Below are 139,576 nucleotides of genomic sequence, written 5' to 3' on the forward strand. Positions count from 1 at the left end.
ATGGCTGCCCATTTCCACAACTGAAAAAAATACCTGGACACTTAGCCTTATTAGGGCCATTGTAAAAAAAGAAAAATTAGAATAAAAAAAGCCAGTTTATCCCAAAAAGTTGCAAATTTATCAGCTTTTTTAAAAAATACACAATGACACCAATACACGGCTGTCAAATAGTCATTATTTTCACTCTCTATCTTATATGTATGACTTAACGTAATAAATACTTAACTTGTGTTTTTTCTCCTTTTCTCATGGCAAAGCTTTCCCTTGTTTTCTTTTATGTTTTTACTGGCAGAAATGGACTCCCATTGTTGGTCGACTGTTTACAGATGTATGATTTTATTCAGTAGAACCTAGTTCCCATGCATAAATCTGAAATGTAGATTCTGAATAAAAGTGAAGAAACAAACAAACAAACAAACAAACAAACATATATTTCAGTATTAAAACAGCTGGCCTGTGTCAATTTAGAGTACAAATGTTTAGAAGTGACAGGAGGAGATTAAAAAAAAAACTGTAAAGAATGACATTTAGGGCTGCTGGCAGTTGAACACATCAATATATGTGTTTGTATTGTACACAGGAATAGTCCAAAAATATTTGTTTATTGTTAGATGTGGCCGTACCACTCATCTATCATCCCTGCCTGTGGATGGAAATGAAATTAAGAGAAATAGTGAGAGGGAGAGAGGGAGATGGAGCAGATCTGGCATTGCTTTGATTGAATTCTGCACAGACAGTGGCCAGATACACCTGGGTTCCTCTGTTCATCTGAATCCGGATATTAGCCCTGAATATAAAACATCACATGCCTGAAAAGCTGCCTCCAGTGTTCCTGAGATAAGGTGAAGCTCCTGCAGATGCAGTTCAGATATTTTTTGCTGCCTTTGTGAGCTGGGGTGCCCTCCCACATGATTTTTTATGCAGAGAAAGGAGGAGTGTGGACAGCAGAATGTGAACAGCAACACGCAAAAGTCAGAAATGGTGACAAATAATGTTGGGGGTTTGCTGAGTTACGATATAATTTGGGTTATGAAAACTATCATGCACAATGAGAATGTTTTCAATTCCGTCAGGCTGAAATTAATTCAGGGAAAGAGGTCCTCGGGGAAGAATATGTGTCCATCATCAGCAGAAAAATGAATGCTAACAAATGCAAACATATTTTACTTTCCACTGAGGCGTACCCACCTACACAGCTAAAGTTTTTACTTATTTAAAGCTCATGTGATTGCCTTGCAGCTCAACAAGCTCACAGTTCTTCAGAGCTGTCACAGTCGATGCGCGCCAATTAGTTCACAATTCTACAGGATCATCAAGATGCTGTTTTCATTCCTGCTGCACTGATGTGACACCATTCACATCTGAGTTTTACTCCACTCAAAAAAAAACAGCTAATTACTGTTCATAAGCTTTGAATACATTTTATTTTAACTGTTGACTGACATATATTTCAGGTATACATTTCTTGGACACATTTTGCACAACACATCATTAGAGAGAACCAAATCAAGAGCTGTTTCACCTCATTTATTTAAATCTACAGGTACAGCACACTAGGACGAAGAAGCACTGCAACATACACAATCGCACTTTATGGTCATCACAGTGTGCAGGAAGTAAAATCATACTGTTAGAAGTTCAAATGAACCATGTATCATTCTAAGCCTGTCATTATTAAATCAGAACAGGTCTTCATTCCTGCACACAGTTTTCATGCATGTTAGCATCTAAGATCAAGTGCAGCTGCAAGGGGGGAAATCACCGAGCTTAAGTGAGGTATTTCAAGCATAGTTTTAGTTCTCTTGAACAGTTTCACTCTTTTTTCTTTAAAGTAAACACACAAAAAAGAAAGACAACAGGGGAATGGAAATATTTTAACCCAGTTTTTCTAACATCTTCATTGGTTTCATTCAGCCAGTTAAAAGACATGAGGATGGTAGCAACATGAGACCTTTGAGATGATTTTGTCAGCAGCTTTGCCTTGCAGCAGCATTTGGACCACTTGTTGGCAATTCAAGGATGCATTGCTAAGACATGTGAAATGAGAGATACAGTAATCCAGCCAAGAAGAGACAGACGCATGAATTATCATCTCTAGCTCAGCCCTGAACACATCAGGTCTGAGTTTATCTATACTCCTCAGGGCTTGGCCCATGTGGACACCAAGACACCAACAGGGCAGGTTTTACAGCTAAGGATAAAAAACAACTTCTGGAACAACATGTTCAGGAGCAGAGATAAGAGCTTCAGTTTTATCAGTAGTCAGCTGAAGATAATTATCTATCAAGTAGGATAAACAACTCAGATACATTATGTAGTTTAAAAGAAAAGTACAATTGCAAGTCATCTGCATAGAAATAGTAGGAAAAATCTTTAAACGTCTTTATAAGAAACCCCTGGGGGAGCAGACAAAGATAGAACAACAGAGGGCCCAGGACAGAACACTGAGGGACACCACAAGACAGATCCTCTACTGATAAGACATAGTTACCAGCAGTGACAGAAAATATTCTGCTGGACAAATATGAAGCAAACCAGTCGGAGGCTGATCCACAGACACCCACTGCCTGAGCCTCTGAATATGCACACTGTGCTCAACAGTCCAATAGGACCAGTGTAGAACACTCTCCTGAATCAGCCTGCATCAACAAATCATAGAGACCCTGAGAAGAGCAGATTCTGTTGAATGCTGCCAACGGAAGCCAGAATTAAATGTATCTAAAATATCCTATCAACTAGAACAGATGTGAGCTGGTTAGCAACCACCACAATACCTGAGAATTAAAAGGCAACTTGGATATGGGCCTGTAGTTCTGAGGGAGAGAGGGGTCAAGATTAGATTTCTTTAAAGTGACGAATCCTGTTTGAAATAAGAACAAAGACAAGACGTTGGAGAAATATTAATTATAGAGTAAAGATGAGCCAATTGAATCAATAACATTTTGAGGAGAGGAGTGGGTATAGGTTACTGGAGGATGTATTCATACCACCAAATTTTTCTATCAGTACAAAACTATTAAATAAGTCTTTATTCTTCATCACGTGTTGGGTCTATCTGCCCGAAATCATCAAACATTTTAAAAATCATTTAGTGTGGGCCAAATGAACCCTTTCCTCTCCCTTTGTTCTTTCATTCTGCCCCCCCCCCCCCCCCCCCCCCTACTTCTTCCTATCATCGTATTCATAAGGCCCTGAGGGGGTTTCACTGGAGCTGCTGTGGACCCCTTAAAAAGCTTCCCAAAATCAATGACGGCAAGGCGTTTAACAACACCAAACTCAGAGTCATCATTCAAGTCTAATTTATGAATAATTATCAAATTGCATCCTATTGATGGTGTGGTCCTTGTCTGTGAAATGATGTTGCATGAGTCTGAAAAGTGAAAAAAAATCTGTCACTGAGACACATCAGTGCTCTTAAAAGAGATATACATGTAGATAAAGAGAACAGAGTGGAGGCAAGAAGACAGACATGAGCAAGAGCTGTTAACAATTTTGTAAATTGGCTTCCCACTTTAACCTTTGACAACTTCAGGATTTTTAGAATGCGTGTCATGTATAATAATGTGTTTTATCTTTCATTTACTGTTTCATACATGTCTCTTGTTCTACTCTGGATTTTGTGCTCCTGTTTATAGTATTACAAACATACAATAATACCATAGTAACGTCTCACAGGAAGTGTCACTTCCTCTACAGTGTCACTTATACATTTCCCCGTGTCGATGATAAGTCATTAAACCTCACACCACCTTACTATTTTTGTTTTCGCTGCAGAGCCTGCAATTTTGATACCGTTATATACCAAGAAAATTGCCTCTATCTTTACACTGACATTCAGTGCGGCGAGTCGTCAGATCAATAACTTCATAATGACGCCCTGTGAGGATTTTGATAAAACTGCGGAGGATTAGACTTTTGCAGACCTCTGCTCCAGCTTCACCTCACTGATTGTCTCACAAGAAGCCCACAGAAAAATACCGCCGCTATAATCCTGATTCAGACGCTGCAACATTACAGCCATACCCACAGATACAATCTCAATTTATATACCTGCTCCAACCTTTCTGTCATTTCCACCCAGTTACATCAGCAGCAGCTCCATGTGTAAAACCTGAAAGAGAGAATCCTGCCATTAGGTCATGCAAAATTAATGAATGCAAACTTTTTTAATGGATTGAGCCGGGTGTTTGGTCCTGTGTGTGTACAGTATGTAAGCTTGTGTGTGTGCAGTGAGGGTGGATGTGGATTATGGCTCTGCTACCTCTTTAATGAGCCAAAACCTTAATCCACACCTACCAGCTACTAAATCCTAACCTGACTCACCTCCTCACACTTACTTACAATCTCTCACTGCAGTATGAGTGAATGGCAACATGAAAGGGGTTCATAAAGGTTGTTATCATTTTATAATAAGGTGGAGCTGAAATTAAAATTCACGTTTTTCTCAGACATCAGCAACCTCAGTGTTTTTGTGTTTTCTCCTTCTACCCCTGTACATCTTTTTTCTCCAGGAGGCATGACTTTGAGGTTCCAGCAGATACCCTGGTTGTTGTAATTCACTTAAAATATTGTTGCATATTATCCTGATTTCTAAAGCTACCCAGCTTAAGCCTATTTGGCCACCACTTGAATAAAATGTAAGTATTTCTCTAGTTCAACCCGTACTGGATTATAGAGAATAATGTATCAACCAGTTATAACTGTTAATGCTTTTTAAACACACACTCTTAATAATAATGTTGACATGATTTCCCTGTGATTTTTGTTACAGTAAAATGAACCATGATAAAAAACATTTAACTGTTAGAAAAATCTAATTTCCCTTAGCGGACAAACTATTTAAAGGCCCTGTTTCAAAATGACCTCAACTCTAGTTTGCCCTTCTGTGTTACCTTTCTTGTTATCCTCAATGAGATGATATCAATAGGGGCTTGGCATTTCTTGTACTGGCAGCGCAAGGTTACAAATGTTGCTACCTCTATTAGGGAGTTCTTAAAAGTCTAAATAAGTGTAGTCTGTGCTCGTTGTTTGCTTTTATTCAATTAAGTGTGGTTATTAGTTCCTCCACACAAACCTTTGCCATTGTTTTAAAAAAAGTTGATATCAGAAGTCCCACGCCATCTTGATTATGATTGTTCAGTGAGGAAGACATTAACTACTTTTCGATTGAAAGCATAGAGAGCATTTTAGCACTTGGGGTCATGATACTGAAAATGCTGAACTAAGTTTGATTTTTTTTTTTAAAAAGGTGCTGTTAGTGCAAAAAAACAAAACAAAAAAACCCCCAAAAAACACATTTGGTGGACACAGGCCCTTGATGGTCAAGCTCTACGTCCTCATGTAATCTCTAACCTGTCTAAAGTTTTATAAGAACAAAAGCAGACCATTGTCACAGGAGCCTCTTTGGTTGTGAAAGTCCGGTCATTTTCCCGTAGCCAGGTCCACAAAAGAAACCCCGCTAATGCTAGTTAGAACCCACACTTCCTAACACTTATCATAGGGTGCAGGAGCTGCTTGGGTGTTATGATACCATGATCAAGTATTAAAATCTACTGGTTATCAGAGCCATGGCTGCTAAACCAGGCTACTAGCTTTCAGACTGAAAGCCTCTATTCTGCAAGTATAAGCTGCACTTAGCTTCTACTTTCAGTTGGAAAAAAAACTTATAGGCACAACAAAGAGGTCTACTGGTAGAGTGACTGGGAAAAATTAAATACAATGCTCACAGGCACTATTTATTTAATTTGTCTTTTCAATACCTTGGGGTTACAGAGCCAGTCTTGTCAACAGAGTCCACCATGCTGCACTGATGTCCCTGATGTCAAACTAGCTGCTTCTCCTTGTCAGCAATACATTTCTGATCTTCTTCTCTGATCAGTGGACAATAAAGCTGTGTGATCCAGCGCCCCTACAGGCCTGGAGCACTTCTTTTGTCAAGCCTCAGTTTGAATTACTTTTTTCTCTTGCATGAGTTTTATGATTTTGTGTGTTTTTTGTTTGAATTATTTGTGTATTTTGAGCTCTTTTGGTGTCAGTGCAGTTGTTTCTTATTTGCAGTATATTTCTGCTGTTGCATTCGCTTTTGACTTTTGCATGAGTTTTTAAAGATTCATTGTTTCAGCATTTACAGTTTGTTTCTCCTGATGAAGATTGTTTGGGCCATTGCAGTTTGTCTGCCCTTCTCGACCACTGTACACTTTATAATAGATCATATAATTTATCCCTCATGTGTCTTCCTGTCAGATGAGTTAACACAGTCACCAAAATGTTCTGTTGCTATTTTGTGGGCAATTATTCTTGGTCTACCTGTTTCACATGCCTTTCTTATAAACATTAAAATATTACCTTTTCAAGTTGTTTCTTATAATGAATATTCTTTGGGGTAAATTGATACACCTTGTTTGAAGAGAATTCCTGGTTCTTGGTGCCACTAGACTTCATCCCTCATACAAGACAAACAAATGTAATCCCATTCAACAGAAAATGCTATGTGGGCCTGTCAAACAAAAGGGAGAAACATCTTGTATCAGCAGTATTTGTGAGGTGAGTAAGACGTACTTCTGTCTGTGCACAAAAGTTGTGTTTGTCTCCTGTCGAAACATTACTCAATAAGAGGTTTTAAGATGCTGTTTCCACAAACTCAACAAAAGTGTTTTATTCTCTAATGAAAATGGAAGCTGTACAAAATAGCTGTAATAGGGTGTGTCTTCAAGAAGTGAGGAGACTTCTATGAATGTAGATATCTCACAAATAACTGCTCACTATCAGAAAAAATCAACAAACTGGCTCACACACTGTCAGCCCATATGAGAACCCTATACAAGTTACCATTTCATTCAGCCAAAAGGGCATCCTCTTTGAATGCCCCCGCTCACAGTCATACCATTTTATTTGTCCTTATAATTTGGGCTCACTGCAGCTTACAAGTGTGATGTCCTTTTATACACCGGCTGAAGGGGGAGAAAGTGCTGACATGGACACTTGTCCCATGAATTTTGTGCCAGCGGCAGGAATCTGCTGACACCGCCGACTGTCTCAGGAAGAAATCTCAACAAAGAAGTGAAATTAAATGCCGACAACTTCTTCTGTGCTTCCTGGAGTTACGCCCCGGCTTTAATATTTCATACCTGCTACTTCCATATCTTTGTATTGACAAGTGTGACCTCTCTCCAGAACAAGGTTTGTGGAATCAAGGAAAGAGACAACGCAAAAAGTGTCATTTCATGGCTTGTGATTTTGTCTGTGGTTAATGCATATTTAAGTAGAGATGTCCTCAGTTCTCCTGAAATATTAGTCTTAAATTAGATTCCTCTAATATCCATGCAGGCTGTTAATTTTTAAGATAAGGCAGAATTTGTTGCACATTCTTAATGCCTCAATTAACACGAGTTAACTGTTTCAGGCTGCAGTCTTAAACATTTTCCCTCCATCACTTATTCGAGAAATAAGACAAAAAATGGTCTAGTGACTATATATTATATAAGTCTTAGACATTATCACCCCTCTTTTGACTGTCTTTTAGAGGAGCTTTAACCATAAGACATTTTTCTTTATTCCTGTAAAGTATGATGTTGAAACATGTTATGCATGAGATCGCAGATGGTATTAGAGCTCATGAAAAAGGAGCATTTCCCAGAGAAGGGTGAAGTAAAAAAAAAAGAAAACCTAGTCATGAGAGGGAACTGTCCACATGATGAAATATGGGTCACTATGTTGCCTGGAGTCTTGGATTTGATTCCTGAGATTTCACCTAAAGGAAAAATTCACTCCAAATGAAATTCACAAATATTGGGACTGTCATTCTGAGCTGGCTCCATGGACATGATTGTCACTTTGGAATTGTCTTGCCTCATTTGAAAAATGAACAGTAAGAAATATTGTAATTTATGAAACCATTTTCAAACTCCTCTTCGTGGTATTTCAGATGATCACAGTGTTTGCAGAGGTTTTCCCCCTCAGGATGCTGCACTCTTTTCATTTATTTCCAGTGATTGCATGACAGCCTTGGTGGAGAGATGAAGTGTGACCTTGGAGAGACTGTGGCACCTTGTAGTGCTGTGGGTACCTCAGAGATATCCTCCTTATGCAGACCTCTTCTATCTCCTCATGTGATGGCACAATGTGACAAATTCATGGCTTTAAAATGGAATCTACTACAGAATTTAGGTCGTACATCCTCACGCGATTACTGAGAGCTTAAAAGGCTGTAACCGAATAGATGAATCAAGAATAAAGGGTGGAACAGATCTCAGATCTCACCATGGCAAAGCCCTTAGAGGCTTATTGAGAGATGGGGTGGAAAAATCTGTGTGTCATCCTGATCAATATGCTGGGTATAGATTTATATCCCTGCATCCCTCTAGGTTTACTTTGGACCTACTGACTCCCATGAGGTATTTTTTCATGCCTTCACACACTGTTGTGTTTCAAACAAGAGGCAACCTCTGGTGTTGAAAAATAAAGCCATTGCAGAGATGCAAACGGCTGCAGTTCCTTGCCTGTCCACTTGAGGTTGGCTGCAAAAGCCAAAGAGGTTAGGTTCTATGAGAAGGTGCTAATTTTAAAAGTAAAATTAAACATATTGACAGACTGGTTGAAAAACTGGTTTCGATTTGTTTAGCTCATCTCTCTTTTTGTGATTTGGGATGGGGTGGGGTGATTTTGTTTTGTTACCCATCTGATATGATATTATAATTTCTAGGAGTTATACATAAATTTGCATGATTGGGGGTACAGTTGAGTTAAAAGACATATTGTTGCCTCAGCTCCATCTCTTTCTCTGCATCTAAAGGCTGATTTATACTTCTGCGTCTCCCCTACGCAGCAGGGGCTGACGCGGACATGAGCACCACATACTTGTGCGTCAATGTGTCCGTGTCGCGTAACAATTCTCCACCGAAACGCTTGAGGGCAGTGTGGTCTCTCTGATAGCTGGTCTCCTGCTTCCGGCCCTGCTACGATCTCTGTTTACTTTTCCACAGAGATTCAGAGCGTGTTATGTTAACCTACAGCTGATACATGTTGCTGTTTATCATACAGACATGATTACATGAAGAATAGAGAGGAGGAGATGACATACACGGACGATATGCGGCCGATGTCCGGGATCCCGGAAGTCCTGTAAATGTGGGAAGGACAATGCCGCCGAGCGGACCAATCACAGGGCTTGCGGTCCACGTCGGCTTTAAGGGTAGTTACATTTTGGAGGAGGCGCACGTCAGCTACGTACGTATGCCTCGGTATAGGTACGGGAGCTACGCGGACCCCCGGCGTAGGGTACGCCATTGATTCGACGCATAAGTATATATCAGCCTTAAGTATACCAAACAGCTCAGCTAGCTTTTCCAAAATGGGGACCACCATTGTTTGGATTCAAAATCAATGGGTGATGTCACTGAGTATGTCCATGTTTAAGACAGTCTATGGTTTAAAATGACCATTTCCAACCAGTCCACCAGTGATCACTGAATATTGGAACTGTTGGCTTACTTTCCAAGCACATTTTAGAGGAACAACTCACTGTTACTTTTTTTTAACAGTAAAGGGGCTAGCTTTAGGCTATAAGGGGTTAACAATGTTGCTGACACCTTAGGCTACACAATTTGACTATAAAAGGGAGTGGAATAAGGGCAGGCAGGACAATTAAGCACATCTCTCAAGTACATCAAAGTCTACAGTTTGAATCACTGATCATTCATCTATTGCCAAGTACATTTTCTTCTGTTTGCGCTGGACATGTCATGGTAGACGCATGGAAAGCAAGTTAGCCCAGATATGTTCCTCTTCCTTGCAGCCTTTTCCAGCACTTCTTGGGGGATCCAGACGTGTACCCCTAGTCAGATGTTTCCTCCATGATTCTGAGTTCTTGGTCTACCCGGAGTCTCTTTCCAGTTAGAAGGATGTCCGGCAAACCTTCAAAAATGGCAAAGCATTCTCAAACCAGGTGGTAAACTGGCTCCATTCGATCCAAAGGAAAAGTGACTCTACTCAAAGCACACTAAATTTCTGAGATCCTTACCCATCTGTAAGTATTTTTCCAAGTTTGGCAGTTCCATTTGCTACCTGAGCTGGGTTACCAAGTCAACTTTCATGACCCTTTGCAATTAGTCATCAAAAATGTCAATGCTTTAATGCTTTTAAGAGTCAGCCTGTAATGTTCAAGCGTGATCTTTGAAAGAAACCATGAGGGAGAGATTTTAAGAGAACTGGGAGGAGAATCAAAGTCGGGAACATAAAGATGAAATGTTTCTCAGTGATTCAGGTGTGATTTTTAGATATGCATGTTGGTGTCTTGTTTGTCTCTTTCCCGCACTCTAAACTCTCCCTGCATTAGGCGAGATGCCTTTAAGGGGGGCTGACAGCAAAATGGATTAAATGGGGTTTGCTGACGGAATACATATCAAATCTGCGGGCATGCAATTGTGGGCTGCGGCATTTGCAAGGCTTATGACTTCTGCTGAGGCTGTGGATCCATCATGCCTTGCACTGCTCTCCTCCTCTCCTCCTTGCTTTTCAGATGTGAAGGAAGGAAGAGAAGGAGAGGGAAAAGGAAAGGGCTCTTGATCACCTGCTTTGTCTGAAGTGAGTCACCTTGCAAATATATGAATAGCAAATGCAGGAAAAGTAATCTTGTGGTGCACTGGAACATCCTCCTATTTGCATACCTGCCAGCCCCTGTAGTTAGCTACAGAAATCAGGACTTGGCACCTCAAATATGCAATGATAGGCATATATTTTCCTCCTTTTTTCCTTCAACTGTCTTTTTCTTATTTCATCTCGCCTTCTTTTGTCTCCTTTTCAGTCCTGTCCATCTTCCCCCCCACCTCTATTTGCTTCCCTCCTCCACCTCACTCATCCTTTCCCTCCCTGTCTCCCTCAGACATCAGGGTATATTTCCCCCCCGGCAGGATGCATGACAGGGGAGCAGGTGGAACGGAGAGCAAATGACAAATCTCCCTCTCCCTCTCTCCCCACATCTCACCCACTGTCCTGCCAGAGGCCCTCCTCAGCACTCCTGCCTCCCTCCTTCCAGCACCTTCCCATCCTATCTGACCACATTGATATTCAAATCTAACCCCGGCTGCATTCCACCTTGTCTTTTGTTGTGAAGGTCTCGCCAAACCACCAAGGAAGGGATAAGAAAAGGTGGGTTTCTGTCCCCACCCTGATTTCTGAAGTGACAGAGCCCATGCTGAAGGGGGAGCACTCATGTCCACCTCAATAGCCTCAGAGATTTGCTGAGATAAGCTGTTAAAAAAAAACTGTGGGACTGCTTAGCTATGATAATGGTCCATTGCTGAGAAGGAATACTCTCTGTCTTAAACTGTTTTTTAAACTTACAAGACACAATCCTGAAAGAGAGAAAGCACAAGAACTTGGTAAAATGCTCTTTATTTGTCTGTTCTTGTTGTCATTGACATGGTCCCACATGACATGCAAGTACAGCCAAAGTCTCACATCTGGCCATGAGCTATCATTATCTTTGCCTTCTCCTCTCTGATGAATCTGCCTCAGCTTCTTGCTGAGGAGCCGGGCTTTATTTAATGGGCTCTTTCAGCCGTGGTTTGCTTGGCGGAAGCCTCTTACAAACCCATTTAAAGAAGGGTCTATGGATTTCATGGCTCCCCGGGCACTCTCTGCTTCTTTCAATAAGGTGAAGTCCAAGGCTTTATCCATCCGTCAATGGGCCAGGGGAACAGAGGATGCAGCAGTTTTTAATCCCAGAGATGCCACTGTCCACTGTATGCTTGGCTGTTCCCTGATAGGAGACCTGAGTCACCTGGGGACTTTTTAGTTTGTGTGGCAGAGCAGATTTATTGTTACATAGATGGGGATAACAACTGGGCACACTGGACACCGCCTGAAGGCACAAACATAGATGGAAGGACAGATGGAGAGACAGAGAAAGAGGATGCAGCAGATTCAAATGATTCAAGTGTGGAAACTGTGACGTACAAATTTAGAGGGGCAAGCTACTTGTGACATGGAGCGAGCTAAGCTACACTGATACAACAAAGTAGCTTGCTACATCAAGTATTTTAGTTTAATGCACTCATTCAGTACGATTTAATTTATCAGTGGTATAATATTCATATTTGAGCAGTACCAGTCAAAGTTAATTTGGACCACTCTACTAAACTCATTGGCTATACCAATCAAAACTTTGGTCAACAACAAGAACCTGACTTCACTGCCTTATAAAAGTGTAATTTGAACAACTACTTAACCTGATACAGATACATTTGGTTTCAGCTCGATAGAATGATGTTATTTCTTAGTATGGTGTAGTCTAAGTATGGTCAATTGAAAAATATGCACTGTTGCCTATAACCAGGTGTAGGACTACATTTTTTTTCACAGTCCCCTAATCTAAGTTACAACTTAACTCCTGTAGCAAGCTGTTGACAAATTGTTCGCTCCAAGAAAGGGCGTGACCAAAACAGTGGCCAGGGTTGCTGAGCTAGGCACAAGCCCCCTTAATTTGATTGGCCACTCCATTTGCCTTCAATGGCCTCAAACTGCCCAAGGCGTTCTGCACATGCTCTTCAGTCCTACACTTAGTTTGGGCCCAGAAGTTGAACAGCAGAAGGAAGCCAGATACTAAACAAAACCTCTCTCTCCTCTGTCTGTCACTAACTTTAAGTCTTCGTGTCCCATTAAAGTTGATAACCACAGATATTTCTGGCAGTCTCTTAGCTCCCTTGTCTAGGTTCCCCTGGATCATTGCTATAGATGTCCTGCTGCTGTGGATCTGCCAGACTCCAGCTGCTACAACTACGAATATCAGTCTCATCGTTATCATCCCTGCAACAAAGCTAATCTCAGAAAAGTCTGACATCAACTGGCAATGTTGATGTTGTCCTTATCACGTGTTTCTGTCCATCTCTCTCTTTCTGCATCTCCCTCTATCCCTATTCCCAACCCCAACTTGGTCGAAGCAGATGGCTGTCTAATATGAACCCAGTTCTGCTTGAGGTTTCTACCTGTTAAAGCGAAGCTCTTCCTGACCAATATAACTTGCTAAATGCTGCAAAGTGCTCTGCTCATGGTGAGTTAAGATGAGATAAGACTGAGTCTTGCCTGTTAGATGGGACTGGATCGTATTCTGTCTTGATGTTGGGTGTTTGTAAATAATATACAGTTTAGACCTGCTCTGTTTCTAAAAGCGTCTTGATATGACATTTGTTGTGATTTGGCGCTATGTAAATAAAGATTGATCGATTGAACAGAAAAAGAAGGGATGTATTGAAGACAAAGCAATCGAAATATACGTAAGTATTGTACAGAGCTGTAACGTTGTCCATGGTTTCGCTGTTCAACCAGTTTGCCTTCGTAAGATTGTTTGTTGCTTGTTTTGATATGTGACGGGTCAACCTTCAGGTCAACCTCATGGTCCAATACTAACAAGCTGGAAATGGAAATATAGCCACCTAGTGTAGTGGAGGGGAACATACTTATGTCATTAAATCTGTTCTCCTGAGGCTTGTGTTCTGGGACAATAACAGAAGTCCAATCAACTGACCTAATTGAGCTATAGATGTAGCTCAACTTAACTGAGCATGTAAACATACTGGCTGTTTTCCTGCATTGACCAAAGCCTGCTGATACACAGCTAGTCAATGTACTACTCAGACTACTTCTATATCTTTATGTAGAGTCTGTAAATAGAGATTAAAGAGGCCCTGACTGGCTGCAGACTTACTCAGGGGTGAACGTCAATGCAGTGACGGTTTGGTGACAGAGGCTCCAGAAAATCTGGTTGTCCTTTCTGAAACTGTGGAAGAGTTAATATGGGCACGAATGTCTGTATGAAATTTCAAGGTAATCTACAAATCAAGTGTTGAGACTTTTAAGTTGGACCAAAGTGGGGGACCAACAGGCTGACGTATTCAGCAACAAGTACCAAAATGTAGTTTGCAGACGCGACATTCATTTTACTCCCTATTATACTAAACACAAAGTGCTCATATTATTGTTATGCTCTTTTCTATTGGCATTTATAGCGATAAACATAGAAAAAGATGCCTTGGCTTTAAGACATTAGAGTGCCATTTGTTACTACCCATTCATTTCACCATCCTTTTCTGCCTCGGAATACAAATGAAAGGCTTAGTAGCCGAGGACCAATCGATGTATGATTCAGTTAGTTGGAGGCAAATAAAATGTGGTCAATTTTTGCCCTTTGATAAATCAGGAGCAAGAAACATCCACACCTCTCTCTCAGAAATAAAAGTGTTTTCTATTCTCAGTCTCTTTGACTGCGCCCCAGAGAATTGCAGGGCAGTGGTTAATGGCATTATCAGAGGCAATCACTTCACTGAGGTCAGGGAATGAGGACTTGAAAGCAATAAAATTCCCCACAATGAGAAATTATCCACCAGCACACACTGAGAAACACACACATGTGCACACACTCTATGAGGTTCCTACTGTGGTAAAATTCAGGGCAAATCACTTTAATATGGATTAAGCAATACAGAAAGCCATGTCTTTGCATTATTCATCTCATATTTTTCAACAGTAGAAGACTAGCTAAGCTAAAGCAGATTAAAGACAAGACAAAGACTAGGTAGAACTACTTACTTTCAGACATGTTTAGCATCAGACAGCAATCTCACTCACTGGTTCTGGTCTGGCTACCCAGTACGGTGAAACAGAAAGTTGTTTGCAGAATACTTCAACAGTACTAAGTCTGTTGGCTAGTATAGCATTCTTTTTTTATACTTGAGTTCTTCCTCTAACAAGACAATCATTACTAATACTTGTTTAGAATTTTGGGGTGGCCAATCAGATTTTGAGGGGGCCACGGCCACCCCACTGGCTTACCCCTGGAAACGCCCCTGTAGATACATAATTTAAACTAAGCCTCTCTGAAAAATGAACACTTTCATATAAATAAGCATGATGAGAACTGCGCTGAGAAGAAGAATGATTGTGGAAAATTTTACATGAATTTTAATTTTACATTTTGACCCATGAGAGCAGGCTTTAAAACCTATAGTGCAGCCACCTCTCACCTGGGGAAGCTATGATGTTTTGGCTTCACTTTGGGATAGGTGTTGTGCAGTCCATGTTTTACAGTCTATGTTCACAAGTAAGAACTAGCTTAAGCGTGTTAGTTTTACTGATCATCATAAACAACATGTTTTGTCATTGTGGACATGTTATCATGCTGTTATTGGCATTAAGCTTAAATTGAGATCAGCCTGCAGAGCTGAAAGTGGTTACAGATTGGTCTTTTTCAAAAATGTTAATGAAAGAGTGTTGCCTTGAGAGACTATGTTCAGAGTAAAAAGTGAGAAAGCACTAAAACCAGCTTGTATTACTTCCTTTTTTTCTTTGATTGATGATATCAAGAACTGACTTATTGATGATTTGAGGTAAATAAAGTCATGGCATCAGGACATTACCTTTCCTTTACATACAACCTACTAAGTGTACAGATTGCTTCTTAGAAGTAGCTGGAGCCAGTCAGCCATTAGGGTGATGGGGGATGAACAGGAGTGGCAGAGAAATCCCTCAGCCCTTGAGAGAGGTGATACATCCAGTGACATCTACATATCAGGGTATGATAGCCAAACGAGCCATGGAAAGATTATGCAAATCACAGGGCAGCAGTTTGCAAGCTGCCTGAACCCATGCTGCTTCTGTCATGTTCGCAGGGTTCTTTTGATATCAAGGATTTCTAACAATCTGTATCTGCAAGACAGTTTGAAAGGTTCAGATATTCCAGTCACTTTTATCTACCTCAGTGTACCGTATATACTGTATGTGTATGAATGGTTCTACGTTTGTTAAGTGCTGTTTGCAGCACAAGAATATGTATATTTTCTTTGGCTTGCTGTTATCAATTGATTCAAATGTTTTGCATTGAAGGTCAAAGGAAAAGAACTGTAATGACATAAAATGTTTCAGTCATATTCACGTCAAATATTATATAAACAATTTACTTTGAATAAATAAAGATGCACTTTAAATATGATGAGCCTTTTCAGTATTCATATTTCATAAATAGCTTTTTTAAATGCTGCAATGGACAGAGATTAAAATGCTGCCTTGCTTTGTCTGCTGTAACAACTTGTCGCATTCTGAAAAACATATAAAGTGCTCTCATTCAAATGAGCATTTCAAGTTCAAACTGCTGAAAATTGCATTCCCATTACACAGCAGGTATATGTATTGTTCATTTTGGTGCTCTGATATGTATTGTAAGTGCGGTGTAATGATTGCACTGCTTTCTCTTTTTAGATTCAGAAAAACATTTGACTGGAAACTACATGAGGTATAAAAATCCAACAAAATAAAGGCTCAGACACAACTGCATATCAGTCATTCTCTTTTAGACATCCTTAATGCTGCTCCAAAGTTATGTCTCATTTTTTTGGTAGAACGTGTATGCAGATTCTTCCTCTTTTCTGCCTCTGTGTTTTCATATTCCTGTAAAGAGTCTTGAGGAGGTAGACCCAGCATGCACTGAAAAGTCGGCAGGGAGGCCAGTAGTCTGCAGGGTAAACACAGACAAAACATACACATCTAAGGGCAACTTAAGGCCTCATATTCCCTTGATTTTCATTTTTAAACTGCTGGAAGACAGCTGAGAAAAAAAAAATGCACATGATTAAAAGTAGTACAAGCATACTTGAAATGTTTTGGAACAACAGGTTGAATACAGAATCTGTCACTCAAATATCAATTTCTAGAGATTCTGAAATCATGCAATTGTTAATCAAAAATTTTGGATGAGCCAAGTAGTATATCTAAACAACATAGCAGTGGAAGCATCAATAATGTATGACCATATCTCCATTAAGACACATGCTGGATGTAACACCTCTGGTCTTTAATGGCAGGCACCATCTGTTTTACTTCCATTATAAGCACCTTATTATGGTCTTGTGCTGTAATTCATGTGATCCCTCATGCAGTAGCTGCAGTGTCATTTTAGGAGAAAAACAATGTTACACATACTGATGAAAGAAACAATAATATTTTTTGCTATTTGTTTTATCATTATCATATACAAAACATTCTGTTTTAAGTAGATCTGTCAAACTGTTGGAAGAATTTGATGTTATAATGTCATGTTAGTCAAAGGTGTAAAAACAGTTTTGTAATGGACACTTTATTTGTATGCTTATGTGTTCATTATGTTTGTGGGTTGTCTGCTTTTTATGGGGAGGAGCATCAGAGCAGAATCAGCCGCCACTTCGCTTTCATTGTATAAACACAGAGATAAATACATATTTTAAAAAGTAAAACAAGCTCTACAAAGGTAACAAAAACCTTTAACTTCTCTACACCCACCCACATTTAGACAGTATATTAAGATAATATTGATAAAGTGAAACAACTATAACACTTGTGGACATCAACCAATCAGTGTAAAGTTAAGGAGTGCACTGAAATCAATAGGTTATATTATTACTCAGCTGTGAAATATCTTTCTTGTTAGCTAATTTTTTAACAACAAAAAGTGATGCCAGGGTCAACCAGATCACACACCTCAATCAATCTGCAAAGAGTATTCTGGCACATTTCACCCCTGCCTGTTGACTCTGTGGCAAAAATGATCATTTCTGTCTGACTAGTTTTTCTGTCTCAGGCTGGTATTGAGATGTCTGGTATTGAGAGAAGCCTGAGGAGCTATGGGGCCCCAACTACTGAATCTCTGATTGGGGAAAGTGGAGCAAGATCCTGTCCTGCAATCCAGGCAACAACAGCAGAGCTGGTGTGTACAGGCAAATTAAAACAAATAAGCAGGCTCATGTTTTAATTTGACCGTGAGTCGTGAGTTGAAATGTTCAGTTTGATATTACTTTTAAAACCAATAAAATCATCTTCAAATCAGTATTTTCTGTTAACCTGTTTATGTCTTTGGTTGGCAGCTGGGTAATAAGCAAAATAATATACTGTATAATAATAAGAATAATAAAAATAAGAATAAGAATAAGAATAAAGTTTATTTATAAAGCACTTATCAAAACAGACGTTACAAAGTGCTTTACATCATAAAAGAGAACATAGCAGTGTGTGTGTTGGGGGGGGGGGGGGTAAGGGATAAGACAAGACCTCTCCACTTTGCATTTGGGTCCTGCTCAACCTGTTGGGGTTCTAATTTGCATAGCCACATGTTTACCATACATTATCCCTCATCTAGGTTCTTATGTAATTGTTTGCTTTATATCCATAAGGTATAGTGGTTGGACAGTATCTATATACCACCCAGTGTGCATAGATTCACAGGAGCACAATGCAGCTTATGGCTTGAGATCTCTGAAATCTCACACTATCAGGGAGACCATCATTTTTTATCCCCTTCTATTTCCTCTGTTCCCTCTTTATTGAAACACCAGACCTCTCATAATGTTTGTTGACCCATACAGGACTCTGCTGTGTCTCAATTCAAGTCTTGTGTAGTTCTTACATTCACAGTTCACAGGAATAAAGACAAACATTCAGCATAAGATGGTTTAATTTTTTTTATTTTCCTCCAAAATATCACTCAAAAAATATATTTTTCTAGCAAAAACGGAAAGAACTAAATCACTCAGGAAGCTTGTTTTTGATCAGCAGTAAGATTTTCTTGGATAAATGGGTTTGCATTAATATTAATGCTTCCAAAAAGTCATCTTCTAAATCTGGACAGCGACCCCACTCCTCCTGCTCTCCCGCCGCTCAGACCATCTGAATCCCTGCAGACTGCTCCGTTTTTAGCCGTGCTGGATGGTGTGCGGGGGAGGCCGGACCAGTGGGGATGTCCTGGTGCAGCCTGTCCTCTGCTGTACGCCGGACTCCTGCACGGCCTTCCCATATTAATCAGATTTGCCGCAGCAGCCATATGTCCAAGCAGCATGATAAACCCCGGCTGCTACCTGGCACCCACAGGATGCACTGTCAACCCAGTGTGCGTGTGTGTTTATGCGTGTCTGCATGGGTGCGTATTTCACACGTTGTGCCTCCAGAGACACTCCCTCAAGGGTCTGTTGAGACATCAAAAATGCTGTTGGTGTAAATATTACAGGTGGTTTGGCAATTTTTATGAAGTTAAAGAATTCAGATGAGTGAATAACAGGGTGTCTGAGGTAACCCTGAAGGAGGAGGAAGTCAGCTTTGGGCCAAGTGGTTTAAGCCACAGTGTTTGGGAAATACATGCAGCTACGTACGTCACTGCAACAGGGGAACTGGCACTATTGACCTGCATTCAAAAAAAGGCTCATTCCTGTCTCCATCTGTCACCTTATGCATAACAGCGCATTATATATTTAAAATTCTTACATAATTCAGATCCCGAGGTGTTGTATATTTTAGGCACACTTTGTGTCACAGTGTTTAACAACACTGTGCATAACCCTGTGTTACAGTAGCACTGGTGACACAAAGAGCAGCCTCAGACACTGAGCTTTCTATTAAATTTCACAAAAAATATGTGCAGCACAATCCATAATTCATAAGCCAAACCTCACATGAGGCAACACCAACACTTGTCAAGTATGATTAACTGCATCTGTATCTTACACAAATTTAATTCCTCTCTGTGTGTCTGCCTGTAAATCAGCAAACAATCGTCAGCCAGCGTGCTCATGAGGGTTATGAGGTGTTTGAATGTCCCACACAGAAATATTAGGTTTGGAAAAAATAGGCTTTTTGGGATGCAAACAACATTTTGTTGTTGTTTATGAAATAAAATGTTACTGTTAAATCAATTAGGAGCATTTAGATGATTTTATTATAATGCAGGGAGATGTTATTGCCATCTACTGTATGCAAAAGACTCATGAAAAACCCAATTCATCTCATTTACACTGTTCTGATCCCCGTAATTATCATCAAGTATTAATAATAGAATTGGCATCAGGTTGAATGTTACTTTAATTTCATTTTCCTCACATAATCATGAAAGAAGAAAAAGGATTTCCATGGCACCAGAGTGGATAACTTGAGCATTTTATTGTGAAATCACATCACGACAGGTTCATCCAGCTGCAAACCTTTAGGATCAGCTGAGGTAGAAAAATGTGAGATCAACATCATGCAATTCATTAAAATGTTGTAAAAGTGTATGAAGTAAAAGTTCTGCACTGCAAAAACGCACCTTTTATTCAAGGTATATTTGTCAAATTTCTAGTCAAAATAAATGTCATTACACCTAATATGTCACATTCACCTGACAAGTCCAAAAATACATCTTATTAAAAATAATAATATGATAACATATAAAGGCCTGAAATGCTTGGTGTGTGTAAAAACATCTGCCAGTGCAGGACTCCAAACTTATTACGGAAGTTTCTTGAAATAAGTATTTCATCTTGTTCCAGCAGAATTTGGCTTGTCGCGTTGGCAACCATTTTTTTTACATAACAAGAAATTCAAGCCTTCATTTTATATTATAATATCTTAAATAAGTTTTATTTCTGGACTTGTCAGGTGACTGTGACTTTTATTAAGTGTAATGCGATATTTTGACTTGAAATGACACAAATGCACATGCTTAGATTTGAGTTTTTGCAGTGTATACAAACACTAAAGTCTGCTTCTCTCATTAAAAAGTCACACTGCAGAAACTCAAATGCTAGCAAGTGTATTTCTAGTCATATTAAACTTAATATAAGCCACATTCACACAACAAGTCCCAATAAGATATTCAGGATACTATCAGCCAAAAATAAGGTCTGATTTGCTTGAAATAAGTAAAATTATCTGACAGTGCAGTGGGCAAATTAAGCTCCTTGAATAAGACATTATTCTAATTTGAAGATACTTATGTAAATTGTGCTTGCATCTGCATTTTCAGATATTTTTACTCGTTACAAGCAATTAAGGCCTTGTTTTAGTTATCTTGAAAAAGATATGTATCTAGACTTGTTGCACGAACAGAGTCTAATTGAGAAATCAAGAGAAATATACTCACTAAGATGAGTTCCTGCAGTGCATTATGTGATACACATCATGTGCTGCAATAATAAGATAAAAAAAATGTGCTTGAAATGTTTTAACTTTGCATTAATGGTCACAGCCATAGCAATCAAATGTGAATCTATATTCAGCAGAAGCCCTGAGGGAGATGAATGTATCTACAGATGACATTATTTATTGCTCAAACAGGGGTAGACCTTCTCCGTTCTGCCCATCTACCAATGTGTGCCCCTTCTTACCACTCAACCCCCCCCCTCCCACCCACCCACCATCCCTCCTCCTACTCACCCACCCACCCATCCTCATACTGACATACATCTGAGCAGGACCCTGCACCTTTTGTCTTGGGCTGCCTCTTTGTTAGCAGCTGGTGGACAGAGCCGCAGCCTGCAGGAAAAGCAGCAGCATGTTTACCAAACGGCAGTAATGACAGCGTACTGCATTTTTATTTCCCTGACTGAAGGACAGAAGGATTTAACACCTTCATGTGAATGTTAAATGTTGCTCATTGTTATTTTATTCAAATAAAGATGGTGTACCTTTAAGTGGGGCTGAAGTTGGTGGTGGATCAGCTTTATTTATTTGTTTTGTATTATTATTATTTAATAATTATTTAGATGTATTTATGTATTATTTATTTATTTAATTGAAAGGGGATTTTGTTAATTTTGCATGTTCTATCTATCTATCTATCTATCTATCTATCTATCTATCTATCTATCTATCTATCTGTCTATATATCTATCTGTCTATCTGTCTGTCTGTCTATCTATATCTATCTGTGTCTGGATGAGGTGAACAGCAGCATCATCACCACCAAAGTGAACTACAGATAACCCCATGACGTGGCACACACACACACACACACACACACAGTAGGTATGGAAAGCCTATATAAAATCTACAGAGCCCGCGTGTATCTGCTGCTGGTCTGAGCCGCTGATAAGGGCTTTGCAGGCGACCTGACTTCAGTCTACATGAAGGATGAGCTTCTCAGACAGAGACGTTGTCCATCCTGCTGATGCTCCCTCGTCTCATCGTAAACTCTTGTGCACCCTCTGGTGCTTGCTAGTCTCCCAAACTTCTTTGTGTGTAGCCTGCTTTGCAGATTGTCTTCCTTGTCTGTGTGGTTGCTCATTATTCAGAGACAGACGGATCTCAGGTCATCTGCAGCTGCAGCAAAGGAGAAGCAGGAAAGATGGCGATCATCCATTAGACCGACCGGGCGCACGCATGAAATACGAGGACAACTTTTGGGAGGATCGCTTGAGGAGAAGATTGTACCAGTGAGTTTTGCACTATATTTCCAGTTTCGCCAAAGATTTCGTCTGGGCTTTCAAGGTTCTGCGAGAACGTCGCTATGGTAGATCATGGGATATTATTTGGAGAGCGCCTCGTGAATGACCTGGAAAGAGCTGACCCCCCCTTCTTCTTCGTGTCTCCTTTTTAGTCCAGGTCCTTTTTGGAGAGGAAGGGAAGCCGGGGCGAGATTTTTTAGTCGGGTGGGCGCTCCATGCAGCCAAAGTCAAGTGGGTCTTCTCGCTGGTTAATATCCTAACCCATGTAGCGCGTCCTCGCTATGTCGCCTGTCGGTTTGTTGTCAAAGTGACACAAGGAAATGGACGCTGGCGATGTTAAAACCAGGGCTAAAGCGAGTGTTTTGTTATTCTGACATGTCTGGTCAAGGGAATTACTGTAACCCCGGCTGTGCATGCGTCCCCCCTCTCCCCTCTCTCTCTCTCTCTCCGGCCGGCTGTGCGTGCGTGTTGTTGCGCGTTAGCTTCATGGGAGAAGCCATTGCACGGATTGCTCTCCTCTCCCAAAGCAAGCCTCCATTAGCGACACAGAGGAGCTGGCATCCAGTCACACACACACACACACACACATACACACACACACACACACACACATGCATGCATGCACGCACACTCACCATGAAAGCCATGTCCAGTGTGAGGAGGATATATTTGCTCCCCCTCCTCCCCTGCTCCTCAATTTTAAAAAAGAAACCTTATCTGGTGACGATTCTGACTCGCTTCTCCACAGGGTTGGAGCTGCATGTCATCTAGATGCTTCTGAAATGATTGTAGACGCAGCGTGGCTTCATTTTACCTTTGAAATCCTCCTGTTTTGTGTTTGTTCTGGGTGCTTATGGATTATACATTGTTCCCCCCTGCTCTGTGTTTTGGATGTCTAGTCGCTGTCACTGGTCTCAAGTCAGGTATGTCACACTAGGAGGGCTTCACCATAAAATGGAGGAAAGCAGATGAGTCTCCAAGGAGAGCCCTGGAGTCAGTCAGGCAGAGGAACAAAGGTTGTGTTCAGAGAGAAAATCGCCCACAACTGTTTCTTCTTCTGCTGCTGCTGCTGCTTCCTCTTCTTCTGCTTCTTTTTTTTCTCATGCTCGGAAGTTTAGTCAGCCAGAGGAAGCAGAAGAACTTAAAAAGTGAGGCGTTCAAGGTTGACTCCAGACTTTTAGCTCCTTAGAAGAACTTGCTACTTTGATTAAATGCATTTGAAACAGTCTGGTTGGTAGAGACGGTGGAGTTCTTTGAATTTGGAAGATCTCCTTTTTCTCTGGACAGGATGTGTTTGTGATGGCTGAGGGACACATGAATGAGAGAGGAATTTTAATGCTGAATAATGCAGTGTTTGGGCTGTGCAGGTAGTTAATGTTCAACAAAGTGGTCCCAACACACTCACACTCCCCCTCTCTCCTCTCTGTGTGTGTGTGTTAGCTTGTGAAGCGTGGACAGTTTTTTGGAGAAAGTTCTCATAATGCTGCTTTTGTTTTGAATTTAGGAATTGAATTATAGTTTTTTTTGTACACTTTTTGATGGCTTTAAAATGTTCTGGTTTGTAGTCTTTCTCCTGATCCATGGACAACATGATACAGGGGTTTTCTTTGGTGGAGAACATGCATGTTATGTCAAGATTTAAGTATTTTTCAGCAGTTTCATGTTTCATTAAAAGTTGTTCTTGCAACCTTTAAGCCAGTTGGTCATCTGCTTGCAAACTCCTTGTTGCACTGCACTCATGTGTGCAGTTTTAGGCTGCTTTTCACACCTTATATCCTAAAGGTGTCTGTTGGCCAGCTTGTCAGAAGAGGTGTGCAAGCAGGAGCGTGTTCCTCTGCGTGTGTGTGTATGTCTCTGTGTGTATGTGAGTGTGTGCTACGCTCTGCAGTTCCCCTGGCCACTGTGTGAAATCTTGCTGACAAGGAGACTGTGAGCTTGACACACTGTGCTGCGACAATGCCGAGGCTGAGGAGAGCAATCAAAATGGTGGCGATGCTCCTTCTCCCTGGCGTGGCATGCAGGGCAAACAGGTTCTCAAGGAGGAGCTGATAGAGGACGGCCAGGCGGGGGAAATCTGCTGCCGTCGACACATTTGTCTGGCAGACGGGTGCAGTGCATGTAGTCTAGTGGAAGGTAGATGTTCTGCAAATGAGCTCAGTGATTTAACTCGGGATGTGATTGTCATGTTTGCTTTTTTTCCTCTGGAGAAAGCTCTGAGATTGTCTCAGGGATTCTGACACCGTGTGCTTCCTCTGTGCACGCAGACTTCCTGTAGAAACTTTCACAAGTCTCCCACACATTCTCTCAGTTTGTAAAGCTTATTCATGCTACACTAGCAGCTAATCTGCATGCTCAGGTTTTCAGGTCAACCCACCAGCTGGGGTCATATGGGTCAGGGCTGTTTGCTTTCTCGGTGGTGGCATGTAAGTAGTTTGACGGGGCAAATACTGTAGAGGATCAAGACTCCCAGAGGCTTCTAAAGTCTCCATATTTTACAGTTGTTATTACTGTGTTGTTATTTGATTGATTATTACTTATTATCTATTTGATGTTTAGGTCACTCTTTCATTTTTTATCAGATCTTCTAGAGGTCCTGTCCTACAGACTGCTTGTCTAATACTAGGAATGGATTAGGTTCCTGCCTGATCTACAGAACATTTTTATATTTGACAACCATTTATTTGTACCCATCAAGATAAAATACCAGACATTCGTCCTCATTCCAGTGGCTCCAGTGTGAGAGGAAGATGCTTTCCTCATGTTTTTTCCTCTTTTTTTTTTATAAATCTAAAGTGATAGAATTATAATCTCTGGCTTTTAGTTTCTTGAGATTTAGACCGCTCGTCAGTTACATGACCTTGGGCAATTCTCTCCTTTTTATTTTAAAAAGCAAAATGTTTCATCAAGAAAGTAATCATATCAAAAAAATTTAAAAAATCTTGAGTTGAAGCCCCAATGAATTATTTATCACAATGTACATATTTAAGTTATTGGTGTGACTGCAGAGTGCATGGCTCTAAAGTTGAAGGAAATCAAGTCATCACAAACTTCCTGACACACAGGGACTCAATAGTTGCTGATTCTTTAAACTAAATAAACTGGAGGGGCTTATGTAGGAGGGGGGATTGATTGGGGCCCATAACTGAGCAGTGTTTTCCAGCCTTTCCTTCAAAACATCTACATTTCAAAGTTTTTCAAAGACAAATATGATTCATAAATCCGATTACATAATGAGTTCAAATAATGTTTTAAGACAGTGCTGCAAGTACAACAACTATGCTCAGGGTAGATTTCCAGTTGCAGTTGTACTAATACTTCATGCTATTTTATACCTGGGTTATGCATGTAAATGATTAAGAGTCGTCACCCTCAGCATTCGGCAACATAATTACTCGTCAGTCAAACTCATGGTTAACATCTTTATTACTGTTGGCCTGAAATTTCTGTCAAATGTGTCCAAGCAGCAACCTCGGATGTTGAAATATGAAGCCATTATTGAAGTGCTCAAATGGCAGTTCCTCAAGTATCCACTTGAGGGCTGGCCCCAGAAGCCCAATAGGCCACATACACACCCATTCAAAAAAATCCATCTTTACAGCAAAAATAAACATGCTTACAGCCTGGTGCAAAAAAACACCTATTTTTTCTGGATAGTTCACTTTTCTATTCGCACACACTGTACGGGGGATTACTCTTTTTTGTAAATAATGAGTCTCGAAGATGTTAAGTTACAAGTTTTGCATAAGTAGAGGCACAGACTTTACTGACAGGCGGGTGCACAGTAGCCTCAACTCCACCTCTTTGCTTCTCGCTAGGTTGACCCAAAGTTGGGTTGAGTCAGCATTTGTGGTGACCACCATCGATAGGCTTCAAAACTCTGCCTCAGAAACCAATGAGTAACAATACTGATACCATGTTTTATACATTTAATGGTTGTGTCAAAGCTGTAACGCAACCACCCGCCACCAGTCAGGGCTGTAGCTCAGGTCATAACAACTGTTGTGGTGCTGTAATAATCTACTACCTGGATGTAAACAAGCATAAATGACAGAAAATGGAAACAGAGTTGTTTATAGGCTGTGTCAGGTTAAAGTGGCTTATAACCACTTGACAGGTACGATGTGTAATGAACATAGACATATGGACTATAACCTTTAAGGAGGACCAAAGGCTGGTGGTGCTAGTTCTGCTATTGTTAGCCACATTCAGCAAACACATGTGATATTTTTTACCTGAAGACTGTGTGATCTTGTGTTTAGATTTTTTGGTTAGTCAGAATTTAAATTTCCGTTTTAACAACTAGGAAAAAACTATCTTCAAAACATCCCTTTTATATACTAATATAATTATTTGTATCCCTAATCTTTGTAACTGTAGTTGTAAATGGCATTTCCACACGTGTAACTGAATATTTCTGTCATGCTTAGAGTGCTACAAAGGCTATCCATATCCAATAGGTTGAATTTCAACATCAGAATTTAATACTTTAACAGTAACACACACTGTTAGTGCAGTTCAGCTTTAAGGTGACAGGGCAGAACTGAACCATGGTTGGTACTTATGGAGTAGAATTACATAACTGGACTATTGGAAGGCATTTCAGGATTACTCTTAAAAAGCTTGTCAGAGAAGACGGAGGATTTAACAAGAGAGACTTCTCTGATGGTTTGAATGCTGGAAGGAAGTGGTTGTGATGCTCATCACTCTCTCATGCTCTTTCTGTGTGTCTCTTGTACTCAAACACACACACGCACGTACACACACACACACACACACACACGCACACACAGCTGTCCCCCCTCCCTGCCTCTCATTCACTCACTCACATTGGGTGATGCACTCCTCCATTCTTCTCTACCTGGGGCAGTGAAGAAGGCCAGGGAGACGCACAAAAGCAAATTGAAATGCTCCAGTGAGTGCTTTCTTGACATGATGCATGGCTCATGAGATGCAGCCTGGCCCTGCTGCTACACTTGTAAGCGTGCTGGAACATACTGGCTCCAGTTCAAAACACTATAGTCATTACAGTGTTACACAAAACCCTCACTTCTTGCTTTTGCACTTTTCTTGCCTCTTTTACTCCATCTATATATTTCTCTTTGATTCAGATCTTTGATTTTACAGTTGGGGCAGTGCTACTGAAAAACTGCAATGATCCTTTGAATAATTTAATGCTGTATACATGGATTAATTACTGAATAGGCCTACTGGGCACAGGCTTTGGGGCCCAAGGGCTCTGGGGGCCCTACACCAGAGACTCTAATGCGTGACTGCTACCTTTTTTTTTTCCTGGAAAGTCACTGATAATGACTGAAACCTTCTTTAAACAACATAAAACAACCCCTTAAGAGACCCTAAAAAACTACAAAGATATGCCAAACAACCACAAAGAGACACAGATATCTACAAAGAGACAGAATGACCAACAAGGAACCCAAACAACCTGAAGACTTCAAAAGAAACACAAAATAACGTCAAAAGACATGCTAGACAAACAACTATGACAAACAAACAACAATGTGAAAACACAAACAACTACCAAGAGGCACAGATGACACCTAAAAGAGCCAAAATAACAAAAAAGGCTTGCCAGATGACCACCTCAAAACGACCTGATAGGAACATAAATGACACAAATGACATCAAAGAGATAAAGACATTTGATTTGATTATGACAGTCAACATCTTAAAAATCAACACTAGTGGTTGACTGGTATTGTATTCTAAAGGACTGATGCTGATGCTGATAATCAGACAGCAGGTTGTCCAATGTCCGATATATAACGCTCATTTCACTCTGTTTTCTTTCATTCAATAAAATACAATTATTTATGGGTAAAACGAGGCTGCCTGCAGTGACTGCAGACATTATTTGTTACATTTTTTCATTGGCCTCATAAGCGCAGGTATCGTCCGATTACTCCAAAATGGCATTCATCTGTCTGACTAATATGCTTGATTAATAAGTCTATCTCTTATCATCACAAACCAGAAGTTCTTCACAAGGACTTTAAAGACTGAAGACAGAGTATGTAATGAATTCACAACGTTACACCAGCTTTCAAGCAATATGATTTGGTGAGAGCTCTATTGGAATTATTTCTATTAGAAAACATCAGAGTGAATATGGGACCACAGGAGAGCAATACAGATATGATCTTCATGGAACAAAGGGCCACTCTCACTACTTCAAGTCCACAAAGTGAGACATAGGTAAATAACTAAAGATACAAACCAACTCAAGGAAATGCAAAGCAACCACAAATGACACTAACACACACATACTGCTGGTCTGTCTGTAGTGTAAGGGCGGTGGAGGACATTTAAATGTCTGTGCCTTAGGTCCACTGTCACACTTTCTGCCCTTGGCTTAGGTACTGGACAGGCTGTAAGGCTTTTCTTCATGTCTGGTTTAAATGCAACAAGGAAGTGGTTGGCAGGTGGTGTCATTCCAGTTTCTGTTGTCAGTTACCACCTCACAGCTCTGTAAAACTGGTTCCTCCTCTCTGCTTTCCATCAGAACATCAACAGTTGAAGCGTCACCTTTCCCCTCCTGAAAACACAAATAGCTCACAGTTGTTTCTGTCCCCGCCAGTCTTTCTCACTCCACATATGTGAAGCATATGGAGAGCTAGAAAAATGAAGATTGGAGTTAAAAAGCGTCTGTGCTGATGAGACAGTCTCTACAGTGAGATAAATTAAGCCACCTACACAGCATGCTCAGGTTTCTCTGAATTCAGGATTTATGTTCTTCTCTAGTGAGACACAGAGAACCAACTCTGTCAGCATCGAGCTGCCTGTGGTGGAAAAAAAAAAACCTGAATTCTTTGGAGACGCCCGTTCCTTGGGCAGTGTGGTGCCATCGCACAAGGCCTTCATTGAGCAGGAACAGGAGTGGTCTTGTAGAAGGGATCCACTCTGGCTCTGCCTACGAAGCAACAGAGCTGTCCAAGGACGATTAAATATTTAGAAGCTTGGAAAGGAGGTCTCAGTGGTAAGTTAATATTGATGGGTCTCTCATCTTTCCCGTCTCAAACTTGTTGGGTTGCTTCGAGTGGATGGTTTGGTGAACCTGGAGAGGAACTTCAACTCTTACCAGAAGCTTTACAAACCAACCCTCTGACCCTTTTTAAACACCTTTCTGTGACTGAACCAGGTCGTTTTTGAAATTTCAGCTCCTTTTTTCTAATGTCTCCTGTGTCTTCTTTTGGTCACTCTGAAATTCTCCATCCTGTCAAGCTTGTAACCTCACCCACTCACTGTAACTGGAGTAACTGCCATGTCAGGCTTACAAGGAAGTCAGCATTGCAGTGTTTTCTGGCAGTTGTCCATTGAGCACCACTCTTTAGAAGCCCTTCAGTGCATCCGAGTCTTTTCTTGTAATCTTGTTAATTGTTTCTGTTTGTTGGAAGTAGATTCTGCTCCAGGCGTTTTTAATTGATCAGAGGAAAACAGGAGGAAATCAAGGTTGGAGACTTTTGATGGAGAGAGGGGGGGTTGCTCACTTTTGAGAAGAAAGTCTCATCTTAGATCAATTAAATAACACTTTGGAGTATAGCTGACCTAAGTCTGTGTTTCTTCCTTGTTATCCATGCATGTTTTCTAAGATAATACAGATTTATTCCACATGGCAGCAGATTGATCTGCATCAGGAAGTGGTTTCCAAGGAGAGATGGACTCCAAGGCTGGGTGGAATGTAAGGTTTCCTGGAGTAATTGTCTTAGTTGGAAAAAAACCCACTTCCTGGTTTCTCTCCAAGATCTGTCCTTGGACATCCTTCACCACTCCACTCCACTCTTCAGTGGTGTTTACGTAGCCTTTGAACCCTGTGTTGTTGTTGTTTTAAGTTTCAGGAGATCTCTACAAAGCAATATGTCTGACTGAAAACCTCTGGATTGTGTGCGCAGCTGCAAACAGTCTTTTCACTGCAGTAGCCCACTTGTGTACAGTCCTTGATGGATTCCTTTATTGAGAATTTTCCTCTTCGGGCTCAAGGGAAGAAACCTCTGGAGAAAACCAAATATATCTACCTATTCAAATTGTAAAAATAATCACGCCTGAGGCTATTAATTAAATTGTGCACTTAATCATTTTTAGATGGAATATTTAATCATGTTGCTCAGGCTTGCCCCAAGTTTTATCTTTCATATTTTTGAGTCCTACAAGAAACGGTTTTACCTCTTTTATTGAGCATGTTGAGATATTTGAGGTCGCCTGTTTTCATTTACAGATTCAGTTTTTGAGTTTGTATGACAGATTGAGTGAAAGCTCCATTTTTAGAGACTCAACCCTCAGATCTCTTTAGCACGTCGCCTCCAGCTTTGAAGAACAGCAGAGCAGCTCTCTAGGTGGCCATCTTTGCAGAACAAAAAACCACACATCTCACTTCTGCTTTTTTTTTTTTTTCCTGGTCATGACCGTCTGCAGAGGAGCAGACAGGAGGGGAAGCTGCTCACTCAGGTCCGTGCTCTTAAAGCTAAACACTTCCATCTGTGTAACAAGATAGCAGAGCGAGCAGAGGCAGCTCCAGCAGGACGCTCACTGAAGACCTTGAGGAGCTTACAAAATGGTGGACGGCCAATGCCACTGACACTCCAGCATTATTGGCTGTGTCTCCTTGGCCACAGTGGGGCTGGCTGTGTGAAATGGAGTCCCCTCTTGTGTGTGGAGCGTTGGCCCAGCCTCAGCTCTGATGCAGAAGATAATTCTGTCAGCCCCCAGAGAGAGAGGGAGAGAGAGAGAGAGAGCGAGAGAGAGAGAGAGAGAGAAAGAGAGAGAGAGAGAGAGAGAGAGAGAGAGAGCAGCCAAGTGAGGTGACTATTCCGAGGGAAGGTTGATCTGTAGACTTCCAGAGAACTCAAACCATGCATGTCTGCTCGCTCCCACCTCTTAGCCTCACTCAACTACATGATTCACTGACTTCTAACTTCTCGTTATTAACGGAATTTTTCATTTTTGCATTGAACAGACAAGCAGTGGCTTGAAAAATAAAAAAAAGATCAGCTTAGATGAAAAGATCCATTTTGGGTTTTGTTAACAGGAATGAGTCGAGCGGCTATGTGAGGGTATTCATTATCTAACCTTCACACTCTACAGGCTTTAGCTGAGGGATTTACCAGCCCTCTGTTTTTGTTGCTTTGTGGAAATTTCAAGCTTGAAGGTCACATAAATATCGCCGAAAGCTTATGATTAAAAGGTAAAAGCAGGAGATGTAAAAGAGAGGAAGCGCTACGTTTTGAATGAAGTCGTATTTGTTTTTTTGTCTTTCCGAGGCGAATTTTCACCATGACAACTTCAAGACGGCTCTCTCATGGAAGACAGCCATCAATGCTTGTCTCCTTCTAATCTGCTCGGTCATTATCTTCTGTGCAAAAGAGGTCAAATGTTGCTACTGAGAGCTCTGTTTTGCAGCCCTCTTTACAGAGGCAACAATCCCAGCCCTTTGCTAAACACAAAGGCTACCCTTGGATCAAGGTTACCTGTTCCTTGCTCACCAGCTCCTTCTTTTTTTTTTCAAAACAGCTTTAGAGAAAAACATGTCATCACAAAGTTGGATATCTTTGATTGGGAAAAGGAATATCTCAGCTTGCAAGGAGAGAATATGGAGAGGAGAGTGAGTGCAGCAGTGATATTAAGTATTAAAGGCAGTCTGACTGAGTGGGTGATGTCAGGTAACCATCTGTCAGAGGGAGACGGGCTGACACAGGCGCTGTCTGACCTTGCAGTATGGACGACACTCACATAAAATAGAGAACGATGATCTCTTCCTGGGATTAGCATAGCGCTGCAACTGGAAGCCGAGTTGCAGGCCTTCCTTGCCGTCTCTCTTTCACCTCTCTTTCTTTTTTTGATGTGAGGTTTGGCTTGTTTGAAGGCTTCCATCAGAAGAATACTTTGAGGTCTGAAGATCAAAATCCTCTGTCCTCCATAGGTTGCACCTTTTTTTAAAGAGGCGGCACGTGTTAAAGCCATGTACTGCAATACCTTTCATGTTGAATCTGACTAAATTCCAGACATTATTATGACAAGTACTCAAGTTTTAAGGGGAGAAATATTATCTTAACACTCAGTAAAGGCTCATTTGTGCCTCCTGTATGTATGCATATAGAAATATACATTTTAATTGTTAATATCTAAATACTCCCACACATCCTTTGCGGTATTGGTTGGACTTTGAACAGTGCATCCACTGGAGCACACTCAATAAACCGGTTTCACATCGACCTTCTCCTTCGTAATGCAGTTCCCGTTCTAGCTGTTCTGTTGAAGTTGTCTGTCCCTGTGCCTGGGCGAGATGACATCATTTGAATGTTCATATTATTTTTATAGTCGTACAGTTCCTCGCAAAATCTTTCCTCAAAATGTTCTGCCTTTTTTTTTTCAAGTATTCTTCTCATGGTCTACAGGTCTGACTCAACACTGCCCCCCATGGTTTCCAGTGGTACTGCAACGCTTTGTCCAAATTTGTGAACGCCCAGGAAACGTGCAGAAATATGTTCATGTAGGAGTATAAATGAGCTATAATACAGACAAAAGCATCAATCCTCCATCCCCTGCTTCATTTTGTTCCATTTAACCTGCATTCAGTCAACCTTCTAATCTGATATTAAGATAACATGATCTTCTACCTTACCCCGAATCCTTAGGGGTCGTCTGAGCCCGCAGTGGTGAGGTGTTTCCTTTTTAACGCTCTCTGAATGTGACACTAGTGAAGGTCAGGCTGCAGACAGATCACTAAAGCTCTCTGGATTGCAGCGTCTGAAAGGCTCTGCACCTGTATTTAACCGTCCTCTGAGACTATCTGGGATTGTTGAGCTGGTTTCCTGAATGCTAGAAAAAATACAGACCTTTTTTTGTGCCTCATTCAGCTAGTTAAGGTGAAAGAAAGTTAATCACAAAAGACTACTGTTTATAGTCCCTCTGTGCTTAGAATGCTGAAACATTTTGGCTGCGTATGTATGAACATACCACCGTCATTAAGGGTTGTAAATGTATCGATGTTCAGTTTGTTGCAGCGTAAGATCCAAGAGTAAGCTTAGGTGTTAATTTCATCAAATAGAGGATTGCCAGGAAATGTCAATGTGTATGCGACAAGCATGGGCAGCAATGAGCCATAGATCAGCAAACAGAAAATCGAATTTGAGACTTTTATTTAATTAACTGAGTTAAGGCATCACCATGGAGGACCATCTCTAGATCTGGTCAACCATTTGTATTAGATTGTTATGTTAGGAGGAAGTTCTAAAAGAAAGATTACCAAGAGGCAAACAGCAGGCTAAAAATAACTTAGGCATTGTATAGCAGAGTCAATTCAGCCGTTTCACAACATGTGAGAGTTTTGTGGTCTGAACACCTCTGAGCTGGAGGCAACATGATAAAGAATAAGATTTCTAACCTGAGTTTTGCAAACATGGTTTATGTTTATGAAAGAAAAATGATCTTTTGATCTAATAAAACCAAGTATTTTTTAAAACTGAATTCTTAAATAAATGGAAAAGACACATGAAGTAGAGGTTATTATTTGTAAGGACAATGCTCACCATAATATAAGGCTTATAATACTACACGACTGTTTCACTGGTTTGAAGTGCATAGTGAGAGAAACAGTACGGATGTTCCGGAGTGACAAAGTTTGTAGTTGTGTAAAGGGAATTTTTTATTTATTTATTTGAAACACCTAGAAATAGGATCAAAGAGTCTGTGGGTGACTGATATCACACTTTACCTACCGCAAGCAACAGTAGCACCACCCACCTTCAGTGGGCCATGGCCTACATATAACTTCATCGCCATTGTCTAGATTAAAGTACTGCCAAACCACGCTAAGAGATACAATCTGACATCAGGTTTTGTTTACACCAAGGTAAACAAGCAGAGATGTGTACCTGTGTACCTTTGCAGCTTTTGAATATAGTGTAAAAGCAGATAAAGTTAAAGAACTGTGTTTGTTTGACACAATAACAGAGTGATATCTATATATAGTTTACTAACCATGGCTAGCATTAGCCACTGTAAGTTATTGGTCAGACCAGAACATTCCAGAGTATGAGTGTAGCAGCAAACCCCTGAGTGCACAGGTTTCTCTAGGGGCCTGTCTTTTCAGTTAATTCACCTTTTAATTTGTAACCTGACTTCTATCATTTCGTTGTTGCTTCAGTTCAGAGGTCTCTGCCTCCTCTGTGATATTTCAGATGGGCTTGTGGGATAAGATAAAGGAGTGCTAGAAGAATGTTTCTGGTCTGGGCCACGTTAGCTGGTTAATGGTTGACCTACTTTCTGAATCCCATATGCTTCCTGAAACAGATTTGTTGGCAGATTAACGCCAGTGTTTTTTGGTCAGGTGGCTGGTATAATCTAATGACAATGCTGAATTTTTGACCACAATCTGAGACATTCTGAGCTTTTGGCCCATTTACAGTTGATTGATTCATTGTTGACATTGTATGATCTCATTGGGATGCAAATATGTAGCTGCTTGGTTGGGAATTTACCAAAAAATAGTATTTGTTTTGTTGCAAAAAATCTGAAAAACTGATTGAGTTTTGATCTCTGAAGAATTTTTGATATTTTTAAAACTGCAGTAATTAAAGTCAAACATGTTTTGGTGGAAATGCATGTGTGCTGGCATAACTGTTGACTTCCCAGCTCTGTTCAGATTTATTTTCTTGTATTCCATGTCTTTCCTATCCCTTGTATTCCATATCTTTCCATGCCTGATGACAAAATGTTCACACAGAACAGTATTGACTCCTCACATCTTCTCTGAAAAAGGGCTGGTCCATTGATCGGTCAGGTGGGATCGATGTTTCATCTCTGTGTATTCAGACTTCCTCAAATGAGCAGCACCATGTGATCCCATCATGACAGGAAGCTCTGTGCTCTGATCACAGGCTGACTGGAGGGAGGGGCTGTTCTGCTCACTGTTGTTCTTATCATCCAGGAGCTGAAGTGCTGTTTTAATGAGACAGACAGGCTCATCAGGGCTTTAGTTACATGACATCTATCAGTCACATTCAGGTGGTCTTGATTGAGGAGTTTTGATTTAATTTAAATGCCAAAATGTTACTTTGGTTAAGTGTATGTTTATATTTGATATAATCTGATAATAAAACACCAAAGTAAAAGTTGTCACTGGTTGCAGATGGAATGTGTTACAGTAATTTACCTCCTATGACAGCTGGGCTCATTATTTAATAGTTTTATTGTATCAATCATCAGTATCATTTTTTTTAACAATCAATATATTAAACAAGGCAAAATCAGATTTTTTAAAAGGTTGTATTCCTTGGTGTCTTCTCTGAGCAGGAAACCCAACCCTTTTGGTCGTAAGGGGACTAAACACCTGTGTGAAAAATCATTTTTCAATTGATCTGCTTTTCATGAAAAGCTGTAAAACCCACAAACAATGAGCATCAGTGATTCACAGCTCCAGTTTACAATACAATATCTCCGCTTTAAATGCTTGCCAAAGCAATATGAGGCTCTCGTGCGGTGTTGTGGTTGTGTCTGTCAATATGTTATTCCTCTGTGAAGGGATTAGGCAGTGGCACAGTATTGGAATATGAAGGTCACTCAGGTCAGACCAGCTTTTGAACTACTGTTGTTATCTGCTACATTACCAACAGATAAAGGCCTAACTGTGAGCCAACAATAGTGTAAGCTGCCTGCAGGCCAGAGGATAACTACAAGCCAGACTTTTTTTTCTCTTTCTGTCTGGGCACCATTCCTTAACTGGACCAAAATAACTCTCAATTTGTGTATTGCAACTTTTGGGAGATTCTGTGTCACATATTTAGAACACACTCTTTTAATGTGTGTTTTGAGACTTTTATAAGAGGCTTAGTTACTGTGTGGTTTTTTGGGTGTATTTGTGTCCGTTCTACTATAAATATAGAAGAGAGAAAGATGTTAAGTCATCACATGTTTCATCATGTTTGGTGACTATCCAATTTCTAACAATCATTGATTTATTATAAAAAAAAAAATTATTATTATTAAAATATGCCTGACAATTCTTCTAAAAAGGTCACTGGCCCCCTGAAACTGCTCACTATTCATCATATTATATTAGTTTGATGTATTTTAACCATTCATACCTGTTTTTAGCATTGCTCGGGGGCAGCACGAACAACTTGTCAGCACATCTCGACAGGATACCTTTTAAAGTTAACCTGTTAGAGAATTAAAATATCATCAAGCTAATGGCTAACATTTATTGTGAGGCATATTGCTGGTTAACTGGTGGATGTTGGTCCAATCTTCACAGTCCTTTATCCATCTCTAGTCCCTACCAGTTTCTGAGCGAAATTATCTGGCTCCTTAGCTGCTAAATGTTATGCTAGGTTCACCTGCTAGCTGTTAGTTGTGCCTGTTTATTGAATACTGTAGCGTTTGCTGCAACACTGTAGTCATAAGCTGGATGACATGATCATGATTATACTTCTAATAAGACTGGGTTTATCTATGTACACGTTGAGTTGTTAATGCCAGATCAAATTTCACTGACAGTGAAACACATTTTTTTTCTGGTCATATTGTAGAAAAAACTGCAATATTGAGTTAAAAATGTTTGATAGGAATACAGCAGTAAGCTTCGTGCTTTGTTGTGACAAGTGATTCAGTCTAATCACTGACAACACAAAACATGAACAGATGTTCAAGAGAAATTCAGTTGAATGTGACTTCCACAGATTTGGGCATTGAGATGGTTCCACCAAGAGCTATGCTTTTTATTGATTCATTATTTTCTGAGATACAGTATTGGTGGTTATTAAAAGGTGTGCTAAGTTTAAGTAAGTTCTCTACAGCTGAACTTGAACTGGTGTGTTAAGGTTTCCCACAGATGTGGAAGAAATGACTCAGTCCAGCCTCCTGTCAGCGTCTGTGGTGGAGGCTCTATTTGCAATTTAAGGAAGCCTGGCTGGTTATTGAGTCTGAACTGTTTCAGTGTTCCACTTTAGGAAGACTGGTTTCAACATGTTTTAATTTTAGATTATTCAATTAGAACACCACAGGTCTATCTTTTTACATGGTTCCATTTAAATACATTAAAACACTTTTCAGCTTGTACACAAATTGAAACGTTTTTCCAAAAACTGATATGGATGGGCAAGATTTTTATTTTCATTGATGAGACAAAATGTTCTGCTAAAGGTAGTAAAGTAGCTCTCCAAAAACAGAAAAACAATATTCCATGACAGGTGCTGCACATGAAAAAAGAAATGTGTGGCTCAGTGGCAGAGTGGGGTTGATCGCAGGGTTGGTGGTCGGCGGTTGGCGGTTTGATCCCACCTCACGCTGTCACAAGTCAAAGTGTCTTTGGTTAAGATACTGAACCCCAAACAGCTCCCGTTGACAAAATCAGCAGTGTGTGAATATGTATGAATGAGATTAGTTAACACTGATGATCCCTATCACTATAGCAGCCTCTGACATCAGTGAATGAATCATCAGGTGTGAATGGGTGAATGTGACGAGTAGTGTGTAAAAGGTTTGAGTGGTTGGAAAGAAAAGAAAAGTGTTATATAAGTACAAGACAAACCATGTCATCATTTACTTTAGATTTTTAATTCCAGTTATTGTGAAAATATTGAGTACATAGACGACAGGAAGTAGAGAAAAATGTGTATTACAATTCTCTCAACCAGAGTTCCTTACCAGAGTTCCTTTTTTTCCAGACAAACAGTCCACCCCCCACCCCCCTAAAAAACACATTTGGTTTAGTATCAGGTGAAAAAAGCAGGAAACACTAACAATAGAGAAGCTTTAGAAACATTTTAGTTTGAGATATAGGCTTAATTATTGTTATCATAAAACTGTGACTGCCATCATAATCTCATTGATTAATCAGCTCAACTGTGCTTTGATTCATATCTTAAATTAAACAGATTATCTTTAACTGTCAATCAACCCAGAAGGCATTCAATATATGTTTAATAGAATATGTTTCATGTTTTGAAATCTGTATTCACTTGTGTTTATATTTTGTGCTAAATCACTGTAAAAAATCTGTGTTAGCCTTACACTCCTTTGTTCATCTTTGTGGGACAAAAACAGCTCCTATTCGTGAATGCACTGACTGAAGGTGTCCTGTATTATCTGGCACTGAAACGTTAGCAGCAGATCTTGTAAGTCCTATGTGCTGTGAAGTGGATCCTCTGTGGTAGGACAAAACAAGCAATTTGAAAGCAGCAACCTTAGACCTTAGATTGACCAAATATATATCAGATAAATCAAAGACAACATTTGCTTTCTGTATCTATAACTTGCTGCAGCTTCACAGTAAAGGCTGTTCATTGTAAGTTGTACCCATAAAATGACTGTTTTTCAGTCCCATTGGTTTTGATGTGAATATGGTACATTTAGCTGTAAGCTCTCTAAACACTTGTTTCAAATTTAGTGATCTTGGTCTGATTTATAACAGCCTTTTACTCTTAAATAAATGATTCTGTTGCACCACCCTACCACAAGTCAAATCAAATTTAATGTCAGAAGTGTCCACATAAATTTGCATAAATACCACTGACTTATCAAGACTTATTATTTGTAAGTCACACAAATAGTCTACACACAATGTAGAAGGGGGGTTTCCATTTGAAAACCTGCAGAAACCACTCAACTCAATGCAAGGCCTCACTCAAGATATGTGCCTTGTGGAGGGAGGAATGAGAGTGATGCCACTGGCTCGAAGATGGTGCAGGGGAGAGTACCTGTAAAGTTGAGCCAGATTGGATAGCCAATCGGGTTTTTTTTGCATATGTAGAAGGATAAATGTCCATATAAACCATCAGAGCTATTAAATATCTTCTTTCTAGGCTCTAACAATCACTTGAAATGTACATCTAAAATGCAGTCACCAGGTATAAAATGAAAATACAGTTTTTAGCCGACCTGCGTACCTGATCTTTGGACGTCTTCAGAGTTAGTTTGCACAACAAGTATAAGTGATATTGAGCTCAGTGTCATAATTACTCATTTTCACCCTGTTTATTAAAGCTTTTTACTCTGAAATTAAAACATCTATTTCAGCATCCCATCACAAGTTGGAATATTTTGCAGGAGAAAATGCTTTAAGTGTTATAATAAGCCAACAAAACAAGTTCATTTATCACAGTGAGGAACATATCAGGGCGGCAAATAGAGAGAAAAAGGAAATGCAGAGTTCTTGGCATTGATAAGCTGCTCACAGTATCTGATTATTAGTTATTTACACAGAGAGCCGGCATGCCAGCATGCAGAAGCTGCTGGTTATGAACCTGTTTGCTTTGCTACAGTGGGGTGCGGCAGACGTCTTGTCTCTTGTGTCTGCAGTAAATGCATGATGAGATACTCCTAGCAAAGATCTGCAGAAACTGAACTCATGTAAACATATCTCGCACACCAACACTGTATCAGTGGGATACAAATCAAACGCTTTTAAAGAAACAAGTTTGTACTAATGTCAGGCTCTGCGGCTTCAGATAGATCTGAAATTGGTATGCAAGTATGTCCTGGAGTGACTTATTTCCTTGCTTTTTAAATGGAAATCTATATCCAGACTAAGTGACTAGACTAAAGGAAGAAAATATTTTAAAAAGTCAGAATTAAGTTAAAAAAAAAATGTAACACAGCTAAACAGAGGATAACAGAGTCTGCAGGGAAATGTTCGCAGAGTTAGCACCACCAGCATTCAGCTCTCCTTGCAGATTAACATCCACATGCCTGTGCTGGTTGCACATTGTTCCAAAGTTCCAGAATGGGTTGATGCCAGCTTAACCAAACGCAGCCTACATACAACTTGATCTCCATCCTCTAGATCAGGGGTTACCAAAGATTGGGTGGGGACCCCCCGGGAGGTCGCTAGACACAAATGGGGGGTTATGAGATGTCTTTCAGAATGTTTTTTTTAAGTTATCTAAGAATATTTTTATTGTTATTATTTAATTTAGTTTATTTTCCTTGTTTTCTCGTGTGTATCTTCCTTTTTGTTTGTACTGTTAATTATTACTATATTTTGTATTTTTTTTGTATTCATTTATTTTTTCTTCTCTTTGTTGACTTTGTGTTACTTTTTGTTAACTGGTGGTGAACAAAGAAATACTGAAAAAACGCAATAAAAAAGGTGAATTACAAAAGTTGTCTAAAAATAGTAAAATGTATCCATTTATAGGAAAAATGTCTACCAAAATAGTAGCTAACCTTGAAATAAAACCTTGGAAATAGAAAATGTAATGAGTTTTCTGCCGTCCTTTTTGCCAGATGACTCCTAAGTTTAGGGTTAGTGAACAGTTAGTTATCAAAAGCATCAGTAGCAGTAGGTTAATTCATAATGGCACAGGAAACACAGCCACATGCTCATATAGGTCGGCTAATTTTCTGCAGACCAGCTAAATTAAGCCACATGAAATCACTTTGAGGGACAGTGGGGGTTCGTGAGTCTTTGGCACCTACATTTTGGGGGGTCATGGGCTGAAAAGTTTGGGACCCCCTGCTCTAGATCAGGGGTTACCATTAGAAGACATCTCACGACCCCCCATTTGTGTCTCGCGACCCCCCAGGGGGTCCCAACCCACACTTTGGGAACCCCTGCTCTAGATCAAAATGCTGCCAAACTGCCCAACACTATGAGATGCCATCTGTAATCTGTGCTTGATTACATCCAGGTAGTAGCATTATAACATTAACCAGCTTCAATAACAGGCCCTCGATAATATTGATGAGCTTGTTTTTTAAATGACTAATTCTGGTGCTTTCAAGTGAGGGGACAAGGTTTAATCATGTAATTTACTATACGAGTACATCCTTAGGGCTGATAGATAGAGGATGACTGTTTTGGTAAATGTATGTGATAAGAAGTTTCAACTACTGCTTTTGATTTATAACATTAATAATGATAAAGGTTATTTATATAGCACTTTTTATAAAATTATATAATAGGACCTTAATAAAATTGCCAAAACAATCAATAAGAGTAAGTTAAATTCAATTAGTCCTGAAATTCAAATGTTAAAACTCAGTCAAAACTCACACTCAGCACAGAAGCACACTAATAATAAGAGAGATTTTAAAAGAGATTTGAAACACTTTAATAAAAAAAAAGAGAGATTTGAAAGAAGATAAGGAACTTGGCAGTTTGATTCCCACAGGCAGATTGTGGAGAGTAGAGAGTGTGGGTCCTGACTGGAAAGGCCCTTTCCTCCTTGGAGTATTTTTTATAAAGATCATGCTACCTAAGTATTCAGATTTTTACTCAGCTGTAGTTTGAGCTGCTCTGATGTACTAAGAATGTTCTGCCTTACAGGACAAACAATTCTGATGCTGTAATACCTTTCTGAGATGGTGACATAGATAAGGTGGATGTTAAACCATATAGAAATAGAAAACCAGAAAAAACCTTGCAACCAGTGTCCTGCTCAGCTGCTATGTTGATTTTTTTAAGAAGACTCCACTCTTTGGTCATCGTGAGGCTATAGTTTGTGTCCATTGGGTTTCATTCTATAATGCAGTGTTTTTTTGTGTGTTTTCAAGCACACCATCAGATCTGTTGTGTTGAGCTCTCCAGGGCCGATGACATCAGAGGATGGGAGTAGCCATCTTGATCTTCAGCTCTCTGCTGTTTTGAGAGGCCAAATTCTCACTGGTGCTGTGATGCAACGTTTTTCTCTTCTGCAGACACAATGAGATCTTTCTCTTCTGAGTAAACCTGGCTGGGAAAGCCTGTGGATGAGGCTGATCAGAATTTGAAGTATTATACAATTATCTTCAGGCTTCTGTCTCGCTAAAACTAAAAGGAAAAAGAATCGATTGGTCCCTGATGTTGTCATCTCGTCTCTGTAGAAATCAATCCCCATGACTCTGACTATCTGCTGGTATTGCTAATGAATTTTTCCTTCCAAAAGTAGGCTGTCATTCACAATCAATGGGTCATTCATTATTGCGGCTGTGCAAGTTGACAAGATGCACGTCCCGTCTTGTTTGCTAGATGAATTATCTGCGGCCAGGATGCTTGCTGTATGATAATAATATAACACATCAGTGGATTTTTCTCTCCCAGACAGGCCGAGATGATAGCTCTAACCAACAGTTAAGGACAAAACCTCTGTACTCCTAATCAGCTTAATGCTGGCTTACTCAAAGGCCCTCTTTCAGACAGAGCAGCTGCTGTCAGACCGTTTGAGTAGAGGGTGTGACTGCTGGCACAGCTCGCCCATGCAGAGAGACCGGTTGGTGATTAACAAATGTCAGTAGACTTTGGAATCTGGGGAGCCCAGTCTGATGGCTTTGTCCTCTGTTGGTCTTCCAGGTGGCTCTGTCATGCTCCCTGCTCCTCCCACCCTTCCCCTTCAAGGCCGGCTCTCTCCTTCTGCTCCCTCTCTCGTCTCCTCCTCAGGGTTTCTGAGATAAAGAAGTTCAGACATGCCTCACATTTTTAGACCCCCTTGTGGAACGTTGTTGGCAGCTCCACCAAAATGCGGTATTTCTCTTCGCCACTTTCTCTGACCTACTCTTGTCTTTCTTTGGAAGGAAGATTCAAGCATTTCACTGAAAATCTCTCATGATGTGAGAGATAATGTCCCGAGAAATGAAAGGAGCAAGCAAAGCAAGAGTGTGAGATGTTTTCTGCTGAGCTGTGTGGGCAGAGGGCTTGGGTACATCTGGCGGATAGATTTCTGTCAGCAGCTCTCCAGTGTCAGGCCGCCTGCCTTTGAGGAAGAGGATCAGATCTGTGGGTCCATGTTGTGCGCTGGCTGAACACCTAAGTCAGCTACTAAAATGGCTGCCCTTGAAGCTCGGCTCAGAGGAGGATCTGAGCAGCTCAGTCGCTGCCTGCTAGAGCCCCGGCTGACTAGATGAAAGCAGCGACACAATCTCACCCATTAACTTGGTGTGTCGCAGGGACTGACTGGCTGAAAAGACACAGACATTTTGAAGGCAGATGGTGCATGTGTCTGAGGCGTTTTTCCTCTTTCTTCCTCCCAGTATTCCTCTCCAAAAGGATTCTCTTGATATCCATGTCAAGGAACCTGGCATTAGGAGGCAACTTTGTTCAAAACAGCAGTGAACTGCCAAGAGAGCGGGGTGGGGCCCCGTGGTGAGGCTGTAACCTGACCCTGAACAACAATGGATCCCCTGGTTGCTCAGGGACATACTGGCAGCTTGGCCGGCTCACTTTGAGCTTCTCTCGGCTGGTGGGTTGGGTGTGGGAAGCAGGGCGGGATTCCCAACTGTCTCTGGCTGGATCCCACTTGAAATATCTTGGTTTTAGTATCAGCAGACTTAATTTGATAGTAGTACTAAGGTTATATTTCACAATGTCTGTATTTGAATGAAAGCTGTCTGTGTATCACAAGAGGCAGTCTCTCTTTTTTTTCAGTTGGACCCTTTGATAGTGTATTTCATTGTTACTGATGGGAGATGAAATGATGATGGTGCTGTAAACTTGAATTTAATTGAATATAAGCAGTGTAGCTCCACCATAAGTTTGCAATGACTATCTCAGCATACACATCATATAAGTTAAAAAATAGCTAACTTTATGGACCTGGTTATTGACCTGTTTAAGTAGATTGGTGTTCTTTTGAGCATAAGGCTTGTTGTCTGATGTCCATGGGGTTGAATGAGGTACCTGTCAATACTAACTGTGTTAGCCACAGGGGGTGCCAGTCAGCTCAGCCTCTATGTGGAGAAACCAGCCGGGATTTGCTATCAGCTGCTACTGACATGGCCAATTTAGCCAATTTTAAAAGAGCCTGAGTCAAACATTAAAGTTGGGTGTACAGACTATGTAGACATTTCCAGCAACACATACAGGTTCCTCCGCCTGCAGCACTTTGATCAGCTGTTTTGGGGTACAGGCTTTTGAAGAAGAAAATACAACCAAACTAAAAGAATAAGTGATCTAAAAGCAACAATAGCATGCCATGTACTGTGATCACAAGAGAACGTAATCTGAACCGGAGTTTCATTGGTCCTCCACCCTGCTTCTTAACAAAGAAGCAAAGCTGACTGGCATCCTCTGTGGGTAATACGCATACTGTTGACAAGTACCTCATACAACCCCACTTCAAAAAACAAACTATACCTTTAACAAGCTCAATGGAAGAACACATAGCAGTGCTGTATTTATGCCAATCCTGCTCTACAAGAAGCTTGATGAGGCTGCTGTTGTGTGAATTTGACTAAATGAGGATAATTTCCCACTGTGTGAGAAATTAAAGTACCATGTGTAAAATATGTTAGCACAATGGGATGCAAATGGATAATTATTATGGGCTTATGGGTTTCTACATCTATGAGCATTATTGAAGATTTTGATGTCTATTCCACATTCTCTGGTATTTTAGCATATGAATACAATGAGATGATATTTTTTCAAGATTGGATTTAGTTGGATTCTTGTCACAGATCACAATAAATTGTGATTTTGTGATTTTTTTTTTCATTATGATCTGGATTGATCCACTAAGGGGCATGCTTTCTGTGCCAACCACTAATCTTCTTTGAGCACATGCAGAATATTTTGGTCAGAGCTTAATGGAATACACACACGTGAATACTTGTTATTAGAAATGCACAACACAGATCTTTTTAAGCTGGTATGACAACCCATAATTACCTAATATTCAGAACCTTAATTATATTCACACCTAAGGGTTAGGAAGACAGAAATGTAGTAGGTGAAGATTCATGATTATGTATTCTGTAGATCTTGGAAGCCTTTACAGAATGTATAATGCAGATTGTTATCATATTGTCTTCCTCTGAACTGTTAAGTAAAAATGTTACTTGGAAGCTGTTACAGCATTGTCAACAATGAAGCCAAGGCATGTACTGCAGAACCTTTTTTGTACCAAAGAGTTTGTGTATAAATTAAGTTAATGTATATCTGAATATCAGTGTGTGCCCAATTGACTGTGACAGGTTGATATCTATTGAAACAGCTATCAAAAAGGAGAGTTGCAGTGGAGAATAAAAGCTGTGTTTTTTTTAGAAAATGTCCATTGTGTTACATTTACTTACCTTAAAATGACAGTTTATCTCATTGGAGGTCATAGTGGACCGTGATGTGTCTAAAGTAATTGCAGTATTGTGAGTTTAAAGCTCCTATAAGAATTTTTTGTTGTTCTTGTAGATCATAAAGAGGCATCAGTGTTCATTTTTATCTGCTTCACAGCTAGTGAACATCCCTCCTCAGGGGCATGAAGTCAGCCATTGTTGCCCCTCTTTTCTCTCCCAAGTTATTCCGTATTGTCAAGTTTTACAGTAAAAGCAAAAATTGTTAAGAGACATTTAAAAATTCTGAAGGTTTAATAATTTTGTCAGTACACAAAGGAACATGGTACAACAAAAGGAACAAAAGAGAGTTGTTGCATGTTGCAGCTTCTGTCTCTGTCATTTCCAGGAGTTGCACATAAAATACACAAACACATACAATGTGTGTGTGCAAGTGAGGAAGTAGATTTGTGTGCACAACTGTCCATGTGAAAACTTTATTTGCTCCTTAGCCTTGTGTTTCAAGTTATTTTTTCCTCCATCTGGCATTGATATGAAGGGGTGGACAAAATGAAAGAAACACCTGGAATTATGTGAAGGAGCTTTTGAGGAAGAACGCCATTTTGTGCATTCAGAAGAGCTTTGATACCTCTTGAAACGCTGTCAGAAGTCCTGGTTGTATGCAGATTCAAATATATTCAGATTTGGAGGGTGTCCATAGTGTTCATGAAACTGCTTTTAAACTTTAAGTTTTTCTGTGTTGTAGTGATGCTGACATATGGATAAGACCAGTATATGCACAACAGGGTGAAACTGCAATCAACAGCCCTTATAATAATGCTATAATGCTCTACTACCTGGATGTAAACAAGCACTGATGACAGATGTTATGTCAAAATGTGGTGAGCTTTGATAGTATTTTGATCTACAAAAAGATAGTAGGCGGTGTCGGCTTGAAATGGCATTAAAACCTTGACTGGAGCAATGCGTAACCAGCCCAAGTACGGGGACTTGCAAGTAGGATCGTAGGCTAGTGGTGCTAGCTCTGCTAACTTTAGGCCCTCTCAGCAAACCAATTTGACATTGTTTACCCACAGATTCAATGACCCTGTGTTTAGCCCTGTTACATACATTGCGTTGTCTTGTCATCAGACTTGTTGGAAAGTCAGAATTTTAATTTCGCTTTAGAATGACCAGTAAATTAGTCACTGGAACATCCCTATTGCAGTCCCCACAAGTTGGCTGTGTCTGTGTGTGTTAGCTTTGGATCTGAGCAGTTTGGATATGAATGGGAGCCCTGTTATAAATCTCAGCTTTGTAAACTCACATGTGCAGTCTTGTAGAGACTAGGTCACGGTGTTGATTCAGTCCCTGTTAAGTGCCTGTTCCTTTACCTTCCTTTAAACTAAATAGTTTTGGTTGATGCAGTTTGTTTATACTTAACATGCAGTTTTATAACTTTGGCTCTCTTTAACTTTTCAAACCGGATGCATACCCACTGAGTTCAAACTCCAGCCTGAATCAGCTTACATTGTAGGATTCACCAGATAAATTGTAAACTTTCTACACACTTAACTTTGAGTATTTAGCTATTGAGCTTCAGAAAAAGTGTGACAGAATTGTATTGAATGGGCTTTGACTCAAGAGCCAAGGTGATACCTGTGCCCTTTAACCACCTATCTCAAAAACTAGTGTGCTACAAATCCTGTCTGCGATATTATATGGGTTCAAGACAAAAATGACGATTGATTGGAAAGCCATGATGAAAGAGCTGTGAAACGATGGCAACATCATCAACATCCATTTCTCAGGCCAACCCAAAGCTGCAGAGAAGCCCAGAGACATAAAGCCTTCATCTCTCAGTTGATTCATTCAATCTTATTTCAGAGCAGTTGATACAATCTGATGGAATAGTCTGCTCTAAATACTGAGCTGTGGAGCTGCTCTCCAGCTGTTGCTTATCCCAAGGTAATAAAAATGGGACAAATCAGCCCATAATCCCTCCTCGGTCACTCCATTGTTCTTGGAATGATGTTTTGCTCAAAAAAATGGGACCTTCTTAGTATTCTGAGTAACATCAGGCATCTGCTGAAATCTCCTATTTGTCATGTTTTGTGAGGCTGGAGGACAGCCCCGGGTATTTTAGTGATTGAAGATGTTCTCATTTTGATATGAATTTGTGAGTCTCTATCCATGTGGTTTGGTCCTCACAATGAGCCTGAAAATCTTTACTGTGTGCAAGAGAAAGCAGCCTTTTGCAGCTACTAATCTCTATGTGTCAAATTTGACGCAATTGTTTCTGGGTGAGATTCAAGAATCAAATTTGTTTTATCGATAAGGTTTCTTAATACTTTTTGATTTGAATATTTTTTTATTTTTAAGGATTTCAATTTACCATCCTAAAATTCTCATTTATCATCCAAACTCCATCCATATTATCTGTTCTGCTCATCCCAACTGAGGTCACTGTGGGCTGAATTGATTCACAGCTGTCGTTTGGTGCACATCCAAGCAGCAACCTTTGGTGTTGAAAAGCAAAGTCAATGTGGAAGTGCAAAAAGCTGTCCACTTAAGGCTAGCTTCATAAGCCAAGGAGTCCCCTTTTAACGAAGCCCAAATGGCTGTGTTTCAACTTAAGTCCCACCTCTGACCAGGTAATAAACCAATCATTGTCTATAATTTTGGGATGGCCATCCAGATATAAAGGGGGGCCATGTCCACCCCTGGCTATCCCAACATCTGCCCCTGTGTGGCTGTGTGGTTGAGTCAGCATTTCCAATATCGCGATTGCTAAGCTTCAAAACTCTAAAAACCGATGGATGACATCACTTGGACTGCGTACATGTTCCATAGAGTCTGCTGGTACACCCTTTACAGTTTGTCAATCTACCAAAGAGCTGACATATAGAGACACAAAACCAGACACACTCACACCTTGAGACAATTGAGTAACAATTTAACCTAACAAGCACATCTTCGACTATGGAGGGAACCCACACATATACAGGAACATCTAAACTCCACACAGAAAATCCCCAGCCAAATTCTAACCAGGCATCTTCTGCTATGAGGCAACACAATTTTCCAAAACACTAAAATTCAAACCATAAAGGAACAAAATACACAGTATGATGGGTCTTAATTAACTGTAATTCCAATTATAGACGCAGTAACAATCCCAAAACATTTTCCCTCCTGTGCCACACTCACAATAAGGTTCCTCATTTTGCTGCAAGGTATTGCAAATGCAGATTGGACGCCCTCTAAAAAGCCGGCAAATGAGGCACTGCTCTCAGAGAACATTTAGAAGCTTTTAAATTTGTTCTGGTCATTGTCTTACTTGTTATGCGAAAACAGATGATTCATCCATCTTGAGCTTGATTATTCTGTGATCACAGCAGGAATTGCTGTTGGTGATCATATGAGATCATCACCAAGCTCATTTTTACGGCTGAGCGTGTTCACTACTAAGAATACTGGAGCATTACAAAGGATAACACTTGTCCAGAAGTCCTGAAATGACCTCAGTATTAAGCTTTAGAACAGATCTGTGTGAAGAGTGTCCATGGTATAGTGTGTGCTTCTCTAACATGCACTGAAAGCCCATGACCGATGGATATTTTAGCATGTTTCTCATGAAAGGACTTCCCTGTGACACTTATTCTACTGTGTAAGTAAATGCTGCATGTTCTGATGTCGTTTTTTTTCCATCTGTTATTCTGCAGGTTTCCCTGATTTTCCAGGGAGTGCTCCCTCTTTCTAGTGATGGAGGTACTACAGTGTGATGGCTGTGACTTCCGTGCCGAGTCATATGACGACTTGAAGACCCACATTCAGGAAGTACACACTATTTTCCTGCAGCCAGCAGATGCCGATGAGGCTGCCTCTCTGAAAGACGAGGATGAAGAAGAGGAGAGAGAGGAGGAGGGATGTGAGGATAAGGATGACAAGGATTATACGGCCCCAAAAGCTGGAATGAGTATGCTCAGCACATAAAATCAGATGTTACAGTTAATTTTTTTTTGGTTGAGAAACACTTATCTGTTTGAAGAACTCATCATTAGATGATTGTAGATTTCATAGAGGGGCATGCAAATTAATTGATTTATTATTGTTTTTATTGACATTAAGACTATAAAGTCACCATAATAGAGGTAGGAGTGTTGCTTATTTCCCATTTTGAGCTGATATCTTACATATTTTTCTCCTTTTTTAGGCCCCACCTCTACTGACAATTCCAACCAAACATCACAAAAGCCGACAGCTGAAACTCATCTGCCATTTTACCAGTGCAAGTTTTGTGTCCGTTACTTCAGATCACAATCATTCTTAAGGAACCACACCAAAAAAGTGCATAATGTTGTCGAGGAAGACTCAGATGCAAGTATCTCCTTGCAAACAGCCAAGCAGCCCAGCTACACAGTTATAATGCACAAGGACAATTCAAAAGTGTATTCCTGCCAGTATTGCACATACAAGTCTCCACGTAAGGCACGAATACTGAAACATCAACTAATGTATCACAGCAAAGTCCCCTTAGAAAGCGGAGGGGGTTCTTCTGAATACACTGAGACTGGAGAGGAATCTGATCCAGCCTGTGGACTTATCAAGGGGACATTTGCTTGTGAATGGTGTGACTATCAAACTGACCAGAAGGACAGCTGGACTTCTCACGTGGTTAAAGAACACAGTGACAAGGTCAAAATAGTTTCCAGCATTGCAGAGTTGGAAGGGGAGGTGAGTGCAAGCTTGGCCAAATCAGATTCTCCTTCTGCCTCCCTAAGCCCGAATCCGTCAAAAGTAAGCATTGCTGATGTTGGCAAAAAGGATGATCCAGTAGAAAAAACATCCACTTCGGAAGAGTCAGCCCCAGAAATCTCATCTTTTCAGTTTGCACAGATTAGTGCTGTAACTCCCAACAGCACAGGTTCCTCCATCTTGTCCAAGAGGTTTGCTTCATCTGATGTTCCAAACAGTGCCACAGAAATGGACTCCAACTTACTCAACGATGAAGACTCCAGGAGCAGTTTGGAGGACGATGACGATGAAGAGCTGGGGGATAATGATGATGATGCCAGCTATACTGGGACCCTGTCAGCAGATGCAAAGCAGCTTTTAACTGATGAGGATAATAAATTACTGGAGACGAAAGGAATACCGTTTAGAAAGTACATGAACCGATTTCAGTGCCCGTTCTGCTCCTTTCTTACCATACACAGGCGGAGCATATCCCGCCACATAGAAAACATTCACCTTTCGGGTAAAACTACAGTTTATAAATGTGATGAATGCCCGTTTATTTGCACCAGCCCTCTTAAACTAGGCACGCACAAACAGAGCCACAGTTCCTCAGACGTAGAAACCATGGACCTAACAAGGGATAGCCCAGAACCTCAGAATGACAATGCTGTAGAGCCAGTCAATGGGGGTAACGTGACCTCCAAAGTCAATGGGAAAAAGACAACCAGCACACCAAACGACCAGCAGAACCCTCATCGCTGCTCACTCTGCAGCTTCTCCACCACCACCCTGAAAGGTCTGAGGGTTCACCAGCAGCATAAACATTCCTACTGTGATGACCTTGACTCCACTGTCTTTGAAAACCAGATTACTGACCAGCCGGACTCTGAGGTGGACGCTTCTCCAATCTTCCTCCAAAAAACCCAGACCCCCATTTTGGGCCTTGCCACCAAAAAGCCCTTAGCTACCGGGAAAAGAGCCAGAAAATCCATCAATGACCTGCCTCTGGATTTGTCCTCAGTTAAGAAACGTACAAGAATTGACGAAATCGCCAGTAACCTTCAAAGTAAGATAAGCCAAAGCCAACAAGATATGATCATAAACCTGGACGAAATGGAAGATGAAGATGCAGGAGAGAACCACGCCAGTGCTGATCGAGACAGTGGAAACAGCGACAGCAAGAACCCTGTCTTCACTTTCACTACGCTTAACGCAAGAGACTCAATACTATCTAACGATGGAGGCAGAATAGGGAAAAGAAAAAGCAACCCTAAGTCAAAACCCAGAAGCATCCCTATATCACTGACTCTCTCAGATGATAGTGAAAACATCTCAGTTGATCCAAGTGATAGTACCATCCAAGAGAGTGCTGATTATTCGGAGGAACAAGGAACTACTCGTTTCTACTGCAAACACTGTGACTACCACAACAAGTCAGCTCGTAGCGTCAGCACCCATTACCAGAGGATGCACCCTTATATTAAGTTCAGCTTTAAGTACATCCTCGACCCAGAGGACCAGAGCGCAGTCTTTCGCTGCTTGGAGTGCTACATCGAATACACCAACTACAATGATCTACACCAACACTACATGGATCACCACCCTGAAGCGAGCAATGTGCTGAACTTCAACCAACCAAATCTGGTATACATGTGCCGTTTTGTTCATATACGAGCCCCAATGTCCGGAGCCTGATGCCTCATTACCAAAGAATGCATCCTACAGTGAAGATCAACAACGCTATGATCTTCTCCAGCTACGTGGTGGAGCAGTCCCAAAAATCTGGTGAATCACAAACTCTGAGGGAAATATTAAACTCTGGCCCCAAGAGTTTCAACTCATCTTCATCAACCTCTAGATCCTCGTCCAGCCCAGTGCTTAAAACAGCCGCCAAGACCCCTGAAGTTAGCGCTGAGGCAGACTCTCTCAAAGAATCAATGAGTGGTAATGTTGTAGTCTATGACTGTGATGTTTGTTCGTTTGCCAGCCCCAACATGCACTCCGTTTTAGTCCACTACCAGAAAAAGCACCCAGAGCAGAAGGCATCTTATTTCCGTATACAGAAAACCATGAAGGTTATTTCAGTGGATCAACAGCCTGTTGCAAACTCGACATATAACCTCAGCATGGCTTCCCCTCCAAAACAATCAAACACCCCACTGTATGGAACAGATGAAGAAATGTACTACTGTAAGCACTGTGTGTACAGCAACAGATCTGTTGTTGGTGTGCTGGTCCATTATCAAAAGAGACACCCAGAGGTTAAGGTGACGGCAAAGTACATCAAACATGGAGCCCCCACCCCAGGTTTGATGAAATTAATGGATGAATTGCAAATTGCTGCACCCAAACAGTTTATGAAGCAGTTCCAAAATAACGGTCATGATGGGTCTAACAACTCAAGCCCCAAACAAGGAAGTGGTGAGAAAGGTGAGGATGAGCTGTTCTTCTGTCAGCATTGTGATTATGGCAACCGCACTGTTAAAGGAGTGCTGATTCATTACCAGAAGAAGCACAGGGAAACCAAGGCCAACGCTGACCTTGTGCGTCGTCACACTGCTGTCGTCCGGAGTCAGCGTGAGCGTGCACAGATGGTTCAGTCAGGCGGTGTCTCTTCTGCTGCAATCCCAGCCCCTCCGGACCCTGAAAACGCAACATCCCTGCGTACCCTTAAGTGCAAACACTGTTCTTACACATCCCCTTACATCTACGCCCTCAAGAAGCACCTGAAGAAAGAGCACCCCACTGTGAAAGCCACAGCCATGACCATTTTACACTGGGCTTACCAAGATGGCATTTTAGAGGCTGGCTACCACTGTGAGTGGTGCATTTACTCCCATGCTGAACCACAAGGCCTGCTGCTCCATTACCAAAGACGCCATCCTGAGCACAATGTGGATTACACATACATGGCGAGCAAGCTGTGGGCGGGACCAGAGACCACCCAACAAGGGGGCAATATGGAAACCAAGCATTACAAATGCAGAGACTGTGCCTTTGAGGCCTGTACAATATGGGACATTACAAGCCACTATCAGGCAGTCCACCCGTGGGTCATAAAAGGGGATGAATCTGTGCTTTTAGATATCATCAAAGGAAATGGTTCAGCTGATAAGATCCACCCACAGGTTGCAAAAGAACATGGGGCTTTCCATTGTGACTCTGCTGAAGATGATGGAGCTTTTGTGATTGCCACCCCACCTCAAGAAAGCAATGCCCACCCGCCTCACCCACGTCTTTCCATCTCCAACAATGCGTACCAGTGCACTGTATGTCTATCAGAGTACAACAGTCTCCATGGCCTCCTCACCCACTATGGGAAGAAGCACCCAGGCATGAAAGTAAAAGCTGCAGATTTTGCACAGGAGGCAGATATCAACCCCAGTTCTGTGTATAAATGTCGTCACTGTCCGTATGTCAACTCTCGAATCCACGGTGTCCTCACTCACTATCAGAAAAGACACCCTTTAGTGAAAGTCACTGCAGAAGACTTTGCAGATGATATAGAACAAATCTCTGACCCAAATGAAGGGGAAGACAAGTGCAAAACTCAGAGGCAGGGTTACGGTGCATACAGATGTAAAATGTGCCCATACACACATGGGACACTGGAGAAACTCAAAATCCATTATGAGAAATATCACAATCAGTCTGCCTCAGATATGTTCACTCCCTCTCTGACACATTTCTGCCTGAGTAAAGACACAGAGCCGGTAGCTGAATGCAGCACTGGTAATATATCAAGCTCAGCAAAAGTCCAGGAGGTCAGTGAGTTGGACCTTGCCCTCTCCCAGTTACCCATCAATAAGACAGAGAAACATGCTGTGTTCAAGTGTCAGCTCTGCAAATACTTCTGCTCCACCAGGAAAGGTATTGCTCGCCACTACCGTATAAAGCACAACAATGTGCGTGCCCAGCCAGAGGGTAAGAACAATGTCTTTAAATGTGCCCTGTGTTCATACACCAACCCCATACGCAAAGGCCTGGCAGCACACTACCAGAAGCGCCATGATATTGATGCTTATTACACCCATTGTCTGGCAGCTTCAAAGACTTTGACCGAAAAGCCGAACAAAGTGATTGCACCCCTGCCATCAGAAGCAGAGAATACAGAAATGAGTGAAGACTTGCGCTTGGCTGTAGAAAGTCGAAAGTGTTCACTTTGCGCCTTCCAGGCCTTCAGCAGGAAGAGCATTGTATCACACTACATTAAACGCCACCCAGGTGTCTTCCCCAAGAAGCAGCATGCTAGCAAGCTTGGCCGCTACTTTACCGTTATTTATGCCAAAGAACCCGAGAAGATTGCTGTAAGTCTGATGGCTGAGGAAGATAAAGAAGTGCTGGAGGTTCCACTTGAACCCGAGCCGGACTTAGAGGATGATTGGCTACCTTTCAAGTGTCTAAAATGCTTCCGGTTGTCCTTCAGCACGGGCAAGCTGCTCTCTATGCACTACAATGACCACCACAGCAATGACTTGAAGAGGGACTTTGTGGTAGCAGAAGGTCTGGGGGATGAAGACTCTGAGTTGTACCAGTGTTCTCACTGTGAGCTGAAGTTCTTAACTCTCCCAGTTTTGGCTAATCATCTGTTGAACCACAATGAGGAATTTCAGAAGAGGGCCATGAGGATGGAGAGGAGAAGGCAGCTTCTCAGCAAACAGAAAACTACTGAATTACCTGAGAACAAACTGGAGAAGGTGAGTGAAGATTAGTCATCTGTAAACCTTAAACTGGCATGATTTCATATTTGTTTTAAAAATGTACTTTTTGGTATTAGTCTTTAAAGTACATACACATGTACCTGGGCTCCTTTTATTTAAAAAAAACAGCACATTAAGGCCTTATGTTTCTTGTAATGAAGTGCACCAGCTAAGTCAGTCTTATCTCCTATGCCGGGCTTATCTGTCACCAACTCTTTCACTCAAAGTTATACTGAGTGCACCAAGCCTGACTGAGACCAGTGGTACCTGTGCCCGGTCTTATCATGTGAACATCCACGTGAAAATTTGCTGAGCAGTGAGTGTTGCCAAGTAACACACTTCTATACACTCTCTTCCCCTATCAAAACATGAGCTGAGGGTGATAACAAACCAAAAAGGAACATAAAAACATTCTCACTGTGAAACTGAGCTACAACAACACAAACAAAGAAAAGCTATTGACAATGAAATTGGGACGGTCAACATCTAAAATAATTATTATAAAGCAGCATAATCATTGAGAACATTTTACAGGACTGGACAGCACTGACAGTTCAGAGCTGACAACTTCCTTTCTCTAAAACTTGAGAGCAGTCAGCACCAGAAGGACAGGGGACAGCCCTATGTTTCGGCTCAACTCGTGCTATTGTTGATAGCTCTTAAATTAAATCAAACAGTGCATATCAAAACTAAACCTTTCAATTAGCTCTGTCTGACAGTCATCCTGTGAACAAGATGCTCCACCAGCCTGTTTTTTCTTTTGTTTTGTGACTGTCACCTTTTCTTTTATTACCATTAATAAGGCAGAGAGTCTTGACTTCTAATCATATGACTGCTCTGTCCTAAGTGTAAAACATACACTCGGTGTAACACAAACAGGGCCGAAGTCTAACTGCTGCCAACAGCATATCTTTAAGTCAGTCGTCATTTGCAGGTATAAGTTGGATGTAAGGTTACACCCAGGCGTACACCTAGCTAGTGTTTTTTACCCCAGGCTACCCCTGTTGCTAACACAATAGTAGGAATAGGAAAAGTGTACTGTTACTGCCCTGAAAAGTTCTTGTAAATCATTTAAAATAAGCATTATTAATTTCTAATGCCAAACCAAAAAGAAAAGAAAATGTCAATAACTGTTGTTTTTTCTGTCTTTCTTTTTCTGTGATCAGGAAAGCCCTGTAAACACTGCTCCCATTGGATACAGGTGCCACTTCTGCGTAGAGGTCCACCCCACCCTCCGAGCCATCTGCAACCACCTTAGGAAGCATGTCCAGTATGGAGAGGTCAAGGAGGGACATGTCAAGGTAAATGGAGTTAGATTTGAAGTTGTTTTCATTTTATTTCAGTTTAAAATTTTTGATATAAGGTCTACAACAGTTTTATGTGAACAATACTTAAAGCTCCTGTAAAGAGTTTTGGGCTGGTTATGAAAAAGGCTGATTTTAATAGTGATGCCTCTATTTGACCTATAAAAGAACACAAGATCATCAGCATAAAGACTGATTCTTTCTATATGGTAATTTTTAATGTCTGAAACATCTGCTAGGGGGGTAGCTGCTTGTAACTGCAGGCTGATTAAACAGTCCCTTGTTACATATTCGACAGCATAGACCGTTAACTAGTACATTTAACTGTCATAAGAAAGCAACATAAAAATGTTTTATTAAAAACATCAGTCACACATGTACAGGACAAATTTGCAAAGAGATAAGAGGTACTGTTTTCTCCACAAGGGGGGCAAATATCAACACAAACAGATAGTTCCTCAGGTACAAAATAGTAATTGTGATAGGTAATGATTATTATTTTCTATGGCAAAATAAAAAACAGAATTATTCTCAAAATGAGGTTGTTTTTTTACTAGTTTGATAAAGGCATTCAAATAGTTCTTGAACATACTATTTTGCCAAGAGTTAGATGACAAATGTAATAAGATTTTCATATTCATCTATTAAAATAGCACAACTATCAGCTACTCCGCTTTTGTTCTTGTTTAAGCTAACATATTGATTAAGTGAAATCAACATTACATTTGTGAAAGGCAGACCATGTCTTGCAATTATAGCCTCATTCTCAAAGCCCTGCAGTAACTTTTTTTTTACTAGACTTGGGTTCTGTTTCCAGTTTAGTTTAAAAGTGACGGAGGCTTCTGGGTAGACAGTCTGTCAGCCAGTCTGTCCCCCAGAGGCAGCAAGCAATCCCGTCCCATTGCAGTGAAAGGGGGGAGGAGCAGAGGACAGAGTGGTGAGCCATAACTTTTAGGGCAGCGACGGGTAACCATTCAAACATTAGTATTCCACTGAGGCTGCCAGTGAGAGGAACAGGCCTAAGGACCCAACGCCTCACCCAGACGAAGGCCTGGTTCCTCCATCAGACCCTCAGTCTGCCTAAAATATATTTTTGAGATTGCAGACCATTAGAAATGTAAGAGCCAAGTATTTATATTGCAACTTTGACTTTACAGTTATATTAAGTACATTGGGATAAAATGTCAGTCTATGTAGCACATGAAACTGACACTACCCTGGTTATCTGCAGAGGGTAAAAACAAATGTGGCTTTTTATACTATCATGAATACAGTTTCAATTCCAGAGCTGTGATGGTTTCTGCTACAGCTGGAGGAAGAACAGGCTGACAGTGCAGTCAGAGCAGACTAGATGTTAGGGTTGGCCCAGTGGATGCCACATCTTATTTATGGCTGCATGAAGTGCAGGGTCAGGTCCTTTCACAGAAAAAAAATGAGCTTCCTCGGGGCAATAAAAAAGTCATGGTGATCATCTGTCCACTTGTGATGACTGCAGAAACCAGCCTGCAACCCAGCAGATGAAGGAAGAAGATAGACATGGAGGGTTTTTTTATTTTTATTGTTGGTTGTTGTTACTGCTGGTAGATGTTCTGTTTTAGATCTCTGTCTTTTAGTATGAGCAGTTTTATGTTGTCCTCATTTGTATTGATTTATTATCAGAAGCACCTCGTAATGTTAGTGTAGCCCAGTAGCAAAGCACACCATGTTTATTGGTTAATAATGTTTTATGAATTTATGCTTGTGGTGCAGTATGAAGATATATGTGATTGATTCTTTTCAGGATGGAGTTTAATTTTTTCTTATTCTTAGAGTTATACTGCAGAGAGATATTTATCTGAAAACTACAAGAGGGTCAGAAAAATGTAGCAATGAAGGTATGAGTTACCTATGGGAACTGGACAGGCCAAAAGACTTTGTACAGGACTACATTTTTCATGTCTCATTACTTTGGGATATTTCAATTAACTAAATACCAACCTAATGTTGTGTTTCAGTAAAAACTGTCAGACTACAGAGATTCAGACCAGAACTCCCATAACCATAATGTTACTTTTAAGGCTTACCTTGAATGGTTGTTTGATTTATTTCAGTTTGTTAGTCATTTATCTGGCATAAACAGGAAGTGATATTTTGGGGGGTTAAAATACTAGTGCAGTTTCCAAACTTGGTAGGCATAAGCCTAATAGAGAAATTCAAAGTTTGATCTAAGTGTTGACGGTGGACTTGAATACATGGCTCAGTGGCGCCCCCTTCAAATTAAAAAAAATTCAGCCCCCAAAGCACGTTTGACTTACAACAATGACATTTGCTAGGTATATGTGTCATGCTGAGACCTACAAAAAAGCTTCTTGGACCCATATCCTAAACCCAATGGGAGGTCTGCCATTTTTAATTTTTGGTTATTAAAAAAGTGTGTATTTAGCCATTTCCTGGGGTTCTTCTTCACAAACTTTCTCTTAGGGTGTTGACCAGATCCACTTCAAACAAGGTGTACAGCCACTGGACACCTTACCCAAGAAAGGGTCTTCAGGTTCTGTACAAAACTCAAAAGACATGGTCCTGGTGGTGCGTCAAAGTTAAATGTCTATAAAATTGTGGATTTGGGGCCTTTTGCTGGGGTCCCAATTGGATAAACTCCTCAAAGGGTTTGAATTTAATACATTTCAAATTTAATACTGACCTAGAGGAGATATAAGAGAAGACATGTAATTTAGCTTGAGTACAAAACTGAGATGGCGTGGCTGTCGAAGCTCTTCAAGGTGTTTCGTCACCCAACACAAAAAGTGGCTTTTACTCAAAAATACAAGGTCCAATCTGCCTCTAATTGTACGTGTTTGATGCAAGTTCCACCCCTGAAAATGTTTACTTGCCACTTTTATCTATTTAGATAGCATCATCTAGTTGTAAGAGACAGCGAGCCTTGCTTTTGTCCATTAATATAGAATTCACACGGTGTACTTTCGCTTCATGTTGTGCTCAAAACACATGACAGTTCAGAGCATTTTTGACAGCACAGCAACTGCACCACATGTACCAAACTCTGACTTTCTCCATACCCAGATTGTCTGAGGGCTACTTGCAGCATTAGTTTGTCTTCAGATGTCAACACTGCAGTTTTAAGTTTTTTTGAGAGCTTTGTTTGTCTCTGATAGGTATTTGAGAAAAAAAAATGTGCTGCATTAAAAGGCTTTCAGGCCAATGATATGACCATGTGTTAATTTTGGTTTCTTCGCTACTTCATTATTCAGCCTAAATCCTCTCATTGACCTCGCAGAGGGTGAGATGGGAGAGCGGTTACATAGCTGTAGATAATTGCACTGTCACGGCATTGACACTAGCAGAGGTGTGAGTCAGATGCTGAACTGCCATGTATGTGTTGACATGACTTGTCTGAGTTTAGAAAAAAGAGGTCAGTGGTGCCAGACTCTAAATGACACTTCAGTGAACAGCCTCTTTTTTGTCACCTGTTTGTCGGCTTTGACTTTGAAAAAAAATGATGGTCTTTTTTTTTCCATTTAATGGAATGTTGTGAAACCACATAATGAAAAGCTTTGACAGACAAAGGCAACAAACACAGGAAGCTTCTTCACATCTGACCCATCTTTTGTTTATTTTGCAGCAGGAAGTCAGCGAGGTCCCCCTGATGCTGCCTTCAGAGAGCTTAACTAATGGCGACCTGGAGGGGGATGAAGCTGAAGCAGATGGCCTTGAGAGACCTGTGGCTACAATGACAGATCCACCCTTGACTCCCACAGCCTCTGCCGGTGTCGCTGTTATCACGGAGACACTGGAGGCAGAGAAGGACGCTGTTGAAGGACGGGCAGCGGCCCTCGTGGCTGCAGCGAGGGCCGTGGTGTCGGAGGACCAACTGAAGCAGCGATTAGCAGCAGGAGGTCACCCGTGTGCCCAGTGTGACAGAGTCTTTATGTCCATGCAGGGACTGAGGTCCCACGAGAGGAGCCACTCAGCCATGGCACTGTTCAGCAGAGAGGACAAGTACAGCTGCCAGTACTGCCAGTTTGTCTCACCCTTCAGACACAAGTAAGTAAAGAGGAACTGGTTATGTGGTTGATTCCTCTTAACCGAGTCTGCAGCAGAGGCTTCTGTAGTATAAACTGCTCTTTATGAGGAGTAGATCACACTGATTCTGGGTGACTTTGCCCAAGGAAAAACACATAACAGAGAGTTATTTATCACCAGTACTGATGTGTAACCATTGATCCTTCATCCTTGGACAGTGATACATTAGCTTGCCATTTCCATTACCTTTTCCCCCCCAAGAAAAATTAGATCCTCGCACAATCCCTAAAAATTCTGTTCTTATTGAGTTAGCTTGTATTAGCTTAATATTTAGCATTTACTCATATGTCTAGATGGAAAGCAGAGCTCACCAGAATCCAAATCCTTGTATGTGCACACATACCTGGCCAATAAAGATGATTATGATTGAACTCATGCTCTGATGTGTTTTAAAAAAAGTGTTTAGTTTATATTTTTAATGTTTCATTTGTGGTTTAGGGCAAACACTGCATGATTGAAATAGAAGTTGACGACATAAATCTCGTATTTATTAAGGACTTTTAATAATATTTAGCCTCTTTATTAAGAAAACATATTGAATCATTTTGCACTGCCATATCAGCACACAAGCATAAGAGCCTTCTTATATTTTGTTCTTCCCTTCTAAAAGATCCAAGATTTCCTCAACGAGGGGGTACAGAATGATATTATTGACTTACAGATTTAGACTTGTGATCGATATTATCAAGCATTGGGGCATTCAGTGCTAATTTAACTTGAATTTATAAATTTATAATTATTAATGGGTCACTTACTTTGCTTTATGCCATGTTCACTCTTAGTTAAGGCGCTTAGGTTTGTTATTTTCAATGTCATTTACTTGTTTGTTGACTACCACCTGATACGATGGTGTTAATTAGTTGCAGGCTTGCAGCCACACCCTTTATATGATATCCTGTCCCTACAAACCATTCCCCAAATGCAGGTGTAGGACTGAAATGTTGCTAATGCATGTATATTTTTACAAGTTACACAGTGTGCAGGAGCTTTGCACTTTCTTAGCATAGAATAAAACCAGATCAGAAAACTTTGGTGACTGTCAGAATCTTAAAAACTACATAAGCGGGTTTAAATAAGAAGTTTCTTCCTAAGAATGTTGGGTGAATGAGGTCAGAAGCGGACATTTCCGGCACTGTTTCCTCCAAGCAGCACTATGGCTTTAAGTGTTTTTCCATCTTTAAGATGTCATTTGATTTCAGTGTTAAATCAGTTTACTTTTGCCTTATAATATGTGCAATACGAAGCCCTTGTGGCAGGGCCCGACTGTGTTCTACCTTACCAGTCTTCCACCAGCTGCTCAACAAATCAGTTGGATGTAAACTCATTTTGCACAGGCCTTACTTTTACACCTTATTCTGTTTACCCTATCACATCCTCTGAATCTTCAATCTTCTCCAAGATTTCCTGCCTCCTAGGAGAGTAAGACAAACATTACAGCAAGACTGAGATTTTGGTAGGGTGATTTGTTTTATCCATCACAGAGACACATAGCAAGAGGAGGAAGAGAGAGTCCTCATCTCCTCTGAGCTCCCAGGTGTAATCCCTCTGTACTGTATGTGCCCTGACCCAGAAACAAGCTGCATTCCCGTGCCACCTAGGAGGCTGGCATTAAAAACACAGCCACCGTCCCCACAGGCACACACGCACTCAGCCCCACCAGGGGATTGTGGGTAGATGAGTTCACCCCATGGCTCCTTGTTGTGTAGTCATTGGAAATGTGTTGTTTGTGGGGTAAACAGAATGGAGCGCTTTAGATGCTGCAGAAAAACCCCGCTGTTGAAATCATCAAAGTGGAAGCTCTCTTTCCTGTACTCTATTCTCGTCACTTTCTCTCTCTTTTGTCCTCATTTCATCATTCTTTTGTCTTTTATCTTCTTATCTCATATTCTCTCCTCATGTGTTTTTGCATATTTTGTCTCCTCACCAGTCTGGACAGACACGTGCAGTCTCACCACGGGCACCACAAGCCCTTCAAGTGCAAACTGTGCCCCTTTAAATCTGCCTACGTGAGCCGCCTCAAGAGCCACCTGCATAAGGCACACACAGGTACTGAAGAGAAGCACACACGCACGCGCACACACACACACACACACACACACACACGCATTTAATCACATCTCACAGCTGTATCCATGACTAACAAGGTATTCCCAGGCCGAAATAGCAGCCTCCTGTTTTTCATCTTCCATATAAAGATACTGTGCTTGATTTAGCTTATGCATCGCAATGCAACCAGAGGATTATCCGGAGGAGCAGTTTCATATTTCATTGTTTACCTGGGATATAACTAATAAGATACCCCAAAGAATCATGTATGGATTCAGATTTTTGGCACAAATACTTCAAATGAATTTATGGTCAATACTGTGATAAGAAGCCTGCAGAATTCAGAAAAAGGTGAAGGCATACACCTCAGTGTGATCTCATTCCACAGCTGAAATTGTGTTTTCTTTCTTCTTATATCTTTTTTAACGGAGCCAGACTCCAGACAAAGACCCAGACAAAGTCGAACAAATGCAGAAAAGCTCCACCTGAGCGATCAATACATGAGCAAAAGAAACAATCTCTTAAGACGGGTGAACTAGATGGGCCAATTTTCAAAAGGCATTTGAGTGCTCCCGACTGTTTGATCGGAGAGAACAAGAAACAGGAGTGAGAGAAAACAACATCTGTGGATAATTGATACACAACAGTTTTGAGTTGCAATTACATCTGAGAAAAAAAATTATGCATTTGCAGAAACATCAGCATTAAAATTTGATCAGTGTGGATCAGTGTTATACCATGGTTTGCTTGTTTTAGTCCAATAGGCTTAAGTTTCCATCTTGGACCTGTTTTCTTCAAATGTCTTCCTTATTAAGATGCCTCTGATACAGATATGTAACCATCTGATCATATTTAGTTGTAATGTTGCAGCTGCTCAGGATTCTGCTTGCATTAGGAGATGAAGCAAATATGTCCAGGAGCAATGTTGGCTGCATTCAAAGCTCTACCAGACTTAGAAGAAGCAGCATCAATGCAGTCATACTCATGTACTTCAATGTTAGTGCCAAGCATCAATCTTGATGTGAAGAATGAAGCTAGTGTGGAAGTATAGAAAACTGCAGTTCCTCAAGTGTCCACTTGAGGCAGCCTGAAAGAACCAAGGAACCCCCATTAGGCTCTATTCAGGGTTGCTAGATTTGTGGTTTTTCCTGGGATTGTGCAACTTTATCGGTACTGCTGCTGGCAGATTTTTTTGACTTATTTTTGATGTCAAGTAAAGGAATAATAAAAATCCATACTCTAAATACACTGCTTTGTTAATGCACATATCCATCCAAATCAACAAGCAGATGAGTAGGTAAAAATGGAATATATCACACACAAACAACCAAATACACATGATCACAGAGACACACACACAGAAGCAGGCCCGCTTACACATGCAACTGTCAGATTTGACAACTGTGTTGGAAAAACTGCTTTCAGTGCTGGTATACTGACCATTTACAGTAGTATTGTAAATATTGCAAAACGTTTGACAATGACAGCAATGCTGTTGTAAGTTGAAGGCAATGTATATGGAATTTCAGAGAGACATGGGCTTATTTAGAATTCTGGCATTATGCTGGTTTCGTCACACAGACCTGGCAACCCTGGTTCCATGTTAAAATGACAGGCTTTTAGCCTCCGGGCAAACAGCTTCAACATGCCCACTTGTCAGTCAATGCAAATTGATGTATAGCTCTTTGCCTTTGTATTATCAGAACAGATGTATTATAAAATCAAATAGCCTCTGTACAGTTTGTAAGAAATACATAATTAAGCTATATACCTACAACTATTTTTTTGAATCAGACTTATGAGGCTTTTGCAGACAACCTTAGGGACTCAAGGGGATTACATTGAAACAGAGGTTTAAAATAATATCTCTGATGAACACAGATGGTGATTCCTATAGCTTGTTTCTAAAGATGGTATACCACTTCAACTTCTGATTTATAGACAACAAGTCCATGCAACTTTTTATCCTTTGTACAACACAACACATGTGTTAGTCAAGTTATTGACTTGTGAACTTGATATCTCTTCAGGTGAGCAGCACACATACAAGTGCTTGTCGTGCCCCTTCTCCTCCATGACCATCAGCCAGCTGAAGGAGCACTCGCTGAGAGATCACGGCGAGGCTCTGACCCTCCCCAAACTCCGAGCTGCCACACAGGCCGCCCACACCACCCCCAGGCTCTCCCGGCTGCCCAGTAACATAGAGGACTCTCCTCTGGCTCCAGATGGTAAGAGATCCAGGGTTATATCATTGTTATCAATGTGAGATCAGTGTGGATATGAAAAACTTCTGTTGAGCTTCTAAGCAACAGCCACTGTAACGCAGAGAGACCTTGCACAGTGTTTCTTAGCTGTGTAGTCATACATCTAAAGAAAAAGGCCTGGATCATCTTATATTTGGAATCTACTGTATCAAACCTATTAAGGCTGCAACTAAAGATTACTTTCCAAAATATTTTTTGTGATGTGATTCATATATTCTTCTCCAGAATTTAAAATCATTTTTGATATTCAACATGATAGAAATAAGAGACAAGTATACAACGGGTTTGACTCATTCAAGGAAACACTCACATTTTCTATGCAATTTGACCTCTCGTCCACTTAAAGCTCCAGTGAGTATTATTTAGCAGTTATGAAACACACAGAAATGAATATCAATGCTCTATTATGATCCATAAAAGCAAACAAGGTCATCAGTATAAAAACTGACTGTTTCTATATAGTGGTTTTGAATGCAGCTATTGCCTTAGGGTAGAATTCAGATGAAGTAATTAATGACACATTGCTTTTACTTTCCTCAAAGAAGATTTCAATACGTGTTAGAGGCCTGTTTGACTTTTAAAAGAAAACAAGATGAGGTTAAAAACTGGTTTGTACATGTATAGGACAAAATCAGCAAAGAGATTAGAGGAACCACTTTGAACCACTGAAAAATGTTCACCCTGTTTACTTTCTGGATTTTAAAAAAAAAAGTACTTTTAAGGTGGGCTTTTATATACATTTTTTAAATGCAGATTCTTTTGTACATCTGGAAAATTAGCAGTATGCTTCATCAACTTTGTGTTCTGGTCCTTGATTGAATTGGACTGAGAATTATGTAGTATGACTGCTGATCTTTGACCACTCAAGCCCCCTGTAACCTGAATTATGACGCCTTGTTTTACTCCACATTCCTATCAAAGAGACACCTCCACTTTAGGTTAGCAGCGTACCAGTAAACCCACTGTTGTGATGCAGTGTTGTAGGTGTTTCAGTAGCTGTACAGAGGTCGCTATAGCTTGCAGACTGTTCTTGGCAGCAGCTGTCACCTTGCTGCTGGAGCTGAGGAATCTCCCCTGGAGCTGAAGCAGGGCAGCATTCCTCAACGCACCAACCACCACCATCAGCTGTGCCCGACCAAGACAAGTGAAGCATTGAGAGAGAGCAGAGCTGACATATTGAATGTCTCTTCACCGTGCCAAACCAGCTACCTTCAGCTGAATGTCCAAAATTAAGTCCAACTTGCAGTGGAGCAGAGTCTGTTTGGAGTGGGTTAACGTTTGGTTGGCTCTGATTAGCAATGATTTTATCTTGAGTTTCCTTTTTTGACAGTAACAGCTGCACCTGCAAAAAAACTAGGATTATGAATCTTAGTTTTGTTGTCTGAATTATTTTTAAGGGGCCTTCTTTTGTTTCCTTCACCTCCTCACAGATGTATTCCAACTCTCATTTATGCAGCGTTAAAGACAGTTTTGTCTGTGAATCCACTCATGTAGACAAATCCCCACCTCATGACACAATTTGCTTTTTCATCTTTGCACATCTCAACAATGCAGAGGGGATATTAAAAGCATGAATCAAATGTGGCATTGTTTGATTGCCATGAATTCCTCTGCCTCCTCTGAAAAGTGAGAAATTGAATCTAAAGCATTTTATTAAGTAAAAGTTTAAGAGAAAACTTTTTTTTCCCCTCCATGCTTTCCCATATCTGCGGGAGTGCTGAATGAGGCATTTTTCACATGGATAGATATTCTATTAGTGTCACTGTGGTTTATTTATTGATGTGTTGGAGGCTCAAAGTAGGACGAGAAGATGAGCTTGCTCACTGATATTATGGACTTGGAAGAAAGGGAATGAGAAGAGAAAGAAGAAGGGGACGGATGATGACTGTTGTAGTGATATGTCTGTGTCTGTAAGGAGAGAGAGGGAACATTAGTCCCCTGCACAAGGAAAGAATCAACTGCTGTCTGCTGCCTGCTGACAGTCTTTTATTATTTTCTTGTGGTCTATCTAGAATATATGCATTTTTATATTTCAGCACCTTTTTAAAGCCATTTTGTTTCCAGGCTCTCCATCTGATAATCCATACATTTGTCATCTTGAGCAAGATATCTAAAGATCAGCAGGGAGGAAATTCTTTCAAAGCTGCCACAAATGTTCTGAAGAATAAAGTGTGTAATGGTCAAGCTCACATTGGCCGGACAAAATTGGTCAAGACAGAAGAACTGAATTTAACAACATTTCACATTAATGTCTAACTGAATTTATTGATGGCTGATTGTTTGGGATTACCCTGATATGTGGATACAAGTCACACAGGTATCTAAGAGGCAGTCTGTTTGAGTTTTTTTCTTCTGTCCTCCAGCATGATGATTTCCCATTGCATTCAGCAAAGTCCACAACAGGCAGTTTATGTGCAGCAGAGAGAAGTCCTTTTATGGTTTTAGTGAAATTGGAACTACAAAACATCTGAAAGATGACAGGCTAACCACAGAGGTTGGAATTAAACTGATCCATTTTCGTTTGACCCTGCACATTATGCTACAAAATGATGAATATTTTTTTCTTAATGTGTCTGCCCCTCTCTAAGATCCATCATATCTTGAGCCAGCGGATGTTCGTCAGCAGCTTAGTCATTACCAGCTGGCCTCCCGCAGTCAAATGTCTTCCGGCTCAACACCTGGTGGCTCAACGGTGGCTGACAATCGACCAGACGGCGTCCTTACTTGTGAGTTCTGTGAGTTCAGCTCCGGATACATGCAGAGTCTGCGTCGGCACTACAGGGACCGCCACGGTGGCAAGAAGCTCTTCAAATGCAAGGACTGTTCCTTTTTCACCTGCTACAAGTGAGCACTCATGAAAAACTTACTAACACACATTTCAAGTGGTATAGAATTCTTAAGACACTATATTAGCGCTAGATAAATTCTGACGGTAGTTTAAATAATCCATCTGTGTCTCCAAATCTATCTCAGGAATACCTTCACCATGCATGTGGAAGCTGGTCACAACAACAGTGCACCTGAAGACCTCCCAAAAGACCTGCGCTGTCCCCTCTGCCTCTACCACACCAAACATAAGAGCAATATGATCGACCACATTGTCCTACACAGAGGTAAATATGAGGCAAAGTTTAAAAAGGGAAAAACAAAACTCTACCTTTGAATTAATAGATCAGCAATTTTCTACATTTTATTGTAGCGTATTATCCCAAACAGGGTGTTAGACGAGAGGATGAAGCCAGCATAGAGACTAACATAGATGGATCCAACCAGACTATTTCTTGACTTGTGTTTAGCTTCTCCTCTATATCTGGTTATGTTGTATTGTATCTGATATGTGATTTTATTTAAATCCAACAGCTTGGGTTAGTGGCTTTAGAGCACCACTTGTCTGTACTTCCCTCCTGTGTCTCTTCCTAACAAAAGAAGAGACACAGAAGATAGATATTTTCTACTCTGATTCACAAATTAGGTGCTATTGTTTGCGCTTTTCCATCTCTTGGCTCCTCATATTTCAAGCATGTCGTCAAAGCAGCACAGCTGCAGTAAAATAACGGTTTGTCTTTTGCACACTTTGATATCATATGGAATTCACTAAAAGTGTTTAGCGTGTTAATTAGAGCATATTCTTGAAGTAAAGGTAGGGTTGCCAACTTTCTCACTACTAAATAAGGGACAGGTGCACGGTGCCATGGTGGTGTGTGCATGATGTGTGAATTCAGTGTATATTCTGATTCTGATTCAACTGGAAATGCAGAAAGTGTGTATTTTCCCTTTAATCCTTACTGTATCATTATGTAACCTCATATGAATAAACCTCAAAGAAACCACAATTTGGCTCTTTACATCGAAAAACAGGCAAAAGAAAAATTAAATGCAAAAGAGGAGTATGACACAACAAATGTACTTTTTTCATGGATACTTTTTGCTGCTCTTGACTGACTCAAGCTGTCTTTTGTCCTTTGCACAGCCAGAGAGAAGTCCTTACATGACAAGTCACAGTTTACAGATATTTGAAGTTCATTTTTGATTAGCTCTGTGCTGCATCTATTTCTTGAGTCTGACCATTTAATGGCCATCAGAGAGAAAATCCTCTGCACATTTTTTAGCAGGACTTGGCGCATTTGCGCTGTATAAAACTGATGCGCTTGAGGAGGCCTGTGACTGGATGACAGGCGGTGTGATTGGCACATGATCTGCCACTGCCGTTTTATCTGATCTAGGATCTGAAGAGTGCAGTCTGCTGTATTTACAAGAGTTAATAGTCAATATAAGGGACAATTGAGGTCCCGTGTGAAACAAACCAATTTAGCCCAATATACAAGATGTCCCGGCTAATACGGGACAGTTGGCAACCCTAAGTAAGGGTCATTTTTTAACATTTTATAAAAGTGTGCTAGCTGAGGCAGGCTCACTATTAATATTTAGTTCTGGTTAGCTAACACTTAAAGTTAGTTAGAACCTTGTTATGTGCTTTATACTCTGTGATAGTTAGCTAGCACTATTTTTTATTAGCACTAAGTGTTTATATTTGGTGATAGTGAGCTAGCACCATTGTTAGTTAGCACTTTGTTAAGTGTTCATATGCAGTGATAGTTTTCCAGCACTTACTTCTTTACTCTTAGTTGTAGTAAGTTAGCAATTATAGTTATAGTAAGTTAGCACTTCAATAAGAGTTTATATTCAATGATAGTTAGCTAGCCCTTAGGTGTTTATACTAGCTGGCTAAACTTAGCTGTTTGGCTCTACAACAAAATGACATCTATCTTCTCTTTTGTTGAAGCAAAAAAAAAATAAGTGCAAGTACCAAAATAGACTTTAGCTGTTCCTAAAGCAGCTATTCAAGGACTTTCTTAAGGTGCTAACCCAGTCAAACTGAAACCTCACACCAAAGCTGGCGTATGTAACTTAAAGTGACCAAATGAGTTCAGGAAGTTCTCCATCTTAAGGGCTTACCAATTAATTACAGACCTAAGTGTGTGAATGTTAAAAATGCATATGATGTTTCTCCTGAAACCATACACCTCCTCTCCTCAGTCTGTCATTAAATTGCTGTTATTCTCCATCTTCTCTTCCATCACTTTTCTACATGTTCTAAAATGTAAAAATCCTCTTCACTCTTTCCTCTTCGTCCACCAGAGGAGCGTGTGGGACCGCTTGAGGTCAGCCGATCCAAGCTGTCGCGTCACCTTCAGGGCCTGGTGTTCCGCTGCCACAAATGCACCTTCACATGCTCCAGCGACCAGGCTTTGCAGCTGCACCTGCTGAAGCACGCTGAGATAAAACCCTACCAGTGCCAGCTCTGTTACTATGACAGCAGTCGACGTAGCCAGCTAGAGGAGCATCTACGCCTTGAACACAAGGTCAGATGGAGTCACAAGATGATAGCCATGAAGTTAGCACAACTAAACTTGAATTGTTGAACCTTATTTTGTTGGTGGTTGCATTATTATTTCAAAAGAAGAAAGACTACCATGAAAAGAAGCCTCGTGAGATTCAGTTCAAAGACAGAAAGATTTATTTGTGTCAGGAGGAGTGGAAGTGCAGGTGTGGGCACTGCAGAGTCTTCGGGGAGTGTTGCCCAGACAGACTGACATAAACTGCAAATATAGTAGATACATGCAGAGTGAGAAGGTCATCAAATTCTTTTACTTCTTATACCATAATTCTGACTCAGATTTATTTCATCAGCATCTTTGCCACGGTATAAAAATACATGTCTGGCCTGACCACGACAAGCCTTCATCTTCATAACCCACACAGTATCTGGACTTCTACTTACTCAAGTATATTTCAACCGCTCCAGAAAATGGTGCATTGAGAGGAGCCGCTGCTGAAACCTTTACTTATTTTCCTACGGTTTCAATATTGGTTTTAGTCAGTGATACAAAATAAAATAAGAAAACATCAAAGAATACATCAAGAACACCCAGATTTAGCTGCAACTGGATGTAAACACACACTGAATGTAATTATTTGATAAAATCCCTTTAATTTGAGTAGAGTTTCACAACCTTCGATTAAAGTCCCACTTAAAAATATGTTCTCTGAGATATTTTCTGTTTAGAGCTCACTGTGCCAGGCTGATAAAACCCTCATCTTTCTGATCAGGTAATCCGAAACTTTGAGCTGATGGGCCGTGTCAACCTGGACCAGCTGGAGATGATAAAGGCACACGAGGGCAGCGTGCAAGAGGAGGAGGAGGAAGAAGAAGAAATCATGGCGATGGGTATAGATGGGAACCTAGCTGCTGCTGTGGATGAGGAATTGGAGGAGGAGGAGGAGGAGTTGGAGGATGAGGTATATGAAGAGGAGGATAAAGGGATGGAAATGATGACGAACATGGTGCAGGAACATAGAGAGGTAGACGATGAAGAGATGGAGGATAACATCAAGAAAGAAGAGGAAGAGGAGGAAGCAGATGAAGAGGAAGTCAAGACAGTGGAGGAAGAGAGGCCAACCCAACAAGGTAAATACAGATTTTGATCTTGGTTGTTTTGCTGTGTCATAACCACATTCATTCTTCATTGAAAAAGAACTGTAACACATTAATCTTGATGCCATAAAGGTCCATTCATATTTTTCATGCGCCTCTTTTGTTCCTTTTGCACACCATAGTGACATCACCGCTCATGTGGTTACCATGCTAGAAAATAACGACACCACTGCTCATTTGAATGTCACATTTCACTTTTAAAAAACTACCATATGGCTCAGTTGACAAGCCAGAAGTAATCTGTACTTTGTGTCACTGAATTAATGTATCACTGAAGTACTTCAAGTTTGAGTTACCACCTACGAGCTAAGCATACAGGTAAAGCTAATCTGACTGATAGCAGTGGGCAACCATATCACAAAGAAAACACTGTTTTTGGAGTGTGCAAATCACCACAGACGTTGCTCAGATTTAAGAGACATCCTCGGGTTGGCATACTGTGACCAGTCGTGCCTTATAGTCACAGGGAATAATAGTTCCAGCACACAGGACCTGTATGAAACAGAAAGAAACAAAACTGGAACTCCTGAAAAGTGAAAATTATGTTGCATTAACCAGGGATCACTGGACGTCAGTGCGTAATCAAAATAATCTCAGAAAAACTGCACATCATATTGACACTGGATATTTTTACATGCATTCCTTCATATTTCTTCCATGTAAAAATGTTAACCTTTTGAAAATCAAAGAGAGTAAAAATTGTATTTCACAGAGAAGGCACTTTGAAGCTTTCTCCATCCTCATGTCCCTCCTCTCTGTCATGGTTTCAGACTACACTGGTGTAGCAGTGCAGCATCTATCTGAATAATACATGTAAATGTCAAGATAGTGAAACACATTACATTGCATTCATTCATCATTGATTTTCAAATCAAGGCACTTTGAAATGCAAAATAATGGAATTTTAAAGCGGAAACATGCGATTAACCGCACTTGAAAATAATGGTTTGACACCCCTTATAAAGACTTTACACCTGGTCAGTGAACAGCAGAGCACTGAAGTATAACTTTCTAATTTCTGTACAAGTCTTTAAAAAATGTATATTCCAAAACCTGGAAATCTGGGATTACACTTTAAATAATTATTTGCTGCTATATTCTGTTTCTCCGTTCTCAGTTTTTGAATATGACAAATGTTCTACATCTCCTTTCTTAGGCTATTCTTAGTATAATCATTATTTTACTTTATATCTGTTTATTTGGCTTAAATTAGATTCATCTTGAAATCTATATACTATTTTTATTCTTCATGAACATTGTTTTGCTTTTGAAAAATAGCCGATGTTCGTTATTCCAAATTGATTTACTCATTTCATTCTTCTACATCATAATTCACCAAGTGTACTTTAAAGGTATTGGTTGCTCACTGAAGGAAAAGTGCATTTCAAACTAGAATATTGTTGATCAACCTGGCTTCAAACTGAGCCAACATTCATTTTTCAATCATTTCACTCTGTGATTAATGGACACATTTATATGGAATGCTGATAGACAGCTGATTGAATTAATGCAACAAATATGTTGATGCTTTTTAAATACTATAAAAAAAAGCAGGACATTCATATTTGTAAAAACATAACAGACTGACCGGTTGTTTGGACTCTGTTTCCCAGAGGTCTTTGCATCCCCCACCAGCAGCACCAACAGCAGCTCTGGGCCAAGCGGTGCGGAAAAGCGTCTGCCTTGTGAGTTCTGTGGTCGCTGCTTCACCAACAGCCTCGAGTGGGAACGACATGTCCTTCGACATGGCATGTTAGTATTTTTCCCTCTTTCTTTTCCTCCACTCTCTCTTTGTGAGAGAGCTTTTGTACTCTCCTTCCAACACACAGTAAGACACTATGGTCCTCTGTACTTGCCTTTCTGGTCTTAGTGCAAACAACATGGTGCTTTAAAGTCTTATGTAGTAAAGGTAAAGTCTGTGCACTCTGACTTTAGAGCAAAAAAGCGCAGTGTGAACTATTACCCTTAATGCTGTATTGATGGGGACAACTTTTTCCCAAACTTGCAATAAGGCTCGATGGATAATGTATGTTAGATTGCTATCATATTTAGTGAAGATATTAATGATGTAAACTCTTATGTAAAAAGGGTTGGACCCACACATACAATTCAGAAACCTGGCAGTTGAGGGACAATAATAGATTTTGGCCGATAACAAGAAAGGATTAATTCCAGGTAGCTTACTATACAGCTGGTAGAAAGTCCAAATGGGCAGAGGAAGAGGTGGACCACTAGGTGGCAAACACATCAGAGGATCGGATATACAATAAATAGGAATGGTGTGTTCAATATACTGCAGGGCTGATGAGAGGTTGGAAAAGATGTACAGGTGAGCACGGGAGGACGGGATGGGATTCATAGGAACACAGGAATCAAGGCAGGGCAGGACCGAATATCTAAAGGGAGAACTGGATACAGTAGTGGATGCAGGTTCCCATTTATTCCAATAAAAGCCGCTCAGTGGAAAATGAAGAAAACATTTTTATTTACCTTGTTTATTTAGATACGTTTTGCTTCAAGGACCGCTAGAGCTGGCACTCTAGGGTTTCCAACCCTGCCTTAAAACCCTTCTTGATTCTGATGCATTTAGATGTGGAAAAAAATCTCTGGATTTGACTGGCCATGATTTTTACAACTGAAGGACTCATTGGTTTAAACAAGTGTTGAAAGACAAAATCTCCTTTGAAGTAAAACTTATAAAAATGCATTCTATTTACAGACATTGCCTTGACAATGTCAGTAGATAAAATAGCACATTTGGGACAATGGCTCAACTGGCCACCATTTCTAATTGACATCAAAGCTTTGAAGGGGGCTTGGTCAGGGTGTGGTGGTAGTATCTGAAAGAGAAGAACAGTGGTGACAGAGGCTGGGTGCAGACAGAGATACGGCATCATTATCAGGACATTGACATGTGGTCCCTAGAGGAGGAACCCTAATGAATTCTGCCATCACTTGATAAATCATACTGCGTTACCATGAGGTCATGACAAAATGTCAGCAGGTCGAATACTTTGTTTGTGGCCAAATACCGAAGAAGTAATGACATTCCCCTGACCTCTGTTGTAATCTTTGACTGGTGCCAGTTAGCAAACATTAGCACGCCAACATACAAAATAGGGTCACACGATTATCGGTCTTGCCCGATTATTGGGCCAATGTTCAGCATTTGACTAATTATCTGTACCGGCTGTCTGGGACTGTTTTCACTCACCACTTACTAATATCCAGCTCACAACACTATCTGATTGGCATGGCTGGTAACTGTACTGGAAGTGTGTGTATTGTTAACTCCTGTGTAAGATGTTTAAGGTTTCAGTTTTCATTAAACATTTGCTAAAGGCATTTTAACAAAGTCTTGTTTGGAGTTTGTGCTTGTCCAAATTCTAAATTTTGACGAAAGATTTTGATTTTTACTGTAAATCCATAATGGTTCCAAATGTTGGTAATCGGTCTCTGGAACTATTAATTATCAGTGGCAGTATCATCCCATAAAAAGGAAAATGTTATCAACACTTTGACAAAATAAAGATGCTGAACACATTTTCACTCTCAGATATAGTTCTATGAGCTGAATGTTAACATGCTCAGTCCAGCCTCACAGATCCTCTTGTAGGGCTGGGGTTGTCCTGTTTTCTTGCTCTATATCTACATGTTTAAGATTGGGCTTCTTTCGTTATTACTCTTGGTTCCATTGGTCTTTTGACTTAGTTTGTTTTCTCCACGTTTTACAACATTGTCAATTTTCTCTCTCCCTGTCAGGATTTTTAACAACAGTCGCATGGACACCAGCACCACCTCTGCATTAGAGGCCTCTGCCTCATCTTCCACCAGCTCCTCGGTCCTGATGGACCCAGGATTGGACCTGTCCAGCAACAAAAATGAAGAAGGGAACGCCGCTAATCTAACACTGAGCAGTCAAAGCCAGTATGTGGAAGACGAAGAAATGCTCAACACCAAAAAGGATCAACAGTTTGGTTGAACTTATCGTGGACTATTGGGTTAATGTGCCAGGAACTGATAACCTGGGGTAGAATAAGCACTGAGCTGGATATTCAAACAGGACGGGAAGAAAAACATTGAAAAGGAAGAGAGTGACTTCTTGTGAGTTGGCGCATTACTAGATTTTACGTGTTACATATTTAAGTATTAGGTTGTGCTGCATAAAACGGCTGAGCTCTTTTAATGGGCAGTCCCCTAGGACAGATTTTAATATATTGGTAACCAATAGTGAACAGAACTCTTTATTGCTGACATTCTGGTCAAATCTACAGTGAAAGATTCCACCTAGATAAAGCTAAGCTATTTATGAAGAATGTTCTCCAAGATGATTAACTAAATTTAGCGTTTTCTTCTTTCAAGCACCTTTTACACTCCCCCTACTTCTACTCTGACTATGAAGTTACAGAAAAAGCAACAAAAGATGAAAGCATTTACAACGATTGCCCACTGTAGAGAACCTTTTTCTTGTTTTCCTGTAAAAGAGACTTTTTTCATCCTAGCCTTGTGTTAAATGTGTAGAAGTATTCCTGAGGAAGAGTTGCACCTTATCTTTTTTAGCAAAATCTTACATTGTGTTTTCTTCATCGTAGAAATATTGTAATTTCCCCTAATGTTTGTAGCAAATTGCTACATTTAAGGTCCCTTAATATTATACTACGTATAAGCCTTCACCCTGTGGCACCCTTTGCCTTTTGACTGTGCTGTTTTACCGTCCAGTTATTTCACTGTTGAAGTCATGCAAATAAGGAGATAAGTCTCCTTTTCCCCCGTAAGAGATCATGTTGTTTGTGGTACAACTTTAATAAGGCCACCTGGAAATTGACAGGTGTTAACAACAGGCAAAATATTTCTAACCATGATCAACTGACAGAGATTACACTTGTCTTTTTAGTGCCAGAATCAAGCACTGTCAGCATATTGTATGGACATCAACCAATAAGGACTGACAGTGCTTTTTAGCTACATAACTATTCCCAGGATTTTCATAATAAGAGGACACATTTGCTAGTTGGTTAATAACAATTAAAGGCATCCAAATTTGAATCCCTACAGACTTGCTGTTGATGCACAAATAATGATACCTTTGCATTGCTTTATAAGGCATCATTGTTATTATATTATCATGCAAAATTGCATGTGAATACAGATGTCAAATGTCATTATTACTGGACCATCATGAAAATTCAAACAAGATAAAAGAACTCCTGAAAAAGTAGTTCCTGCGACCAAAAGTCCATGAAGAGTTTCAAGGACTGTGAGTTGTAGCCAAAGTTTAAGTGCCTTAAAATCAAGTTACGCTGATGGACAGTAATACACTTTAATTCTTTACAAGAATCCAACTGGTTTCAAAGTAACCAGAATAGTGTAACTTCTCTTCAAAATTATGTTTTTCTCAAAAGAACTCAAAGGCTGATTTCAGGTCTTTGTTAAATTAGCTCAGAGTAGATGTAATAACATCTGACTTTGTACATTTACCAAGATTTCAAAGTTGCAGTTGGATCAAATGCAAGTAAATAGAATATTTGTATACTCAAAATTTTGAAAAAAAATAAAAATAAATTAGAAGATTTCATCAGGGCTGTTTTCTACCAATAAATTGTTCTTCTGAAGACTGTTGACAGTTTGATAAAGTTGTGGTGCACTGGTATTGAGCTTTGACGTTGTGGGAATCGCTTTTTTTAATCCATACCGTTATCAAGCCCCCTTCACGATTCGTGTCATTATCGATTCAACTATCCGTTCTTTTCTGTTATTGCGTTGAACGACGAGACGACAATATGTTTTTAACACAAATGGTGTTGCTTTTTAAGATGCCGCTTTATTAACGTTCGACTAGTAGTCATTTTACTGATCCGACCTTGAACACATAATAATGTAACCTTGTGTCACCTTGTTTAGTTGGCTAACTAGCTATTATCCTGCTGATTTCAATGTGAATTATAACACTGGATTACATACTTTTTCAGCAGCTGACAATTTAACTGTATTCGCAATCTTCACTAGAGTCAAATTTGTGCACAAGGGATATGATTAAAATGATGCAATTCGACTCGAGACATAACGTTTAAACACACAAGACTCAATAAGTTCATAAATCATCGATTTTCGTGTTCGGAAAATTCAGGACAGGGTCCTTAATAGAACCAGGTTTTGATTCCCAATCTTTAGACATGACACAATACACTGAAAAGACAAGTGTAACGAGGTCAGAGAGCCTCAAAATCAGTTCTCCTCAATTCAGGCTACAGAATATTTGCCAGTTGGACTACACGTGGGAGATTGCCTCTCAAAATCCCTGACTTGAACCCCTTTAAATTCTCTTTCTGAACGGGCAAAACTGTCATCACTTGCATTGTGTGCTACTTTTGAGGAAGTTGTGACGTTATTGTTGATACTGACAAAAGGCAGAGATTGTATTTGTTGGAAGTTGCTGCTTTGAATGCCCTAAAGCCTTATAAGATAATAAATAGCAAATAAGTCAAAATTATGTTGAATCCCAATAAAACCAATAAGAAACAGTATAAAATCAAATGGCTCATAAAAATACAACATCAAATTTCTAGAAGAGCACAAACAATATAATTGTGTTCTTGGTACCAAAATATTAACCAAGCCTGCTGTGTTTGCTGCTGTGATTGTATTTCATGAGCATTAAACCATTGATTGAAATGGTAAATCTGGGTTTGAACAATAGGATTTCGGAATTAGAGTTCCACGTGTGTAACCCAGTTGAACATTTTTGCAGCCATGTATAGAAAACAAACCTACTTGTTAAGTGTTTGAACTGTGGTGTTTCAGAAAGGATACTTAAACCCTTTTTTCCTTTAGGTGTTCTCATTTTAAAAGAAGACAAAAAAGTCATAACTAAAGATGATAGCTGACCCTAAGGGGCTTTTTGAGTCCCCAAGTCCAACATTATTACACTGTTGTACAATGTCTGGTGACAATGACAATTATCTCCTTTTTTGTACTGTAATGGGATTGGCAGAAAGGATGAGCAGTGTGGTTGTACAATATTTAAATATGGGATGCAGTTTTTCCACTTTTTAATTGCCAGAGGCTTTTATTGTGAAGAAGATCGACTTGGCAAACTAAAAGACAAGAAAAAAATGTTCCTTTGGGGGCATTTACCTCAACAGCTTGGTCCTCTTCTGGGATAGACAACCTATAGATCTGTAGAGATCTAACACACTCATGTCCAATCCAATATGTGACTCTCCAGTATCTTATATACATGACCAGTAAGGGCAGGAACTCCCAGTAGGCCTGCCCGTAGTCTCCCCATTTAACCGTAGGGGAGAATGTAGCAGCCCCACTTTGTTCCTCAGTCCGTTTAATACCTGAGAAATCTGTTTGAGTTGGTGATGAATCTCCAAGTCCTTTTTTCTGTTCCTCAGGACCAGCTTGTAGCTCTTTTAAAGTAAAATTGTTGTTGTAGAAATAAGCTTTGTAAGGCAGCTTTTTACCCAATTTGATAGCCCAGTGCTAACCAGATGATGAAATGGGATGCTCTGGGTAACAAAGCTGTCAGCCCCAAATTGTTGTTTGTTCTGTGATCATTTTACTAGTAAAAAAAACTATGAATCCCTCACTGTGTGCAGTCTCTAGACTGTTTTTTTCCCAGTTTACCCAAAGCTACGCCCTTGCTGACAACACACTGGATACTTGTAAATATGTTTAGTTTGCTTTCCGATGCATTTCTCTTTTCAGACTGTTGTTTCCATAGTTTGACACTAGAATCTCTCCTTTTTGCCTTTCTTCCCATATAAATCTGATTACCTGATGGTGGGTTGTGATGTTGCCTAGAATGATTGTTTACAACTTTATTCCATTTATCTCTGGATATTCTGTAAATATTGTAATTCATTGTCTTTTTTTAACTTGATAATAAAGTTATCAGATAACGGTTCGTTGTGTTTATCCCCTCTGCTTAGACACATCATAGAAATTCAGTATGGGCTCCAAACTATGACTTTTCCTGGGTTAGCTAAGATATAACAGGCATGGTATGACTCTTCAAGTTCAATATATAATCTCTGCTGCCCTCTCAAACAGTGATTTAAGCATATTAGCAAAGATGTCAAAGTATCATAGTAACCTGATTGGCAATCTTTGTAAAAACAAACTGAGAATGAGGTGTGAACTGAAGGTTCAAGGGTACTCTACTAATACACATGAGTAGATTTAGTTTACAGTTAGTAAGTCAACCTCCTTTTAAACAAACACAAACAGCACAGGTCACTGTATGATAAACATAATGAAGACAGAACTGAAAGATCCTATACAATGGTAATTTTAGTTGTTTACAACATATAGTTTTTTTAAGTACGGTTTTAAATTCTGTCGCAAAAGCCTCTCCGTTTCTAACCTCTGTGTCCTGAATGACAGGCAGATGATTCCAAAGGAAATGGGCCTGATAACTGAGGACTCTACCTCCCATACTACTTTTAGAGACTTTAGGTATGATGGGCAGACCTGCATACTGGGTGTGTATTGTTCTGGTGAGAAAACAGGGCACTATGAGTTCTTTAAGATATGGCGGTGCCTGACCAATAAGAGCTTTGTAGGATTTTAAAATATATTGTAGATTTTATGGGGACAATTTTATGGCATTGCTCACTATTTAGAATTAATTATTAGTTGTTATGGGGTTTCGACCAATCAGAATCAAGTACACAGCTGGTTGCTCGGTATAAAAAGCTGGCTATTAACAAATTCCAACTAACTATACTCTAAATTTAGTGTAGTGAACAGTCTAATTTCTTCATATCTGTGTTATCAGGACACTCCTCAAAGTTGCTGGATGATTAATTTGTAGTTTATTAAATTAAATAGCAATTCATTTTCATAATAAAAAAATAATTTGTAAATTGTATTGTTTAATATTGATAATGATGCATCTTATACCATTATTTTGATTATTATCATGATGTATTTATTAATTATATTTTAGCAGTGTTGCCTAATCTTTGCTTCAGCCTTTGTACAGTACAGTGCAGTACAGTGCAGTACCCTCTGTGGCCTATGATGCAGGAACATCTCTTCTCTGCTAAGTTAATCACAGCCTTTAAAAATATCTACATTATCAACCATTCTGGCTCTTTTAACAACATGTTTCCCTTTTTCAGTAACACACAGGATTTCCTTTGTAAAGTGTCCAGTGAGCCCGAGGAATAACCAATAATAGTCCCGGCAGCTTGTGGACAGGAAATAGCTTTGGACTGAGAAGGCATCTCAGTGGCCTTCACTTTGTGTTACACCCTTCCACCCTTCTCTTTCTCTCTCCTCCCTCTCTGCTGACCTAAACCACTAACCCTGCAAATGCCACTTGTGTGTTCGTGTTGTGTCCAGCTTTGTGTAGTGCACAGGCATGCTGCAGCTCTTTCACCACAAATACCACAAGTCATTTAGATCAGCAGATTCAAGCTGCTTTGTTTCCACTTTACTCTTGACTGATGGTCTTTTTTTATTTAAAAGGCATCTCTTTGTGTCACAAAGAAAAGCAGAACTGAGTCAAGTCTCATTTTTTCAAATTCTAAGTTTTGATTTGTCCTCTGCATTTCCTCTCCTTCATTTCACATATCTAACATCATCTCTTAAAAATATCTCAGAGTCACCAGGGATCAGACGGTTATCCCTGTGGCTCACCACTACAGAGGGGGCCAGTGGCAAACTGACGACCCCTGGAGACAAGAGGAAAAGGCACATTCACAGAGAGGAGAGGGGAAAGGAGGACACTGGTGCTGGTGCTGCTGCTCCTGCTGCTCTGTGAAACAACACAAGGAATGCCTGATGACAGTGTGCTCAGAAGAAAGAAACATATTGATCTAAAAACTGCAAAGCATGACATGTAGAGCACTACCTGATTAGCATGCTTGGTAAAGTGTACGCCTTGTTCCTCACAGCTCAAAACCATCAGACTGAGGTACAAGTCCTGCCTCAATAGTCACCTGCTCATTTTCATCGTTCTTTCACGCTCATAATCAGAGTACCTTTTAAAGTGATCACATTACTTGCACCAAAAGATCTTCCAGAGTTCCTTTGTTAAAAATAATTTTGTGGCATAAAAAAAACTTTGTGGAATTCAAAAGGTTAGTTAATATCAGGAATTTAGATGATCGTAGAAAATGTCAATGTTTGAAAGGAGTCCTCAAGTGTGAACGAGTGGCTAGGTCTTCAACGGTTTGAATTTTAAGCATTCCACCAAGTCATTTGTACGCTGAAGCTTTTCAGAGAATCATTGTTTGATGGGGAAAAGTCTATTACCACTCTGAATGAGTTAAATAGTTTACAATTTCTACAGTTAGAAGGATAATGTGTTACCCTTCAAACAGAAATGAAGACATTTTAAAAATAACCTATGACATGAAGGCTTGCATTCACACCAATAACAAACTTTTACAGAATCACAATCTGAAAGGGGCCTTTTTGCATAAAGATTTAGCTTTGATCATAATGGCCTTCTTCTAATTTTACTTAGACATGAAAATTTTCCTTGTGATTGAGCACATTTACACTTCAATAATGCTATTTTATTTTTCTTCAATGATATGATGTGATTAATATTCTTACTTTATAATGGATAGCCATATCCCTGTAGTTTCTAGCAGAGATTAGTGCCATAGGCCAGAATGGATTCAGAGAGCAGGAATATAAATATTTCATTAGAATGGTGGCTGTGACCAAGAAAGGTAAGACTATTTGAGGGGGGGAAACTACGGTGGCCCTGAAGGACAAAACTAATTTACAAAAGATGAAACACTTTTACAAAGTTGGAGACAATTTTACAAACGACGGAGCACTTTAACCATTTCTGAACCAAATTAACATTTCATTTTTACAGAAAGGAAAGGTACCAAATACCGGAAGTGATCGAGTGAGGGGTCATTTAGGTCATCTCAGAGAAAGGTGTCAGACCTCAGATGAAAAGGCATCATGTCTCAGGAAAAGCTCCGTCATATCTCCGCACAACCTTCATGGGTCAGAATTCAGATGAAACGGCCACAGACCACATCGCCTCAGGCTAAACGGAGTCAGGCTGAAAGGAGTCAGACTTAACGGTAAAAGTGTTCCGTCATTTGTAAAATTGTCTCCAGCTTTGTAAAAATGTTTCATCTTTTGTAAATTTGTTTTCTTAAATGCAAATTTGTTTTGGCCTCGGTAAAAGTGTTTTGCTGATGTATAGGCCTAGACTGCCGGGGGAACTGGCGCACTGACACACTGGGATCCTAGCTCACCCCCTTCCCCCCCCAACCCCCTCATCACTTACTTTAACTCTGCCTGTCCCATTGAAAGTTACTAACCATAGACCTTTCTGGAGTCCCTGAGCTCCATTGTCTCGAAGGTTCCTCCGAGCTGCAGTAGGCATCCTCCTGCTGCGAACATTCTGGACTCCAGCTGATACGCTGTTTGCTTGAGTTTGGTTCTTGTTTCTGTTTACTTGAGTTGGTTCTGGTTCTGTTTACTTGAGTTGGTTCTGGTTCTGTTTGCTTGAGTTGGTTCTGGTTCTGTTTGCTTGAGTTTGGTTCTTGTTTCTGTTTACTTGAGTTGGTTCTGGTTCTGTTTGCTTTAGTTTGGTACTGGTTCTGTTTGCTTGAGTTTCGTTCTGTTTGCTTGAGTTCGGTTCGGTTCTGGTTCGGTTCTGGTTCGGATCTGGTTCTGGTTCGGTTCGGTTCTGGTTACGTTCTATTCTGGTTACGTTCTATTCTGGTTCGGTTCTGGTTGGGTTCTGGTTCGGTTCTGGTTGGGTTCTGGTTGGGTTCTGGTTCGTTTCGGTTCTGGTTCGGTTCGGTTCTGGTTCTGGTTTGGTTCTGGTTCGGTTCGGTTCTGGTTACGTTCTATTCTGGTTTGGTTCTGGTTCGGTTCTAGTTCGGTTCTGGTTCGTTTCGGTTCTGGTTCGGTTCGGTTCTGGTTCGGTTCTGGTTCGGTTCGGTTCTGGTTCAGTTCTATTCTGGTTCGGTTCGGTTCGGTTCGTTTCGGTTCTTGTTCGGTTCTGGTTCGGTTCTGGTTCGGTTCTGGTTCGGTTCTGGTTCGGTTCTGGTTCGGTTCTGGTTGCGTTTGCTTGAGTTTGGTTCTGGTTCTGGTTTGGCCTCTAAACCTAACCCTAATCCTAACCCTAATCATAACCCTAACCCTAACCCTAATCATAACCCTAACCCTAACCCTAACCCTAATCATAACCCTAACCCTAACCCTAATCATAACCCTAACCCTAATCATAACCCTAACCCTTACCCTAATCCTAACCCTAAACCTAACCCTTACCCTAATCCTAACCCTAACCCTAACCCTAATCCTAACCCTAACCCTAATCCTAACCCTAACCCTAACCCTAATCATAACCCTAATCCAAACCCTAACCCTAATCCTAACCCTAACCTAACCCTATCCCTAATCCTAACCCTAACCCTAACCCTAACACTAATCCTAACCCTAACCCTAACCCTAACCCTAATCCTAACCCTAACCCTAACCCTAATCATAACCCTAATCCTAACCCTAACCCTAACCCTAATCCTAACCCTAACCCTAACCCTAACCCTAACCCTAACCCTAATCCTAACCCTAACCCTAACCCTAACCCTAATCATAACCCTAATCCAAACCCTAACCCTAATCCTAACCCTAACCTAACCCTATCCCTAATCCTAACCCTAACCCTAACCCTAACCCTAATCCTAACCCTAAACCTAACCCTAATCATAACCCTAATCATAACCCTAACCCTAACCCTAACCCTAATCATAACCCTAGCCCTAATCCTAACCCTAATCATAACCCTAACCCTAACCCTAATCATAACCCTAACCCTAACCCCTAACCCTAATCATAACCCTAACCCTAATCCTAACCCTAACCCTAATCCAAACCCTAACCCTAATCCTAACCCTAACCCTAACCCTAGCCCTAATCATAACCCTAACCCTAACCCCCTAACCCTAACCCTAACCCTATTCATAACCCTAACCCTAATCATAACCCTAACCCTAATCCTAACCCTAACCCTAACCATATTCTAACCCTAATCCTAACCCTAACCCTAATCATAACCCTAACCCTAATCCTAACCCTAACCCTAACCATATTCTAACCCTAATCCTAACCCTAACCCTATTCATAACCCTAACCCTAATCATAACCCTAACCCTAATCCTAACCCTAACCCTAACCATATTCTAACCCTATTCATAACCCTAACCCTAATCATAACCCTAACCCTAATCCTAACCCTAACCCTAACCATATTCTAACCCTAATCATAACCCTAACCCTAATCATAACCCTAACCCTAATCCTAACCCTAATCATAACCCTAACCCTTACCCTCACATAACCCTAACCCCAATCCTAACCCTAATCCTAACCCTAACCCTATCCTAACCCTAACCCTATCCTAACCCTAACCCTAATCCTAACCCAAATCCTAACCCTAATCTTAACCCTAACCCTAATCATAACCCTAACCCTAACCCTAATCCTAACCCTAACCCCAATCCTAACCCTAACCCTAACCCTAACCCTAATCATAACCCTAACCCTAACCCTAATCATAACCCTAACCCCAATCCTAACCCTAATCCTAACCCTAACCCTATCCTAACCCTAACCCTAATCTTAACCCTAACCCTAACCCTAATCATAACCCTAACCCTAATCCAAACCCTAACCCTAACCCTAATCCTAATCATACCCTAACCCTAACCCCCTAACCCTAACCCTATTCATAACCCTAACCCTAATCCTAACCCTAATCATAACCCTAACCCTAATCCTAACCCTAATCATAACCCTAACCCTAACCCTAACCCTAATCCTAACCCTAACCCCAATCCTAACCCTAACCCTAATCATAACCCTAACCCTAACCCTAACCCTATCCTAACCCTAACCCTAATCCTAACCCTAACCCTAATCATAACCCTAACCCTAATCATAACCCTAACCCTAATCATAACCCTAACCCCCTAACCCTAATCATAACCCTAACCCTAATCATAACCCTAACCCTAGTCCTAACCCTAACCCTAGTCCTAACCCTAACCCTAATCCTAACCCTAACCCCAATCCTAACCCTAACCCTAATCCTAACCCTAACCCTAACCCTAATCATAACCCTAACCCTAACCCCCTAACCCTAATCATAACCCTAACCCTAATCATAACCCTAACCCTAATACTAACCCTAACCCTAATCCAAATCCTAACCCTAATCATAACCCTAACCCTAACCCTAATCATAACCCTAACCCTAATCATAACCCTAACCCTAATACTAACCCTAACCCTAACCATAATCCCAACCCTAACCCCAACCCTTACCGTAACCCTAACCCTAATCATAACCCTAATCCTAACCCTAATTCCAACCCTAACCCTAATCACAACTCTTTTACTAACCCTAGGGTTAGTAAAAGGATGGTTTTGTAACAGAATAAATGCACAAAATTGGGCAATTACAAGGCTTTTTATAAAAACACTTATGTAAAAGGGTTTTCAACACACAAACCATTATTTTTTTGCAAAGTTAAGTTAAAATATACAGCTACAAACTGATTGATTGAATGATTGAATGATTGGATGATTGATTGATTGATTGATTGATTGATTGATTGATTGATTGATTGATTGATTGATTGATTGATTGATTGATTGATTGATTAAAATATGTTTTCCAAAATGTAAATTTGTCTCCAACTTTGTAAAAGTGTTTTCTTTTGTAAATTTGTTGTTAAATTTGTTTTGTCCTTCAGGGCCACCGTAGAAAACAATCAGATTATTGTGTCTAGGTTATTGAACGGGACATGGTGTGAGGAGGGTTGGGTTTTGTGGACATTTTCATAAATTCTATGGACACTATAAATCAGTGGTGTCCAAACTTTTTTCAAAGAGGGCCACATATGATGTTGTCAGAATACCTCAGGGCCAGAGGCTCCTACTGTGACTTAGGAATCATAAAAGTTATATATGAAATCTCTATTCAATAATTATTTTAAACTAGGTAGTCCTCAGTTCTCCACAAGCCACGTAAACATTAGCAAACTTTATCTTCTTCTGGAGGAAAATGTTTTTCAGTAGGGGAAAAAATATTGTATCATTATTTTTCTATGGCAGGATCACGATCTGGATTTCATCACATTTCTATTTCATGTTGTTTTTAAGACTTGTCTGACCAGCAGACAACATTTTAAGAACCAAATAATTATTTTCCTGAGTTCTGAACTATTTTTATGCACCAAATTTTGCCTTTTCTGTATGATTTCATAATTTTGATCTTGTCTTGTGTCCTCTTTTGAGAACATTTTCACATCATGATAAAAACATTCATTTGAAAACCTGTCAGCTTTAAGAGTTCTTGTGTTTCTTTTGTATTGCCTTCTTGCAGAATTCTTAGTGCTTTGGCTTTAGACAGGTAGTCCATAATAAGCTTTTTGAGATTTTTCTGGACTGACTTTAGTTTTGTTTGTGTGCTTAAAAGAAACTGCAAATATACAGATGATTTAGAAGATGATTAAAGTCTTTTCTATAAATGACACAATTTAAGATGGAAGCTTGGGGCCATAAATAAATGGACCTTGGGCCGCGATTGGCCCCCGGGCCGTACTAAGGACATAGGACATGCTATAAATATTTTGCACTGTTAAACTAACAAGATCCAGAAGGTGGCAGTAATGCTACAATTATGGATGCTAATTACCACAGAAGAAGAAGACTGTAGTTCCCAGGTCGACCACTGGGGGCGCTGTGTCCTCACAGTTTTACACAGAAGAAGAAAAGCGAGAAGGCATGGCGGCTGACAGTTTGTGATGAGCCAACGAAAGCAGACACGGTTACTTCAAGTTGGACATACAACGATTAAACCAAAGCAGGGTGTAAAAATACTGACGTCAAAATGCAGATAACTTTTAAGACCCTCCAGCAGCAGACGTTCAAAATCGAAATCGATGAGGAGGAGACGGTGAGAGTTGAAACCTTGCATTTCTGAAGGGGGTGGAGTGGGAGTTGGGTATGTCCTGGAAGCGAGGGCATTTGTTCCTTAGAAATTCAAAAGTGGACGGTCAGTAGATAGGTTTGTGGGGATATGAGGAAAATATGGTATGCGGACAAGTCGTTCCCGTTTAAATGGGTTGGGTTTGACGAGGAAGTGAACCAAATTTCAGTCATTTATTTTAAACCGGTCCGGAAGTAGTTTGGAGTATCAGCATTTAGCCGTGGCCCATTCAAGGTTTCAGATGGGGGTGGTGTGGAGATGACAAGTGAGCACCAACGCTGATAATGGGTTTCTATTTGTGAATTGGAGAGTTAGATTAACTTCAACTGTCGTTACGTACCAGAAACAGTTTATTAACGTACTTAAATAATGTGAAAAGGTCAAATGTTGACTTATATAGTATTTGTCGAATTAAGATAAGATATTACTTTATTCAGTTGTTACAGCAACCCAGACATAAGTACAATCAAGAAGAAGTTTCAATAAGTAAAATAATATAAAATAAAATAAAATAAGTAAAATTTTAAATAGATAAATAAAGCTAGAATACAATTTATATCTCTACAATGTTACAATGGAATTTAGATTAAATAGAGGTAATTACAGGCAGTATTAAAAAATGATTCAGTAGTTACAGGTTGACATGGTGTGATTATGGTTGGTAATGACAGATTAAGCAATAAATAAAAATAAATATGGGTATGTAATATGACCAGAAGTGTCAGAATTGGCGAATTTGTTAATATAAATACTTTTTTTGCTCCAACTTTGAGCTTTTATATGTGCATGTTTCCTTTAGGGGGGATTTTTTGTCATTATATCATCTTACAAAGGCTTTCAGTTCAATTCAAATATGCAAGTTTGCAAATAACGTGCACTATATTAGCATAACATGTAGGGATGCAACGATATCAAAATCTCACGGTACAATATCGTCACGGTATTAAGGCCACGGTACGGTATTGTTGCGGTATTGTCAAAAAAATAAGATGACTTTGAAAAAAATGTCGTAGTAGTCCTTTTAAATCCCGGCTGCAGGGTGATGATTCTTCAAGTGGCTTCTCATATTACTTGTATTCCCCGACTTGTAGACGATAGCGGTCTGGCAGTGTCTGCAAACAGTTTTTTTTTTTTAATGTCCGTCATGTTTTCTCCTCGATCGTTTTTGTTTACTGCAAAACCAAACTGCGTCCTTACTTCTGATTTAAACTTCGCAGGAGGTTCCACTAGTTTAAGTTTTCCGCTCCGCTCCCCCTCTGTGCTTTCCACCATCTCTTCCTGCACTGCGCAGGGGATCATGGGAGATGATGTTTGCTTCTCAGACCGGCCCACTCAATGGCGCCAGAAAAAAAACTACACTAGCGGGAGTACTCCGAGTCCCTGTTTGATACCGTCACATTCCACGGTATTATTGTGAGAATTTTGATACCGAAATACCGCGATAGTTACAATACCGTTACATCCCTAATAACATGTAATGCAATAAAGTATAATGGATACAATTTTGTGTGTACACAAAACTTTTAACTCCTAAGTGACCTTGGTTTTTGATGACACTTGCTTTGGTATCTGCCTGTGATTGAAATCCTTTTTTAAATATGCTTTTAGATCACTAACTGTGTCATACTATGTCAACACTAGTTTACGATTGTGTTAGCACTACTGTTCACTTCAAACTTTAATGAATCAACACAGTATGTAACCACTTTGAGAAGAGAAACAATGTAGTAATCATGTTTTGTTTCACAGGTGAAGACACTGAAGGAGAGGATTGAAGAGGAGAAAGGAAAGGACAATTTTTCAGTTGATGGACTGAAGCTGATATATGCTGGTATGTTATAGCATGTTTCAATTGTTCTTAAGTCATTACCCTTCCTAAGGAGACATTTCATCTTCTTCTTCCTTTGCACCGCCTTGATTCCCAGAGCCAAAGCACTCAGAACACACAAATCCCTTTCACGTTGCCTGTTCAAGACGGGACTGTTACCCCCCACTGTTGGTATAAAATGGAACTTGCATGGCCGTGAAGGTAGAAAAAAAATATTGTTACAAGCAAAACTGCATCACTTTAAAACATCTGAGCTGACAGAAAGATACCTCCTGTGTTTATGCATGTGAAATTATAATGTAAACTCACACACAGGGCCACCAGTATTGGGCTGCTGCAGGGAGAAGCCTGACGTGCACCTCCTCCTAAATGTAATTATGCATCAAATCAACGCAGACCGCAATCCCTGTGATTAGTCCTCTCAGTGGCATTGTATTTTCCGTATTTACAGCACTTCCAGGATCCCTGCACATCAGCAATGTGTTTCCTCACCTCAGATGTGTCCTCTCTATTCCTCCCTGTAATCATTTCTGTATCGGTGTAAAAAGCAACATGCATTAGCTGTAAATTAACATAATATGCTCAGAATCGCTGTGAAAAAAGTAAACCGAAATGTAGCAGGGCCAGAAACAGGGACTATCAGAGAGACCACAAGCGTGTCGGCGGACTATTGCTGCCTGACATGGACACATCGACGCACAAGTATGTAGTGCTCACGTCCGCGTTGACCACCGTAGGGTCGACACAGTAGTATAAACCAGGCTTTAGATGTAAAAGTACAGAGGCGTGAGGAGTGACATGGTGCTGCTGCAGAATCTTACCGTAAAAAGGCTAACTATAGAGACAACACACAACTACATTCTTCCCCCCTGTTCTGCCTCTGTTACTACCTCAGAGTGAGGGTCAGAAGCGGACCAACAGTGCCCCACACATTGCACACAAGGGCCGTAAATATCCAGCCTTCAAATGGCAGGAAGAGCCTAGAGGCTGTCGCAGAAAGCCTGAGTTAACAGAGAAAGTTCACAACCACCTTTGTGACACCCTATATCTTTAATTGGGGCTTCAGGTTTTGTGAAGCCAGCTTCCACAAATAAAGGTTGAACCCTACAGCTGGAATCTCATGCAGCTTGCCAATGACAAATGACCCAGCTTCTGTTCAGTCCTTCAGTGGTTACTTGCACTACTGTGCAGGTTCTTGTGTTTTAATCAAGCGGCAACTTCTGGTCTTAAAGGATGAAGCCCATACGGAAGTGTTATAAACTGCAATTCATCAAGAATCCGCTTGAGGCTGGCTGCAGAAACACCGGACACCAATTCAAAAAAGACGATCTTTGCAGCATGAATAAACATGTTTACAGCCTGGTTCAAAAAACAGCTTGGCTCTACGTAGCTAATTTCTCTATCAACACACTGTTACGGGGGGTTAATTTTTTCTAATGCAACGGTTCAGAAGATATTAAGATTACAAGTTTTTGCCCAAATAAGGACATGACTGACATGACTCCCAGACGGGAACACATAGCTGTTGGCTAAGAGGCTCAAACTCCGCCTCATTACGTCACACTAGGCCTGGTTGAGTTCTGCATTTCCAATATGGCCGCCGCCGATTGGCTTCGGAACAGCGCTCAGGAACAGATGGGTGACGTCACGGATACTACATCCACTATTTATATAGTCTATGGGATTAACTTAAAACATCCCTTTTCAGGACACTGAATTATTTTAGGAAAAAACTGATTCAGGAGTGGTTGTTTACAAACAATGCTAGCGTAAACAAGTCATTAACTGTTTCTGTTAGTATGTTATTACCCAATATGTGAGCCCTCTTGTTTCTATTCCTTTGTTTATAGTTGGATTAAGCATGAATCCTTAGAACTTGTTTCATTATTACACTGAGAGCTCTTTCAGCGCCTGTTAGACTAAAGCTAGCACACTATTATGTTACTTGAATTGCAAGACAAATGTTTTGTTATGTCAAGCAGGAAGTGTAGATACACTAAACGTTTGAAACCCCATCTGCATTAAACAGCACCTCTGTCTGTCAGTATCTGTCCACACAGGCTGACTGTATGTCACTCCAAAGGTTGCAGCTTGGGCAAGCAGAAGTATTACATGACATTTCTACTTTTAGTTGTTCAAACAAGCTTTGCAGTTGTCTGTCATTGAAAAGACAGATAAGCTGGGGAAAATGGAGGGGAAAAAAATGGTAACAGGCTTTTTGTGATTTTTAAAAAATTACCATTACATCACTGTTCTTGTAGAAGCAATCCTAAAAGACAAAACTCCAACATTGGTTAAAGATGTTTTTCAGTCTGTGTGCTTAATGAAGGTGTTTTGTAGAATATAAGACTCTTGTGCCCTACATAAAACTGCTTCCCAGATGCATGTATACCACACAACAAAAGTACTTTACAATAGAGTAACATAAAGAACCAGATGTGGTGACACCAGCAGGAAACGTATCAGCTCAAAAATCCTCTTTTCATACTTTAAATATGACACCATCTATTGTCACATCCCTGCATGGTTTCCAGAGTTCACGTCAGGTGAAATGATTGTGACTCATTTTTTTCCTCTTATGTTTTTTTTTGCAGGTAAAATCCTCAGCGATGACACGGCTCTCAAAGAATACAAAATCAGTGAGAAGAACTTTGTGGTCGTCATGGTGACAAAGGTTTGTAAATAAGGAATAGTCACTGAAATATAGTCACTCTCTGAAACTTATCCTAGCGCTACAATCTTTGAATGTCAGCATTGTTAAAGGTAGGTCAATACCTTTCAACAGGGGGAGTATCATTTGGTACTGACGCACTTCAGGTGTGTTGATGCATCCCTTATAATGTGTGGATGTGATGTGACAATAGACATGATTTGAATTACTCTGACTTGGTGCAAACTTTAAATATCACTGAGCAAGTTCAAGGCAGGTTTGTCAAAGGTTGTTTCTAACGTTGATTAGTATTGGTTGACGTATTGCTCAAGCACAGACAACCCAAAGTGAAATAGACCATAGGAGTGGATACATCAGTAAGCTAAGATAATTAAAGGCTGTTTATTTGGAGTCACGTATTTTTATTAGAACGTGTAAATGTAAATCAGTATGAATACAAAACAGGCGTGACTCCATCATTTCCAAATGTCAGCAGTACTTTTGTATAATGCTCGTAACAAATCATCCAAAGCTCGCCTGTGTCATCATGGACTGTGGAGACCTCTATGACAAGCAAGAAGGCACAGCAGCACTCGCACAACACATAAACACAACACTTCTCCATCAAACTTGTAGAGAAAGATGCACCATTTGTTATTTTAAGTCATATTCTTGGGCATTTTCGCCTTTAATGGACAGGACAGCTGAAGAGAGACAGGAAATGTGGAGAGCAGAGAGTGGGGGAGGACATGCAGCAAATGGTCGAGGCCGGAGTCGAACCCACGACCTCTGTGACGAGGACTATAGCCTCTGTATATGGGGCGTGCACATAGACCGCAAGGAAAACGGTGCCCCAAGATGCACCATTTGTGACAATAAAGTCACAGGAAGCAGAAGCACTCCAGTAACGGCTTCAAACGTTAAACTACTCACCCCCTGCAAAGTTATGTGGTGGCTGCATTAAATAAAAGACGCTGCTGCATCTGAGTGTGCATCAGTACACTGATGTAATAAGTACTGTATCTATTTAAACTACTAATGTCAGGTAGTGTAGTTTGAGTCATCTACTCCAAAATTCAGAAAGAAGCTGAAGTTGTTTATTTACCAATTCAGATTTTTTTTTAGCTTTGAGACGGAAATTGGACTCATTAAGTGTTTTTACTTTAACCATGTAAGGAACAGTTGAAAATATGCCACACCTGAACTAATTCAAACATTACAGTCCTAATTTGGAAGTGTTAACTGAGTAAAGTTAATTGTGGATGGAATGAAAAGGTGGAACTTTTATTCATCTTGAAGTTACTCTAAAATGTTGTGGCCTGTTTTGGGATGTTCAGAAATCTTTCTGTAAGTGCTTAAGCGCAACTTTCATCTGGTCGGTATATTAAATTATTCTTCTTAATTCTACTTTAAAATTATTTTGTATTTATTATGAACCAATAACAGCATCTTATTAGCTATTTTTCGCAAAATAAACAAGTGTAATATTTTTTGGTAACATATGTCTAATAATTGGCCTGTTCGTTGTTATTGTGTATGTTTTACCATAAATTAAACATACACATATAGGGGAGAACGGGGTTGGTTGTCACACTTTTTACTGTTTTGATGATTGCTCATCATCAAAACATCTTTCAATAGTCATTCCTACATTGAATTGAAGCTTAAGGTGTTGGCTTGAAATGTGTATCCCTCTCATTTTCCCACTCACTGTAACAAAGAGGCAATTAATTATCCAAGACACTCTGTCCCCCATCACAGGGATGGTTGTCACAATGGTATTCCCAGGGGAAAAATCTTTTAAAAAGGCAAGAAGGCAGAACTAAATTTGAAAGTTTAATTGCTATGACAAGTGATAGGCCTACATAACGTAATGCATTTTAACATAAAATGAGTAAGGAACATGAACAGGAAGCACATCTTTAGGCCAGCCTATATAACAACATAAAGAACAAAACAAATAGGCCGAACAATAATGGACTACTCAACTAAGCGTTACATGTGACAACCAATCCCAAAGAGAATGGGACGACCAACCCCAAGTGGAATTTTTTGCTAGTATCAAGGCTAACAACCATCTAACAAGTAGTTAGCTATCTAATAAAGATCTAAACTATAGCTTTCCCCTCACACTTTGTAAGGGTAACACTTGTTTTGTTATAAACCCATCGTTTAAAAGCCTAGAAGAAAAATACTGAGGAGCTGAATATAAGTCCTCTCACCTCAAGTTCAGCTGTCTTACTCCAGAGAAGACTATGTAGGTGAGCTCTGATCCTAGTTCTGGAAATATCCATACCCCAATTTGAGAGACAGCACCCTCTGGTGGCGAGATATAACGAGTGTGCCAACCAACCCATGTGACAACCAACCCTGTTCTCCCCTACATGCAAGGAATGATTACTATCGACATTGTTAGAGCTCCAACACAACATATAATTTTATTGAATTTAAAAGTTTGGTGCTGACAGTCTTTTTTGTTTTCAGATTTTAACATTATGCTGACTATTTTTTAAATTAGAGATGAAACATTTCATCAAACTTTCATTTCTCTTTAGGCTAAAACGGCCTCAGCCACCCCACAGTCTTCACCCAGCACCTCCGCTCCCAGCACGACAGCCCCTGCTGCACCTCATGCCTCATCGTCTAGCAGAGAAAACGTGACAGAGAGTTCCCCTACAGACGACAAACCAGAGGAGAGGCGGTCATCAGCGGCCGAAACAGCTTCCACTCCTGCCGGGTAAAGATGTGCAGTCAGGATGTTTGAATGTTGAATCATCTGTCTGATTTGCTTTGAAAGGTTACTCATGGTCTCTGTTCTCTTACAGCTCTGAGGGTTCAAACGTAAACCTTATCAATGAGGCTGTTTCAACTCTAGGTAAGACAGCATTCAGAAACACAATTCAAAAGTTGCACATCTATTAATTAAAACACATTATGTTACATCTACTGAAACACCCACCTTCTTTGTGCTTGTGTGTCCTTATAGTGACAGGCCCATCATATGACGCCATGGTGAACGAGATGATGCTCATGGGATACGAAAGGGAGCAGGTGGTAGCAGCTCTGAGAGCCAGCTTCAACAACCCCGACAGAGCTGTGGAGTACCTGCTTTCAGTAAGAACAGTGTTACATTTGTAGAGCACGCACATAGGGCTCAAGATGAAGGAGAAGTCATGCTTGTGTTATCTTGCTATGCTGTCAGATTTTCCTGACTTGATTTTTTTTCAGCAGACATTGTCATGAAAGTTCGATGCAGTTTTGTTTTAACTCTTGTACTCCATGACTTTTCTTTCAGGGTATTCCAGGCAGAGATCAGGGCTCTACATCTGGACCTGAAGCAGTGGTACCTCCAGTGAGTGGAATTTCTGCAGCATCCACAGCTGGAATTAGTGTCCCTGCAAACACTGGCTCTTCAAGTGCTGGAGGAGGTGAGTGTTCTGTATAATCCTGCATATACAAGCAAACAGAGCAAACATGTCCCTCTTTGTGTGTCTTCTAGCTCGGCTTAAAATCCTCTCACACTCCTGTTTCAGGTAACCCCTTGAGTTTCCTAAGAAATCAGCCTCAGTTCCAAGTGATGCGTCAGCTGATCCAGCAGAATGCCGCCCTGCTACCTGCCCTGCTGCAGGAGATTGGCAGAGAAAATCCTGAGCTTCTGCAGGTGAAGTACCGACAGAAGACAGTGGTTTATGAGTTTTTAAATGACTACTTCAAACAGAAAAAGAAATGGGGTTAAAGAGGCAAGACTGCTCTCCATGCTCCCAATCAAACATTAACTCTTCATTCACTCCTGCAGGAGATAAGCAACCACCAAGAGCAGTTCATCCAGATGCTGAATGAGCCCAATCCAGAGGCTGTGCCATCAGGCGGTGGAGGTGGAGGTGGAGCGGGAGGACCAGGGGGAGCTGGAGGAGTTGCAGGTGACACTCCTGGCGGGAGTCACATGAGCTACATTCAGGTCACACCTCAGGAGAAAGAGGCAATTGAGCGGGTGAGGAGGAGTCAATAACCTTTGTCCTTGAGTGCAAAGTTCATCCCTGCTCTGTCATAATTGTTGTATGATATGTAGCACGTTCTAGTAAACATCAAGCAGAGTATCTCCATTATGAGTGTTTTTTGTCTGATGTTTGTACATGTTCCTCTCTCTCTCCAGCTAAAAGCCTTAGGATTTCCAGAGGGACTCGTAATACAAGCCTACTTTGCATGCGAGAAGAACGAGAACTTGGCCGCCAACTTCCTTTTACAACAGAACTTCGACGATGATTAAACGAGCCATCTTCATATTGACTTTTTTTTTTGTCTTACTTCTTCCTCTACTTTTTGATCGCTGGTATTCATTGTATGTCCACAACAAGCCTTTTACATTACCAAAAAAAGTTTTATTCACCACTTTCACGTTCACCTTTCTTAATAAAACTGGATCATTATCAGCTGGTGTTAAAAAGACAGACTGTTGTACTCAGTTTGAAACAGGAACAATTAAAGTACAATAACTTTGCATCAGAAATCACCTTTGTGCTATTGATTTTTTAAAATGTTTTAGTTAATCCAATATGATTTTTTTAAGAAGGAAAATCAATACAGTTAGCAATGGAAGCAATTCTCACATGAGGTCCAGGGTGTCTGAAGGGTTAAGGGTGGCATTTATGCACTCTCATTGTAATGTGATATGAAGTTGAAAAGTCATTGGAGATTTGAAAAAAAATTAAAGATCTGTAAAGCAAATATCACGGATGCACTGATTCTTTTTCTCTTTACCAACCCTCAACTGAACCAAAATCAGCAGGACTGTAGGCCGGAGCCATATTAAAAAGTCTGACTGCAGGGCATATGTGACGGCATTTTAACTTGACCATATTTTAACACACCCTTTGTAAGGTTTAGTAACAGTGAAGATTTTGTTTTACAGGAAAGTTACATGGGGCACAAGTGCACAAATCTGAACCTTGGCTGAAGCCTAAGTAAGTCTTTGCCTTTCATGAGTGCATTTCCTGTTAAACTGCAAATACCAGGGTAACAAAAAGCCACATAACCTGTGTTATGTTAAAAACCCTACATAAAATAACATGACTATGTATCAACACACACAAAAAATACATTTTAAAACACTACACAGAGAAAAATGAACCTAATGTGGGCCTTGTTGACCTGCGTGCTGAAAACTGAACTGACCTATAGGGGGCGACAGATACCACAACATGTTTTGCCCCAGTCATACTCCATGCTGTATTTATCAGCCTAATAATATATAAAAACACAGAAAAAGTGACTTTATACAAAATAAAACATTTAAATACTAACATTGTCACATGTGAAGGTAAAAGTTGAAAAAAACTGAGTGTTATTGAACATAAAGAAACGTGTTGTTTAGTTAATATGGTTCAATTTAAGAAGTCCTCTTTGCTTCATTGAACTATTAATGAATTTAGCAGAAACATTTATAACTTATTTTGCTTTTGATCAATACTTTTTGGTGAATATATTTTTTTTCTCCCTTTTTTGCAAATTAAAACATTTTTACAATGTTAAATTTAACTTAAAAAATGTTAATACTAAAAGCATTTTGTAGGCGTTTTATAATAGTGTCATGAAAATTGTTCATGTAAAATTTAAAAATGTATTTAGCTCAACTCATTACACACAAACAGTAAGAAGATGAAGCACATGTATGTAGCTGAAACACACTAAGACCTTGTTTCACCGTTCCATCTTTCTGGGTTTTCTTGTTGTTGCACCCGAGATGAGAAACACCAGATCAGTGACAGATTTAGTGTCAAATTTGAATGTCAACCAGTAACTGGGTTGCCCTCTCTATTCTTCCTACTGACAGGTGGAAATAGAAACCCATGGAAACAGGAAATTGAAGGAGTGTTTTAAGGGAAAAAAAAACGTTAACTGCGACATTGTGTTACTTTGCTTGTGGCGATCTCGGTATTATTAGAGGGGATATTGTGTGTGAGCTGACTGGGGACTAGTGCTGTCATTAAAAGGTGCTTCTCAATTACACTACTAGAGAAAATGACTGAACTTCATGTTCAGACACGCTTCACATGTTTACATACTAATTAACAATAGTGATATCAAAGTATAATTGTTTTCTGAATTCAAATACATTTTATTTTATTATACTGTAAAATACAAAACAATAACAAAGCAAATTTTATTTACAAATGTACAAATTCAAGATTATATTACATATTTGGCTATAAACAAAACGTCTTTGTTCAGAGTTAACTCAATACAAAAATATGAATGTCTCATATAAATTATTGCACTTTGCAACCGCAGTGCATTGAAGATTGCCATCACCATTTTTAAGTGAAGTGTTCACCTGATTTGTGTCAGATTGTGGAAGAGAGGTTTCTAGGAAACACACAAACAACCTTATGGCACTTTTTCTTTGCTTCTGTTTTTTCACCCATTTGAATATTGTCCTCTATCTTTGGTACCTTTCTTTAAAAAACCTTCATCAGAGTCACTCAGCACCATTCTGTATAAATTAACATTGTACCTGAAATTAATGGCATTGCAGGTGAAATGTGTGTATAAATATAGATGTATTTATTAATACAGTATTTTGAACAGTGTGTGGTTGTTAACAGTGCCTTTATTAGCATGTTGCTGGTAGAAGGCCTCTGGAGATGTTTGTCTGTTGCTCCTGGTTTCCCTGACAAAAATACATTTCCAGTTAAAAGCTGTTGGCACCTGGTCCTCCAAGTCTTGTCAGTTAAATAAGACAAATTCCAGTTTGGTCCCTTTCATAAAAGTTTACAACCCTGACTGAGAGGTCTCGTCGAGTCACCTACAAAATGTGCGAAGACGGGATCAGTCTCGAGAGAAATTCTGGGCTCTTTTTTTTTTTTTGCCGTGAACACCACAGCTTGTCTTGTTGCTTGACAACGGCTTGAAGGCAAATTATGGTTTCGAAAAAGCGTAGCTCACAAGTTTGTTCAAGGTTCTTCTAAAATATACTGTTGTTGTTGTTGTTGTTGTTGTTGTTTTTTCTTGGAGCCTTCGTGCCATCGCCATGTCTCATAAGTGTCTCTTCATATGGAGAGCGAGGTGGTCCGACCTTGAGAAGGCCCGGTCACATTTCTGACACTGAAACGGCCGGTGGCCCGTGTGTTTCCTGTAGTGGCGTGTGAGCTCATCCGAACGTGCAAACTTCCAACCACAGCCCTCCCAGTCGCAGTGGTAAGGCTTCTCCCCTTTGATGGAAACACAATACACACACAGAGCAGTTAGTGCTGGCCCTGAGGTTAAACTGGCCCAGCCTTCCCCTTCACTTTGAGGAGAAAAGAGGTCCATCCTGTCCTGCAGCTAGCGTATAAAAGAGGAGCTAATCGGCCTGGGGTTTGTATTTGGGCAGAGATCAGTATCAACCTGTTTCACTGCACCTGCTGAGCAACTCCCCTATCCCATCCCCCAACCCATCTAACCCCCATTCATGACTCTATACATGTCAGTTCATACAGATGTGTTGCTAAAATTAGCTCTGTGGTATAAAAACATTATGAAACAACTTTCTTAAAAAGTGCCAACATATTAAAAATGCTAGTTCAATGTGAACATTTAATACAAGGGTCCAAAAAAGCTGAAAAAACACTGCAACAACAAACAGTTACATACCTGTGTGTGTGCGGTGGTGTGCTTTTAGGTGCGAGCTCTTTGTATATGTTTTCCCACAGCCAACATAGTCACATGTGTGTGTGGCAACTCTTTTCCTCGGCCAGGAGCGCCGACCTCGTTTGGGCTTCGGCTCCTCCGGCAAGCAGTCTCCGCTGGAGATCATCAGGGCCTCTGAGGGGTCAAAACATCCGGACTATTATCACATACGAACATAAAGAGGGTTGGTTTCTGTACTTTGTTTACATCATGTCGGGTTGATCTTTGCTGGAGACAGTGCTGTATGACCTTAGACACGCAACGTTGTAAAATGTCCAAATGCATTTTCTATCGTTTTCAGCTTAATTCAAAAGTAAGTAGCCATGTTTCATGTCCAATAATTTTAAAAGACTCAACCAAAGCAGCAAAAACAGAAACTTTCTAAAAAGCTACAATACCATACCAGTGTAAAAAAAACAATGGTGCCATGAAAAGAAGCATAGAAAGGTCTCACATACATCTTGGCTAGCTAAGAACATTAAGATAAAAGTGGGTATGTATGTTTAACAAGCCTGAGCTGTAGGGTTAGGTTCTTTTAAACTGCAGGTTTTGAGAGTATAATTAAAGCCCTTAAGATGTATTTAAATAGAACATATAGACTTTGACTTTCTCTTCATGTTCTGTAATCTATAGGGTTTTACTTTCTTTAACATATATGCTATTTTCTAACCACTTAGAAAAAATCAAAAGAAGTTAGTTTAATTATTTACAGAGTTAAGAAGCCACAAGAGACTTAGAACTGTTATCAAAGCAGCTTTAAAACTTAAAAAAGAAACGTGTTCTGACCTTGGTACTGCATGGAGGAAGGCTGAGGATAGGAGGAGTAGCCCTGTGGGGAGCTATGGTGGTATCCCTGGGGAGGTAGAGAGATCTGAGCGTGGGGATGCCCGAGGACTGAGTGCTCCCGGCTCAGAGGATGATCCGGGGAGAGGGAGGAGGATGAGGATAACCTGCCGGCCGTCATGGATCTCTGTCCACCATGGAAGCCATGAAGGTCTAAATGGCTTGGGCGCTGCTGCTGTGCGCTCCCACGGCCTTGGGAGTTCACCCCAGCCAGGTGTAGGTCTATGGGCTGCGAGATGGTGCAGTTACTGGGGTTCTCCTGCTTTATCCTGGGGCATGTAAAAGGCGGCGAGGCACGGGAAGGAGTGGGATCTGACGGAGAGTTAACACAGGCTTTGCTTACATTCACGCCTTGGCTATACTCTCCCAAGTCCATTGTTGTCTTGACCACAAATTTGCCATGGAGGCTGGTTGGATGGAGGTAAGCAGGGTCCAGTTCTGGTCTCATGAGCTCTGCCACAAAGCCTCCAGAGGGGGAGACGTCACTGATGTCTGGGATGGTGTAGAGGAGCTCACTAGCAGCACCCTGAGGGGAAGGGAGAGGGTAAGATGAGGAAAAGGAGCCCGAGGAGGGAGACAAGGCCTGGGCAGAGCTGCATGCCATGGCCTCCTCCTGCTGCTGCTGCTGCTGCTGCTGCTGCTGCTGCTGCTGCTGCAGCTGTTGTTGCTGTTGCTGTTGCTGCTGTAGAATAGAGTTCGACAGGATAAAGTCATAGTCTAAGTCCAGGTCTGGCTCTGTGTGTTTTTTGGACATGCTGGGGCTTGTGCTGGTGGCAGTGGGATGGTCAGGGTCAGGGCAGCTGCTTCCAGTTGGCACACTGGTTCTCTTAAGATGGGACAACTCCTCCTTCCATCTCTAGAGGAAAGGGTGAGGGTCAGGGAAAGGAATTAATGACTCTGCTCTATGAGCTTCTTGTGTCAAGTTGCTGTTTAGAAGTGAAGTCAGAGCCACACTTGAGTTTGTCATGTACTACGTAGTAAATTGTGCTTGTTTTGAACAGTACAGGGTGTCTGATAAAAGCATAGCTCAAATCTTGAAGCAGAAAAGACACTGCATCTGGAATGGAAAGTAATTATTATGACAGCTAAGTCTGGTGTAGCAAGTGTCCTTGGCAGTAAGCACTTCCTAGAATACAGATTATTCTCCCTCACAAAGAAAATGCATTAGTGGTGGCACAGGTAGGTAACACTTGATCTTCAGGCTCACTCTGCCATCAGATGTTGCAAATAATTCATAGTCAATTCAAAACTCACCATGAATACAAAATAATCATATCATCATAGTGTGCATCAGTTTTCGACAGTTTCCCCTGCTGGCGTCCCCAGCCTCTATGCTTATGTAAACAGGTGCACACCCCAGAAGAGTGTGGTGTCAAGCACATAATAACACAGGAGCTAAAGCACTGTGCATGAACTGCATAGACTACATATTTCCCTTTCGCATATTTTGGGGATGCCAGTGGCTACTTGACATGCACATGCAAAAAGAAGTGACCACAAGCTACTCACTAGATTGGCACTTCCTACGGCTTTGCTCTTGATTGTTGGGCCGCTGGTAAATGTGGATATGGATGGTAGCAGGGTCCCACCTAATGCCATCTCGACGTCATTGGGAGGCTGCCTGAAATTGAGCAGAAAACAGGGGTAAATCCTTTTGGAGGAGAGATCCAGTCTCTTTTAGTCCATAATAAGTGAATGATCGTCAGTTAGAAAAAATGTTATGAAAAGTTTCTCCACACCTCATCAATAAGAATCTGTATGTGGTGGTGTCCTCTTGGTGGCTCTGCACTGGCTTTTCGGTCAAATATCCCCGCGTTTAAAGTTTCCGCTCCGCCTCGCGCGTTATTCTGAATTCCAGTACATGCTGCCGCTGATGGGCGCGCGACAAACGGACTGACTTTAAACGCAAAAACACTTTATAGACGTGAAGACGGGGAGGCGGCGTACGGGGGAATCCCTCGCGCCTGTTGCCATGCAGCGACCGGCAGTCTGTACTGAGAAACCCGCGTGAGCGGTATCCTTAAAAATCACCGGAGCCAGAGCCACGCCCAGAGCCGGTTACCCCCGCAACCAGAAAGGAAAAACAGTTTAGCGCAAGGGAGGGAGCACGTGGGGGAAAGGCTGGGGCGAGCGGGGAAGAAAGAGAGAGAGGGAGGGAGGAAAGAGAGAGAGGGAGGGAGAGAGGGAGGGAGAGGGAGAGAGAGAGAGAGAGAGAGAGAGAGAGAGAGAGAGAGAGAGAGGTTTGTTTATATACCTAGCAACGATACAAATCCTCACCGCTGTTATCCCTGTGAAAAGTGGGTGAAGAAGCGCACTTTTTCAGCCTGGCTTACGTGGGAATGACACTGAGTATTATTTGGTTATCTTCTAAATAATACCTGCAGTGTGCATCACCTGGGTGACCATAAGCCAACATAGCTTCAAGCTAAACCTGCACTTTATCACAGCTATACAATTATAGTCTTACTACGGAAGCCCTAAAAGGGCATGATTAGTAAATACATTTAATTTTCTGTTTTCTCAAGATCGCAACTTATTTTTTTCTTTATCTTAAGATAACAATCTTTAGATTGGTTTTCCCTTAATGGTTCCTCGAACACATTCGATAAGACCTGAAGCCCTCTCTTGAATCATATTGAATCTTTGACTTCCCTGCCTGATTGTGATGACTGAGCCCTGGAGATAACGAGAAAATTAAGTAGAGATCTCAAGAAAACTGAGAAAATGAAATGTATGCAAAGCTGGGGTTGGTAGTCAGATTTAGATACACTTTTTGTTATACTGATTAAAATTATCTTTATGTCCCGATGGCAATCAATACATAATATGTTCTTAAAAAAGAGAGAAAAACTAACTACCAACTGACTACCAACCCTAGCTTTAAACACATCTTATTTTCTCTGTTTTCTGTAGATCGCAACTTTTTTTTTTTTCTTAAGATAACAAACATTGTTTTCTGGAGATAATGATAAAAATAAGTAGAGATCTTGAGAAAACTGAGAAAATAAAATGTATGAAATCGTATTCTTTTAGGGCTTTCGTACTAAACATAAAAGGTGCATATTTATGCATATGGTAATCAAGTAACTTCAGCTCAAAGGAAAGGCCTGTTATCAGTTTCTTTAATTGTTTTTTTTTTCACGAATATTGTTTAGAACATTTTGCCTCAGTAAAAAATAAAAAGACAATTCGCTGCGAGACATTTATCTTACAGATTGAAGATCAGAAAAGCATAATCGAGCTTCGTTCTCTGGATAAAATTAGATAAATTATCTCATTAACACGAGAAAAATAAGTTGAGATCTTGAGATAACAAGTTTTGTTTTCTCAAGATAATGACAAAATTAACTTGTTATCTTGAGAAAACTGAGAAAATAAAATGTATTTAATCATGTCCTTTTAGGGCTTCCATACCTGGGTGACCATTAGCCAACATAGCTTCAAGCTAGGGGGCGGTTAAACCTGTACTGTATCACAACAAATGCAATTACAGCCTTACACTATCAATTCTACTCTTGTTTCTGAGTATACATGGATATACTGGTGTGTTGTTGAAGATAAAATAATAAACGCCTTACAACTTGCAAAGCAATATGGGTAGGCCTACTACTCTTGTTTGTATTACATCACTAGATTGCAATAGAGCCTAACCCACAACATATGCACAAACTTCATCACATTTTTTCTACAATACTAATATTAATGTATTTTTTATCCATTTATATTATTATTATGTATTCATTAACAACCACTGATAAGCTTGATATAAATGCCAGTTTACAGTACATAAAGCCTTTTACAAAAAAATAATAGTTTGTGCTTGTTCAAATTACAACAACATAAACATGAAAAACATACAAATATTCAGTCAGAGCACTTTATTATCAAAAAAACAAATGTTATTCAAATGTGATGTAGAGAACACACAGGTAGGTTTAATGTGAATGAATAAAGAACTTTACCTTGGGCTTCTATCTGGCCCGCCTTCACTTAATAATGTTTATTCCTTAAAATTCACACTGTGGCCTCCTGTCAGAAGACTGACGTTGGCACCACAGTATGACAGTTCTGTATGGGAAAGGACTCACCTGGGAACATAAAAATACAGAGACAGCTTACTGTAGAGTTTGAATTGGGTTCAGGCAGTGTTTGCTCAGAGCTAGCGAGCTAACACAAACCTCTCAGTCCAACATAATTAGACACATTTACTCAAGAGTTCAGTGTGAGAGCAAACAAAGCGCTTGCCGCTGATCCTGCTGCATCAGGATCTTGTCCGTTAGGCATGTCAACAAACATGCTGTCGTTGCAACAGGACACATTTACTGCCAGTGTATGCTGGTGTCCTCATTCAGTGTATTTAAATTGCATGGAGGTGCATTGCTTTGGTTAGCAAACAATAACTGGTGGGAAAAAATAGAGACTACAACTGCATTGAAGATTTGTAAAGAAAAATGTATCCTGTTGGGCAAACCATGTTTTATTGTGTCTTTATTTAATCATAAGACTCTTAATCCAACTTGTACCCGAGTGTAATTCTGTCTCTAGTTGTGTGTTGAAAAGTGATGGCTTAAAACAGCCTATGTTTGCACTCCACCTCTTGTTCTTGAAGACCTGCTTCCTACAGCAGGTAAGAATACAATAGCAGCCGTGTCATTATAGCCATATTCTTTATGGTGTGGGATAAAGGTTTTGAAAATGATCCTGAAAACAAAGACTTGACTTTGACAACTTGAGGTGCTTCATATCGCAGTAATGACAGAGAGAGGAGGAAAAGAGGGGGAAAAAAAGATAAAGGGAGGGAAGATGACACCACTGTACGCTTTCCCTGACACAATGAAGTCATGGTGATTTAGTAACGCACACCAAACCCTTGTATGGAATATGTTAATGCAACTCTTACAGTATTAAGTGAATGTTGTGAAGAGGATATGATAGAACAAGTTGCAATACCCTGCCCATGATGAATCATTCAATCATTCATCACACTGCTCCAGATATAGACTTTATGTTAAAGGAACTGGTGACTTAAACACAGAAGCTGATGGGAAATTGTTGATGTAATGTTGTTTTATCCTCAAGGATAACTTCTTAACTCCATTATCACTGTCATTTCTTCATGTCATCAAAATCAACAAATGTCCTCAGTGTTTTTTCTCTTTTTTTTTTTTACAGTGTGGATCCAGCATGGATGTCATGACACAGTCTTGAGAAAGCAGCCTCAAACAGTTATCCTTTCAAAGGTGAGCTCAGGTGCTGTTCTTGGCAGAGGCAAGAGTTTCGACCGCTTTGACATTCAATATTTTTAAAACAGTTACAGTGCAGTTGACATGTTCATAGGTTATGCTAATATTCAAATCCAGATCAAACTCAGCTACTAATCTCCTTCTAAACATTGATATTATCTTAATAGAGAGTAAATAGTCATATAATTCGATGCACCACTGTAGAGTATTTCGACGTGCCTGTGACTTACATAGTTTTCCTCCGGTGTCTCTTGGTTAAGTCTCCCCCTCCTGGAAAGCACCCAAGTGAATATGAGCACCACCGGATCATAACTCCAGATATTGAGGTTTGCAGTGCTCTCTTCCAGATGCTGTTCAGTAATTAAAAAATAGCTTTCATTCTTTCCTTAATTTTTTAAAGCTGAGTCAAGCTTTTTTGATTCCTAGTGCTACACTTTCCTCCGCTCCATCTCACATTAGCTCTAATACAATTATACATGTAGGGACTTTGTGTCAGATTTGTCAAGCTGTATAAAGCCAAAGAACAAGGCCGGGGGACAGGTCTAGCTTTTTGTATTTTGATTGGTTTGTTTTTTTTAACAGCAGTGTTTTGATTAAAAGTCAGTATTATTATCATTAGTTATTTACAATAGCAATTATACTTGTGATTGTAACTGCAAGTTCACTGACGCCAAGACCTAATCAAAGATCATAAAGTGTCTGTGCTTGACAAATAAGGAAGAAACAACAAAACTGAAATCCAAATTCAGGATCAAGCATTCAGTTCTAGAAATTAAAACTAATAAATTACCTTTTTTGTTTTTATAATTTATTGATTAAGCTACAAAATCAGATTTGAGTATCAGTCCAGACCCAAACCCAAAAGATGTACACACCTTGATTACAATGATACTGCAAAAGGCAGTACATCAACACATTTGAAAAACTGAAAGAATTGCATGCCTGATATTTCACTTAAAAAATGACTTGAATTTATGACTGATTGTCAAAGTAGCTGCCAAATAATCCAGTGAGCAACAACCTGGATTCCAACATTGAAAATTTGGTTGCCAACATGGTGGAATCAGATCAAATTGACCAAGGCCTAACCAGTTCTCCACCGGCTAAATTACAGTTATGACCTCAACATGTCTAAAGACACATTTTTGTCTTATAATTTTTGATAAATTGGTACTTTTAGAGGTGAAAAAAAGACGGAAATGATTATTAGGATGGTATTTCGTTAAACGCATTTTCCAGCAGCCATTTAAATCCAGTCCACGGCGGCATACTTGTACTTTAATGCATTTTTTTTCCCATAGAAAATCATGAATACAGAAAATGTATGGCCAATGTGATGATAACAAGAAGCTCCAGAGACATCATGAAGGGAGTCATTTCAAACATCCCCCACAGGAGAAGCAAAAGGAGACTGAGCAGCTCTGGTTCCAAAGGTAGAAAGACCCTTATATGCTGATGTATCTGATCGATACCTCAAGGCTGTCTTCTGTGCAGGAAGTCGCAAGTTTGTGTTCTGGTGCCCTCTTTTAAGTTTATTGTTGGTGACTGTGATGACCTGTATTACACTTTTTTAGCCACAATGTAAACAAGATGCAACTTGGAAACTGTTTTTAATAGACTTTTGAATTTGAGATGACTCATGGCAGATGTGGGATTCCCTGTAAAAGTTGGTCTACACAGAGACGTCTAATCAACTTCTCTGAGTAGACCTCAGAAGAACTTGACCCGGTTTTCAACAACATTTCAACAGTTGCCAACTCAGCTGAGGCAGATGGCTGCCTAATATGAGTCTGATTCTGCTTGAGGCTTCTGCCTGTTAAAGGGAAGTGTTTCCTTGTCACTGTAACTTGCAAAATGCTGCAAAATGTTCTGCTCATGGTAGATTAAGATGAGATATGACTGAGTCATGTCTGTAAGGTGTGACTATCTTATCTTTTCTTGGTGTTGGGTCTTTGCTAATATAGAGTATGATCTAGACCTGTAAAATCACCCTTAATGGAATGATAAAAACCCTTAAATGCAGAGTTTCTACAGTCAGATCATTTAAAAATGGAGAGCTTGAGTTCATGCCTTGTTTTCAGGCCTACAGAGTTAAAGACACCTGTTACTTTGGTCTAGACACACTGAACACCAGCAAGCAGAGCTAAGCACATAAATCATCCCAGTGACAGAAATTAGCTTTGGTCTCTTTTATGACAAAATTGTCTTGTTTTTTTCCCACTGGCCTACTGTACTAACAGACAGTTGTGCTATGAGATGGTATGCATATGGATGAGGTTTGAGTCAGTGGCTGTTTGTTTGGACAATCCCAGCCAAACCTCTATAGCAGGACAGGGCTGCGGCCACGCTGGGATGCAACCAACTCAAACTGAGCTTTCATCATGTCATATAATTTAGTGGTGGGCTTCCACAGGGTCAGGAAAATGTATTCAGGGTACTGGGTGGTGGTCCTGGTCATAGACATGCTTTAGGGCAGTGAAAAATGGTTTTAAAGAGGAAGCAGAAAGAGGGGAATCAGCGAGAAACAGACTGAGAGGGAGGAGAGAGAGAGAGCTCCTGCCGGGCGGCAGGCTGTCCAGCCTCTGCCTGCCCTGGGATTCCTCGGCAGCCTTAAATATGCCAGTTATTTTTAACCAGCGACGTAACAGAGCCCAGCGCCAGCCCCCTCTGTTACAATATTTCCTTTCTGTCAGGAGGGGAAATGGAGGGGAGCCACACTTCCTGGTCACATGATGTGGCCGAATGAGAGGGGAAGTGGGGAAGAGCGAGTGAGGGGAGGAGAGGGAGCTTGGTTGGCTGCCTCCTACCCGCACCAGCCCACATATTCACTCAGCACCTCCTTTCCCTCAGAGTTTAGCCCCCACAGCTGGCCAGATGAGGCAGTCTGTTTTAATCAGATGCTCAGACGTCACAAGCCAGAGCAGAGATTGGCCTTCGTGAGCTGCGGAGGAAATGAGAGAGAGCGGGTACAGCACATCGGCAGACAGAGGGGTGGGGGGAGGGCCCTGTGACGTCGGGACCAGTGACCCGCCAGGATTAGAAGCCTCTAAAAAGAAAAGGACTGGGACTTGGGCTGCCAGAGCTGGAGAGAATGTGTTTCTGTGTCTGTCTGACATGGGAGAATCAGGGACTTCCCATGAGCTCACCTTGTTTACACACGGAGAACTCGGACTGGGTCATGTCTCAATCTGTGCTAACCTCAGAACCAGCAGAATAAGTACCAGCCTCAAAACAGTGACTGAAATGTTTGACTGATTTTTAGTGCTTAACATCCTTTGTGGACAGATGTCACTTGAAATGGATGAGAGTGTGAACTATGTCAGCCTTCTTTAAGTTTAAATTTATCCCCAGTCACTTGAGATTTGTCTCACTTACTTCAAATAAAAATCCCTGCATAAAGATAGTGCATAATAGTGACTGTTGTGATCTACTGTAGCTTCTGTTAGACTTACAGGTCATACTTGTTACTGGTTGATACTATACTTGAATCTTCTGCCATGTCAGTTTGCATATTCTCATAATTGTATGACATTTCCAAGATGTTTGTGATGTCCAACACTGGGCAAAAACAGCCATAGTTTAGTTGAGGTAAAAAGACCTCTAAGTATTTAAACAAACACCAGCACTGTCTCAAAATAACCCATTGTCTTGTGTAAGTTGTCAGGCCATAGACACAAGGTTTATTTAGCCTACAGGGTTGGGCCAGAGCAGGTTAACCATTATTTTCAGAGAAAAGCTGCATGAACATAAGAGGATGATTCAAATCTTTTAACCTTATGATGAAATAAAGTTGAAATCATAGTGGGTCTCATGGGGCATAGCATTTCTGAATCAAGGGACTCTCAACCTGAAATATGATGCTTTCTACAATTATTTTGAGTTATTACCTGGCTTTCTAACTTTTCACCTTGCTGTTATGTACTTGACTCTGATTGGTCAAAACCCCAAGACAATGATAATTAATTCTGAATAGCAAGAGTGTTGCCAGGTACAATCAGATCTCACATGTGCTATTGATAAACAACAAGGAGGATATTTTTGACATTACTCTCAGTTTATTCGAAGGGCACATAACTTGAAATTAGTGGTTAATAGCTGTCACCAGCAGAGAAAAGAAGACGGGAGGAGAATAACCACGCAGATACAGGTTGAGTGAGAAGAAAATACTAACATTAGAGTTACGGGGAAGAGGACATTATATAGGTGAAGCTGTTATTTTCTGCATCTGGTAAGAATGCAAACAGAAAAACAGGCAAATGTTTGGGCTTTTCTGTCATTAAAATGTTAAATCTAATGTTAATTTGATCGGTAAGTACGCTAAAAAATAATAGCGCCATGGAGGTGCCGCCAACCATCAAATCGGAGCAACTATACTTTTAAGATGCATAAATAAATATATATTTTTTAAACAATAGAATCATCTTCAAACCAATACTTTGCATCAACTCGTTTGTATATTAACAAGCGGAATAATGTGCATTGAGTAGGTGGTTATGTGAAACAGAATCTCTTCACGGTGGACAAGACTGCATAACCACCCACTCACTTTACATTACCCCTTACGTATTAACCTTTTAAAGCTCTTAGGAGAAGTTTGTGTCGATTTTGGTGCCCCCTGTGGACAGAGTGGTGCCTTCTATTTCTTTGCTGATCCTGTTTCGTACACGTGTTAGTAATGTTTCCTGACAAAAAATATCAAGCTGCTTTCTTCTAACAAACAGATGCATCATTCAGTGTGAATATTTGCGTTTCAGAAAGTAATAACAGGGTTTTTCTTCATTTTGCTGTATCATATTGTCTGACAACTACCCCCTCGCAGTGGTAACAGGCATTGAAATTTGCAGTACATACATTATTTATCTGTTTGCAATTGGTTTTGTTTGCTTTTGTAAGTCCTTGAGAGGCCACACTGTTAATTTTAGCCTATTTCATAACCAGCTAAAAACTGGCCTTTTAATCCATGAGCCTAATTTTTCATTATTTTTTTTAAAGATCATATTTGTGGCTATTTGCCTTGATTGTAAAATACATTTACAGAGAGAGACAGGAAATATTGGGAGGAGAGTGTGGGTGATGTCATGCAGTAAAAGGCTGAGGGCCAGCTCTACCAACTGCGAAACCAGCACCCCTGACTTTACATTTACACTTTCTGAATTTGAATGCAACTAACAGTTTAAATGGTTAGGTCCTTTGTATAATCAATATTACATCTAGTACCTATTCACCGGCAACCCAGTTTAAACCTTGAAAATAACTGCATCTCTTCTGTGCTTTAGTCACATTTCAAATCCTGCTTCAAAACTGGGTAATCCAAGGTTGAATATCAGTCTGCAGCATCTGTCAGCTATAAAAAAAAATGAAAAGATCGGGCAATCCATTCTTTGATATGAGTTTTCAAAGATTCAACACAATGGGAGACAATTAAATGAGCTCTAAGAAGGCCAAGTCAGCTGTGCCTCGAGTGCAGGTTCAGAGACACAAATATGCAGTGGGAACAATCTCAGAAATACAACGTAACAATAGTAACGAGGTAAACACGTATCAGATATACAAACTGAAGCTGAGAAAAAAGGAGACAGTATGTTTAAAATGTATGATACAATGTTTGATTAAAGCTATTCAGCAACTCACTTCTCTAGACATGTTAGAATAAAAGCTTTGTATGTTAAAATGTTCCCACATCATGAGCTTTGGAGAACTACCCAATTTAGAAAAAGCTGCTAAGTTTCTCTTGCACTATAAACGCTAAGTGTATAGGCTGTTAGTAAACTGAGACCACATCTTGACAATGTTAGAGAGGTTCCTATAGAAACATATGTGTTAAAGTTTTTATTTCTTTGTTTCAGAACCCTGCTTTACAGCAATTACACCAATCACCAGCATTCTTAAACCGTCAAGAGCGCCCTGGCATTGATTCAGAGGTCGTCTTTTCTCCTAATGCACTGCTGTTAAATCACGGCTGCCACACATTCATAACTCTTGATTAAATCTTTATGTTCGTGAGGCACATCGGAATATGAGATGTAATGTGATAACAGCTCTCGACATTTTCAGCTCTCGAACAGATTTGGTTGAAGCTGAAATACTTTGAATGGATGCATTTAGAGTTGGAAATACCAATAAGCCTTCATGTCATCTGCTGATGATCTCCAGACAGGCTGAGTGGAAGTCTGCAGATAAAGTGTTTGGCGTTATGATATGCAGAAATTCATGTGGTAATTGTTGTCAGATTTCAGGGTAGTAGGCCCCTGCGTTCCAGAGAAGGTGTGGACTCTCTCCTTGTTTTCCCACTGGGAGCTGTTGGGAATGTGTGACCTTTTCCACGGATCGCCGTTTTCAGGCCCTGGATTGACTCTTTGGAAACAAGCCTGCAATTGGTGCAAACATTAAGAGATGACAATAATAATCCTGAATATCAGCACGTAGGCGCTGCAGGATGATGCATTGGTCGTAGGAGAGAGGAGACAGTCTTGTTGGGAAATTCCCGTCATTTAAAAACCAGGGAACTCCTAATAAATTTTCTTTTCTTTTTCAATAAGAGAGGAGAAACATAAATGTCACCAGTGTTTCTCCAAACCTCCCAATGGTATGAACTTTAATACTTAAGCATAAATCTGGATCAGGATGACTTTGGAAGAGTTTAAAAAATGAAGAATGTTCTGTTAAAGACTAAGAGAAGAGACATGGAAAATTATGGTCTGAAAATTAGTTAAAAGTGGGAAAAGAACTTCTTTCTTTCTTTTTTCTCACGAAGATCCATTAGTTTTCCCCTTTTTTTTTTTCTTTTTTTACTAGTTTTCTTTGTTTGTATATAACCCTGGTTTTAGGCAAACAATGTTTATGGCATAGTTTTTAGGCCAAGTGCCCAAATGAAATCAGAAATGGCATGCTGTGGTAACCTTAATCAAACTGCAAATCATCTCAAACTGAACGTCCCTGCTGGAATACTGAGGAAGGAACAATACTTGACAGGCCCAATTTAAGTGATAGCTTCTCCAGTCTGACGTTTTATTGACATCATGCTGAGTGTAATTGAGGAGGGGGGTTTCAGTAACTCAAACCAGATGGGCCACCAGCTCATGAACTAAGAGCCCCCTCTCCCTCCTCTATTTCTCTCTTTCTCTCTCTCTCTCTCTCTCTCTCTCTCTCTCTCTCTCTCTCTCTAACTTTTAAAGCGATTTGGCTCAATGTACAATGTTACACTTAAATATGAAATGTAATATCATAAAACTGACCAATTTGGTCAAATTTATATTGATAGCAAGAATCTGATTCCATGCCATTTATAGTAAAGACACTTCAAGCTGCCAGGGGGAGTTCCCAAGTGGTGAAAACATTATCTTTTGATGTTTCAAAATCCATGGATTTTATATCAAACATTTTTATTGGAATAGACTAATAAGTCCCCTTGACAGGATTTTTGGCATTTAGTAAAGTATACTTTTATGCTTTTATGTCATAAATTTAGTAAAGGAGATCAATACCTCTCTTGGGTCTTTACGCTACTATTGTAACTGGAGCCACTGGCTTAGTTTGTATAGCCTCTCTTGTTTGTTTGATCTGTATAAAAAACAGCACATAATCTGTTTTATACAGAGTCTATGCATTACTGTCACATGCCAAGAATTAGATTCCAGTCCAAAAAACTAAAATATGCTAACTATTAGGCTTTGCAAGTGCTAATACACGTGGTTGGGCTGGGCTAGCTGTGCTCCCATGTTGTTTGTATCTATATAAGCTACAACAGATAGTTAGCAGGTGGATATGCGATATAGCATAACCTTGCTTTGCATCTGGGTCTTGCTCATCCTGTTAGGATTGTAATATATGTAACCATCCATTCACTATACGTGGCCCTGCTTAATACCTGGCCAACAAATGGAGCGCCGCCTTCAAGCTAGTTCAGGCAGACAACTCGAGCTGCGCTCATTCATACTGACACGTCATCATCCCTATCAGCTGATCTCAACATCCTCTCATTTGGCGGTCTATTTAAACTGAAAGTCTCCCTGTCTCTGCCTCTGCTTTGCAAGTGCTTCTGCTGTCCTGCTCAGTGCTGTGTGCAAAATTTGTACCCACCTCCTCCCCGGCATCCACCTGCGGGCTCCGGGGGTTAGTCCTATCTCCTTACTCCTAAATGTCTGCATTTAAATAATCTACGAGGAGTAATGAGGTTCGGAGCCCATACGCCAAACACAATACTGTATGCTGCAATAAACTTTATCTTAAGTAAACGTGAGTTGTCTGACTGAACTGCAGACATAAATACGTTGATACAAGGTTCTTATCAGCCTTCTTTTGTTAACAAAACACATTAAACTGACCTTTTTAATTCACAGCCTTGTAAAAAAGATTAGCCTGCTTATTTGTTATAATTCACGTAGTGTTAGACAAGGTGAACAGGAATATCTTTGTTGACAATTCTGTCAAATTTCACAACTTATCTTATCTTATCTATTATCGCTACCGCTCATAGTATATAGCAGTATATTTACTTTATAGTGGGATTGTAGCACAGCGTCTTGCTCCACTTTTCCCAACCAGATATGTTTGGGACCCAGTAGCTTTCTCAGGCTGCTCACACGTCTGGGCTAACTGTCATCACTTCCCATCTCAAGACCAACCTCAGATGGAAACTACTCTTTTTGCGACAGTGTCAACGGGCAGGTGAAGAATATGCCGGGACTCTCTTCTGCTGATTGATTTGATATGATGTGTATGATCAGGTTGTTCATCAGATCTGTTATGGGGTTTTGACCAATCAGAATCAGGTACTTAGCACGACTTGGCAAGGTAACAAGCATATCTAAACTGACTGCTTTATTTACACACTTAGACCAGATTTGAAAGCAAGAAAGTAAATTAGCATTTTTTCCTAACTCTATAAATGTTGCATGTAGAATATTAACATGACACACATGTGCACACACTAATATAGCCAGGGAGAGAGGGAGAGAGAGAGAGAGAGAGAGAGAGAGGGGGGGGGGGGGGGGGGGGGCAACTTTGCAGGCTGTTCATTAGACACATGGATTTAATGAGTCTAAAAGAAAACTGGCTGCGAGGAGAGAACTTAATTAGTAGGTTCTTATTCTTTAGAACTAAATTTGGATATTTGCCACATCAGCCAAACACTGTTCACATGTGGCCATTTTTGAAATACAACAGAGGCTTTCTGATTTCATACCAACTGTGATCAATATGGCAATTTATAGGCATTGAGGTAACTGCTAATGACATTCATAGCACAGCTTGAATGCCATGGTACAGTAAACAGAACAGGCTTGGGTACAAAGAACTCTTGAGAATTAAGTTAGGATTTCCCTGGCAGCACCTTCATATACATGCCCATAAACATGACAAAAGCATGGTAGTAATTAAAGCTTGGCCATCAGTGGAATGACATGGAAGTCTGTTTTAGCACTCTGAATAGTTAGGTTCTTTCCCACAGATTTTATTGATCCTCAGTGGGAACCTGAGTGAACTGTGTAAAGATGGCTCAGAGGAGAAGTAGAATCAAGTCAATTCTTAGCGCACGTATTAGAAAAACCAAAACCTAGGGAACTGATACAACATCAATACTTGATCCTGGACAAATCGGTGGTTTCATAATTTCCAGTCACTGGAGCAGGAATACTGTTATGTACACGATGTTGGTAGAGACAGAGCTTTGGCTAACAGTGAGAGTTCACTAAAGCAGAACAGCAAATATTAATCAGTATTTATCTCTTTCAAGTTCCTCGTTGGATGGGCAAATAAATTATTGGACCACAAATTTATTTGCCGTTACTTATGACAGTTTTACTCCTCTGTCTGTTTTTGAACTTGCATGCAAAGGACAGTGTAGTCATTGTGAGGTATATTTGCTTAGTGGTGTATTTGGCATTAGAGGGGATTGTGAGCTGTAATGGTCACACACCAGGTCATTGTTCTCCTCTGGCTGTTTTTGATGACCAAAAGTTCTTGAAATCCTAAAAGATAATCTGAAACTGGTGCCTAAAAACTTGCACCATAGGACAGGTACTGAGGCATCAATGTTGACATTTCTCTGTTGAAGGTGCGTGGTTAGCAGTGACACAAATCTGACATGAATAGGGATTCTGATACTTTGTGGCCATTCATAAACAACTGTGCACTTGCAATCCTATACGGTTATGGTAAGATTGTTTCAAGACCTGGTTAACCTGTTGCATTTAAACTACATTTGTGCTCTTTTAAGTTCATGCCTGAACTGTAAATTTACATTCTTAAAATGAAACATTGCAAACGTTTTGCTAGTTCTGGTTAACCTCATATGCTTTGCTAGCAGTGCACCTTTCCTGTTTGCCACTGCCACATTACAAAATGATCTAAAATCTGTCTCTTTCACCACTACTATTACCAGTGCAAAGCAAAGAACATCCATAGTGACAGCATGGGGTAGTAGTATGGGTCAGCTAAGGATAAGTACTTTTTTAAAGCTAATAAATTATGGTAAAAGATTGTTTAAGAAACTTCTGTTCTTAACCATTTTGGAAATCTTAAAAGCTTAATTGGTCGCCGTGCCATGTTTGAGGCTATACTGTTTCAATAAGATTTTTTTTAGAATGCTTTCATAAATTAACTTTTTTGTAATAACTTGGGTAATTATCTTGAAACACACATAACTTTTTCCCTCTTTATTATACCATTAATGCCTTGTATGGTTCCCCAACTGTACTTCAAGTCACCAAATTTTCTCTGAGAACTGTGTGACTCACTCAGCGGTTGTGTTTCTGACTATATGACCTCGTTGCCCTGCGTTGGTTTACAGGCCTTACAGCCAGCGTGGATGCTCTCCAGCTTGTTGACGGTGTGAGAGTGTGTGTGGACTTATTCCACTACAACTCGATGCCAAGCTTCGGTATGTATGCCCCCTCACATATATGGCAGACATGAGCTCGCTGCATCTGTACCAGGGAAAATGTGATGCAGAATACTGTTCTGTGGTGAGATGTCGACATTATATGGAACTTCAAAAAACAGCCAGTAAAACGTGGGTATAACCATTTAAGCATATGCGGGCACACACTCGTACGACCTCCACTCAGAGGGAAAAATACAACTTTTTGTTGGTCTTGGAGGCTTTAGAACCAGTGTCACCACATCCCGTACGGCAAGAAAAAGTCATTCGACTATTTAAAGCACCTCCATTTTAACAATAAAAGACTCATTCAGCTGCTCTTGATTTTTTATTTTCTTGTTAAATAAGTAAGGCGCTGTTTTCTTCATGGAGCAGACAAGTGCATGAAGTGACTCTGCACAAATTATGTGAAGAAAAGAACAATGAATTGTGTGTATCTGTTCAGACTGAGGTGTTAGGATTGAATGGCAGAGTTAGTGTCCTCAAAAATACCCAGGAGCAACAAGTATCCTCATTTCCTCATTCTGCACGTACATGTGCTTTTGTGTTTCTTAAAGAGACAGGTGAATGGAGGAGATGGGTATTGTATATCTTAGTAGATTGTGGCTTAGTGTGTGACTTTCTTGTGTCACAGAGCTGAGAAGCACCGCAGGGAGGACAGAAAAGCTATTTTTGGAGCATTTTACCTCTGTTTCCACTCTCGGCTTAAAACTGCCCCAGAGAATTGAAAACTGGGCCATTGCCCATTATCAAAAAAAGTATTCAACATTTCATTCAGTCATATGTTCTGCAAAAATGTTGTAAAAAATGTATTAATGAACTAACTCTATTATCTACATGTCTTCTTGACCTGCTTTGACCTACTCAAAGTGCTGATAACATGGGTTGTTCTCAACAAGACATTTGCTAAGAGCTAGAAGCAGCATCTCAACTAGAATAAAGAGTCTAGGTAGCATCTCTGTGAGGCTGTACTAAGGGTAAATGTTACCACCAGAATGCTAGTATATACTGACATGATACAACCAAAATGCTAAAGGCACTACATTTGCCTCATCAACCACTTTAGTTTAGCATGCAAACATACTAAGATTTGAGCCTAAGTGAGTGTAACAAACTACAACTGAGGCTGGTGGGATTAATCATGCAGGCATTGGGTCACAAATCAAAGTTCTACACAGTTGAAAAAAGTCCCTTGATGACTATACTGAAGGGGAAAATCTGATATCGAAGTGGTTGTACAGTACAGAATGTCATACTAATGCCATGGTGATGCAAAGAGAGACCACCACTAGCCTATCCTATAGCTAGCATTACTAAAAATAAGTTAAAGGAAAGAAGCTGAGGGACACATGCTAGCTTAACAAAACCCTGAGTTTAGCCAAACTCTTCAGAAGAGAAAACCAGAGGAAACCATTGGTTTTGACAAATGAATCCAAACTGCATGTGCAACAAACTGTAGTTCCTCCTGTGTCCAATTGAGGCTGGCTCCAAAAGTCAAGCAGACCCCAATAGAGCCCATACTGACATACTCTATTTTCAGAATTAAATATATTAACTAACCAAGTTGCCACGAAGCATTTGGATTTGGTTTGGTACCATTTGGTACGATAAACCCTGATCTTGCTTGCGTTTCAACTACCAACTTTGCCATTGGGTAATTCACAAACATAGCATCAAGTTAACAGAGATTTTCTTCTTGTGTGATCTCCCTCTCTCTTGCATTTAACTCTGCACCTTTCTCACTGCTCTGCTGGTGTCAGTGTGTAAATGTAACTCAAACTGTACACTTCCCAGATAAATTTCCAGGCCAACTTCTTGTTCAAAGTAATTTGCATACTTACATAACGCATACTTTTTCTGTATAATGGCAGGCTGTAATCAACATCTGAAGTGCTGTCAGCTCCATATAAATTATTCTGACAATGTAGCTGCTTTACTGTTGGCATGTCAACAAGTTGTCTGATACCATTTTGTCCCATCTTTTTAATGTGATGTTGTCACAGGGCTTCAGGATCTCTGAGAAAATAATGTAAAATGTATTCATAAATAAATTATGGTGAAACCATAATAACCCTAAAGTACACAGCAGGCTAAATAGTTTGAAAATATATTCCATCCAAATACCAGATTAATTTTCCTGTTTTCATTTTTCTCTTTTTAACTTTCTCCCATGCCTTTAATTTTACAGTTCAGTTGCACGCATGCATATCCCTCATCAACACATCCACCACAACTTAGCCTGCGTTCCATAACAAAGAATCTAGATTGTGTAACTATCTGTCAAACCAGTTTTTTTCTCCTCACTATGTTAATACCTCACCACAAAGTTGCAGAGGGAGGGAGGACCCTCCCCTCCCTGTGACTCATTCGGATGCGTGCGTAAGCAGCCGCTACAGACCTGAGAGTAGTATTCCATTACTCTTGCCATTATTTTTGTCTTCTTCTACATCACCATCATCATCATCATCATCATCATGTATTTGTTGTACTGTTAGCTCCCTGTGCCAGGCTTGGCACTGTGGCAGTCAGGCTTGGATCAAATTGTAGATGATGTATCTCCATGGAAAGGTTCAGCTGTTTAGTTTCTTTCTTATGTAGAGTGTTTTTTTACAGTAAGATTAAACGACAGAGCCAGAAACTGAAGTAATAAAACTACAGCATAACAAGAAAATGAATAATAAATGAGAAAACGTGGGATTAAAAGAACAGAGAGGCAACTGAAGAGCATGAAGGGAAAAGAGTAAGGGAGGAAAAAGGGGGCAATGGAAGCAGGGAGAAAGAGTATTAAAAAAATCAGGTGCTGCAGACGTAGTAACACAACTTTGGGTCAAAGATGGATCATTGTTGAGGGGTTTTCCATGGAGCTGAGGGTCTCTGTAGTATTATGTCACTCTTAAGCTCCATTAAGCCATAACGAGGGTGTTACCTAAATTAAAATGTCACAGCGGACACTGCCAGTACTGCTTTTACACTTGGCTTCATAAAATATCAAAGCAGGTACTGCATCAGCTTGTCTCTAGGACACAACACAACCTTAAGCTCTGATCATGTTCTGAAAATGAAGCAAACCCCAACAGGAATGTGAACACTTCTCTCTAGCTGGGATATAAGCACGACAGTGCTGACATGCTCTGTGAGCCTGGAGGCACAAAAAACACGTCAGATGCCATCGTGAGAGCGAAGCTAGGGCACCAGGCCAGAGTGTAAATATTCCCTTGGCGTGCTGATCTGGTGTACACACCCTCAGCCCACAGATAGGAGCAGCCTTTTATCTTAAACTGTACACACACACAGGCTCAGGGAGAGTGACGAGACAGAGAGAAGGCTGTACTGAGTGAGAAAATGCTGATCAGGCATCTTCAGAGAGTATGGAAAATACAAAGAACTACTTAAACAGTAAAGGAGACGTATGTATTTGCTTTAATCATTGCATTAATTTAAGCTCAGCCTAATCTTGCATGCTACATGCTGTACCCTCCTCATCCAACCATCCTTTAGAGTCTGAGGGTCTACTCTTATTTCAGTAAAGAAATATTGTTTGCTCACACATTGTTGACCCCTTTTTGAAGCACTTCATTTTTAGCATCCTTGACAAAACTATAATTTACAAGTACAAAAATACAGCAAAGTAAATGGTACATTAATGAAAACCCTCCACGCCCTTGCATATTAAGATAGAGCTTATGCTTTGACTGCTTGTTATTTCTAATAATTCCTCAGTTATTTTTTCTGTTTGCCTTCACCATAATGTGTCTTATTCAGCTCCTTCTCTGTAGGTGCCATTTTTCTGAAAAACATTGGCCTGAGCCACAAAATGTAAGAAACAGAGACACTTTTTGTCGCTGATGGGAGCAATTTGATGCTATCACAATTTCTGTGCGCCACTTGGTCTCCACCTCATGCCCTGGCCATCTACAGCACAAACTGTTCCTGCAATAAGAAAAGTTAAAGTGCACCATGCCAGATAAAGCTGCAGACCACAAAGTGCACCTGAGGAGCTTCTCAAAAAGACTCTTTATGACATTCTCCCCCTTGGTGTCTAAGCAAGTCTAATAACTGCTCACAGCTAAGGTCCATTTCTAGAATACACACAAACATATAATTATTGGCAGCTAATTTTGTAGCACAGTGTTACGGTACAAGGGCAGCACGGTCATTAAAAAACCATTTCCTGTTTGAGTTTGCTGATGCTTTACATTGATAAGCACAAAGACACTGTTTTCTATCGCCAGAGTTTGCAGACATCAATCCCAAAGCAGAGAAGTTTCAGGGAAGTGTGTGTCGATGGAAGTGGCCATAGAGTATTATTTGCTCATGTAGGCTTTTCCAAGTCAGACCTAGGCCCAGTTCAAAATTGTTGAAGAAAAGTTATTCCCTGTGTAGCAGAGTTGGACTCAGTGTGCTGAAGGAGAATTATGCTGTCCCTAATGGTCAAACATGAAGGCTGGAAGAAGGGCCTGTCATCATAGCGTCCTCTTGGCTGCATCACAGAGCCTCACTGATCTCTCTCCAGGAACTGTGAATCTTTGTGTGTCTTTGATCTCCCCATGCAAAGAATTGTACAAACAAAGAGTCAACAGTCAGGCTGCATGCTTTGTGAGGCTCCACTTAGGCACAGTGGTTTAAAAGCAAACACCAGCATGCAGACATGCCATTAATGGAATTAATAACATGCTTATGTTAACTGGTTGTATCTTCACCATGTTCATCATTTTAGCTTAGTGTGTTATGCATGCTGACGTGTGCTAAAAAGAATTCTGGATAACAATAAATGTAACAAAAACTAGAATTCTGACAATATAGTTACGCCACAGACAGATTCTGCTAACCGTGGAGCCACAAAGCTAACATGGCTAAAACAACAGAAGAGAAAGAGCTTGAGAGGACAGACAACACTCTACAATCATTCTTAAATGTGGTATTTTAATGTAGTATTGGTAACTGCACCGTATATATAAACAAAAGGCCTAAACTGCACTCTCCACATAAAAAGCTTCCTTGCCAGCTAAAACACAATCAGACAAAATTACTGGGACTACAAACAGAAACTACAACATACAACACACTCTACACCAAAATCTTCTCCATTGTCTATATAAAGGTTACAAACTTAACTTAACATTGCTGATGTAAATGCTGTTATTTCTTGGTTCATTCCACCCCCTAGAGTAGTACCTATTCATTTCTTTTTGGTGAGTCTCAGTTTCACTGTTAATTAGTCAGACGCTGGCTTTCTTCAGTGCCATGAGCCTGACAAAGAAACCTATTTTGGAATTAATAGGTCTTTAGTTTGCCAAGCAGTAAAATAATGAGGCACAAGTAAAAACAAAAGCTTTGTAAGACAAAAGACAATAACTTGTAAGATCCTTGCTAATTGAACAAAGGTCAGATTGATAATCTCGGATACCTATCAGGAGTTTGGAAATCTAAACACTAATTGTCTGTCAAAACATTGTGTTTCTTAAGTTGACATGTTTGATGTAAAACAGACTGTTAGTTGTACATGCATGCAGATATCTGTTCATAGATCATCATCAGATGAGCGGTTGGGAGCCAGGATGTCATCAAGGCGATGTGTGTTTTGCCTGTTTTTGCTCTCCACAGCCTGCTATTACGTACTCTGGCAATACTGCTGGGACTACAACTGTACTACAAATGAAAACCAGAAGACTTCCAATGCTTAGTACAGATTCTATCTTTTTCTTAGAATCTGTAAATAGAGTTTACCAATTTGACTAAATAAAATGTCCCTACCTATACAATACAGCTCTGAAAGTCTAATTCATCATGGTTTGAGAAGGTCAACTTCATGGTATATTCTGATATGACCTAATACCAGCGTCAGTATTATTGTTTCCATCCTCTGAATGAGTGCCTACAGTGGCAGTGCATGACTTAACCTCAGATCTAGACCTACTTTCACTACCTCACAGGATGCACTCAGGAAGGGAGGATCAGGCTGGAGCTTGAGCCTGGCTAGAGAGAGGAGTAGCCCGGCATAATGTCGGTCACAGGACGCTGACCTCATAACATCGTGCCTTCAACCTGTAGTTACGCAACAGCCCAAGCGCCACCCGTGTTGGTGAGACCGGGGAGGAAGCGCTGGGGACAGACAGATCCCCCCCTCTCACTCTCGGGGGGCCGGGTGGAGAGACAGGCCAGGGCTCAGATCTGATTTCGCAGGAAGGAAAGGAGAAGGGAGGGGAGAGTCGGATAAGAGCGCTGCAGCAGCTTTATTTTATCCTTTCTCCTTCATAACTGTGACCCAGGCTTGTGTTATGAATGCCACAGAGGTGGAGTTTTTACATACACAAAGACAAGCCAGGTCTAATCTTGTTACTATTCTGCACAGAAACAATACAGGACTCGTTTTAGGGGGTGGGGGGATTCAGATAAGTGCAGTGCAAGTGAACAAAGTAGAGCTAAATTTATGTAACCATCTGCAGCCCCCTTCAGGCTGATTAAATTTTTTACTGATTGGCCTCATTGACCGTCAAAAATGTACATTCCTTAATTCACCTTAAAGAACATAATACGGTCTGTTTTCCTTCAATTTCCCCCACTATCATATAGTAAGCTTAATATTCTTTGTCAGCAGGTGGTTTTGAAGCTTGTCAGTGTATTCAACCTCGGCCAAAGGGCGCCATAGTCTAGCTATAAAAAGACAATAACTACAACAGGAAGCTCCTGTCAGCTGGAGGTGTACACAGCAAAAGGGCCCAGCCATGATCAAGTAACACACACACCCATTTGTCTGCCTGCCACACACAAATACAAATAGAAGTACACACATACAGTACATGCTGGATATCACATTATCCATGTACACCCATTGATGCGTACAAATGCAACTCAAACAACTTCTATGCCTGCTCCCAGTATCCAATCCTCGCCCTCATTCATCTGCCATGACAAGGCACTTCTCCCCCAGACTACACAACATCCCTCCACCCACAAGAGCAGAGGATGCCGAGCCCTGCGCCACCGTGTTGACCCAGCGCTGGCAGAGGAAGTGAACCCACACCCTGCTGGCCAGGGATCAACCAGTGCAGGCCTCGCTATCTGCTCGCCTCCCATATCAGTGTGAGAGTCAGAATGTCATCTAATAGCATGGCAGAGACTTTTTTCTTTTTTGCTAGTCACTATTTTAAGCATTCCATATTATTGAAAATGTACATACTATTTAGCTACATGTTGGATAAGAAGACTGACACTGCTCTAATGTCTTTCTGTTCAGATGTAAGCTAGCTAACAGGAGAAAGTTAGCATAGTTTAGTTAACTAGAGCTGGGCACAGTTTTTTTAACACTGCTAACCATCACTCTGTTAATACAGATAACTCATTAAAACTGGTTGAATGTCCGACGTTCTTACAGTATCATTCTTTGCTATTAGTTAGTGGCTGAAAGCATTAGCTTAATGTTTGTAGTACAATGGTGAGGAGGTTGGTATCAATCTTCTCTGCTCAGTGTTACGGCTGAGTCACAAAAACCTCAAGTCCATGTTGGGTCTTGAGTCCACAGTGTTCAAATTCCAGTCAAGTCGACAAAGAAGTAATTGAGTCGAGTCACCTTAAGCTAGCAGCTATCTAACAGTAATGTAGTGTAATCAGTCCAGGCAACTAACTAGCGTCTCATTTACTTTTCTGGATGCACCCCGAACAAATGTCTGTTATAGTTTGAGCTTATACCTGTCTACACCTTGATGGTACTTTTACATATCAAACATTTTGCTCTGCTGTATTTGCTGTAAAATGTTCTAAAGCAAAACTCCCCATTTGTGTTGTCTCTTTAAGCTTCCTGGCAGTAACTGCTACTGAACAAGAGGGCACATGAATGGGCATGCAGGTGAGCACACGTGCCAAACCTTACCACAGACTGAATCAGAGCCTTCATACAATGAAACTCCAAAACTAAAAAATCAATTAAACAGTCTTTACCATAAAAAAGTCTAAGTCCTCCTTGCCGTCATCAGAGTCCAATGCAGCCAATGCCCAAGTCCAAGTCCTGGACTTCCCCAAGTGTAACAAGCATTATATTTTCCAATCAAACATTCAAGATGTGACCACTAATAGGATAGCATTTTGAAATTAGTTGAACAATTACCTGCAACATCCATTGTCCAATCACTTACAACAAAGAAAGTTAAAACCTTTAATACTATATGTAGTGTACTGAATAGTAGTTTGGTTTTGTGTCTATAAAATACTCACTTAAAGCTGGGGTTGGTAGTCAGATTTAAATACACTTTTTGTTATACTGGTTAAAATGTTCTTTTTTTCTGATGGCAATCAATACATAATGTGTTCTTAAAAAAGCCAGAGTAAACCTGGGAAAACAGCAACCAATCCCTGCCATTAGGATCCAGTTTATAAAACCGATCTGCCGTTCTTCCCGCCTCCTGCGCGTACATTTCCGGGGCGTGCACGCCCCGTCCCCTGCCTCTGCCTCTGCTTCCCCTGCCTCTATTTACTGCCCCTCTCGCTCGACCTCGGGCCTGTCCCCTCTGACCCGATGAGGTGCTTTGCTCGGGACTGTAGTCCGGATCAGAGTCTAAAAAGCTCTCACCGCGGGGGCTCTGACAAGCATATAAATTAATGACATTTAGTAAGTCCTACAGAAAATGTATATGTATTAAAGCTTTTGTCCTGATATCGTGTCACCAGTACTACTGGATAATGCTAGCATGACAGTTGTGAGTACTAACAATTGTTTGTGTTTTTAACTTTCACTATGATAATGTTTTGGTGTTTTCTTACCGCTGAGTAAGACATGACTTGACGTAGTGCAAAACACAAACGATGTGCTGAGGACCGGTTTTGAATCCGTCACGAACATATGGTTGTGAATCAGCGGCGGTCGTGTGTGTGAGTGGGGGCGTCGTTTGGAGGAGCTCTGAGGAGAAGGGGGGAGGGGTTAGATGGAGTCCTGAGGAAATGCTAAATTCCAATTCATGATAGTTTTTTCGTGGCTACCAACCCTAGCTTTAAGCTATGGACTCTACGTCATGTGGGATATAGTAACCAAAACTATCAATCAAAACTAGTCAAGAACCTTAAGCAAACTGAACATACAGTGTGTACCCTAAAGCCATATTAACAGTGCTTTCTGTAAATATTTGAGTTTTTTCCCCCCTACATGCATTGGATTAGAAATGAAATGCTGAGATTTGAGTGCTGACTTTCATCTTTACTTAAGGTGACTAACATCCACTTTCGATAAACACTGTTACACAATATTCACTCAGTGTGAATGTAGATACATATTACACACTTATATTCTGCACTTTAACCTCACAGTCATTGTTTTACTTCATGTCTGGAGTGCAGGAGTAGAGCCAAAACAATGAGAGTCATATCACTGTGCAAACACTTACAAAATGCTGTAAATCTATGTTAACTGTAACATACCTGTTACCATGTCAACCAATGCTAAACACAAGCGTTTGAGAAAACAGCAAAGACACACGCTGAAGAGCAGTGTCAGAATTATCTCAATTAGTGTATATCATTCTGCAGCAGAGCGTTGCACAAGTGGACCCTGCAAGCATCGTCAGAGTGACTTTTCTTTCTTCATCGTTGACTCCAAACGACTAAAGCTGGGCTTATAAAAGTAAATTACATGTCTATAAAGTAACCTCTGGGGTTTGTGGGGCCATATTGGAAGTTGCGTCATAGGAGCAAAACAAACCCTAAATTATGTAACAGACGTCATGGTACTCTCAGCTCAACAGCTGTATGGATGTAGACTATTGTTTTTATTCAGACGAATCGCTCACTGGATCATCAAACACAAGGCCATCACCAACAGTATATATGTCAGCAGTCATACTGTAAGGCCTTTTCCTCAGCTTTCATCTTTTCCAATCAGCTCTATAATCTCTCGTTGACATTAATGGCTTATTTTTTTATTAGTAACTTGGGACTGCACTTGATGCTTAGCTAAATTTCGATTTTGAACACTGATCTTATTTGTAAAAAGGCAAACCAGCGGTGGTTCTTTTTAAGAAAGTTGCAAAGTTTAAGCGTGGATCTTACTCTTATAAAAATGTTTTATGCTTTTATTGAGTCTGCTCTAAATTGTGTCTACGATCTCCTGGTTTGGCAGCCTCAGTATTAAAAACAAGAGTAAGCTTGTAAAAATCCGCAGGCAGTGCTGCAAGATCACTGGTGCCTCTTTTAATGACCTTCGTCACATTTATAAAGTGAGAGCCATCTCCAAGGCAAAGGCCATAGTTATGGACCCCCAGCATCCTTTACATAAGGAGTTTCACATGCTGCCGTCAGGGAGAAGGTTCAGTCTTCCCAGGTGCAACACGAACAGATATAAACTTTCCTTTATTCCGTCGGCTTTTGGTTTCTTGAATAATCTCTAATCCCTGTGATTTATGTGTGGACTGTGTGGATCTTGCGCGGGGTTGTGAGAGGTGTATTGTTTTGTATTGCGTGGACTACTTTTCTGCAAAGTGAATTGCCCCTCAGGGACAATAAGGTTATACTCTACTCTACTCTAGTTTGGCCACAAAGCAGCTGTTTTCAGTCTTATATATGGTACTGTATATTTGTAATGAAACACCAAAATAAAAATCAATATAATTAAATCACAGGAAAAGAAATGAAGGACAAATGCATATTGTTTATGTGTCTATTTTTGTCACCTTGTATGTTTCTAACACATGCAGTTAAACCTTTTTGAATAAAAAAAAAAAATGTAGCATGTGCTCACAACTTTTGTGCGAGCCATCTATTTTAAGCTTTGCCAATAACAAACCAGGGCGACCATAATCAGTTTGCACATTGAACCTATTGGTACAAAAACATATTCTTATCTTACAATTTATGCATGCGCATCTGACTTGTACTATATTTAGAAAATACTTGGAAGTGATTGAGTTTATGGAATCCTCAGAGGCTGCCCACTGTTAAAACTACGATCTGTATGTGAATGATCTGCACACAGATATCCGTTCCTGTTTTGCAATGTAGAAATACATGGGTGAGGTCTTGGTCCATTGCTGAACGACATGATTCCATCCCACACCTGAATACCTTTGTCTTTTATTCTCAGACTGGCCTACTTTCACCCACACATGAGTCATCAACAGCCTGCTATCTGATAAAGACTCATTGTCCCTTCCTCTATTTTGATGAAACAAGTTTGTCTACCCTGTGGTCTGCTGTTACTATTTCCGCTGTTTCAACCTATACAGTAAAATATTTAACTTCACATCCTATCAATACAATATAAACTTTGTTTCTCTCACTGTTGTCACAACATAAGTTTATGAACAGTCACAAATGCTGATATGCTTTTATCGCTTGTGGACTGCGTGGGAGGTTTGTGTTGCAATTCACTGCCACAAGGAGGCCAACCAAAGTCCAAGAAAAGAAGGTTTACTATTTTTTTAACAGTCAAGAGCACAACGCAGCTCTAAGGAAACACCATTCCACTGTACAAGATAAGATGAAACACCCAGTCACAGGTGTAAAGAGTGAGGATTTCCTTCGAGCTGAGTCACTTCAGCTTATTCTAAGGTCTCCAGTGACCTGCATCCATTGCTGCAGAGCAGGCACACTTCAATTGTAGTTTAATTACTCTGTGCTTCAGTCAGCGTAAAAGAAGGACCAATGTAGTTTTCTGTGTCTTTTCAGACTTCTTTTTGCAGTTTAAGCAATGCTTATGGTGTGGCTTTATGATATTACTGTTTCATTAAGCAGACACTTGAGTGAGTACAATACAAGTAAAGATCTAGACCGGAAGAAAACAGCATGAGAGGTGCCACGCGCAGCTTCAACTTTGATCGGACCCAAGTGATGCCATGCAGTAGAGGGATTGCGTCATCACCACAGCAACTAAATGGCACGTCATCATGAGACCTCAATTTTATCAATGCCATGTCATCAACATCCTTTTATTAACAGGTCTAAAAATGTATCAGAAGTATTACATTTACTACTGATAAATTTAGTAATGTGTACAGTGTGACTTTAGTGCTGATATTGACTGTTCATTTAAAAGTAAACTGAAAAGTCTTAAACATGAATAGAGTGAATTTCCATTCCATTTACAGACATTCATTATCCATAGAGGATGAATCATACTGACTGTTGCTACACCCAAGCCTTATATGTTCAAAGTTCCCTCCCATCAAGATGATTTGTAACAAATTAGGTGTTCACCTGACCTTTTCCTTCATCTAACACCATCATCAGGTCAAATTTTAATTATTTGAATACTTTGATCTTTAACTATGTTTTACCCTATGACCAGATACTTGCATAAGAGTGCAGATTCTGTAGGCAAAAGCCAACCCAAGTTAAACCAGCTTTGGTTGTGCATAGAGATGGCATCATCATGGAGGGCTGTAGTGTAAGAACAAATTGGTGGAATTAAAAAACTGTTATTTTTAAAGTTTTCTCAAAATGTAGGAATCTAGTGTGCATCTTTGTTGGGTATACACGATGAGATAATACAATGGCTTAGAGTTATGCATACATTTGCAAAATTAGGGGCATGGTTGAGTTGATTGGAAGGTGGCCGCTTTGTATCTGTTTCCCAGGAGGCTAAAAGCCCACCTTAGCTCCAACTCTTTCCCTGTGCTCAAAAAGGTGACTGAAAATAAGATGGAGTCAGCATTTCCAAAAGGCGACCATCATTGTTGGCTTTCAAAACTTCCCCTTTGTAACCAATGGGTGTTGTCACAGATTCTACATCTATGTTTTATTTTTATTTTTATCCAGTAAAGGCATCTAACAGGGTATTGAGTCTAAAAATTATCATGTTAGCATTGTCCCTGTGAGCTTGTCAGCAACCTGACATTAGCATTTAGCTTAAAGCGCTATTGTGCTTGAGTACGGCCCGGGAGAGCTGCTAGGATTTGTTAGCATGCCACCACTATCGTCTCTACACCATTTAATTCATCCATCACAGCACTTATTTCTATCCTTTTCCATCCTTCAGTTCTTCTTTTCTCCTCGTTTCCTCCTCTTCCGCCCCCTTCTTCAACTTATCTCCCTGCATTTTTTTCCTCCTCCAGAACAAACGTAATCGCGACTGTCCATCCAAAACCCTGACTGACTGCAGAGAACCCCAGAGGACCCTGCATACTTTCACCCTGCCCTAACATGTGCGCACACAACTGCATAAGCATATACACAAAACCCTCCTCAGCTGCCTGTCCAATCACCACACCCGTCTGCATGACATAAGGCTGTGATGTCATCATGGGACCAATGCTGGCATGCTGTCCAGTGCAACTTCATCATCAGCATCATCATCCCTTGGCAGCGATGGACATGCCTCAGATGGGAGGCAGCTGGATTGTAACAATTCCTTCAGCCTTTGCACATGTCAGTGTGTGTTTGTGTGTGTGTGTGTGTATATGTGTGTGTATAGAGGGAGCAGAGGGGAGGCTAAAAGACGCAATTGCTCTAATTCAAACAATCTGAGCCAGACCAAGCTTGGCTTTCTTTGGCCAGTTTCTCTTGTTTATGAAACGCTTTCTGGGCAGATTTGTGCAGTGTTTGTCAATATATCAAAAGAGAGGTCAATATAACAGTGACAGCGCTTATTAGAAATAAAAAAGGACAAGGAATGTGTGGAACTGAGAAACAGGGTTCAGGGAGGAAGAGAGAAAAGACAGTTGCATAAGACAAGAGGCAATAGTTCTAGGAAAGTAAGTAAAAGATGGCAAGGAAGTGGTTGGACGGGAGGGGATGGGATGGCAGGAAAAGGCGAGGATGGAGATGGACAGGACAGGGAATAGTTCGGGTGAGGTGGGGCATCATACTGTGGTTTCAGGCAGAAACAGTGGTGGAAAAATGTGATGGCAGCTGACAGCAAGAAAGGATAATCAGGAAACATGATGAAATGTGTTGATTAGACTGTCAAAAGGGTCATGATTTTTTAATGTATGTTTTAATTCCATGATTTGGAAATCAAGTGAATGCAATTAAATGTGCTTCATGCTCTTGACTCTATTTATGCTGAACTGCTACACCAGTGTAGTGTCTAAAACCACAAATTAGAGGTACGAGACAGCTTCAATGTGTTCATTCACAGGTCTGAGGCAACTTGCATACACCAAAATAGCAGTCTACCTGTTTTAATTCTGATGCAAAGTGCATATTACTTTTGACTTGTCAGCTTAGCAGTCTGGGAGATTTTTACGGTGAAATGTGTCATTCAAAAGTACAGTGGTGTTACAATTTTCGATCACAGCATTAGTGGGAAGCAGGAAGACACTGCGGCAGCTTAATGACAGTGTGCAAGATGGGTCAAAATACTCCAGAAAAAAAAAAGCAAGCTAAATTGCATTATTGATAAAGCGTTAACACTGACAGCTATACTGTTACCATAAGGAAATAAATCTTAACCTCTGTTTTAAAACTACAGTATGTATGCTTTTGAAAAGGAAATCAATCACAGCCTATTTAGGTTTATGACAGGAAATGTCCTTTTCTCATTACTTATTGACTTTCTTTGCCTTTTGCATCAAGCCCCTAGCCAGAGATAGAGAGTTTACTGGTTAAAAGTTGCAGCATTTAACTTTCTGCACATGGGACTATTCACAATAAAAGGAATATTAACCTGAGATGCTCATATTCACTGTAAAGAATGGACATGTCATTTTTTTGCAGCAGCTGTGTGGTTCATTGGTGTTTCAGTATTTTTTTAACTAAAGTGAAGTGGTCTATTGCAGAGAGGATGGGGCTTTATCAGGCTCTGGTGACATCAGTAATACTCATTAGCTGGAACATTTTAATAATTGGTAAAATAGTTCAGAGGAAATTATTCTCCAACTGTGCATGAAAAGTTATCAAGATAACCCACAGCTCTGTGGTGCCTTTGCAGAGATTGTACAGCCTTGAAACAACCGCAGTGTTACAACACACCTGGAGCCCATCCCAGGGACAGAAAAGCAGAGATTGACAGAGAGACAGACAGAAAGGCAGAGACAGATGGATAAGTCGTAACCTCAAAGCCTGAGACAGCATCCCAGCTCTCTATGACTGGATTTATTGCTTCATTTAGAGCGGACTATACTGCTTTTAGAGACCCTCTGCCAGGCATTAACGCTGACATTATGCTGCCAATCTGTGCAGATTGCCTCCAGATGTTGTCATGTATATTTCACGTTCACTTAAGCAAAATACTCTTTAGCCTGGCACGTAATTCAAAGCATAAACTGTCTTGTTAAGCTTAAATTTCTTCAAAAATGCTCCACTCGTTTGGTCTTTTTATATGATGGCTAACAAAAGGAGGCATGGTGCAACAGCTCAAACAAATGTTTCACGAACCTGACAGGTGGGTGTGTTGTACCTGTTTGCCAAGACACTAAAGCCTGCCTCAGTTACAACCCTTTGCCTGTTTCTTAGGTTGAGTCAGCATTTCCAACATGGCGACTGCCATCATTTGGCTTCAAAAGGTCTCCTCAGAAACCACTGGCGACATCACAGAGACCAAGTCTATGCTTTATACGTCTCTGTTTTCCCTTTCTTAGCAGCTCTCATTTTTCATGTTCAGTACTTTTGTATTTTATTTGTTTAGACTTTTGAACATGTTTTTGTGTTTAAAATTATTTCCATGCTTGCAGATGGTTCCTCCTGATGAAAATCTTTTGGACCATTGCAGTGCATTTGCCCCTTTTGGCCTCCATATTTCTGCAGATCAAACATGTATTACAACTGTCACTTGTGAAGATGTTTCTCTTCCTGAAACTGAGGCAGCATTCACAGCCCTTAGCTATTGGCCTTTAACCAACTTAAAGGGTGTAGAGGACAAAAGAATGTAAGTCTGATGATCTCAAATATTCACTTTCCCTATAAGAGAAACCTGATGCTGCAGAGGGGAAATACCACAGATTTAGAGTACAGTCTTCAGCTGAGCTTGACAGCAGAAATCATCAGTGATGGATGTTTTACATTAGGGCAATAAAGTGGACTGGAAGAATTCTCATTGGATCAATAGCCCCGGGCAGCTTGCCAAACCGTGTCATTAACCGCATATTAATTCTGGCAGCAGCCGCCGAGCCACATTCTGATCGGGGTGGTTTCTAGAGAAGTGTTTACCAAAACAAGACTTCTAGCTCTGCCTAAAGTGGTTTCACAGAGCTATCTAGTGACGTAGGAAACCACGACATACCACTGACTCTCTGTACGTATGTGGAATTGTGAGGTCACATAAGTCTTGTAAGTGTACTTTCTCACCATAACGTGTTATGTTATGGACTGGTGCCTAAGGAAAATTAAAGCCTGGGCCTGCAACAGATCATGAACACAGTTCTGAAATTAAACAAATCCAAACAAAAGAACTGCATAAAAGTTTTTGGCTTATAAACTTCAATGGATTAAACACACTTTATTCCAGCAATAGCAGTTGCACTAAGAGCCGGGCTCTTTTTTAAGAAGTAGTCTCAAATAGAGGAAACATTTAAGTTGGATTGTGAAGCTGAGATTCACCACAAACTTTAACACATCTCAGCGCTTTATGGAAGTCTCAAGAATCAGCAGAGTATTATATATCAGCCACACTATTTTCTCCTTTCTGCACTGCTGATATCTCATTCTTCTCACTCCAAATATAAGACATGTGTCAAAATGTTCCTCCTCTAATTGACCCCTAATCACATTTGCTGAAAACACACATCTGGGGGGTCCGTCAGACTTCTCTCTCATGAGGGTGTCATGTTTGCTCTGTCCTTTCTGTCTGGTCCTGACTCGGTCTCAGAAGTGCATCATACTGTCCAGTTTCATTTCCGTGAGCCTCTGTCTTAGACCTCCAAAGACAAATGAGGTCTGTTTTTTCGTTAGTGTCAGGTTTTGTGTTATGTTTCAGAGCAGGAACTGAAATCCTAAAAAGTTGGAACGCTGTGTAACATGTTGATGAAACAGATTTTGATAGTTTGCAAATCATTTCAACCTCATATTTAATCATGCAAAAACAACATATACAATGTTGAAACTTGAAAACATGTATTGTCTTATGATAGCTATCAGCTCATTTTAGATGTGATGCCAGTAACACATTTCAAAAAATGTTGGGACAGGGAGAATAAAACACTGAAAAACTTGTGTAGTGCCAAAAAAAACACCTTTAGGAACATCTTGCATCTAATTAGGCAAATTTGCAACAGGTTAGCAACATGACTGGGTATAAAAAGGGCATTCTAGAGAGGCTTCCAGAACAAAAGGGATGGCAATAGGTTCACCACTCTGTGAGAGCTTGCATAAGCAAATAGCAGCAATTTCAGAAAAATGTTCCTTGGTGTAAAATTGTAAAGAATCTTCATCTACTATAAATTATACCATTAAAGGTTCAGAAAATCTGGAGAAGTCTATATATGAAAGAGATAAGGCGAACACTATACCGGATGGCAGTGATCTTCAAGTCCTCAGGTGGCTCTGCATTAATACAGGTATGACTCTGTAGTGGAAATCACTGCATCGGCTTAACATCACCTCCAAAAACAAAGTTTGTCCACACACAAATGCAGATTAAAACTGTACCATGCTAAGAGGAAACCATATACATATGTAACTTCTCCTTAAACATGTGGCGTATCATGACAAAGGGGACCCAAAAACTTTTAAGCATCTGAAATCCTATATTGGAAGAAAAAAACCAAACAACAATTCTCATTACAAACTCCAAAAACTGTTCTCCTCAGTTCCCAAACATTTACAAAGTGTTGTGAAAAGAAGAGATGATGCGACATTAATGTAAACATTCCTCTTTCAAAACTTTTTTGGACCATGTTTACTCATTTCAAATATTAAATGAACATATATTTTTTTATAAAATAGTAAAATTTGTCAGTTATTGATATGTTTCTTATGGACTGTTTTGGGCTAACTAAAGGCTCTAAATGAGTTGGAAACGATCAAATTCTGTTTTTGTTAACATTGTGCGTCTCAATTATTTGGGAACTAGGGTGGTAAATAAAGCAGATGTAAGCCAAAAAAGTGATGAAACAAATGTGAGAATAAACCTAAGTGCAACATTATCTGATGAGAAGGACTTTTGAGTTTTAAATCCTGTGTCAAAAGCAAAAGAGCTGAGTAGATTGAGGGTTGAGAGTTCATGCTGATACTTATTATTGTCTTATTAAGATGTATGATGACCTTTGACCTCTCCAAAATCTAGACCACATGTGACCAAAAGAGAACACTAATAGAACTCTGATGAGCCTTCATCTGACCCTGTGTTTGTCTGAGAGCTTAGATGAATTCCCCCCTTTTCCGTCTTTTCTTCTGTAATTATTGCCATGACCTCTCCATATTTTTGTCCCCAGACTCATGAATGCTTCAAGCTCAATCTCTTTCTCTTCAAGGTGTGAAGTATTACTATAAACAAACCATAAAACCTTACTTAAAGATGCTGATAAAGTGGCCAGTGACAGAATACGGTATTAAAAGGAGGCACACATTGTAAAAGTCTTGGCAAGTCCACAATGTAAACCAAGTCATTGTTTTACGGTGACTGATTCAAGTTGGGGGTAAACCTATTTAAACACTTAAAGGCTAAATGTCAATTGGATTTTTATTAAGTTTTTGGTCTAAATAATAAATCTGAATGATTTGGAAGCTGTGCAGATCTACGCTGACTTTTAAACTCCTTGGAGTACAGAAGACTGACAAAAGAAAATAAGGAATAAGACTTAAAGCCGTATTATTCCATTAATGTTATATAGTCTAACAACAAACTGACTCTTTGGCTCCAACTCTCACCCCTGCTTCATCTCTGACATCAGCTCTTAGTAAACCATTGAGGAGAATTTGGCAGCTCATATCTGGCTCTAATTAGGAGCTCCGTCAGTGCTGTTTGGAACTGAGAGACGCAGAGAAAAGTTGGGGAAAGGGGGTTCAATTTTGCAACCAGAGAGTCTCCATCAAGTTTTCATCCTCATGAAACTCTTCAAATGTCTTGAGCATGCAGTACTATATGAACCACTCACTGTTTTCCCAAAAGGTTCAAAAAAGGTTGTGAAGTATAATGTTCATGAAGAGTATGTTTCCCATCATATGAGGATTATGTGCAGAAAAAAGTCAGGGGTTTTCCAATTGAACCAATGCTGAGGAAAGTGATAGTGCTGTGGTCAGGTCGGTGGATGTGGATATATCTTTAAACTCTTTCGACCTTGGTTTAATTTCAAGTACAGTTCTTCACTGAGAATAAACTTCCAGTTTTTAAGCAACAGCTTGCCTAAATGATAAATTATCAAAGCCATATCCTAATTTTAGTTTCTTAATCCTAACCATGACCATAGCTGAACAGTTTTACATGCCAAACCATAACCCCCTTTTTCTAAAGCGTAACATTATTCCGGTTGTTTAAATACTCTAGCAGGTTTTTATCGACAGCATAATGAGCTGAAGAGTTATGTTCTTTTAACAAATGAATAAAAAAGCATATTCCCTATTTAGGATATAGCTATCTTTGTTTCCTAAAGATTACAATATGTCATCGACATCCAGCTTCATTACATAAATGAGATTTAAAAGAGGTAAGATTTTTTTATTTTGGATAGATTTCCATTGAGTGTGTTGTATGCATGATGTTTATGTTCCTATCAGAATGAACTATAACAAATGATCCTTTCACTTTGGGACTAAATTCCTCCCATAATAATAATAACATTGTGTAGCTGCCAGCATGGTTGTCATTGTAAGCCTGTTTACGTGATGAAGCTATAGCATCTAAAGCTCCTGGGAGGAGATTTTGACTAATTATGAAAGAGATTGAGAGATGCCTCTTTATGACCTACAAAAGTAAAAAAAAACAAAAAACATTATCAACATTGACTATTTCTAGATTGTAATTTTCAATGCCTTTAACTACTGTAAGAGGGTCAAATGAGATAGTTTATAACACACTAGAGAAACAGTGTTTTTTTACTTTTCCACAGGAAATATTCACAGGACGTGATACATTTCACCATTTAAGAAAGCATAGTAAGTTGGGTTTTTTTATACAGAAAACATAACTTATATATACACAGGGCAAGATTAGCCAAGATGTAAGAGGTTCCACTTTGTCAAGATGGGGCGCCAAACTCAACACTAAACAAAAGTTAAGGGGGTGGAACTTACACTGTGATAAAGTTATCTAAAAGCTACGACCTCAAAGATCAACTAGCATGACTGTGTAGTCTTAGTCTTGGTTATTTAATTATCCTGATAGAAAATCATGGATACCTTCATTTGGGGAGAAGGAATATTGATCTCTTATGGTGATCAGAGCAGGCAAGCTAAAAGATTCTTGACACAGGAACACGCTTCCAGGAAATCTAAAACATAATCATTTGCCAATGTACACACAATAGAGGATGAATTTAACATTTTGTAATCCAAATGTTCCTTTACATGTTTTTCTCCCCCATGGACTGTTGATACAAGGAAAACAGCATTTCAAAAGATCAAAATTTGCGAAAAGCTTCTTGTTAGCATACTGTATATAACATACCAACATACTTCTCTTCTGTAAACAACATAGGTTGCTGTAATTTATGATCTAGTTCAACAGTTAACCAAAACTGTGCACACACACTATGGTTCTCTGTTGGGATTTTTGCTGGTTTCTCCACTTTTCTGGGACAATCTTTCATGACTTCCTATCTTGGAAATGCAGTGACAAAAAAAGAAAAACCCAGAATAGTATGAAGTTGAAGATGATGAGATGGATTCAGGCCAGGGGGAAAAAGCAGCTCAATACTTGAGTAAACACACATTTCACATTCTGAGGCCCATAATAAGTTCAGACCATTTCGTCAGTTTTAAATAGCAGATGGAGCACACACTACACAAACACACATCTATTACTACATGTGTGAAGGCATTGCAATCAAGCTAGTATGGGATTCGGCATAGTTAAATCCAAATTTACTTTTGCCCTCTACATTAACATGTATATTGAATTCAACTGGGCTACATCTGTTAGCAGTACAGGAAGATAATACTCACCTTATCCACACAGCTCTTCCATCCTTACTTGCATCTGGATGGGAAGTTCAAATAGTGTAAAAGTAGAAGGACTGCTGTCCTGGTGGTTGTGAGGATTATACATGAGAATCTGACATATGCAAAGAGTTTAAACCAAACCAAGAAAGTAGTTTTTTATTATATCTATAATATTAATATTAATGGGTCATTTGTGTAGTGGAGATGTGGTTTAAGTGATTGTGCTGGGCTGGCTTGGTCTTGGTTGAGGGGCCCAATGTCATGGCCCCTCCATGTATCTTTGTATCTTCATGTATCTTTTCCCAGAGCCTAGAATTCTTGGCGATGCCCCTGTTCCCAAAAATGTTCAAAATTCTAAACCTGAAATACAGCAGCATGAAAAAAGTATCCTAGCCGTAGAGTGACGTCAGAGAAAAATAGCCTTGGTCACTTCGGTCAGTTGTCTTGTATAAGAGTAACTGTAATAGACATGATAATAGCAGAACACTGCAGATTTAATAATACTTGAGTTGGCTTTATCTCTCTTTATCTATTACAAACTGTGGAAACACTAGGACAGGATCACAGCGTTTACCCACAAACACTCCATCTAAGTGAGGTTATAATTACTATAATGATATAATGTGCTAACCACCTCCAATTTTCCCCTTCTGCTCAGGAGGATTGATGGAGGCCAGTCAGATTGCTCCCTGAGGAATCATTTGAAACTGCAACAGTGTTGATATAGCAGAGATTCATTATGACTTTTATGAAATAAGATGTCCCTTGAAATTGTGAAAATGATTTATTGCCTTTCAAGGGGGACATTCCTTATTCCTAATAAATTACAATAATTTCAGAGCAATACGCTTCTTCTAAAACAATTGTACTGCACTAGACTTCGTGTCTTTCACTTGCTAAATTAATATGCATTTGCAAACAATGGTTTCCTCTGAGGTCTTTAACCAAAGGAATTACAAAAACTTGTGCTATTAATTCAGGCTAAATACAAAACACAAGACAGTACAAAAATCATTCCAAGCCAACATAAAGTTTCAGGCTGGGTTAGAGTTTTATTGTTTTTATGTTGCATCATGTGGATTTGCTGCGTCATTTGTGTTTCTGTTGCTTAATCCTTATTTTACTTTTACTTTATAGTTTGAGTTTCCATTGTAGGAGAGTATTTGTTTAATTTGATCTATTCCAGATTTTTTTATGGCAGTGTTACAGCTGGACACTGAATTCCTTAGAACACCATACCCTTCACTGAATTTAAGATTTACAGTGTAAAATAAACTGCTTCATTCCAAAAATACTGATTAGAAGCTGATCCAGTCGTGATGTATATTTAATCATTCTGTGATCACAGGCCACTGCTCCTTATCCAAGTGTTGATCTAAGTCATCACAAGCTTCTAAATCAGCCTTCAGATCCCTTAATTTTCACTGTTACGTTTGCTGCGGTTCACCGGCTGTCTTAAAAAAAAAAAAAAAGAATGAAGTCTCTCCTGCTGAGGGAAACATGGTTTCAATAACAACACTGTAGCGATTTGACAATCATCATAGCTGCCATTTGCCACATCTGAAATCAGCACATTTCTGTCTTCATGCGTCACCTTGAGCCATACCTCTTGTGAAATGAACACATGCTCCTCTTAACTTATTCCCCGCCAGGGTCAAAGGTTAAAAAGTCTCATCTGACAAATAATATCTCCACTGACCCGAGGTGATCACTAGAGTTACTGTTTTGTTGTGAGTGAAGGGAGCTTGATTTGTCGATCCGCCAATGAAATGAGCTCATCAGCATCACATGAGGCAACATCTGGGCTGTAAGGAGAAACTGTTAAAGTAATGACTGAGAAAGTCCTTTAACATTTACAAACACATGTATGACTTAAAACTGCTGATGACTATAGAATGTCTCTCTATTGGAAAGTATCCATGGAGCATTTAATGTTATCAATCAGAAAAGCCTCCTTATATGTTATTATGTAAGAGCTTTAACTCATAAAGGAATGTCCTTCATCAGGATGTTGTGGCTGCTTTCATCAATATAGCTCAATTGTGATTGGTGCACAGTCACATATTCATAATGTTCCGACTCTGCCCACTTTGAACTGATGAGAAGAGTACAATCAAAACATAACAGATGGAAAATTTCAAGTGAAATAATCATTGTCAGAAAAAAGGATGTGTTGGTATAGGATCAGGGGCCCTGTGGCTCAGCGGGTAAGAGTCGGTCATCTATCATTGGAAGGTTGGTGGTTCGGTCTCAGCTCCTGCAGTCACATGCCGAAGTGTCCTTTGGTGCACTTTCCTGCTCTACTCTGGGAATCTGTGTTCAGCTCTTGAGTGACCCAGCACTTGGTACTTTGGTCATTATTGTGGTGATGTTAACTGTTGATGATGATAATGGAAGATCTTAAATGGTTTGGTTGCATCATTGTAGATGTTCCTTATTTTACAAAAAATAATAATAATAATAATAAATAAATTCCTTATTTACTTTGTGCATTGCCTTTACACTGCTTGGCAGTACCTGCACCCAAATGGACTTGAAGCACTTTGTTACCTGTACTGATCTTGTTTCCTCTTGTCTAGATCTTTGCTTGTGTTGTTCTTGTTCTCGTATGTACATCGCTTTGGATAAAAGCGTCTGCTAAATGACATTGTAACATTGTAACATTGTAACATTGTAAGACACTGAGCCCTAAATGACTCCTGCTGTTGTT

At 40.2% G+C, this 139,576-nt stretch overlaps 3 protein-coding genes and 1 long non-coding RNA gene across 5 annotated transcripts; 3 read left to right on the forward strand and 1 right to left on the reverse strand.

The window, feature by feature from the left end:
• Window positions 1-22,016: 22,016 nt before the first annotated feature.
• On the forward strand, window positions 22,017-78,724 carry znf462 (zinc finger protein 462). The gene is given in 14 exon segments (XM_034710313.1): window positions 22,017-22,199; window positions 48,908-49,161; window positions 49,399-51,576; window positions 51,579-54,619; window positions 55,789-55,923; window positions 59,546-59,967; window positions 61,934-62,052; window positions 64,083-64,280; window positions 66,905-67,160; window positions 67,290-67,429; window positions 69,456-69,679; window positions 70,428-70,785; window positions 72,426-72,564; window positions 74,575-78,724. Coding segments are annotated over 13 exon segments (7,644 nt in total). The 5' UTR covers window positions 22,017-22,199; window positions 48,908-48,947; the 3' UTR covers window positions 74,795-78,724.
• A 7,812-nt stretch (window positions 78,725-86,536) lies between these two features.
• Window positions 86,537-96,006, forward strand: rad23b (RAD23 homolog B, nucleotide excision repair protein). The gene is made up of 10 exons (XM_034709667.1): window positions 86,537-86,770; window positions 88,553-88,634; window positions 91,226-91,305; window positions 93,837-94,018; window positions 94,107-94,156; window positions 94,268-94,395; window positions 94,577-94,709; window positions 94,815-94,942; window positions 95,078-95,272; window positions 95,435-96,006. The coding sequence occupies exons 1-10, from the start codon at window positions 86,705-86,707 to the stop codon at window positions 95,546-95,548; spliced, it is 1,158 nt and encodes a 385-aa protein (XP_034565558.1). The 5' UTR covers window positions 86,537-86,704; the 3' UTR covers window positions 95,549-96,006.
• Window positions 96,007-97,708: 1,702 nt separating this feature from the next.
• klf4 (Kruppel-like factor 4) lies at window positions 97,709-101,873 on the reverse strand. Of its 2 annotated transcripts, none has more exons than XM_034710407.1 (5): window positions 101,529-101,873; window positions 101,299-101,410; window positions 99,733-100,645; window positions 98,911-99,081; window positions 97,709-98,489 (listed from the first exon to the last, which is right to left on the reverse strand). In XM_034710407.1, exons 1-5 carry the CDS (start codon window positions 101,531-101,533, stop codon window positions 98,314-98,316), a joined length of 1,377 nt encoding a protein of 458 aa, XP_034566298.1. In that variant the 5' UTR covers window positions 101,534-101,873; the 3' UTR covers window positions 97,709-98,313. The 2 variants fall into 2 exon arrangements, with proteins under 2 accessions (XP_034566298.1, XP_034566299.1); XM_034710408.1 differs by having other exon boundaries at window positions 99,733-100,315; window positions 101,529-101,871.
• A 3,086-nt stretch (window positions 101,874-104,959) lies between these two features.
• On the forward strand, window positions 104,960-106,679 carry LOC117831446. The gene is made up of 3 exons (XR_004635003.1): window positions 104,960-105,029; window positions 105,293-105,358; window positions 106,334-106,679. It is a non-coding gene; the product is annotated as an uncharacterized LOC117831446 (long non-coding RNA).
• The last annotated feature ends 32,897 nt before the right edge of the window (window positions 106,680-139,576 follow it).

Source organism: Notolabrus celidotus, chromosome 19 (assembly GCF_009762535.1).
Source record: "Notolabrus celidotus isolate fNotCel1 chromosome 19, fNotCel1.pri, whole genome shotgun sequence".
Lineage (NCBI taxonomy): Eukaryota > Metazoa > Chordata > Actinopteri > Labriformes > Labridae > Notolabrus > Notolabrus celidotus.

What these genes read in the sequence shown, in the direction of transcription:
- rad23b (XM_034709667.1), top strand. Translation starts at nt 86,705, where the DNA reads ATGCAGATAACTTTTAAGACCCTCCAGCAGCAGACGTTCAAAATCGAA. An exon ending in ACAGCTTCCACTCCTGCCGG is followed by an intron (nt 94,019 to 94,106) that starts GTAAAGATGTGC and finishes GTTCTCTTACAG; the next exon opens with CTCTGAGGGTTCAAACGTAA. An exon ending in AGAAAGAGGCAATTGAGCGG is followed by an intron (nt 95,273 to 95,434) that starts GTGAGGAGGAGT and finishes CTCTCTCTCCAG; the next exon opens with CTAAAAGCCTTAGGATTTCC.
- klf4 (XM_034710407.1), bottom strand. An exon ending in CCGTAGGAAGTGCCAATCTA is followed by an intron (nt 100,646 to 101,298) that starts GTGAGTAGCTTG and finishes CCTTTCCTCTAG; the next exon opens with AGATGGAAGGAGGAGTTGTC. An exon ending in ACACCACCGCACACACACAG is followed by an intron (nt 98,490 to 98,910) that starts GTATGTAACTGT and finishes TTTCCATCAAAG; the next exon opens with GGGAGAAGCCTTACCACTGC.